This window comes from Arvicola amphibius, chromosome 4 (genome assembly GCF_903992535.2).
Source record: "Arvicola amphibius chromosome 4, mArvAmp1.2, whole genome shotgun sequence".
Classification (NCBI taxonomy): domain Eukaryota; kingdom Metazoa; phylum Chordata; class Mammalia; order Rodentia; family Cricetidae; genus Arvicola; species Arvicola amphibius.
The window spans coordinates 71,781,510-71,923,810 of NC_052050.1; the positions used below are offsets into that span (position 1 = coordinate 71,781,510).

General features: G+C 45.1%; 4 protein-coding genes and 7 non-coding genes across 11 annotated transcripts; 4 read left to right on the top strand and 7 right to left on the bottom strand.

Annotated features, from left to right (window-relative positions):
- Positions 1-2,152: 2,152 nt before the first annotated feature.
- Positions 2,153-14,507, bottom strand: Trim7 (tripartite motif containing 7). Its single transcript, XM_038326988.1, has 7 exons — positions 13,673-14,507; positions 12,788-12,883; positions 7,671-7,901; positions 6,145-6,167; positions 5,534-5,649; positions 5,024-5,059; positions 2,153-3,278 (listed from the first exon to the last, which is right to left on the bottom strand). The coding sequence occupies exons 1-7, from the start codon at positions 14,189-14,191 to the stop codon at positions 2,767-2,769; spliced, it is 1,533 nt and encodes a 510-aa protein (XP_038182916.1). The 5' UTR covers positions 14,192-14,507; the 3' UTR covers positions 2,153-2,766.
- A 2,265-nt stretch (positions 14,508-16,772) lies between these two features.
- Trnaa-ugc lies at positions 16,773-16,844 on the top strand. The gene has a single exon. It is a non-coding gene; the product is annotated as a tRNA-Ala (tRNA).
- A 398-nt stretch (positions 16,845-17,242) lies between these two features.
- Trnak-cuu lies at positions 17,243-17,315 on the top strand. The gene has a single exon. It is a non-coding gene; the product is annotated as a tRNA-Lys (tRNA).
- Positions 17,316-28,300: 10,985 nt separating this feature from the next.
- On the bottom strand, positions 28,301-28,373 carry Trnav-aac. Its single transcript has one exon. It is a non-coding gene; the product is annotated as a tRNA-Val (tRNA).
- A 1,795-nt stretch (positions 28,374-30,168) lies between these two features.
- On the top strand, positions 30,169-30,381 carry LOC119813464 (60S ribosomal protein L38-like). Its single transcript, XM_038328803.1, has one exon. The coding sequence runs from the start codon at positions 30,169-30,171 to the stop codon at positions 30,379-30,381; it is 213 nt and encodes a 70-aa protein (XP_038184731.1).
- A 2,914-nt stretch (positions 30,382-33,295) lies between these two features.
- Trnav-cac lies at positions 33,296-33,368 on the bottom strand. Its single transcript has one exon. It is a non-coding gene; the product is annotated as a tRNA-Val (tRNA).
- Positions 33,369-34,746: 1,378 nt separating this feature from the next.
- On the top strand, positions 34,747-46,516 carry Trim41 (tripartite motif containing 41). Its single transcript, XM_038325804.1, has 6 exons — positions 34,747-36,302; positions 40,260-40,355; positions 43,608-43,838; positions 44,287-44,309; positions 44,532-44,659; positions 44,948-46,516. Exons 1-6 carry the CDS (start codon positions 35,493-35,495, stop codon positions 45,547-45,549), a joined length of 1,890 nt encoding a protein of 629 aa, XP_038181732.1. The 5' UTR covers positions 34,747-35,492; the 3' UTR covers positions 45,550-46,516.
- A 188-nt stretch (positions 46,517-46,704) lies between these two features.
- Rack1 (receptor for activated C kinase 1) lies at positions 46,705-51,809 on the bottom strand. Its single transcript, XM_038325805.1, has 8 exons — positions 51,574-51,809; positions 50,443-50,614; positions 49,852-49,999; positions 49,043-49,138; positions 48,586-48,696; positions 48,191-48,331; positions 47,066-47,176; positions 46,705-46,813 (listed from the first exon to the last, which is right to left on the bottom strand). The coding sequence occupies exons 1-8, from the start codon at positions 51,680-51,682 to the stop codon at positions 46,748-46,750; spliced, it is 954 nt and encodes a 317-aa protein (XP_038181733.1). The 5' UTR covers positions 51,683-51,809; the 3' UTR covers positions 46,705-46,747.
- On the bottom strand, positions 49,351-49,418 carry LOC119813823. Its single transcript, XR_005285269.1, has one exon. It is a non-coding gene; the product is annotated as a small nucleolar RNA SNORD95 (small nucleolar RNA).
- LOC119813811 lies at positions 50,140-50,219 on the bottom strand. Its single transcript, XR_005285260.1, has one exon. It is a non-coding gene; the product is annotated as a small nucleolar RNA SNORD96 family (small nucleolar RNA).
- Positions 51,236-51,303, bottom strand: LOC119813824. Its single transcript, XR_005285270.1, has one exon. It is a non-coding gene; the product is annotated as a small nucleolar RNA SNORD95 (small nucleolar RNA).
- Positions 51,810-142,301: the final 90,492 nt, after the last annotated feature.

The window sequence follows — 142,301 nt, forward strand, 5'->3', positions numbered from 1 at the left end:
GTGCATCTGTGAAGATGTGGAATCCTGGGTTTCTCGGGTTTAGGACTAACGGTGAAGTAAGAAGGATGTCTTAGGGCCAGTTTTTCTCAGAGACCAAATAATCTTAGAAGCCCAATAACGCCCAAAAGATGAGAGGGAGAGGCACACAAAGTCTCATGTGAGCAGGCAGCCAAGCCACCAAGTTTCCCTGTAGCCAAATAATTATGGCAGTAACCGTTGTTACATTACAGAAATCTGTAATTATGCTCTAAGTACCATTCACTGACAGACCAGACAGCAGCTACCCACAATCCCTAGTACTGGCCTCACATGTACACAGGATAGCTACCTATGCCCAACATCCCACTTCCTACGACATGTAATATTTTGTCCTTCTAAACAGTTATTAAATGATGCAAAGGAAATTACAATCATCAAAAAACCATACAAGCTGAGTATGATTGGCAGACACCTTTAGTCCCAGATCTGTAAGTCCAAGGCCAGCCTAGTCCACAGAGAGAGAGAGAGAGAGAGAGAGAGAGAGAGAGAGAGAGAGAGAGAGAGAGAGAGAGAGAGAGAGAGAGAGAGAGAGAGAGAGAGAGTTCTAGGCTGGCCAGAGATAACAGAGTGAGACCTCATCTCTAAAGGAGTCGTGAAACCTGGGATTTGGAGTTATCTAAATCTGTCCCCAGGACATAGTCTCTTGTACTTGAGTCCAGTGTTGGGGCATGCCGATCCACTGGTAAAGACCGAAGACAGGCTCCGTTTAGATTGAATGAGTTTGTTCTTACTGCTAGCAGGACAGCAGCCTTAGAGCCAACGGCACGCCATGCTGTAGAGAGCTAAAGAGGGGGACTTATAAAAGGGAAACCAAAAGTGTCCATTACAACGTCTATGGACTCCGCAGCTGGACGAGAAATCATTTTACTCCCCTCAGCTGTTTCTCGTTTCCCGTTGTGTAGTCACAAGAAGACCACTCCATTCCAGTCCCACAGCTAAGATGAGCGCGTTTATAAAAGCAGAGAGCGGGAACGTCACTACCCCATAATTATCTCACCTGCAGGCCACTGGGGTCTCAAGGGCATTCCAGGGTAAACGTTAGCAGCCCTTAAGGGGTGCCTGGGACCATATTAGGTTTCTTTAGCCAGCACTAAAGATAACTCTCCTAAACATTAGGGGAGTGATGTATAAATTATTACATAGATTTGATCAACCTGGAGGGAGTATGCTAGTTGACTGGGATAGAGCAGGCAATAACACAGTGCTATCAGGTTAGCGCTGGCTGTCATGTCTCCACACCAGAATAAACTATCTCTTATTCCTTTTGAAGTGAAATTAATTGTGTGGTGTGTGTGTGTGTGTGTGTGGTCTGTGTGAATGTATATGCTCATACGTGCACTAATTCTGGGGTGTGCATGCAAAGACCCAAAGAGGACATCACAGTATTCCTTGAAGCTAGAGACTTGGATATTTATAGAGCTTGCTGCCTGTTACATGGGTGCTGGGATCCCAACTCTGTTCCTCATGATTTCATGCCATGTCTGCAACAGCTAACCCTTATACAGCTGTTCATAAATGCCCCCTCCAAAACCCTGATCCCAAATCTGAGATACAAGCACACAAGCTCAGACACCTCAAGCACATGACACTAGCGGAAGCGTTGCTCAGGCACATCCTCCTGCAGTCAAACAGGGTGTCAAGAATAAGTCCAACCACTCCTAGAAATGTGCTCAAAATCTGTATTTCCATCTGCTCTGCTGCTTCCCAAGGGAGCGTAATGCAGGCAACACTGCAGCCTTTCCAGAAGCCCTGTTTCGTATCCAAGAAGATAAAGAGGCTTGCCCAAGGTGCTTAACTCCCTTCTGGGCAGAGAGGCACAGCAGTCCCTCGCCACCAGGCTGCTCTGCTGTCTGCACAGAGTTACTAAGTTCCCGAAAGGGTTCTTCAGGACCAAGTTGATGCCATGTGCATCTCTACACCATGCTAGCTGCCACCTGTAAACTCCTAAATATCAACCTGTGTTTCACAATTCCAGAACATTTTTCTCTCTTTACCCAAAGGAGATATACACCGATGGAAACTGTGAAGCTTAAGGCACCTATGACTACCTGTCGCCAGTCACTATGTTCAAGGACATCAGGCTAAGGAGTGCTGGAAAACAGCAATGCACGTGTATATGTGTACACCGTCGTCCAGGCCTTGTATATAGGTCAAGAGTTTCCTTCCAGATCTAGTCAGACTGGCTTCTGAGCCGGGAGCTACAACGTTCCTCCCTAAATAAACAGCCCAGGCTGGCCAGCTGGACCCGGAGGACTCAATGACCTCTCCAGGCAGAGCCTGCAGCTGCCACGAATGTAAACTAATAACCCGTTGGGTCCGGGGCCAAAGCACACCGTTTTGCAAGGGTACCAGTCTTTGACACTGTTCTGTGCGCACAGGGACCCTTCTAAATCAAGGTAGTGAGTTCATGTGGTTTGAAGCACCCTTGTTAAGAGCTGGGCTTTTGTCCTAATGGGCCACCACCTCTCCACAGTTCAGATACAAAGTGCAGAAACATCACAGGAAGGGAGCAGGCGCCAAGGGTCCGAGGCATCTCTTCCCTTTGCGGTTACCCCACAGCGCGTCTCTCCTCGGTCAGTTTTCAGCGACTGTGTTGTGCTCTATGACAGTCCTCTAGCCTGGATCAGGGGTGTGGAGGGAAGGTCCAAGATGAAGCGCCTCTGTCTTACAGAGGAGAGTTCCCTCCTTGGCTGCCCTGACTCCTCCAAGGAAGCCCAAGACAGCTCTTCAAGGCCAGATTCGCAAGTAGGTGCCAGTAGAGCAAACGGAGAAAAGGGGGAACACTCTCTCCTGGAAGTTGACTCGGAAGGTGTAGAGGTGGCGCATGTCCTCCACTGCATAGAAGGACACCGCCCCCACCTCCAGGTCCAGAGCCACCCTCACCCGCGACAGATGTCCACAGTTGAGGGGCGTCCTCTCAGGGCTGGTCACAGCCCAGTATTGCCCATTATTGAGTTGCATTGCCCAGACGCCCTCCTCGGGGGTAAAGGGCGTGAGGCCCTTACGACGTACGCTCTCACGGGCCACACCGAAGGCCCAGCCATCCTTGGAGCCCACTTCCACCTCCCAGTGATGTCGCCCTGAGGAGAAACCACAGGACGCCAAAACGCGGGTGTTGGTATCAAAGCGGCGGGGATGATTAGGCAAGTCCTGGGCACGCTGTCCTAGGCGCACGCTCTTTAGATCCAGGGACAAGATGAGGCGGGCGTTGGCTGTGTCAGGGTCCAAAGTAAGTTCCACTGAGGATAGAGAAAGGGAAAGATGTCTCCAATCGCGTGACTTTCACAGTCCTGACACACTCAGAGCGTATTACCTTCTTATCACCTGGTCTTCCCTCCTCCCTCCATGTTAGCTATTTAACTTTCCTCTTTCTTCTTTATCTCTTTCTTCAATTTAACAAACACCTATTAAAATTTTTAACAAACTCATGGAATCTAAGAAATACGGTGGGCCTGATTTGGATCTCAATTTGGGCAGGTCAACAAATCTGATGATTTGTTGTGAAGATAATTGTGGAGCTGGGATTTAGAGAAAGTCTGAGCTCAGGAGGTAGAGGCAGAAGCCAGCAAGAGTGGCAGAGCCTTGTCTCAAAACAAAGACAATTGCAGAAATTTGAAAAGTAGACACAAGAAAGAATGATCACGTTCTCTAGGTGTGGTGATTCTGTTTTTTTAGGAGAGCCAGGGCTATACAGTGTAATCCTGTCTTAAAAAGGCTATGTCTTTAGAGGTAACCTATTCTGAGATATTTGTAGAAATACCATCCTTGGTCTGTTGTAAAACTGAACATATAGCCAGGGTGAAGAAAATGTTCACCAATTGGCAATTGAAGATAGACAGGCTCATATATTTGAATGCTTAGTCACTAGAAAGTAGAACTGTTTGGGAAGGATTAGCAGGTGTGGCCTTGTTGGAGGAAGTACGTCACTAAGGTTAGGCTTTGAGGTTTCAAAACCCCACGCCAGGCCCAGAGTCTTTCTCTCTCTCTTTCTGCCTGCTGCCTACCGATCAGGATGCAAAGCTCTCAGCTACTGCTACAACGCTGTGCCTATCCATTTTTAGCCACGATGATCATAAACTAACCCTCTATAAAGGCAAGTCCCAATTAAATGTTTTTCTTTATAGGAGTTACATTGGCCCTACTGCCTCTTAGCAGCAACGAAACAGTGACCAGGACACTCTGGAATACCAGAGAGAGCAAGGCAGGTGAACAACCTTGCCCGTTTGTTGCTTCCTTCCCGGCTGTGTGAGAAAGGCAGTGTGTGATCCGCAGAAGGTAAGAGATCTAACTTGAGAGCAAACTGTAATTTCATCCACAGTAGCCGGGCATGCCTCCCTGGAAGGGGACGTTAGAGCGAAGATCTGAAGGGGGTGAGGAAGTCAGCCACATGACAGGAGAGCTTGACTCTGACTGACGGATGGCCAGTGCAGAGCAAAGGTCCTGAAGTTCGTGTGTGGTTGGCGCACTCCCGAAGTAGAGAGGAGTGTGTGTGGTTGCACAATAAGCCAAGGACCTGAGGTGCAATGAAGTTAGATACTTGAAGGCCACTGAGGCTGAGGGTACAGAGGGAAAGGAGGCCATTACAGGATCCTACCCAGGTACTCCGCATGTGTCTCCCTCCCTTCAGTGTTGGATCACCACCCCCTCCCAGATCTCTGCAGTCTCCCCTTGTTTCCACTGTCCCCCCCACCCCAGTCCCACACACAGTCCCCAAGAGTTTGAGAAGATTTCTCTATCCCAAGCAACCTGAGACCAAATCATTCCTCATCCTGACCACTCATGGCTTATGGACCAATGGGCCCCATGGGCACCTGAGGGTTCAAAGAGGTCAAACAAGGATTGGGATGGAGGCAGAGTGATAGTCGCTGCCGTGGGTGGGCAGACAGGGACAACCACTTGCAAAGCCCGGAGAGACAGCCTCTGGCAGGGAGCAGGTTCCCCACCGGGTCAGCCTTATACTCACAGTAGCGAGGGTCCTTCTTACCTTTCTCCTCTTTCTCCAGCTCTCCCTGGAGATCCTCTACAGAGAAACAAAGCAAAGCGAATGGGCACAGCATGGGAGTCTGCCTGGCCAGGAAACCTCCTCTCCCACACACCGAGAGCCCACCTGACTTCAGATACTCAAGAGGCCAAGAATTGGATGTAGAGAACAAAGATGGGGACACAGGGCGGAGGGACCCCCAAGTGTCCTAGCTCCACCACTTCTCCTTCTCCCCCTATTGTCTAGAACCGTTCTGACTTGGCATCTCCCCCTTTTAGCCTTCTTCCTGCCCCCATTACCCTTCTAATCTGTCCCCATAGGGAGCAGGAGGCCTTGGGGTGAAACACAGATGGGTTTGTCATTGGTGCCTTCCCACAATCTGGCTTTGGTATGCCCCACTTCCTGTCTCCTTCACAGTTCAAAAAAGACATGCCTGTAGGTCCCATGTACCTGCCAGGAGCACACCCCCTCCGCCCAACACGGCATGGCCCTGCCCACACCCAGGTCCCATACCTTTGAACTTCTTCAGCAATCCTTTCAAGACGAAGCTCTTGAGGGAGACATTCCACACCTTATTTTTCATCTCAGATGAGACTGTGGTTGGCTTGGAGCCAGGCACGCTGCTGCACCTGCAGGACAAGGCCCCTGAGGAAGTCCCAAGAACACCAGCCCACCCCACTGCCCTCTGACAATTTGGCTGGCGCTATAGTTTAGATACATGTAATCCTCAAGGCTTGATTACCAACTTGTGCACTCTTGGGAGATAACACAACCTTTATAAAGGAGATGGGACTGGGGGAAGGAGTTTACATGACTGGAGAATTGCCTTTGAAGAGAAGAGCATCAAACTGTCTTAGTCTCTCTTTTCTTCCCTCCCTCTCCCTCTCCCCGTCCCTTCTCTCCATCTTCCCAACTGCTTCCTGTACAAGGAGAAGGGAAAGCCAACCTCATGCAGGAATTCCCACAGCCAGGTAGGTGGGCCTTTGCCTCAAAAGGTACCCAAGTAAGGAAGGAGGTAGGAGTTGGGGGTCAGGAGGTGGGAGATAATGTTGGGATAAAAAGAGAAAGCTTGTGGGGGGGGCAAAGGAGCTTGGGAAGACCTAGGGATGGTTAGGTTCACTCACTTGCTTAGTGTGGTTTTGAATTCCTGGAAGGAAAGAGTGAAGGAAATCAAATCAGTGATGATATAGCCCCCATCTCCCTTTGAGAAAACATGACTTACCCCCTATCTGACTCCCAGAAAATAAGCCATGCCCCCTGAACACAGGCAGCAGGGCTTTCCAGCTCTGGTGGCTACTGTGTTAAGTCAGCTCAGAGTACCCTTCAGCCTTGGCCACAGATAGGCAAAGCCTTTCTTGTGAAATCCTCCCTGGGCTACCTGACAAGAGCCAGTGTTTACCACTAGCATGGTAACCACCCCCGACAAGCCACGGTGTCTTCTTTCTTTTGTGTGTGTCGTCCACCCACCTCCCCAGACAGGGTTTCACTGTCTAGCCCTGGCTGTTTTGGAACTCACTGTGTAGACCAGGCTGGCCTCAAAATCAGAGCGATCTACCTGCCTCTGCCTTCCTGCCTCTACCTTCTGAGGGCTAGAGTTAAAGGTGTGTCTATTATGCTTGGCCTAGTGACTAATTTTTAATTATTTTTTTTTTCTTTTTCCGAGACAGGGTTTCTCTGTAGCTTTGGAGCCTGTCCCTGGAACTAGCTCTTGTAGACCAGGCTGGCCTCGAACTCACAGAGATCCTCCTGCCTCTACCTCCCGAGTGCTGGGATTAAAGGCGTGTGCCACCACCACCCGGCTAATTAATTATTTTTTAAAAAATGTTTATGTAACCAGGTGGTAGTGGAGCATGCCTTTAGACCCAGCACTAGGGAGAGAGAGGCAGAAGGATATCTCTGAGTTCGAGGCTAACCTGGTCTGCAGAGTACCAGGACAGGCTCCAAAACTGCTCAGAGAAACCCTGATTCGGAAAACAAAAACAGAAAACAAATGTTTATGTATGGGTGTTTTGCCTGCATGTATGTCTGTGCACCACCTGTACCCAGCAGCCAGAATAGGGTGCCAGATCCCCTAAAAATAGAGTTACAGGTGATGAGTCACCATTTGGGGACTGGGAAGTGCTGTTAACTGCTAGCCATCTACCCAGCTCCAATTTGTGTTTGTTTGTTTGTTTGTTTGTTTGTTTAGTTTTTGTTTGCTTGTTCTTCCAGGCAGGGTTTCTCTGTGTAACAGTCCTGGTTCTCCTGAAACTCGCTTCATGAATTAGGCTGGCCTTGAACTCAGGTGTCCCTCTGCCTCCCAAATGCTGAGATTAAAAGATTAAAGGCATGCACTACCACTGCCTAGTTAGCCCCAACTCTTTTTTTTTAATAAAATGGAATAGCATAGAGCACATTAGAGAGAATTACAGATAGCAAAGACAAGAATTGTGTTCTGAGACTGGACTCAAGTGTGAATATACAGATTAATGTAAAATAAATTGTAAATTCTAATGATAGCCGTGAATGTTTTATCACATTCCTTTTAACCTTCCAACCAGTGCTCTTTTCTTTTCTCCAATCCCCTTCCTCCTGGAGTCTGACTGATCTCCTGCAGCCTCTCCTAGGGCCTAGGGCAAAGGCCTCAAGGCTGTGACTGAGCCAGCCTCACCTGGAGGAAGTCTAGGTCCGGTTTCTGAGCTGTCTCCTGGATCTGGCTGCTGAGTTTGGACAGTTGAGTGATCTCATCGTCGAGGTGGGCCAGGTTCTCATTCTGCTTCTGGGTCACTTCCCGGGACAGCACCTCCAGTCGGCCTAGAAGCCGACCCTCCTGCTCCACCAAAAAGGCTCTCAGCGCCTGGAATTCTGCCCCCACCTTCTCTTTCTCTGCTGCCATCTGCTTCTGTCTCAGGAAGAGAATTTGGCACATGATTTAGAGGTGGAAGGACCTGCAGAAGCTTTTTGTTTGTGCATTGTGGTTTGTTTTTTTTTTTTGTTGTTGTTGTTTTTGCTTTTGCTTATCGAGACAGGGTTTCTCTGTAGTTTTAGAGCCCGTCCTGGAACTATCTCTATGTAGACCAGACTGGCCTCGAACTCACAGAGATCAGCTTGCCTCTACCTCCTGAGTGCTGGGAATAAAACTGAGCACCACCACCGCCTGATTTAAAACAGGAGCTTTAATGAAGCATCCTCCAGGGCAGGGTTGCTTCCCCTCACTGGGGAAACAGAGGCACACCCACTTCTGCATACTGTACAAACCCTTAATTAAAATAGCCCAACTGTGTGCAAGCCACAGCCTGAACACTTGTTCCTCTCTCCCCTGCCACAGCATCCTCTGTTATCTCTTAAGGCACGGGATTTACACCCCTTAGGATGGCTTCAAACTCCCCACAACTACCTCAAACTCCAGCTTCCATCATGAGGATTAAATCAAAGGTTGCTTCTTCTTCCTCTGCGTGTTTATTTAATTCCCTTTTTACCTTATATGTTAGAGACAGTGTCTCACCAGGTAATCCTGGCAGGCCTGGAGCTTTCTGCGTAGACCAGGCTGGCCTTGAACTCACAGAGATCTGCCTGCCTCAGCCTTCAGAGGGCTAGGATTAAAGGTGTGCCCTAACACCATCCCCCAGCTACCCAACCCCGTTTTTTTTTAAAACACTCTTTTGGCTTCAATTCTGATGGAAATGCAAGGTGAAAATGTAGAACTCTGGAGGTGCAGGGGAGAAGAAGCTAAAGTGTGTTAGCAGAGATAACAGCACACACACTTGGCACTAAGTACATGCTCCGTGCGAACGTAACATTCTAGTCTTTCCCTTGTCAGATTCAGGATTTTTCATGTTTTTAGATGAACTCCTTGATTTTTTTTTTTTTTTTTTTTTACACAAACACACTCACTTGGGTAACAGGACCCTCCTGGCTATTAACAAGAAAGTATCAATTAGGATTGGCTCAATTAGGCAAGGTCCTCTCCCAGGCAATTACAGAGGAAAGAAAAGATGAGCAGAAGAGGAGACTGTGAGAGGGTGCAGTCAGGAGCCCTGGGCTCGGGTCATGGCTCCCGAGGCTTCCCACAGCCTCACTTCCATCGTCAGACATTGAACAGCATCAGCATCAGCAAGGAGCACTTGAACTCATTCACCTGACCCAGTGAGGTCGGCACACTTCTTCCATTTTAGGATGGGAAGACCCATCCTAGAACTTGTTAAGCCAAGATTCTAAGGCAGCGGGGGTCTGACTCTAAGGTCTGTACTTCCGTTAACTATATGACATTGACTCTCAAGGGAACAACCCAAGTAAAGGTGTTTATCAAAACAACTCTCGGTGTCTGCGTCGGTGGTGAAATGTCTATAACTGTAGCACTCGGGAGGATGAGTCTCCGCAAATACAAGGCCAGCCTGGACTATGTAGCGAGTTCCAGGCCAACCTGGACTGCATGAGACACCATCTTTAAAAACTGGAGTGGGAGCCGGGCGGTGGTGGCGCACGCCTTTAATCCCAGCACTCAGGAGGCAGAGGCAGGCGGATCTCTGTGAGTTCTAGACCAGCCTGGTCTACAAGAGCTAGTTCCAGGACAGGCTCCAAAGCTACAGAGAAACCCTGTCTCGAAAAACAAAAACAAAAACAAAAAAAAAAAAAAACTGGAGTGGGGTAAGGTAAGGAGGAAGGGAGGAACATAAGAACATAGTGTCGTCCCCCCCTTGTCTTGTCACACGATGCCCTCTGTCTTGTTATGGTTCTGCAAGAAGGCTCTCACAGGCAGTGCAGAGGAGCTACGGGTGCCATCCTTCTGATGACTTCCCAGCCTCCAGACGTGTAGACTAAATTTTCACAGTTGTTGTTATATAGCCCTGGCTGTCCTGGAATTCATTATGAAGACCAGGCTGGCCTCAGACTCACAAATAACCTTCTGTTTCTGCACACACCCCTGCCGAGTGCTGGAATTAAAGGGGTGAGCGATCTTAACCCTGCTACACTCTGTTAGTTGCAGCTGCAGCCTGCCTCTGCCGCCAAAGCAGCACTTTGTCACCTGTTGCCAGGTGTCTTTCACCATCCGCTGTGTGACAGGTGCACCCCTTAAAAGTGTCTGCCGGAGCACAGCTCGCTCTCCCGTCTTTCTTGCCTCTTGCGCCTCTCTTTCCTCTTCTTGTCCCCACATGGCCTTTCACCATTTTTTTTCCTCTCCCCCTCCCCTCCTCTCTGCCCCCTCCCTCCGATAATCCTCTTGCACTAACACTGCTGCTCCAAACATGTTTGCTCAGTGGCATACTTTGGCAGGGCTCGCCGAAAGGTACCCGCTTCCCCTTTCTTTTTATTTACCACGACACACTCTATTCTTTAAAAAGCATGCAGCCAATGTGTGACACCAGCAGAAAGCAGAGTAACGGAGCAAGAAGACTGCAAACAGAGATGTCCCAGACTTGCTGTTGTTGACACTGGGGGCCTGATAATTCCTGGCTGTGGGGGGCTTCCCTGTATATTATGGACTATTTAACCACTAAGAACCCTGCCGGTAAGTGCCAATGGCACGCCCAGTGCTGACAACCAAAATGCCTGCAGGCATTACTGGATGATCGCTGGGGTAATGGCATTTTTCAGATGAGAGTATGCTCCTCCTCCTACCCCCCAACTTTCAGCCCACATGATATGTACAATTATGAAATTCCCGTTTAGTGAAAGAGCAGAGGCAGGTTCACCGGCTGCTGGTGTACAGTAAGAAGAATGAGGGACATCTGGTTCCCTGGTAGAGCACTTGCTTGGCTGTGAAAGGCCCTGGTTTGGATAGGCTGGGTTTGGGAAAGGGCAGAGGTAGAAAGTGCTGAACAGTACCCCAGGGAGGTGGGTCAGAGACTGGGAATAGAATGTCCTCTTAGTCAAAGATGGAAACCAAAGGTTGAAGAGGCAGCTCTTGCTCCTTTCTCCCGCAGTGGTGGAATAAAGGTCTGAATGGATGAACTTTGCTTTGGGAACAGCAGGGAATGAACAAATGTGAAGCAAAGGTGTAAATCAGTTAAGGGTGTTGGTACTCAGTTAAGGGTGTTGGTACTCAGTTAAGGGTGTTAGTGTTCAGGCATCTGTGCTGGCCTGACCTTGGGGTCCTGATGACAGGATACGTCCTCAGCGGTAGCCACTAAGAGCACCTCCTGTGCACATTCACTGCATCCCCTTTTAAAAGGGTCCTGCCCACCTCCCATCTCTCTCTGTCTCTTTTTCTCTCTCTGTCTCTCTTTCTCTCTTTATCTCCATCTGTCTCTCTGTCTGTCTCCCCCCTCCCTTTTTCTTTCTCTTTTATTCTGCCACTCCTGTCCCCAGAGTCCGGTCTTGCCCTCCCCTCCCCTCTTTTTACGTAACTTCCCCCTAATAAAACCACCCTCACATGAACTCTGTCCCATGGTGTCTTTCTCTCTCTCTCACACGCCACTTTTTCTAAATTACAGCAGTAAGGAGAGGGCCAGGCATGGTGGTACACAGCTTCAATCCTAGCTCTAGGGAGGGAGAAGCAAGTGGGTCTCTGTAGGCTGGAGGCCAACCTACATAGCAAGTTCCAGGACAGCCAGAGCTATAGAGAGGCCTTGTCTCAAACAAATTATAAAGCAACAATAATAACAGAGAGGACTTCATAATCTTTCCTTTCCTAACCTAAGGAATAGGGAGTTTGGACTAGTGAGATATCTCAGCAGGTAAGAGACACTTGGCTCATAAACCTGGCCATCTGTTCAGTCCCAAGATTACATCAAGGTGTAGGGCAGGAACTGACACAGTTGCCCTCTGACCTCCACATGCAGACACCGGCGCATGCATCCCACACAATATAAATTTCTATAAGTTTCTAAAGAATAAGAGGGTCCTCCTGGCTTCTCCCTCTGTTCCCGGCTTTATGAACAAATGACTTCGCCCTAACAGGCCCTAATGGTTCCTTTCATTCTTTCAGCACTTTTTATTGAGCTAGGGGCTGATTTTTGTGGTAGAAAATGACAGTGTCGGTACACATCTTTGACCTCAGCACTCGGGAGGGAGAGGCAGGCAGATCTCTGTGAGTTCGAGGCCAGCCTGGTCTACAAGAGCTTGTTCCAGGACAGGCTACAAAGCTACAGAAAAACCCTGTCTCAAAAAATCCCAAAAAAGAAAGAAAAAACGACAGTGACTCATGTTTGTCCATAGTGACCAAAACAAGGCCCATTTTACTTTCTTTTCTAATTGGAGGTGCAGGTGCTGGACTCTAGAGGATTCCTAGCACTGGAGATTCCAAGCCTCCTGTCTTCTGCCATAGCCAGGAGGATCTCTGATTCCTTCTCACCATCTGCTCCCTTAACTCTAGTTCTTAAAGCAAAGCTTTGAAAGTGAACATTTTCTGCCAAGCGGTGGAGGCTCACGCCTTTAATCCCAGCACTTGGTAGGCAGAAGCAGGTGGATCTCTGTGAGTACGGGGCCAGCCTGGTCTACAAGAGCTAGTTCTTTCCATTGCAGAATATGCCTCAGGCTAATAATATGTGTCTCCTTATTGCGTTCATTTTTTCTCATATTATGATATGTTTCTGTGAAGAAATATTAATGCATTCAGTTACAAGATGCTACTACAGGTCCTAATTGGCCTGTTATGAATGACTGTGCATCCTAAAAATTATTTGAGCAGTTTGAGCAGTCCCTTTCATAAGCTCTGGCTTGTATTGTAAATTATATGGTCAACCTTCATGATGTATATACCATATTATCTTTCTGAAATCCACCCTACTGTTTTAAAACACACACACACACACACACACACACTATGCCTCCCACACTTGGACTCACCAGAAGCTCCTTGCTCTCCCTCTCCTCGGTGGACCGGAACACTTCATACTCTTCCAGTTCTTTCTTCAAGGCCCTCAGTCTGGAGTCCAGCAGCTCCTGTGGTACGAAGGGAGACACTGGGAAGAGAATTCTGGAAACCCTCTCATGTGCCATCCTAGAGCCATCTGGGAGAGAGCCAAGGTTCCGCTCGCTCTCGGGGGGCAGGAGACCGGATAGATATCATCTCTGGCTGTGTGCAATCTAAGCCTATGCGCGCAAAGCAGACGCAGAGGCACTCCAAAAGCCCCAGGAGCTCGCTTCCCCAAGGTCATCAGCCACATGGTCTATGCTGAAACTCAAGACTCCCACACTGGTTCAACCCATCTTGTCTCCAGCAACAGAAAGCATACGTATAGGAGGGCTGGAGAGGGACAGAGCAGCAAAGGCTAGGGGGTGCACACACCTCTTGCGCAGCTACCCAGCAAGGGACAGACAAAGGGGAGGTGCCCAGAGGCTTCACACAGCCCAGACCTCTTGAGACAGACCACATAAACCAGGAAGCCCTGTTATGGTCCTCCAAGAACCGGGTACTTTGAGTAGTGCCACGCCCCTAGGAAAGGAGTAAGTGAAGGCGGAGGATTTGTGGGCATGGAAACAGACTTTGCTCAAGGGCAGAGTTACAACAAGGGTCGGTGACAGACAAGAAAATCTTCAAGTCCCTGGGGTCGTCTCCAGGCAGCAGCGTGCTCCGAGGGACCAGAGGAGATGAGGGATGTCCTGAAAAACCACAATTTAGGATGAGAGAAAGGAGACGCGAGCTCCGATGTAGGCCATCCTGCCTGTTGTCTACCAGGAGAGCCGGGAGGGCTGGAGTAGAGCCAGGGGTCCAGAAGATCCTGCACCCACCTTGGCCTCCTGCACCGCCTCCTCCAGTGGCAGCACGGCGTGCGCGCGATGCTCGCGGGCGCGGTCGCACACCACGCAAATGGCACGTCCGTCGTCTTGGCAGTAGAGCTTAAGCAGCTCTCCGTGTTGCGAACACCGGGCAGCCGCAGTCCCGGCCGCCACTGCAGGGGTCCCGCACTCCCCGGTGACTGTCGGGGGTAGGCTGAAGCGCCGAAGCAGCGAGGCCACCGCGGCCAGCTGTCGGTTGGGCCGAAGCTGGCTGGGGCGCGCGGGCTCACGGCACTGAGGGCAGGGTAGCGGGCAGGGCAGCGTGCGGGTCACGGTGCCGGTCCCTGCTCCGGGACGCTCCCAGCAGCGCATGATGCAGGCGCGACAGAAGCTGTGACCGCACTCTACCGACACCGGTTCCCGGAAAAACTCTAGGCAGATAGAGCATGTCGCCTCTCCTTGGAGCTCTGCCGCCAGCGCCAGCGCTTCGGCCCCTGCATTCGGCCCGGTCCGCGGCCCCACTGTCGCCATCCGTGTCCTTGGTACATCCAAGTCCTGTGGCGCTGGGGAGGCCTCTGGGCTCTACAGTAACTCCAAGCTGGGCCGGGCTCCCTGTACCCACTGGGTGAGAAAGGGCGGGGCCGGCACCCGGCAAGCTGAGACTTGAGCTGAGGGTGCACCCAGCTGGGAGTGGAGGCAGGTGGTGCCCTTTCTCTGGGTTCCCAGAGCCACCACTCCAGCAGGCGACCTCCCTTCTATCGACTCCCCTTCTTCAGCCCCTCTAGACCACCCAGTATGGCCCAGGCAGCATTAGGACACTCCGGGACAGGTGAGCACACAAGCCCAGCTGGACTCCACTCCCATTTGGCGACCTGGGCTGACCTGGCAGGACAGGAGCAAAGGTCTGGCTCTCCGGGGCAAGGTATCTTGTTCCCCGCATACCGACTCGCCCTGGCACTGCGCTGAGCTAAACTTAGGGTCTGGAATTTGGCTGTACCTCCTCGCCCCAGGGATGGCCTTTTGTCCACTTTTGTTAACTAAATCTCTTAAAATTCTCCCACTTTAATTCTGAACAAGTAATACGATCACCTTTTCTCATTTCATTCAGTATTATTCCACCACTACCTCCCAAAAAGCCAAAATTCAACCAACCAAGCAAAACAAAAACAAACAAACAAACAAACAAAAACAAAAACACCTCTCCTGCTCTCTGAGGTGTCCTTCCTGAGAGCATTTTCTCCTTGCCACTCAGGACATTGCTTCTCTCCAGTCTATGGTCTCCTACTTTCTTGTTAGTTTCTACGGCTTCTCACTCCACTCCCTGCTCTGGCTCAGTCCCTAGGCCTCAGTCTCAACACGCCTGTGAGCTTTTAGAACAGGGCCCCAGACCTTGGCACAACTGACTCCATGGTGGAAGTGCCATTCGGACTGTAACACTCAGCATGGAGACGGTAAATGGCAACGCCTGCCAAAACTGAAACGAAGGCTTCATCCGTCAAAGTCCATGTAGTTCTGGGAAAGCCCTAGAAGGTACTGACTTTGCTTTTTAGCTTCTGTAGTTGCTTCTGGCTGACTGACATAAGGATATGTCAACCCAGAAATGGTTTTGTGCTTAAGAGACTCACGCTGAGAAAGGCTCCCTACTACACTGGGATCCTGACTATCCAGTAAAGTATATGTCTGAGCTTCCAGTTCTTTTTACCTTAGAGAACCATTTGAGAGCTGATGTCTCCACAGTATACACCAGAGCCCTCGGAATAGCTACTAATTCTCAGTAAAATCTGAAAGTCCTCACAATAACCTGAAGACCGCACCTTCTCTTTGTGCCCAGCTACACTTCCCTGTCCTCATCATCTCCTATGACTTTTGGTGTTGACCACAATGTGGCCCTGTGGGCCTTCTCGATATTGCTACCTGTCGGAAAGTCGCCTGTGTAATGGCTCCTGCTTGATTCTCCCCCTCCGTCATGAAACGTTTTAATTTTCCTGCAAATTCAAATGCAATTATTTTTAAGATAAGGAACTTTAAGTCAGTTGAAGAAACGAGTGAGTCCCGGGACTAAGGAATGCCAGCCACCACCTTTGGGCACAGAACTGCAGGTGGTGAGCAGGGCCAGTACCAAGAAGTCAGAGTAAAGACTTCAAGGACCTTCACTGATGTGTTTTTGCTGGGCCTGGTGGCACAGACCGGTAATCATAGCATTAAAGGGCAGAGGATCCGGAATTCAAGGTCATCTCTGGCTACATGGCCAGTTGAAGGTCAGCTTGAGTTGTGTGAGACCCAGATTTAAAAAAAAAAAAAAAAAAAAAAAAGGTTATTTCTGTGGACTATAGCCAAGTAGCTCACCGATCCTTTTGCTGTTTTTTCAACCCCCCTCATTCATACACACATGTAATGGAATGTGGCGAAGACCTCTTCAGTGGACGGAGGGCAGGGCAACTAATTCATGGGGAGGCCATGCTGAAGTGGTTTGATTAGTTATAGTTGATTTACAAATGCTACGCAGACACACAACTGCACCACCGTCGAATCCCAGCTCCTGGGCTCGCTCGGCTTCAGTCTCCACGCAGAAACCTGTACAGTGTACTGCCCGCCTCCCCCAGCTCTCCTTTTAAATGTTACCTTATCCACGAAGCCTGCAGGCCATCACACACAGCTTTAAATTGTGAAATTAAGGGGGAAAAAAGATCAAGCATTGGAAAACTTGCCCATTTCGTATGCACTTTCCGCATCAAGAGCAATTAACTTCCAATTATTTTGTTTAAACATTTTATTTTTAATATTATCTTGCGTTTACATAAACTAAACGTATCTTCTTTTTCGGGTCGCGGTTCTTTTTTGTTATAACGCCTGATGAGTGGGTTTCTTTGTTCCCCTTTTCTACCCTCTACCCAGTTTCTGGTCTCGGATCTGTCCGCGCTTGGGGATCTTTCCGAGAGGAAAAACTTCTTTAGTGAGGGTCGGAGGAAGACTCCGGAACGCACGCGGCGGCGCGTCCTCTCTAGTATCCTGCAAATGTTTGCGGTCCTCAGACAGCGGAATTCAGTCTGCAATTAGGAGTCTTACGCAATGCAATCACTAGAGAAGTTCTGAGAGGCCGTCGAAAGCGAGTGGGGATGTAGCTCAGTGGTAGAGCGCATGCTTTGCATGTATGAGGCCCCGGGTTCGATCCCCGGCATCTCCAGGTGGCGGTAACCTTTTGCGTACTAGGGTTTTGTTTTTCTCATGCTCAATTTACAAATTGAACGAGCAAGCCGACAGCTGCGAAAAACTCCAGATGGTGGAGGCAAGCGTTAGAAAAGGTCGTTGGCAGTGGCGGGTTTCGCTCATTCTTCTCAACTCGGAACTACTCACGATAACATTCGAGTTATTCCTCCCCACAAACCCTCCCCAAAAAAATCCCTGATCTTAGTAGAAAAACGTAAGCAGAAAATGGAACTAAATAGGGAGGATGGTCAGGCACTTACGGCTCAAAATTTCCGAGCTTTGGTAGGTCTATTAAATTCTCCGTTCAGCCCCAAACTTCCGACTGACTGTTCTCCAAACATAGGTCTGAGGAAATGAAGAGCCTGCCAGCGGAGCGCCCGGCTAGCTCAGTCGGTAGAGCATGAGACTCTTAATCTCAGGGTCGTGGGTTCGAGCCCCACGTTGGGCGCATGGCAGACCTTTTAGACTTGATGACGGATGTTTGAGCTGAAACTTCAGTAGTCTTTATTCCAACCAACCCTCTGGGAAAAACCAACTACACTCTGGAAACTTACGATCAAAATGCTTGTGGGCCGTGCTATCCATCTACCCTACCGTACCTCTAGTAAAGGTCATGAGCCCAGTGAACCCAGTTTTATTGTGGCAAAATATATTCGATATCCTTCATCTTAATTATTAATATTAATATTAAATAATATTAATAAATATTTTCTTTTTAAAAATCAAACTCTGGGCCTTGCATGCGCAGCGCTCTACCACTGAGTTACATCTTCGTTTCTTATTTGAAGCTTATCAACTGTACAGTTCCGTAGCATTAACTATGTTCACATTGCTGTGCCGCTTTTTTTCATTTTCAGGTGAGAGGACCTTTTTTTATTCTCTCTCTCTTCTTCCTTCGTTCACTCGATCTTTCTTTTTCTCTTTCTTTCTTTCTTTCTTTCTTCCTTTCTTCCTTCCTTCCTTCCTTCCTTCCTTTCTTTCTTTCTTTTGTTGTTGGGTTTTTTTTTTCTTTTCTTTTCGAGACAGGGTTTCTCTATGTAGCACTGACTGTCCTGGAACTCGTTCTGTTGACCATAGCGGCCTGTGAACCCAGAGATCAGCCAGCCAGCGTGTGCCACCATGCCTGGCCTCGTAGACCTTTTCCGTCTGTCCTGACAAAACTGTTGAATCAAACACTAACTCCCCACTACGGTCTTTACTCCACCCCTGCGAACGCCGTTCCACTGTCTTTGTGAATTCCACTATCTTTACTAGCGCTTTTGAACTTAGGATTCTACTGAGTCCCATCTTCCAAGAGCACTCCAGAGTGCTGAGGTTACAAGGCAGGCACTACTACCATGCCAAACACATTCATGCCTTTTAACTGTCTTATCTCACAGAACAGAACATCTTCTAGGTTCATTGATGTTGTGGTGTGCATTAAATTTTCTTTCCATTAAGGTCAAATAACATTCGATTTCAGGTATACACCACAGTTTCTTTATTCATCCATCTACCTTTGGATATTTGGATTCCTTCCACCTTTTGTCTTGGGAGGGACTGGGAAGGATCATCAACCTAGAAATGGGAGGTTTGCCCTTTTTTTTTTTTTTTTCTCATGGTTTATTTTTTTTTATATTTAAAAATTTCCATCTCCTTCCCTCCTCCTCCCCCCTCCCTCCGCTCCTCCTCCCCCTTCCCTCCCCTCCTTCTTCCCCTTCCCTCCCCTTCCCTCCACCCATACCTCCCCTCCCTCCCTCTCAAGGCCAAGGAGCCATCAGGGTTCCCCACTCTATGCTAAGTCCAAGGTCCTCCCAACTCCCCCCAGGTCCAGGAAGGTGATCGACCAAGCTGAGAAGGCTCCCACAGAGCCCGTCCATGCAGAAGAATCAGAGCCCAGCGCCATTGTCCTTTGCTTCTCAGTCAGCCCCCGCTGTTGGCCACATTCAGAGAGACTGGTTTGGTCGCATGATCCATCAGTCCCATTCCAACTGGAGTTGGTGATCTCCCTTAGTTCTGTCCCACCGTCTCCATGAGTGAACGCACCCCTCACGTTCCTGACTTTCTCCCTCATGTTCTCGCTCCTTCTGCTCCTCATCAGGACCTTGGGAGCTCAGTCCAGTGCTCCAATGTGGGGCTCAGTCACCTTCCCCATCTGTCGCCAGCTGGAGGTTCCCTCACAGTCCTGACTTTCTTTCTCATGTTCTCTCTCCTTCTGCTCCTCATCAGGACCTTGGGAGCTCAGTCCGGTGCTCCAATGTGGGGCTCTGTCATTTTCTTCATCTATCGTCAGGTGGAGGTTCTTCTTATTATCTTCTCAAGGATCCCAAATACAATTACATATAAATGCCAACTCAGCAAATCTCAGTTCTGAGAATTAATGCCACTAATACCTAGATGCAAAGGTATAAAAACAATAATCACTCCAAGCCTAGTAACTAGAGCATTGATTGTAAAGAAAAGACTGGTGGCAAAGAAAACACATGGCGCTGATTGTTGAACCTGACTCCTCTCTAGCAGGGGATCACACAGCCGCCGCAGAGACCATCCACTTGGGTATTTTTTTTATTCACAAGCTTTCCTGGAGGGGTAGAAAAGATGGATCACTCTGGTTAGAAACACTTGCTGTGCTTATAAAAAACGGAGTTTGAACTGAAATAGTGACTGCATGCTTTTAATCCCAACACTTAGGAGTCAGACATAGGTGCGTCTCTGAGTTTAAGGCCAGCCTGATCCCCACAGTGAGACTCTGTTTTGAAAAAAAGAAAAAGAAAAACTAAACCAAGCCAAACAACCAAAAAAGTCTGAGTTTGATTCTCAGCACCACATACTAACAGCTCACAATCATCTTTAACTGGGATACAAGGAGATTCAACGCCCCCTTTGGTACCCAAGGGCACCGACACACATGTGGTGCACATCCATACATGCTGGCAAACACTCATACTACGCATATAATAAAAAAACAGCCTTATTGGATATGGAAAATTATCACCATATTTAGTATATTTGTGGGTGTTATCTAACTATTCTAGAAATAATCCCGTAGTTTTTTCAACCGTCACTGATTCCCCTTTGCCTAACCTGAGATCATTCTCCCAGGGTCTGCCTTGGGTCAAGAGAGGAACAATAGTCCTCAAGTGTCCACTTCATGATTTGGGAACATGTCCCTCGTTGCTGCGTCAGATCTGTGCAAGGGTACAAGTCTCGCAGACTCAAGACCATGCCAGTCACGTGCCCTTGTTCTGAGGAATATGAAGAGTAGGTGAGGGAGAAGTGAAAATGTCAACCAGAACAGCCTAATTCTCGAGGAATGCCTGGAACAGGAAGTGTGGCCAGAAAGATGACCCAAAACAACCCAACCCTCCACTGTTTGTCAGTCAAGACAAGTTGGACTAAAATCTCTGGGTGTTTTGGGAGACCCCCTAGTTTCCCACTGTTAGTGGAGATCGTATCTGAAGGGTGGAGTCTGTAAATGGGAAAGGAGTACCCACTTTTTTGTGAAAATTTGGTGACCTTCAATTTGTTATGGTTGAAAACATTAAAATCCAGTTTGCCTTAAGGCTTTAAAATCTACTTACAAATATTGTTGATTTTCTCTAAAGTTATTGCAGCAATTTTTCAAACAGGGACAATCCCTTTGGCTAGTACTTTCATTAATGTAATCCCATAGATAAAGATAAAAATGCATCCACGCATTCTTTAGGGCTGATGCTGTGTGTTCACTAGCCTGGGAGTTCTTCCCCCCCCCCACACACACACAGAGCAGATTCCATGGCTCCCACTCACCTTTCTACCTAAGCACAAACCAATGATGTAGATGACGTCATCAGAATTCAGATCCAGAGAAGTATAGTTATTGCTGCGGTAGCTACTTTTGCTCCTTTAGCCAATAGCCTTTGAGATACCAGCCCACTGGGGTGTGATATCTTTAGCTTTAAAAAAAAAAAGTGGTAGCGGCCGGGCGGTGGTGGCGCATGCCTTTAATCCCAGCACTCGGGAGGCAGAGGCAGGCGGATCTCTGAGTTCGAGGCCAGCCTGGTCTACAAGAGCTAGTTCCAGGACAGGCTCTAGAAACTACAGGGAAACCCTGTCTCGAAAAACAAAACAAAAAACAAAACAAAAAAAAAAAGTGGTAGCAGTTCTCTCGCTCTCTTGCTTGCTTCGGATTCCGCTTCTGGTTATCAGATGCTTTTCCTGGTCGTGTAAGAGGGAGGCTGTTGTCTAGGATGGTGATCTGTAATTTTTTTCCTTTAAATAAATAACCCTTTTATTAATCATAATTCCAAACTGGTGTGGGATTGTTTTGTTTTGTGACTTACTCCTTTAGTTATGACCTGTCCTCTCCCAGAAGATTGGCACCACCAATCTTCTCTCTGCCTTTGAAACCATCCATGTGCTGCTTCTTCAGAGCTTTGAACCCTTTCTCCTTCTTCCCATGCAGGCCTCCTCCCCCAGATCTTCCAGTGATGGCTGGCTCTTTCCTTTTCTGACTCAGCTACCTGTCACTTCTTTTAATCTGTCTTCCCCTGAGCACTCTCTGACACTTTTTTTTTTTTACTCTGAGCCTGTGAAATCACTATGGTCATCATTCCCTGACATTATTTCTACATCTGTTCAAGTGATCTAAATAGCCTATCAGAAAGTGATAGGACTACTCTGTCTATCTGGAACGGCAGTGAATAGAAAGGGAATAATTAAATGGTGGGATACCACAGGTTAATAAATCAATGTTGAGCACCTAGAACAATGCTAAAACCATGGTGAGGAATTAATACCTGAAATTTGAAGCTATCCATATTAATCTCTAAATTCAAAAGGGTACCAAGGAGCTGGGCGGATCTCTGTGAGTTTGAGGCCAGCCTGGTCTATAGAGCAAGTTCCAGGACAGGATCCAAAGCTACAGAGAGAAACCCTGTCTTGAAAAACAAACAAACAAAAAGGGATACAAAGGAATCAATGGACCAGTAAGAAGGAGATGATCAATAAGTCATATGGCAGGGTAGGAAGGGTAGCCCACGAAAGTGAGGAGGAGACAGAGGGAGGGGAAAATAAAGGAGAATTCCCAGAAGAATAAAACTTGTTGAAGCTGAGTGATGCATGTTCTAGGTATCAATCTATGCTGTTATTTGTTATGCCCAGATCACGGAGTCCCCCCAAAACCAACAAGAAGACCGAGCCCTGAGTGTAAAAGCAAAGAGCCTTTATTCTTTATTCTTACTCTCCGTGTGTCCATCCTATTGAAGGGGTTGAAGAGCCCTGAGCTCAGTAAGGGTTGGGTTTTTATAGTAGTAAAGTGGGGGGGTGGGGGGGTGAGAGATTTCTAAGGTTCAGGACCCCTGATTGGTTGACATTTGATTTGCCTAGGGATGTCCTGATGAAGGGATGGGTGTATGCTGGGCTAAGGGACTTCAGATGATCCTATTGTTGGAATGTAGGTATTTCCCCTTGTGTGGTCCGTTCCTGGGTGGGACCCATCGGGTCTTCATTGAGCCTGTCAATGGCCCTGTGACTGGGCCTTACAATATCATTTCTCTCCTCCTCCTCCTCTTCTTGTTTTTTTCTTCTTTTTCTTTTTGAGACAGGGTCTTTCTGTATTGTTCTGGGACTCACTACGTAGTGCAGACTGGCCTCAAATTCACAGAGATCCTCCTGCCCCTGTCTCTCAAGTGCTGGAATTAAAAAGTGGGCAACCACGCTTGCCCTCCATTCTAAATTTTTGAATTGAGAAATTTAACAATAAGCAAAAGAGAAAATGATGACTTTTTAAGTGTTGATTAGAAATCTATGCAGAGAGCCGGGAGGTGGTGGCACACGCCTTTAATCCCAGCACTCAGGAGGCCTGCGAGAGCTAGTTCCAGGACAGGCACCAAAGCTACAGAAAAAACCCTGTCTCAAAAACATAAATAAACAAACAAACAAATAAATATAAAGCTATGCAGAGCCTGGCATTGATGGTGCATGCCTTTAATCCCAGCACTCAGGAGGCAGAGGCAGGAGGATCTCTTGAAAGACCCCCAGTGTGGGGAGACTCTCATTCAAGTCATGGGATAATACGACACCCCCCCCCCCATAACTCACATGAGGTTTAATCGATGAGATGGGAGCCAGTGCACTGGGGCCGAGACTCATAACCCACGCAGGGGGGCTGGAGAGACGGCTCAGAGGTTAAGAGCATTGCCTGCTCTTCCAAAGGTTCTGAGTTCAATTCCCAGCAACCACATGGTGGCTCACAACCATCTGTAATGGGGTCTGGTGCCCTCTTCTGGCCTTCAGGTATACACACAGACAGAATATTGTATACATAATAAATAAATAAATATTTAAAAAAAAAAAAAAATAACCCACGCAGGGAAGAGTTCGACCCCGAGTGGCCGGGAGAAGGAGTTTTTAAGGGAAGAAACCACAGCCCAGTAATCCGAAGGGGGTAGGGAGGGCGTCATAGAAAATTCCGAAAATACCAGTGATGACCACAAAGGGGCAACTCCCTGCCTCTCAAGATTATTCTCAAGATTACAATCTAACTTTATCTTCAACTAGTTCCTGAAACACAGTCACTGAACCGGCTGGTCCTAGATTTCTGATTCTTTTCCTGCTTAGATTTTTGGCTATTTTCTTCCTGCTGGGGGGGGGGGGGTGTCTGGATTTATCCAGGTCTTTCACTCTTAAGTTCGAGGCCAGCCTGGTCTACAGACTGAGTTCCAGGACAGCCAGAATCTTGTCTCAAAAAAAAAAAAAAAAAAAAAAAAAAAAAAAAAAAAAAAGAGAGGAATATAAACAGACAAAAAAAAAAAAAAAACTTTGTAATAAACAACGTTGGGGGTTTATTTGAAAAACAAAGCAAAATAAAAGCCCATAACTGTAATGGATTAATTAAAATTCTGTGGATCCCCAAGTGGCTGCAGCGGCAGAAACACTGCAGGTCAAGAGGTGGCAGTGGGTACCGGGTCCTAAGAGCAGCCAGTCACAGGCAGGGATGGCCACAGGTTTCCGAAGGCAGCTGGTCCTGGGCAGGGAGACACATGGGAGCAGGCCAGAGACAGAGATCTGGATAGGCACGCTGTGCAGAGGGAGGTTCAATATTTATTTAGTAGGTTATGGAAGGGAAGAGGAGAAGAGAGAAGGGCAGAGAGAGAGAGAGAGAGAGAGAGAGAGAGAGAGAGAGAGAGAGAGAGAGAGAGAGAGAGAGAGAGAGAGAGAGAGAGAAGCTGCCTCTTTGAGAGGCAGACTGAAAAAGGAAAAGACTCAGGCTGCAGGAAGGAATATCTGCCTGCCTCAGCGGATGACCTGGGGTGTGGTAGGATGGTGGGTAGGTGGGGGGTGACTTGTCTCTTAAAGAGACAAAACAGATCATTATATTCCGTCTCTTATAATAAAAAGGCGGGAGGTTGGACACCTCAGGTTGAGGGAATTGGGGCAGCAGATTCTCAAGACTGCTTCCTGCTTATTTATGGGCGTTGTCTTTTGGGGAGAGCCTGAGAAAGCTGGGTGCTGGTCACATCCTGGCGCAGCTGGTCTGTTTGTTCCTGACCAGTGTTTGTGGTATGGAAGTGTCTGAGGTCTCTTACACCTGTTTAAGGTATTGGCAGAACAGAGGACAAAGTTAAGTTTAGGAAAAAATTTTAGGATCAGGGAATTGAGGGGGTGTATCTCTTTCAATTCAGCTCCCTGGAACTCACAAGAATTTTTTTTCATAAGCTCCAGGGAGTCAGTTGGACCTACCTAAACAGACCAGACTCATCCAGAATAAGTATCATTTAATTCTTCCCTTATCATTCCTGGTCTCAGGAACCCCTGGGAAATTCCCTCCTCCACCCCCCCAAGAACCCCCCTCTATCTTCCACCTTGGGACTCTCCTCTCTTAATCACTAGGATCAAAAATTTTTTCCAGACATAATTTTCTACTTTTCCAGCATCTTGCGAGGTCCAAGCCCAAATAAACACAACAGTAATCAGCCACCCCAGGACATGGTCAAACATCTCAATTCCCTGACGCCCACAAAAATCAGCAACTATGCCCACAAAGTCAGCATGAAGCAGTCACGAAAGACCTTACTATGCCCCATTCCCACTCATTAAGACCCCCTCAAACTCCCACATTTTTATAATAAACAAAAGGGTGGAATGTAATTATTCAGCCACAAATAAGGCTGCACTTCTTGGTTCTAGAGCCATGCATGTGCAGATGGGCCCTCAGGCAAATTGCCTGAATGTTAACTATTCCCGCGTGACCCACATGCGTGCATGCCTGGTTTCATCCACATATGACTCAGCTAAACCCTGCGTGCATGCGTGAGCCCGTCATCTGCATGTGTGCATGTGCTAGGCAACTTCTACCCCCCCCCCGCCCCGCACACCGATTCCTCAGGCCTGTATGCACCCCCCTCTAATAAACTCCTAAGCAGTTTTGTTGCGTGTTCCTTGTTTCCGTCTCGCTCGTGCCAGGTAATTTCAATAACGAAACAAGATGATCACATGAGACTTTGAGTTCAAGACCAGTCAAATGAAATCTAGTCTTAAACATAGACAGATAGATGGCTCAGTGGTTAAGATCACTGTCTGAGGATCTCAGTTTGGTTATTTCTTTATAGGAAAGACTTACCTTCTCAACTCCTCAGTACCACTGCACGCGTGTGCTACACGTGTATACATAAAGACGTTCATTCAAACACATATGAGCCATTCAAAACCAAAAAGCTTCATAGAGGTAGGTGTGTGTGTGTGTGTGTGTGTGTGTGTGTAGATGGATAGAACTGAACCTGTAAATGTGTAGCAAGATTTGTTTGTGGTATTTTCTAGCCTTTGGGGATCAAACCCAGAGTCTGTATGCACTGTTCTGTTTCATCAGCTCCACAAGCTGTCATTAAGTAGAATTTCCTTTGTGATTTTTTTTTACCCCCCGGAGACAGAGTTTCTCTGGGTAACAGCCCTGGCTGTCCTGGAACTTGCTTAGTGGATTAGGTAGTGTGCATCACTATGTCTCCTTTGTCGGGGTGCACGGTGTTGCACTGGTCTCTTGAAGAAAGAGACTCTAAGATGGCACTCTAAGATGAAAATTTAAGGCCTATGTGACAGCAAGACACTCCAGAACAGTCGTCACACAAAGTATTTCCTCACACCAAGGTCACTAGTCTAATTTGCACGCCTTACTAAAGGCAATCATCGCTTCTGCCCATGACTCTAGCCCTTTACCATGTACCATTTGCAACACACAATAATAGAGGTGCCTCTATTATTGCAATGCCCCTTCAGCAAAACAATTCTACAGGTTATGGAAAGCAATCCTTATTTTTCATAAGGATTCTTTAAGGTCAAAGGCCTTCTATAAAACAGTGTTCACTCTAATGTATACCCCGGATACAGAGACTCTGCTAAATTCCTACACTACCTGTTTATCTTTTTTTTTAAAAAAAAAATTACACTTAATGAAAACAAACAAGAACTCAACCTCCTTAAACGTTCTCCTGCAACAGAGGAGAGAGAAAATTCCAGAAAAGTCAAAGCAAACGTGACTGCCAGGCAGCAAGGTTGCTTTCAGATTGCCAGGAGTAAAAAGACAAAGGGAACAGCATAAGGAGAGTGCTCGCAATAACTAAACTGCTACAATTTAAACACCAAAAAGATCTTGTTTTGTTTGTTTGTTTTGCCAGGGCGGTGGTAGGCACGCCTTTAATCCCAGCACTCAGGAGGCACAGACTGGGGAAATCTCTGTGAGTTCAAGGCCAGCCTGGGGAAGAGTTTTTTGTTTAAGACCAGGGTGGCTCTGAATCAGTAGTGACCCTCAGGCCTCCGCCTCCTTCCTGCTGAGACCGTAGGCACACTACACCACACCCAGCTAAAGATCTGCTGAGAGAAGTGTTGTTTTGTTGGAAGCCTGCCCCTCTTTTGTGAGTCCTTAAACACTTTTCATAGGTAAATCTATGTTGGCTCTGCTAAAAAAGAGAGTCTAAGAAGGTCGTAAAGCTCTGACAAGTTAGCTTCATTGAAAAAAATATCTGACACAAAATTGACAGATATCTATCTGTAGGTGCTGGTAGGCATCCTAGCAGATTGATTGGTAATTGCTATGTTGCTATCAACGTATTTTTCTGTCTCCACGTGGAAGGCCATTGAAAATGCCTTATGGTAGCTGTGGGATCAATCAAATCCACTTGGGTGAGATTGATAAAGAGGTGAGTGATCTGAGGTACCAGAGTTCCAGTATGGTTCAAATAGGGGCAGCAGGAGGGGGATGGAGACTGAAGGTATGCAGGCAATCCAGAGCCTGGGGTAGAGTAGGGGGCACGGAGAGACACCTCTAATAAGTCTGACATTCGAGAACTCTACTATATGCAAACGTAAATAAATAAATAAATGAAAAATTATGTAAGCAGAGGAACTCCGAGATAATTCTCACGAGTCTAGGGTCTTTTCATTCATCATCTCTACGAGTTTTTAAGTCTATTCTGGATCCAGGACTTACTGATCTGCAGATTTTGGGACAGAGCGGTTACTATGCAATGAACACCTTGTTGGTATAGTTTAGATGAAGTTGGACTAATGCAGATAGTCTGCGCAGTTTTGCCAGCACTGGGCTGATTTGAACCACACTGTGCCTGTACTTCGGATGTGTGGGAGAGGACGCTGTTGATTAATTCGGTTTTGTGCGACTTTCAAGACTGGCAGAACTGCTGAGCGACAAATTGCTTGGCATACGATTAAGCATCTTCTGCTTGGTGTGTGAAGACCTTGTGGGAGCAAGCTGAGCTGTGCGGTGCACCCAACTGAGTTGAGACGTCTGGATAGGGGACCAGCAGTCACGCTGGCTGCCCTGTTGCTTTTCTTGTGGCTGTTGAGCCCTTCTCTTGTCCCCAACTGTCCATCTATCCCCAGCTGCGAGTAAAGATGGTCATAAGAGAAGAGACTGAAGCAAGTGTAGTTTCGGAAACTGAACAGACAGCAGGAGATCCAAGGGATACACCAGTGGGACACCACGGACGATGTGTGACCAAACCGGCTCCAACAACCGCTATCTCCTGGCCAGCAAATCTCTACTTGCCCGGCACTTCTCGTGAATGTCTCGCAGGCTCCTCTTGTCCCTTTCTCTATTGATTCCTTTGCCTTTCTTTTCTCCTTCTGTGCCACTGCCGCTACCTTTCCTGTGAACGAACATCTTCCGCAACCTGGACTTCCAACACTCATTTTCAAAACATCGCTCTTGTAGTGTGCTTCCTTTGTGGATACACTGCGTTCCCGACCCGCTGCATCTGCTAGGGCTTCAAGTTCTTTGAGGAAAACAAAGTCTGAGCACAAAGGACCTCTTATTACCACACACACACACACACACACACACACACACACACACACACACACACACACACACACACTGCCTTGATAAGTAAACGAAACCAAAGAATTCATTCATTAGCAAAAATGTCTTTAAAATTACGTAAGGAAAAAAAACGAGCAGTACCTTGTTTCCGCCCGGTTTCGAACCGGGGACCTTTCGCGTGTTAGGCGAATGTGATAACCACTACACTACGGAAACCTGTATCTAAGGTCTCTCTACTACTCTAAATGGAGGAACTGTGACATCCTTGCTTGCTTCCACTTTTCCCGGTGTATTTTGCCTCCCAACTGGGGGTGGGGGATAACTACAAAACAGTCTGTCAACGGACAAGTTAAATGTGACTTCGACTTCAGTAGATCACCAACTCACTCCGTTTGTGCTTTTTATTCTAAGGAAGAAAGGATGATTTAAATGCCTTTGTAATCTAGGCCCTATTGATAGTAACAACCCAGACGGGAGGAAATGGAGAGAAGAACTCTAATGTCAAAAGAGAAATCGTTTTATACGTGTGTTTTCAGAAATAATTGTATGAAAAATTATTAAAGACAAAATTGAAATTAGGGAACATCAGCTTTTAAGCTAATCTTATGCAAAGCCAAATGTTATTAAAATTTAAAGCTTCACTTAAGGACTTTTTAAATAAAAATAAATATCAAACCTATGTAGAGTTGAGACGCATTTAGCATGCTAAATGTTAAATATGGATCTGCGTTGTGCAAATTTGAGAATGGTATATATTACTTAAAATTTCACAATGATCTGATCCAAACTGACTCCCACATACCCGAGGAGGCAGGATTTGTAATGCAGGGGCTCCTGAGGGTCCTGCGCCTCAGAATCCCCTCTCCATCAGAAAGGAGTCGCTGGGCTAGTCTGAGTCTCTGGTTGAGGTGAACAACAGCCAACAGGGGGACAATCCAGGGATGCTTTTCCTCCTCTTACCAGATGACAAACAGGGTTTATCTCTCTCTACTTCGCTCCCTCTGCATCCAGCGGGAGCTTTCCTCATTTCTTCCTGTGCCAACTCATTCTCTATTTAGCTGAGAGCCATGTCCCTGGAGGGCCACCTCTGGGCTCACAGCACGACCCATACCCTCACGGTGTGTCTCAGACAACAGAAACGGCCAATGTCCCAAGACTCAGACTCCTCCTATAAGATCGCTCACAGCCTCTCAGCCCATCCAAGCCTGAGCTCATTGATTCTGTGCCCCTGCCCCTGCCCCATTTTCAGTTTCTAGAGGGCGTTCATTATATCTGTAGGGAGGGCAAGCAGGGAGAAACTTGCTCACTTCCGTGCCACTTTAATGCAAAAGCCATGATTCTTTAGGAAAGTGTTCCAGTACTAGTCCTGAAGGTAAGAGATGACCCTACAAGTCTGCAAAAGACCCTGCAAGCATTTGTTCAAGAAGTGCAGAATCTCCAAGGTGACCTCACTCTGACTCCTAGAATAGTACTTGCCATTGTTGGAGAACTCACTGGGAAGCTAACGTCCGTGTCCCTCATTGGTAACTTTAGAGAAGTCAGGTGAATGGGTGGAATGGGTGGCTGATGTTTTAAAACAAATCATAATAATCATTATTAGTTTCAGTTGCCAGTGGACAATGGTTTAGTTCTGCTGTTCTGCATGCTTGAAGGTCATTTAGTTGGTATATTTTAATAAAAAGGCTTTTGTAGCAGGGCATGGTAATGCACACCTGTAATCCTAGTGCTTAGGAGGTAGAGGCAGGAGGATCTGGAGTTCAAAGTCATCTTTAGCTACATAGCCAATTTGAGGACAGCCTGAGCTACTTAGACTTTGACTCAAAACATAAAACAAAGCAAGGCATTTGTATGTTCCTGAACAATAGGATGTCAAGAAGTATCTACATGTTGTAATCCTCTCTTCAAAAAAAAAGCGTGGTGGTAAAAATCTAATCATTCGGTGAGTCTTTTCGGTAGTCAGGGAAGGGGGTTAAATCCGAGGTACGGTCTCCAGCACCGAGCGCCCGTCGCCATGCCTCTGAAAATTGAGGAAATCAAGGACTTCCTGCTCTCGGCCCGGCGGAAGGATGCCAAATCTGTCAAGATCAAGAAGAACAAGGATAATGTGAAGTTCAAGGTTCGCTGCAGCAGGTACCTTTACACCCTGGTCATCACAGACAAGGAGAAAGCCGAGACGTTTAAACAGTCCCTGCTCCCTGGCTTGGCAGTAAAGCAGCTGAAATGAAGCAGACCTCTGTGTTTGACTATTAAAAACTCTCTCTTAAAAAAAAAATCTAATCATTGCTTCATAAGATTGAAGACTATACCAGAAACAACGGAGAGGAGCGATTACCTTAGGGTGGGTGGGAGCAGAAGAGAGAAAGGAAAAATGCTTGTTTAAGGATGCCTTCCGCAGTGTGCTGTTCTTTAGAACACGTCCTTCCAAAACGGCAACCTGGATGCTGGGGAAGCCTAAATAAAATGCAAAAAAAAAAAAAAAAAAAATCATCCCCAACCCCATTACAAGTGACAATATAACCACACAGGAAGCAAAGAGGAACTTCAGCTAGTTACAACGGTGATTACTGTGTGGACTTTTCCTGGGGAGTGGAACAAACATCTGTTCGCCCCAGATAAGGCATCAATGGCAGAACAAAGAACAATTGCACCCTTGTCTAGCTTGGTGAACCAATGAGTTTAATTAGGGTTGCTTTCAGGGACATCAGAGGGATTAATAGGAGCATAGGCAGCTTACTAGTGGCTACATTACTGAAGAAAAGTCTTCCTTGGAAACCATTAACTGCTGCTATTAACTCCTTAGGGGCAGGCAGGGTCTCCTAAACCCTTTACCAGCAATTGTCAACTGCCTGTGTGTCCCCATACTGACTATGTTAGCCCTTCTCTGAGCAAGAGGGAGGGTGAGGTTTCATGAGCCCTCCCTTAATAGTGGAGTTGTTAATGGGTCTAATTTCATGCCATTGAACATTCAAGAGGTCAATGACCACATATTTTGCATATATACACATATATACATATACACACATGTGTGTTTCTTTTGCAGTACTAGATATTGAACTTGGGGGTCTCATACTTAGTGTCAAGCATGCCGCCAATGAGCTTTAAGACATCTCTTGCTTTCCAGGACAGGCTCCAAAGCTACAAAGAAACCCTGTCTCGAAAATCAATCAATCAATCAAACAAACAAACAAAGACATCTCTCACTCAATTGCTCAGGCAGGCCCTAAATTTGCCATCTTTTGCCTCTGTCTCCCAACTAGCTCCGAGTCTACCTGGCTGGGAAATTTTCAGTTGTTGGGGCGTGGGGTGGCACTCAGATACTTCTCCAAAACTCCACAGCAGCTTATTTGATCCAGATTTCTCATGGTAAGACATAGTCATACTTGTTCCACTTTGCAGAATTTGGAAAATTAAAATATGTACATCATACCATTGACACTTATTCAGGCTTTCAGCGGGCAACTGCTTTAAGCTCAGAAAAAGCTGACTCAGTAATCACACATGTATTAGAAGTTATGGCCGTTATGGGTATACCTGAACAAATAAAAACAGATAATGGTCCAGTTTATGTTTCTGGGAAAATGAAACAGTTTTTTGCTTATTATAATATTAAGCATGTTACAGGTATACCATACAATCCTACAGGTCAAGCAGTCACAGAAAAATCAAATCAAACTATAAAGGATATGTTAAATAAACAGAAAGGGGTGGAAAATGCCCCCAGAAATAGATTACATAACGCCTTATTAACCTTGAATTTTTTTTGTTTGTTTGTTTTTTCGAGACAGGGTTTCCCTGTCGTTTCTAGAGCCTGTCCTGGAACTAGCTCTTGTAGACTAGGCTGGCCTCGAACTCAGTGATCCGCCTGCCTCTGCCTCCCGAGTGCTGGGATTAAAGGCAAGCACCACCACCACCCGGCCAACCTTGAATTTTCTTAACGCTAATGAGAAAGGAACAACAGCGGCCAAAAGACGTTGGATAATGGAAAAGTCTGCTGAACTAAATCAACCGGTTTATTTCAAAGATGTGCTGACCTCTCAATGGAAGCCAGGAGATGTGCTACGTTGGGGAAGGGGTTTTGCTCGTTTCCACATACACTGACTCTCCAGGAACATGTGTGCTTGGGACTCTGCCTGTTTTACAAGTTCTGACTAATTCTTGCTATGGTCACCCTATCAGGAGGGCTATACACCCACTCTCCAGTCCCCAGACGCACCTTTGATGTGCTTCTGAAATGGAAGGTGATGCTGTCCTTTGTCTCATAAGTTTAATAAACTAACTTGATGTCATCATTAGACTGTAGTACTTGATGTGTTTGTAGGGAAGACGAGGGCAGCTGATAAGCAGAACTGGGATTGTATTTACATGACTAAGGAATAGTTGGTGTGTATCACTTGACATGAATGAAGAGGTCCCTGGAGCTGAAGATGTTCGTGCCAGGGCTTTTCATAAAAAAGGACAACTTTATATTCCTGTATGTGCGGTGGCAAAGTGGGCAGGAAAACATCTCAGCATAGACAGACTCTTAATTAAACAAAGAAAAATCATCTAGAGTTGCGGTTCTCATTACACAAAGCACCTTTCCTGGAAATACAAATCCGAATCCTAACTAGGGTTTGCAAGCTTACGTAGGCCTGCCTGATTCTAGGGTTTCAGACTACCTTCAGTAGCCAGCCACATCGTCGCTATCGACGCAGCTGATCCTGACACCTGGGTGTAGCCTAATACCTGGTGAAGGAAGACTGATGATGGCCCGCCTCCAGGAATTTGCCAAATGGTACCCATTTCAAACTCATTGACGGGCTTTCCAATTTAGTGGTCTATCTTTGTAATAGTTCAGACAACCGAGCACCGTTTTGTTTTGGTCACAAAAGTTCCTCAAATCACTGTTCTAAAAGGAAGCTCACCCCATGTAGGACTGGAGTCCACAACCTCGATAGTGGAGCTTTATCAATTTGAATTATATCTGTCTCATAAAGATGTCATATGCATCCGAGGCGCCGCTATTATTGGCGGGATAATAGCTTCATAAGTATTTCGGATGTGTACCGAATTTAAAGACACAATTCCTGGCTTTTTTTAGAGACGTTTTTTCAACATGATACACTATTTTGTGGAAGCAAAGAAAACTATCATAAAACTGTTTCCGCCCGGTTTCGAACCGGGGACCTTTCGCGTGTGAGGCGAACGTGATAACCACTACACTACGGAAACGAAGCTGCTAGGATACTGGCTAGCAAGCAACTGAAGCTACGACTCGACGGACTTGCATTCAATTCCAAGAACTTGATTTGTCCCACGAAGGTCCGTGATTTTGTCAGGTTTAGCTGGAGCTGCTCTGAGTCACGATTCCCAACTAAATTTGCGCTCAGACGATATTACGCACCAATTATTTCTAACTAACAAACTGACAAAACAAGCAAAAAGGACAGCAGAAAGCTCTGGGAACCACAGGGCTATCGTTATTAATATAGCCAAGGCAAGATTCTCTCACAGAAACAAAGCAAAACAAGTTCCACAACACAATCCGAGACTCTCTTTCCCCTTAGACTGGAATTCAACAAAGACAAATCTCAAAAGCATTTGGGTTGCAAAACATGAAGGTGTGCACCGCCAGTATAAAGTATTAAAGTATGAATGAATACATAGTAGTGGGGAAATATTATTTTTTAATAATTTATTTTATGTGCATTGATGTTTTGCTTGCGTGTTGGGTCCTGGAACTGGAGTTACAGACAGCTAGCTGTGAGCTGCCCTGTGGGTACTGGGAATTGAATCCTGATCCTCTAGAAGAACAGTTGGTGCTCTTAACCACTCTCCAGTCCCGGAAATATTATTTTTAAGAGAACATATGGACTTTTTTCAAAACTCAAAGGATATAGAAAGAACTACATGTTCGGGAAAGTGTCTTTCCTGCTTGGTCATCCTTCCTAGAGAAATTCTACTGTCTTCTACAGACGAGGATATGGTAGAGTAGCTGGCTAACCCTTATCTTACCAGGCTCTAGGAAACATTCTGATCACTTTACATCCTCACAAAAACCTGTGAGGCAACAACTATGATTTACTTTAAATGAATAGACACAGACGTACGAAGTGCCAAATACACTTAAAACATTTCCTGCCCTCCTAGATGGTATACTCGAGACTGTTCAACAATCTGCGCTTTTTAAACAGAACACATTCCGAAGATTCCTTTCCACACAGCTGAACAATGTTCCATTTAATATACATGTAGATATTAATAATGAATGATGGGACAGTGGCCAGTTGACAGGCTTTTTGGTCTGCCTGTTTTGGTTGGTTGGTGGTTGCTTTCTGCGACAGGGTCTCTGTTTGTAGTCCAGGTTAGACAAGCCTGTAACTTGCCGCAATCCTCCTGCCTCTTCCCCTCCCAAGTGGCGGACTTATCGGAGCGCTGGCAAGGTCGCAGTTTCTAAAATGGGCATGGAAATGCCCAGTCCAGCTGGAGGGTGGCGCCTCCCTAACGCCAGTCTTCTCTTTTCCGCCAGACTCCGCCCACGACCCCACTCGGAGGGACCTCAAACCAGCACTAGGGCTACAGGGGCCGGAAGTAGTTGACGCTGAGCGGGCCCGCCCCTCAGCTTCCGGCGCTGGCTTTGGGAGTCCCTTCTGCAGTCGTCCGTGCCTGGTCGGTAGGATGGCGCTAGGCCGCTGCGGTTGTAGCACGGAGAGCAGGGTGCTGCCCCACGTCCTCGCTGCCCTCCGCCATCTGTCCCCGCTGGCGGGACATGGGGGCTTCTTCCGCTTTGTACGCGTTCCCCGCGGCCAGTCATCACAGAGATGCGGGCCTCCGCCGTCCTAGCCCTCCAGTCCTGTGCCCTCGTCTCGGCTAGAGCGTCTCCTCCTCGTTTCCGGTTGCCCCGGAGCCCGGGGCGGGGTGTGGGAGAAGTGGGCGTGTAGCACAACCTCGGAGGGAACGCGTGAGTCTAGGTCGTGTGGAGACGCCGGAAGCGTCGGGAGGGAGGCCGGAAGCCGGGGGGCGGGGCCAGGAAGTGAGGAGGGGCGGGGGTTTATGAGGAGGCCCGGGGAGCGTTGGGGCAGATTTGCACTCAGGTCCACCTGAGGTTCTTGTCGGTGGCGCTCACCTCTGTCCCCTCTCCTCTCGGAGACACGACTGTTGTCTAGGGGTAGGGGACTGTGTGTGGTGGGGTGGGCTGGTCGGGAGGACATTCTTTCGGCCTCGCCGCAGGCAAGCTGTGGGAGAAGCAGGACTTGGGGTGGGGACGGGTATCCCGGGCTTCTGAGGAGGAAGACCACCCCCGGACCCCCCTCAGCCCCCCCACCGCACTTCTACCCTGGCTGACTGGACACTAAGATGGCTGCCGTTGCCATGACACCCAACCCTGTGCAGACCCTTCAGGAGGAGGCGGTGTGCGCCATCTGCCTCGATTACTTCACGGACCCCGTGTCCATCGGCTGCGGGCACAACTTCTGCCGCGTGTGTGTAACCCAGTTGTGGGGCGGGGAGGACGAGGAGGACAGGGATGAGCTGGATCGGGAGGAGGAGGAGGAGGAGGTCGGAGAGGAGGAAGAAGTGGAGGCTGTGGGAGCAGGCGGGGGCTGGGACACCCCCATGCGGGATGAAGATTATGAGGGTGACATGGAGGAGGAGGCCGAGGAGGAAGAGGAGGGAGTGTTCTGGAGTAGTGGCATAGACGGGTCCAACTGGGACAACATGGACTATGTGTGGGAGGAGGAGGAGGAGGAGGCAGATCTGGACTATTACTTGGGAGATGTGGAGGACCTGAGGGGGGAAGATGAGGACGAGGAGGAGGAAGTGCTGGAGGAAGACGAGGAAGAAGAGCTAGACCCGATCACCCAACTGCCGCCACCTCCAGCCCCTCGGAGGTGCTTCACTTGTCCCCAGTGTCGAAAAAGTTTTCCTCGGCGGAGCTTCCGCCCCAACCTGCAGTTGGCCAACATGGTCCAGGTGATTCGCCAGATGCATCCATCCCCTGGGCGCGGGAGTCGTGTGAACGAGCAAGGCATCTGCCCGAGACACCAAGAAGCCCTGAAACTCTTCTGCGAGGTGGACGAAGAAGCCATCTGTGTGGTGTGCCGAGAATCCAGGAGCCACAAACAGCACAGCGTGGTGCCACTGGAGGAGGTGGTGCAGGAGTACAAGGTGGGTGCAGCGGGCGAGGGGTGAGTGAGGGCAGGGAAATGGGGAAAGGGAGCGGGGCTTCTCCTGACAGGACCTCGTGTGTTGGAGGAAGGAGTCTCCCCGTCCAAGCACTGACTTCCTAGGTGGATACGTGAGGATCCTGTAGCTTCCTCAGTGTCTTCAGGATAGGGGTGCAGGTGACAAGGGGTCTTAACTTCCTTCTGGATGGATCTTACCTGTGACAGAGTCACTTCCAGATGGAAAGAAACGGGGGCCAAAAGAACAGGAAAGTCTGAAACAGGAGCCCAGAAATAACTAGTGTCAGATCCACATGCACCCCACTTGTCTCCTACTGGGTTCCACACCCATCCTGTACTACGGCTTTGTTGGTTGGCTCTGCACCTAGTCTCGTGTATTAACCAGGAAAGAGAGACTTTTAGGGCAAAAAAATTCTTGCTCAAGTTTCAGAGTGTTTTTGAGCTTTAACTACCACAGGGATGTTAGTTAATATTTATAGGGCACTTTACATATAGTCAGTACTGTGCTGGCCACTTTTTCTGGATTATCATTCATAATTCAAAGTTGCCCTGGGAGTTTGATATTTGACATTCTTGTGTTATTGATTGGGAAACAGGTTTAAATTCTGAACATGGACGTTTATGTATGTACAGCTTTAGCGATAGACTTGAATATGGGGCATCTCGGTAACACTACTTGGATATTTTCGTTTGAATTTTCCGACTTGACTGTTCTTGACTAATTCTTGTTTGGTTAGCTGTCTTGTTTTTTATTTTCCTAATTCTTTGGACATATCAACGGGGCATTTGTCTAAGAAGCAGTTAGTGCAAATAGAACTACCTTCCGATTGGAAGCCATGGAGCTAGAAGGAGGGGGTAGCATCTGTATGGCTGCCCAGAGCTTGCTTTGTGACTTGTGTTTCTACGCCTCCTGATTCAGTCAGTAGCTTCATTTGGGTGATCATCATCACCACCTCGACTGGAGAGTCTAAGGCTTCACAGATGATTGTCAGTAAGGAGGTTTCGAAAGTACAGTAGGCCTAACTGCAAGTTCTGAATCAGAGTATCTGGAGAAAATTCAACCTAAGATGGGCGTGGTGGTGCCTTTTACCCCTGGGACGTGGAGGTGGGAGATCAGTTCAAGGTCATCCCTGACTACTTAGTGAGATAGAGGCCAGCCCGAGTTACTTGTGATTGGAATTACTGGACACCCTTGTTCGTTTGTTTGGATGTTTTCTAGATAAGGTTTCTCTGTGTAACAGTTCTGGCTGTCCTGGCTGTCACTTTGAGGACCAGGCTGGCCTCAAACTGATAGAGATCCGCCTTTCTCTGCCTCCTAAGTGCTGGGATTAAAAGTGTACACCATCTCCCGGTTTGTTTTTCAAGATAGGGTTTCTTTTCTCTCTGTAGCTTTGAAGCTTGTTCTGGAAATCCTGCTGTAAAACCAGGCTGGCTTTGAACTCACAGAGGTTCACCCACCTCTCCCAAGTGCTGGCTTGTTTGTTTGTTTTGTTTTGTTTTTTTAAATTATTTTATTTGGTTTTGGGGGATAGGGTCTCTATATCCCTTGCTGTCCTGGAACTCACTATGTAGACTAGGCTGGTCTTGAACTCACTGAGCTGCCTATGTGCAGGTGAGCCACCAATCCTGGCTCTTGTGTGTGAGTGTAAGCACATGCAAAGGTCACAGGACAATTTTGGGAATTGGTTTCTACCTCCACATTGTTGGTCGAATGGATTGAACACATCAGGTTTAGCCACAAGCCTTTACTGGCTAAACCGTTTTGCCTGTTCAAGAGCTGGTTCAAAAAAAAAAAAAAAAAAAAAAAGGAAAAGGGCCAGGTATTGTGGTGGCACACACCTTTAATCCTAGCATTCTAGAGGCTGAAGCTCTCGGATCTCTGAGAGTTTGGGGCCAGCCTGATCTACTCAGCAAGTACTATGTCAGCCATACTTCATAGTGAGACCCTATCTCAAACAACAAAACCCCTCTAATATTGTATTTGAATTCATGCTTGCAATTTATTTGTCAATTTATACAAATACTAAAGGGTAAACTAAAGCTTTGTAAATTCTGAATTGATGGAGTAGAAATGACTGATTCTACCGTGGAGAAAATGCAATAATATCAAAGGGCATAATTTTGTGTATTTAAATGGAATGACTGATTTATTACTCCTGTGGTACTTCCTACAACCAGTTGTGTAACAATTGCCTTTTGTACTCAGGGTCAGTTATCTTTTAGTTCATGGGTCATTATCAGGATGTCACTGGCAGCATAGTGCCATAGTTAACAAGTGCTGGATAATGTTTACTGATCTTTAGCCCAAACTTTGCTAAGTTTGCTATCTATGAGGTTGACATTATTCCCATTTTAAACTGAGGAAACTGGAAGCATGACTTGCCTCAAATCACCTAAATGCAGTTTTGGTTCTGGTAGAGCTAGGCTCAAGGTCTATTCCTGTATTTCCCCCTAATGAAAAGGAGGGAGCAAGTCATAAGGAGAAGACATAAAAGAAGGGAAAGAGCAAAAGGCACAGTTTATTATATCCATCCTGGTTGGAAAAGGAAAAAGACATGGCTATAAATCATTGGAATGGAAAGCCCATGTATCTGATTGGTGTTAGAATTGTAACTAAAAGAAGAAAGGGCTTTTGTTTTTCATGTGATAGCAATAGAATGGAAAACAAGGCAGACTGAACATAGAAACTAAGCAAAGTGACAGTCCCAGCACTAGGGAGGTAGAAGTAGGCGGGTTAGAAGTTCAAGGTCATCCTCACGTATAAGTTAAGTTCCAGACTAATTTGGGTAGATCCTGCCTCAGGAGAGAAAAGTGAGGGTGAAGGACCCTGTAATGCCTGGAAAACACATGTGTAAAATTGCTTATCCTCCGGGACATGGTTCTCAGCCTGTGAGTCATACTTTAGGGGAGTGAACCGTCCTTTCACAGTGGTTGTATATCAGATATCCTGCATGTCAGATATTTACATTATGATTCATATCAGTAGCAAAATTACAATATAAAGTAGCAGTGAAAATAATTTTATGGTTGTGATCACCAAAAAGCATGAGGAACTGTATTAAAGGGTCGCAGCATTAGGAAGATTTAGAAGCACTGCTCTGGGTAGTTTAGACGGGTTCCCAGCCCCCTCCCCCCCCAGGGGTTTTTGAGACAGGGTTTCTCTATGTTCCTGGCTGCCTTGGAACTCACTTTGTAGACCAGGCTAGCTTTGAACTCAATGAAGATCTGCCTGCCTCCCAAGTGCTGCGATTAAAGGCATGTGTCACTGCTGCCCGGCTAGTATAGACTCTCTTAAGTTTCATAGATAGAGTCAGTCATGTTCAGGAAGCTGAGTTGTAAAGGTAGAATACCTTGGACTAAGTGGAGCATGGCAATCCCAGGTCAAGGGAATAGAATGAAGTCACAACTTTTGAGGGGGTGGACGGGATAAAATGATCATAGAAATGTAGGGTTTATATTTTGAAAGTGGCAGAGAACCACTTCAAGCCTGATATATTTATCAAATTCCAGGACAGCCAAGGCTACACGGAGAAACATTATTTTGAAAATCAAAAACAAACTATTAGCATAAGCACAAAACTCTCCAGAAAAAATGTTTAGATTTGTTGGTGTTGAAGAAGATGACTTATCAAGTGGGAAAGACCAAAAGCAGGAATATTCCTGTGGATGGACTTCATGTGGTGAGGAGCTTATGCCATGTGTATGTCATCTGTAGAGAACAGAGTTCTGTAGCCATAAAGATCTAGCCTCTCAAGAAGGCACACACAGGCTTCAGCATCATGAGTGCATGGGTCATCTGGGAGAAGGTGTGGAAGGAAGGGCTTATTTGACAACAATGGTAATATCAGGCATTGAGTCTCTACTGTAGGGAGGATTGGAGAGAGGCTCTGCAGGTGCTTCTCATCATCCCCCTGACTAATGTTCCTTTCCTGCTCTTCAGGCCAAGCTACAAGGTCATGTGGAACCACTTCGGAAGCACCTCGAGGCTGTGCAGAAGATGAAGGCCAAAGAGGAGAGGCGGATGTCAGAGCTGAAGGTGGGTGATGTCCATGAATGGGCTGACTGATTCTGTTGTAAGGAAGATGAGACTGGAAATTATCACATGTAATGACTAGATCCCTGAAGAAAGAATAGCCAAGGCCTGGGAGGTGGGTAGGAAGCATGTTCCTTTCTTGTTTGTAAAATGCAGTGAAAACTGAGGCCTGGCTAGTTGAGACTGGTTGTCTGGTCTAAAGCCCTTGACTCCGGATAGCACAGAAAGCAAGTGAGCAAATATAGTAAATGTTGCCAGAAGAGTACCAAGTCCCAGGATACACACACATGGCAGGCAGAGCTGCCCTGAACCTTAAGTTAAGGGGTGCAGATAGCTCCTGCCTTCCTTCCCAGTGTTCTCAGCCTTTCACATTTGCTCACCCCTCTTCAGGAGTCTCCCTCATTTCCTGTCGTCAGAAGGCTAGCAGGTTTTGCTGGAATGGACTGGTACTGTCGCCAAGCTAAGCTTCAGCCATCAAATGAGGATATCCTTTTCCTCTTAACCAAGTCCAGACGTTACCAGGTCTACAACCTGTAGTAGTGCCACCTGCACATTAGTGACTCATTTCTGTGAAATGCCAATCGCCTCTGTCCAGCTGCCCAAGCTAATACTTTTAGGGTCCTCTGAGTTAGTTATACAGAATGTATACTGGGATCTGTGTCTTTATGTCTTTGATAATCTTTTTTCAGCTTTAGAGCCTGTCCTGGAACTAACTAGCTCTTGTAGACCAGGCTGGCCTCGAACTCAGAGATCCGCCTGCCTCTGCCTCCCGAGTGCTGGGATTAAAGGCGTGCGCCACCACTGCCCGGCTGTTGTTGTTTTGAAACAGAGTTTTTCTGAGTAGCTGTGGCTGTCCTGGAACTCACTCTGTAGACCAGGCTGGCCTTAAACTCAGAGATCTGCCTGCCTCTGCCTCCCAAGCGCTGGGATTAATAAAAGGGGTGTACCACTACGCATGTCTATACAGACCTCTTTAAAATAGTCTTTATTTCTTTGGGACTTGGGAAGCAGAGGCAGGTGGATCATTTGTGAGTTTGAGGCCAATCTAGTCTACACAGTGAGACCCTGTCTCAATTCCTTCACCACTCAAAAGAGAAAAAAGACTTTTTTAGGGGGGTAAAGGGGTGAGACAGGGTTTCCCTACATAGCCTCAGCTGTCCTGGAACTTGTTCTATAGACCAGGTTTGCCTTGAACTCAGAGATCTGCCTGCCTCTGCCTTCCAAACACTGAAATTAAAGGTGTTGTGCCACCACTGCCAGCCATCCTTTAACATATACAGTATTGTCTTAGTTATTTTTTCAATTGCTTTGAAGTAACACGATTATAAAGGCAACTTACAAAATGTTTATAAATGAATCATGATTCAGGGTGGGGGCAGCTAATGGAATTGTATGGACTTTTGGAATCCCAAAGCCCACCCTGGGGGACACACCTTCAACAGGGCCACAGCTCTTAGAGTCTACTGCAGTGACACATCTCCTTCAACTTCCCATCCTCCAAACACTCTACCAACTGGGGACCAAGTATAGACCAAGTATCCAAATATATGAGCCCATAGGGGTCATTCTCATTCAAACTTCCACAAGTAAAATATATCTATTTGGTAGTATTTACATTGTATTGGGTATTACAAGATACTTAAAGTATATGGGAGTATATACAGTACATGATATACCATTTTATATAAGGGATTTGCATATCTGCTGATTTGGGTCTCTTGGAACCAAACCCACATAATTAATTATCTAGGAACAACTGTACCTACAAAGTACTTTACTGTTGGCCCCTAAGTGTATAGTATTTTCTATTTGCACCTTTACAGAAGAGTTTGTAAAGGATTTGAGTGACTTTTCTCCTATGGCAACTGTGGCTACTGAGTAAGAACTTAATTTTGTAATATCTTTCTTTTGTGTTTTGAGACAGGATTTTTTTACATTATAGCCCAAGCTGGCCTCAAATGTGAGTAATTAATTTGTTTCAGCCTCAAGAGTATTAGTATTATAGGCATGAACCCTCATGTCCAGCTTCAAGTCTTGTTTGCTGAATTCTCTTATTTGCTAATTTCAAAAAATTATTACCAAGAAATTGGCACTCTGCCAGCTTCTGGTGGCACTGTGGCAAACAAAGGCATGCATAGGTCCTGTCTGTGAGAACATATGAATTTTAAAAGATAATACAAAGCTGGGCATGTAGCTTTTATCTTTAAACTGGCAAATTGGAGGGGAGAATTTTGATTTTTGAGGCCAGCCTGGGCTGCAAAGCAGGACTCTGTCTCAAAACCAGAATAACTTCGCTGGCAAAATGACTCAGGGGCTTGATAACCTGAGTTTGATCCCTGGAACTCTACATGGTGGGAGGAGAGAACTAACTCTTATAAGTTATCCTGACCTCCACACGTGTTCCCCAGTCCGTCTCCATTATAACAGCACCTCCAACACACACACTATGGAGAGATACAGTGATGTGGAGAGGAGAGAAGCTCCTTTGGAACATGTAAACAAGCATCCATCTGTAAAGTAGATTAGGCAGGGCAGAGAGAGATAAGCATTCCAGAAAGCAGTTGGTGAATTTGGACCATTATGCCAGTTTGGGCTATCACAGTGGTACAGTAAGACTGAGATGGCTTGTTTAGACAAAAGGGGGAGATGATGGGGAACCTTTTAAGCCAGTCATCTTTAAGAGGTGGTTCTTAGTGAAGGCATGGCTTCGCTGAGCCCCAGGGTAAAATGTGTGCACCTCCAAGGGCATGCTCTCTGCACTTTTTCCCGCAGGACATTTCTGTGCTTAGATTTCTTGTTTCCTGTTTTGTGAGTTTTTCCCTTATAATAAATAAAATTAATTGTTTTATCATTAAAAAAAAGACTGAGATGGGGTGAGGAAACATCTCTTTTCATTCCCAGGACTTGGAGTTAGGGATCACGAGGCTTCTGCCTGAGACTGAGAGTCATCAGATAGAAAACTGCAAGTTTACCTTTCTGTGTGTTCAGTGGTGGCTTCCATTCCCTTTGCATTTCTCCAATTTTTAAAATTTATTTTAGTATATGTGTGTTTTGCCTGCATCTATGCATATGTATCCTTGTGCATGATTGGTGACCACAGAGATCAAAAGAGAAGATTGCATCTCCTAGAACTGGTTACAGATGGTTGTGAGCTGCCATGTGGATGCTGGGAATCAAACGGAGGTCCTCTGGAAGAGCAGGCAGTGCTCTTAACCACTGAACTATGTCTCCATACCTGCCTTTGTGTCTTTCCAGAGCCAGATGAAATCAGAGTTGGCAGCTGTGGCCTCAGAGTTTGGGCGCCTAACACGGTTTCTGGCTGAAGAGCAGGCGGGACTAGAACGGCGCCTCCGAGAGATGCATGAAGCTCAGCTGGGACGTGCAGGAGCAGCAGCCCACCGCCTTGACGAGCAGGCTGCCCAGCTCAGCCGCCTGCTAGCTGAAGCCCAAGAACGGAGCCAGCAGGGGGGCCTGCGGCTGCTGCAAGTGAGCACTGTCCTCCCTCTGCCCTGCTCCACATTCCCCAACTCCCTTAGACAGTGCTCACCAACCACTGCCCAGAACTGTCTGTTCCTCATTGGGAAGAACCCTAAGTCTTTTCATCTGAAGATGAGACTTTTTTGAGGCTGGTGACAGTATCGATGGTGATATATGTTCCAGTCATACCTGAAGAAGGCAGATTCAGATGTTAGAGATAGGGGCTTAAGAGCTGACAGAGTGATAGTTCAGACTGTGAAAGTTACTGGGGCTTACAGCAGGGTGAGATGTGTTAGGTCGGGGGGTAGCAGGGTTATTGAAGAGCACTCACGTTATTGTGATCATGGAAAGTGTTGCTTTCTCCCTTCCTGTCCAAGTTCAGAGCTTTCTCTAGTTGGAGACTGGGAGAGAGCAGTGAACTTGTGCAGCTGACACTTTCTTTCTTTTTCATTCCCAGGACATCAAGGAGACTTTCAATAGGTGTGTTCCCACTCTACCCTTTGTCCACAGTTATGTTTGGCTCCCCATTCCCACCTCTCTTGAGACTTCCTTTCTTCTTTCCGTTCATTTCTCCTTCCTTCCCTCCCGCCCTCTTTCCCAGGAGCTATGTTTCTTCTCAGACCCTGTACTTCTTCCCCCTTAGCTTTTGTTCTTTACTCTGGGAATATCATGTTCCCACCCCTACCTGGTCCCCTCCTCCAGGTGTGAAGAGATACAGTTGCAGCCCCCAGAGATTTGGTCCCCTGACCCATGCCAACCCCATAGCCACGACTTCCTGACAGACGCCATTGTGAGGAAAATGAGCCGGATGTTCTGTCAGGCTGCAAGAGGTAGGGAGGTCAATAACCTTCCTTTTTACAGACCTGAGTTGAGGTCCTGAGGGTAGTTTGGGGGCTGGGGTGGAGTAGAACACTGGCTACGCTGAGGGGTCAAGTCAAGAGTTGCTTCTATGGTGGCCCAGCTGTTCTGGGTAGGTGAGGTGGACAAAAAAGGAACGGGGAAGGCCTTCAGTATGGGGTTGGAGGGGGGAGGACAGAGGTGGAAAGGATGGCATTGGTGACACGTCTGTGAGGATAAGGTGTTTTACTGCTGCTGTATTTGTCCTTGCTTTTTCCAAGTTGACCTGACGCTGGACCCTGACACAGCTCACCCAGCCCTTATGTTATCCCCTGATCGTCGTGGGGTCCGCCTGGCAGAACGTCGGCAGGAGGTTCCTGAACATTCCAAGCGCTTCTCAACTGACTGCTGTGTACTAGGGGCCCAGGGCTTCCGCTCTGGCCGGCACTACTGGGAGGTAGAGGTGGGTGGGCGGCGAGGCTGGGCAGTGGGTGCTGCCCGTGAATCAACCCATCATAAAGAAAAAGTGAGCTCTGGGGGGTCATCTGTTAGCAGTGGGGATGCCAGCTCCTCACGCCATCACCATCGCCGCCGCCGGCTCCACCTGCCTCAGCAGCTCCTGCTCCAGCGGGAAGTATGGTGTGTGGGCACCCACGGCAAACGATACCAGGCACAGAGCTCAACAGAGCAGACACTGCTGAGCCCATGTGAGAAACCACGGCGCTTTGGCGTGTATCTGGACTATGAGGCTGGGCGCCTGGGATTCTACAATGCAGATACCCTAGCCCACGTGCATACCTTCTCAGCTGCCTTCCTTGGCGAGCGTGTCTTCCCTTTCTTCCGGGTGCTTTCCAAGGGCACCCGCATCAAGCTCTGCCCTTGATCAGCCTGCCACCCGCAGGGGCCCCTCCAGTGCCTGGAGGGGCGGGTGGTGGTGGATGTTTGCCCACTCACTACGTTTGTGAGCTCAGGCTCCTCCCAGTTTGTTACTGAGTTGCTTCCTGCTCCCCCTTGAACCAGGCTGCTTATCGCTCTAGGAGCCTAAACAACTTCCTAGACTCCCTCCCTCCAACTCAGTCTTACCTATTTTATCTGACAAGTCTGCATGGGTCCCTGATAATGAGAACAGCTGCCTGATCTTCCCTCCCTGTCTGCCTGGCTCAGTCCAGCTCTGGGTCCCAGTTTGAGTAGGGGAATGAGCAGAGATATAACTTCATTCCTTAACTTCCCTCTTCCACATCTACTCTTTAACTCTTGTCATTTCTGAGGCTGGAGGGTTTGGGCAAGACCCATCCAATCCAACTCCACGGTTTGGTGCAAGCTCCAGCTAAGGGATTGGGAAGCTTGGGGAGGCAGGCTGGATAAAAGGGTAGAGCTGCATAAAGTCTACTTTTTCTTGGGGAAGTAGGAACTCTAAGCTTTCCACCCCCAATTTCTACCTCCATAGACTGGCCAGAATTTAGCTTCAGTGAGATCTGGAATGGTCAATCTGACACCACACACCATCATATCACCCAATAAATTATTTTCTGTCTCATATGGTTCTTATTTAGGAGCCATGCTCCCCACACCTACCCCTCCAGGTCTTCACTGCCAGGAAATTTCCCCTCACTGAGCCTCTGTTTCTGGCCTTTCCATACCTTTTAGTTCCACTTGGTAAGCCCTGTTGGGGAGCTTGGGACAGGGATCTGGATCCTTGGGAGAGCCTCGGGTATAATCTATTTTTCTAGTAACCCCTTGCCTTCTGTCACTTAACAGCTTTTGTCCTCTGCTTTGGCTGAGGTCAAGTCATGTTCTTGGGGGAAAGGTGGGTCGTGTTGCAGAAAATAAAGTCTTTATTTGCTGCTGTTGTGGAGTCTTTAATTCTTTAAGACAGCCCCAGAGCTGCTTAGAAGTCCCCCCTTTTTTCCCACAGCTCCATTCTCTCCTAACATAGACTCTCCCTCTGGCATAGACATATGTGCAATACTAAATTGTTTGAGGAAGTGTCACTGCAGCAAATTAGGGTCTTGCTCCCCCCAAATGACTGAAAAACCAGTCTCAGAAAGCCATTTTTATTTCTAATGCTCTGATATGAACCTTTAGCGGGTACCAATAGTCACTTGCCACACTCGGACCAGGTTGTCTGTGTAACCAGCAAACAGAGTCTGTAAAAGAGAAAACAGGGTCATGCCCAGCAATGAATTCTATAGCCCTAAACAAAGAATGTGTCTATGGCATGCTAAGTGTTCCCACAGGAAGAGATTCAGGCATTTTTTTTAAGGCCTCTTCCACTTTAAAGGTTAATGACTCGATCTTTCCCCAGATGAAAATACATATTCCACTAGTATATGTCCTAAATCGATGGATAGCTTCATTTCATTTATGTTGATAATTAGTCTTGTGCTTGAAGTTCTTACCTGGCCATCAGCAGACCATGCCAGGGAGGTGCACTGGGGTGGCTCTGCCTTGCTGCTGGTGCTGATAACTTCTTGCTTCAGCTCATCTACAATGATCTTGCCCTCCAAGTCCTGAGAACAGACCAAAACTAGGTAAGGATACCCATAATACAACTAATTATACCATGGGCTTACATGGTCCACGATATGATTATTATCATACTGATCATGCTACATTTCCTTTTATGGAGCTAGCAAGGTGGCACAAGTTAAATGCCTTGCTTTACAATTTTCTTATTTCCCAGAAACTATGAAGTTGACCTGGCTACGGACAGACCAGTTTCCCTGTACCCACACACAGCATGCATATGCATAGACAGTAATGAACCATTCTGAAATCGTCTACTTACATAGTTCAATTTCTAATGGATTATATTTTTCTTTTAAGGATGTATGAAACATTAACCTAATTCCCAATCATCTCAGGGCCCAATCAGGGCTAAAGCCTATAATTTGAGTACTTAGGAGGCCAAGGTAGGACTGAGAAGATCTGATTGTATAGTAGTCAAGTTGATTCCTCATGAAATAAGCCCCCAAAAACTTAAGCAGAAAAGTTGGGGTTACCCTTTAGAGTACTTGCCTAGCATGTGCAAGGCCCCAGGTTCAATTCCCAATACCACCCCAGAGTAATGGCCACAGAATTTGAGGTTAGCCTGGGTTAGACACTGTCCAAAATATAAAAATATATAGAAATAAAACTAAAAAGGCACAAAAAACAGGGCCTGAAACAGTAATTTTAGGGCTCTTGTACTACATTAAGTGCTCTACTGCCTGCTGCACACTACTGGTGAGACTATTTTTGGTTATCTTCATGGTGTGTCTATAACTGTTTATCTGGTAGGTAGATGCCATGTATTCGGACAGAATAGCCTGTCACAAGGTAATTACTTTTTGGCCCAAACAGCAATTATTACATTCAACCAATACACAGGCATTCCCTTAGGCAAAAGTCAGCAAGCAAATTGTCAAAAAAAAAAAAAAAAATCCTAACCTTGTTCAACTGACATCAGCTTAACAACAGAATCTACCAAGAAAGCTTGGCTTATAGCAGCAAAATCAATATGCTTCACAACAGACCACACTTACCCAAATCTTGATACTGGGGCCAGTGGCAGCACATAGCCAGTAGCGGTTGGGGCTGAAACACAAGGCATTGATGATGTCCCCACCATCCAGTGTGTAAAGGTGCTTGCCTTCATTCAGATCCCACAGCATAGCTTGGCCATCCTGAACAGAGAGAAAAGGTGAGTTAGGACAAATAAACCTAATGACTGAAGTATCCGCGTTCATGCCCTCAAGCCTTCTCCTCTAATGCACAGTATCCACACCAACTTACTTTTTGAGGGAAAACTTCTTTGGTAAACCTTTCTACAGATTTTAAGCTAATGCTTAGAAATATTCCTGCAGTCTAGCTAATCTCTTAACTGGTGCATGTTATCAGATAAAAGCACTCTCCATAAAGGAAACGAGGCCCCAAATACCTTGCCTCCAGAAGCACAGAGAGATCCGTCAGGAGAGACTGTCACTGTATTCAGGTAACCAGTGTGGCCAATGTGGTTGGTCTTCAGCTTGCAGTTAGCCAAATTCCATACCTAGGAAAAACGGGTCCATAGGTGACCAGGACTATGGTCTACCATCAACAAGAAAGGCACAACATCTTTAAAGGTATCTCTAAACAGGCTTCTCGTGCAAATCCACTTAATCCCAACACTTGGGTGGCTGAGAATGGTAGATTGCTAAGTTGAGGCCTGCCTGGATGGCACATGAGCGAGAACTGGCCTCAAAAACAAACCAAATCCCTAATATACAAAGATAAACCATTAAAGAGCCAAAGTCAAGGTAATCTGTAAACCATTCCAAACTGGAGTTCATTGCTAACTGAGAGGAATGGGAACAAGAGTCTGGATTTCTAACAGCCATGCCATTCTTGACGCTCACCTTGACCAGCTTGTCCCATCCACAGGAGACGATGATAGGGTTGCTGCTATTCGGGGAGAAGCGGACACAAGACACCCATTCTGAATGACTCTCATCCTACAGAAGACGCAGGAGTAAGGTAAGAGAAAGCAGTCTTTCTGACTACAGATAAGCACCCTAAAGGAGGCAAAAGCACTCTCACACTCGTCTCCTCAGAACCCAAGCCTTTACTTCAGGACCAATACAACACAAGTCAAGCCTGCTGACATGTGGCTGAGTCTCAGGATGCCTCAAGTCTACCCACTCCTCATGGAGCTCAGGGACAGGCACAGCTCAGAAACAGCCTCTGGATTTCAGCACTGCAACTCAGATGGCATGTTGGGGTCATCACTGCTCCGCCTGGCATGTAACTCCTTTAAGTACTTAAATATACCTTCAGGAGGTAGGTGAGAGACTCGAGATCACCCAACCCTTAGGGAAGTTACCGGACACATCTGGGTATTTGCTCATGTGCAAAGGCCTGTTCAATAAATGCCTTGGCTTGGGGGGGTCTCATGTCGACTCTGGAGAAAAATTAATTCCAGAGTACCTTGCCACTAATGAGTGAGCATGCATAAAAATAGTAAAAAGCAACCAAAATCCCACAGAGGACGATGACACACCATCACATCTGCAGCTAGATGGTGGTGCACAGCCTTAATCCCAGAAGGCAGATCTGACTTCTAGGCTAACCAGGACTAGTGATGAGCCCATGTCGACAGCAACATCCCCCAAGGGATGGGTGGGAGCCAATATTTAACTCCTAGGTGTATGACCTTCTACCACTTTACCTGGACAGTGTACTTGCAGACCCCCAGAGTGTTCCACAATTTTATGGTCTTGTCTCGGGATCCAGAGACAATCTGCCGGTTGTCGGAAGAGAAGGCAACACTCAGCACATCCTTAGTATGGCCCACAAATCGTCTCGTGGTGGTGCCCCTAAGAGGGAGACAGATTTTACCCATTTAGTCAGACCCCGTTCTTGGCTTCATCTTTGCTCCAGTAGGCTCCACCATTCCTCACAGCTCACATCACACGTGACTTATGTTCTATTAGCCTATGCCTGGCATGTGCCAGAGAACCCGTTCAGAATTGCAGGACATGTCCTCATTCCCTTGTGGGGATTGGTTGACAATGTCTTCGTGTCATCACCAGGGTCCTCTGTTACACCTGCCAGATGCCCACCTCAAGAGGAAACACTTTTAACTGCCGGCTGTACCTGGTAAAAAATGCTCAACTCAACCAGTACAGCCCTCAGCAACTCCATTTTATCTCATCCTCCACAAAAGGACCAATTTCCAAGGGAAGGCCACACCCTAGGGAATCTACCTCAATTTTGCCCAGCTCCCCCCACCCACCCAGGTCCCAAAGCAGCTACTTGCGTTGTGAGATCCCAGAGGCGCAGTGTTCCATCCCAGGAGCCCGAGAGGGCAAACTGCCCATCAGAGGAGATAACAACATCACTAACAAAGTGGGAGTGACCTCGTAGAGCACGCTGTGGTATGCCATAGTTGGTCTCATCCCTGGTCAGCTTCCACATGATGATGGTCTTGTCTGAAAAGATTGGTAAAGAAATCCATGAGGCCCCACAGCCTACTTATATCTGGTGGGAACTGAAGTTAAAAGAGGGGCTTGTTATTCCAGAATATAAAAACGCACTGAGACTATGGGCACCACAACGTCCTGGGATTCAAACTTAAATCTAACCCAAAATTACATAGTTGTGCATTGAATGTTTCGCCTACACGTATGTCTATGGCATCCTTACAAGAGGGTGTCAGCTCCCCCTCAACTAACTACAGACTGCAGTCACCATGTGGGTTCTGGGAAACAAACCCTACCCAATCCCTTTTGAGAGTTAACTAATCTTCTCTATTGCTCTAGTCCAACGGCAACTCAGTAACTGGGATAAGCACACACCTTCTGTGCCTTTCAGAGAAATGCGGTAGCTACGGAGCAGACACAGTCCTAGCCGGGTAAACCTTACATTATTAGAGAGAATGAACATAAATTTGGATGGGTAGGGAGATGTGGGAGGGCAAAACACGATGAAAAAAAATCATGGGACAAAAAGCGTTACAAGGGAAGAAACTCTAGGGAAGGGCAAGACTGGAGGCCTGGGGAACACGGCAGCTCCAGTTCCCACTGCTCACAGGGATCAGGGCCAAGCGGCGGCGGCTCAGAAACAGCCTCTGGATTTCAGCAAAGTAACTCAGATGGCATGTTGGGGTCATCATTGCTCCGCCGGGCTTGTACCCCCTGAACTACTTAACACATCTCCAGAAGACAAGCGAGAGACTTAGAAGTCACCAATTCTTCGGAGAGTTACGTGACACGTCTCGGTTTCCGTACATGTGCAGTGGTCGCCCTGAGGCACAGGTTCGGGTCCGCACGCCCCAACTCATACCTGCGTGGGGAGTGGACCAAGCCCGCCCGCCCGCGCGCCAATGGCAAAGCCAGGAGACACGCAGTCCCCTGGACTCCCAGTGTTCCGCCCGGCATGCAGCCCGTACCTCGAGACGCAGACAGGATCATGTCCGGGAACTGCGGGGTGGTGGCGATCTGGGTTACCCAGCCGTTATGGCCTTTGAGGGTCCCACGAAGGGTCATCTGCTCGGTCATGACTGCGGCTGATGCGAGTGTCGCCGGAGCGACAAGGATGGCACCGGATAGCAAAGGGAGCCAGGTACCACAGCGGCAGCCACGGCGACCCCGCGGAGGAAAAGAAAGAGCGGCCTCCGCCGGAACCGGAAATACCCGGAGAGCAAGGCGGGGATTCCCATGATTCACTGCCGCCCATAGATGGCGGCACCGGGTGGTGGGAGGGGCTGGGTGAGGTAAGTTGCAGTATCGCCGTTTCCTCTGCCACGGAACACAATTTGGCAGCACCGTACAAATGCATTTTGAAGTCAGATGTACCAGGTGTCTAGAAAGACTCCTCGGCAGGTTAGAGCATGCTGTGGGAGCAGAAGAAATGAAGCGACCGGCTGACTGCCACAGTGCAGCGGCTTCTTTCCTCCTCCTCCTCCTCCCTTACGTAGCAGAGACGGAGCTCCGCCCTTTCCGCTTGGTAATCGGTTCCGCGGTTGTCGACACAGACTTAAGCGATGATTTAAGGGTGTTAAAGCTGCAACTGAAGGCGTGTGCCACCAGATCTGGCCTTTCTTCTTTAAGGCACGTAAAAGAAGCTTTCATGTAGTAAAAGCTAGTCTTAAATTGGCTTTGTAGCCAAGGATGATTCTGATCCTGCTTCTGTCGCCCACTTCCTGGAATTATAGGCTTGAGTCTCCTGGCTAGGTTAGAGAGGACGTGCTGGCTTCAGGTTTCAGAGGATTTTTGTTGGAATCCCTTTCTGTAGTTCTGACCACTCCATAGAAAAGCCTGCTAGTTTGCCCTGAAGGTGTTCCTGGATAGGGAGGCAGAGGAACACTGATAACCTGGTAACTTGATGACCTTCCTCTCAACACTCGTTTAATATGTAGTGTCCCCCGCAATGGCATAGATCTCTCCTTAAACTTATAGTTTTGTGTTTAAAATGTTATTTGTGTGTGAGTGCGCTTGCAGCACTGCACAGGTGCAAGTCAGGAGTTTTCTCTCCTGCCATGTGGTCTTGGCTGTGGTGACTCTTGGTCAGTTCAGATATTTTTAAAAATGAGCACCGATCAGGGTGGTAACAACCACTAATAATCTATGTGAACTGAAGGGCACATTTATTTATTTCAGTGCTGTTGCTTGAACGCCAATATGCTAAGAAAGAGCCTTATGGGAGTTACATCTCCCTTTCTCCCCCCAAGAACCTTGTTTAGTTTTTCTTTGCTTTTGAGACAGTGTCACATTTTATAAACATGGCTGGCCTGGAACTCAGAGAACCATCTGCCTCTGGGAATGCTGGGATCAAAGGCATTTGCTCACCACGTTCAACCTTGTTTACTTTTTTGATACAGGATCTACATAGCTCAAATTAAGATCCCCACTCCTCAGCCTTCCAAGTAACTGGGATTATAGACGTAAAACACCAGGCCCTAGATATAATGTATTTGTAAAATACATTGAGTCTAGTTTCTTATCTGTGAATTGAGATTGAAATTAGCATTTACATGATACGATAGTGTGGAGAATAAAGGAGACTGCACAGTGTCAGAGGTCTGTAATCAAAGCACTCAGGAGGCTGAGGCAGGAGGATTACTGTAAGTTCAAGGCCAGCCTAGTCTACACAGTGAGTTCCAGACTGGAACTAGCTAGGGTTATAATAAAACCTTACGTAGTGGTGAAGCAAGCGGACCGCATCCCGCCGTCCGGCTAGCTTTACCCGAAATAACTACACAGAAACTGTATTCATTTAAAACACTGCCTGGCCCATCATCTCTAGCCTCTTCTTGGCTAACTCTCACATCTTAATTAACCAATTTCTAATAAAAGGGTGGTGGATTCTTGAGCTGGAGCTACAGATACTTGTAAGCACTGAACATTTTTCTTTTAAACATTTTTGAACTGAATATTTTTTCTTTACTACATGTATGTCTGTGCACCTCATGTCTGCCTGGTGCTCGCAGAGACCAGAAGAAGTCGTACAGTCCCTTGAAACTGGAGTTACAAATGGTTGTAAGCCACATATATGTACTGGGAATTGAGCCCTTGTCCTCTGGAAGAGCAACTAGTGCTCTTTAACTGCTGAGCTATTTCCAGCCCACCAAAAATATCTTTGTAATAAAATGTTTCCCCAAATAAAAATCCCTTAGTTGCTCTTACTTTACGTTTCCAGAAGAACCTGGAGTCCTGTGAGCTCAGAAAGTTGAGCCTGGGTATGTAGTATAAATCAATCAGTCAGTCAACCAAGGCAATGGCAGGCACTGAAGCTCAGAGGGAGAATTTTTGAGTAGCGTTTACAAAGCCTTGTCTTCACTCCCCAGCACTAGAAAGTAGGAAATAAAGTAGCTATTGGTTATTCAGTTCTTTATTAAACCAATCAGAAGGTGCCTTGGCAAAAACACATCTACATAGCATAAATAAATATCTACAAGTAGAGGCATAAGACAGGACATCTGGACTGCCAGGGCTGTGTGAACGTTTATAACTTGGAGGCAAAATTGAACCTCTTCATCAGCACAAACCTTTAGGTGACATTTAATTGTCCTGATGAACAAAGATAAGTAAGAAAGTGTCACTGGCTGAGCAGGATTTGATCTTTGATCTGAGACAGACCATGGGTATTTTTGCATTCCACGAAGGCTTTCACAGCCACCTGGGACACTTTCTCCACTACATCTAAATGTTTGGAATTCGTAGTCTTGCTTCTGTATAAGTTATTTGTGTTATACTAGAGACATATGTATTACCACATCTTCATCTTTTTCTGTGGTGCTTGGGCCCAAACCTAGACATGAATTATTATTATTTTTTTTATTAAAAATAACTTTTGCCAGGTGCTGGTGGTGCATGCCTTTAATCCCAGCACTCGGGAGGCAGAGGCAGGCGGATCTTTGTCAGTTTGAGGCCAGCCTGGTCTACAGAGCTAGTTCCAGGACAGGCTCCAAAGCTACAGAGAAACCCTCTCTTCTCAAACCCCACTTCTTCCCCCCAAAGAAAGCTAAATAAATAAATAAATAAATAAATAAAACATTTAGAGCAACTCAAGATTCTTCTGTAATTGTGGATGATTCATTTTATAGTTTGAACATTAAAATATTCTGAAGTAGTCTTTAGGAGGACTCAGAGGGTAAAGCATTCACCAGGAAATAGGCATTCTAAGAAGGGTTCCGCAGGTAGAAAAAGTACAAGCATGCAAGCATTGTCAAAACCAAATACCGCCACAAAAGCGACTCTAGAGTTCAGTGCTGCCACCTACTGTCCACTCTGGTTCGCACTTTAGCTGTCTGTAAATTAAGCACAAAATTCTCTTTCTCTTGTGTGTGTGTGTGTGTTTGTGTGTGTGTCTGTGTGTGTGTGTGTGTATGTACACCCGTGTGCGCGTGTGTTCAAATGACAACATGCAAGAGTCTGCTCTATTTCTTTCACCACGTGGGAGGTACCTGGGGATCAGACTCAGGTCTCAGTCTTGACAGCAAGCACCATCACCCACTGAGCCCTGTTCTCAGACCTCGTTTAATTTTTAGTTTAGTATGATTAGGATGTTGTAGAAGGAAAAATTGGTTCCCTCAATTGTCTCCAGCCTCAACGTAAGTGCTGTGGCATGTTTATTCTGCTGCATTGATGATTTTTTTCTTGTTTTTGCAAGACAGGGTTTCCCTGTGTAACAGTCCTAGCTGTCCTGGAACTAGTTCTTGTAGACCAGGCTGGCCTTGAACACACAGGGATTCACCTGCCTCTGCCTCCCGAGTGCTGGTATTAAAGGTGTGCACCACCACCACCTGGCGTCATTGATTGTAATGAGATATTTTCATTGTTTTTTTTTTTTTTTTTGTTTTTTTTGTTTTTTTTTTTTTTGAGTGGGATCTCACTTTATATTTTTGGCTTGCCTGGAACCCACAGGGATCCATCTGCCTGTGCTTCCCCAGTGTGGGATTAAAGGTGTGTGACATGGCCCAGCAGAGTAGGTGCAGAATTTTAAAATGATTCTCAACCTTAGCCCTTTTTGTCATTTTTTGTAATTTTATATTTTTTGAGAGTTTCAAACATGCATGCAATGTATTTGATCAAGTCCACTTCCATCCCTCCAGTTCCTTCTCTGTCACCCCTGATACATGAGGGGGTTTGATGTACATGTCCCATTTTGTGCTCAGCCTGCAAATTGACTAGTTTTGGGTTTCTGTTAATAACCATCTACAGCAAAAGCAGCTTCTTTGATGGGGACTGAGGAATGCACTCATCAATAGGGATAACATAGGAATCATTTCAATCCTATGTCCATTTGTCAGAGCAACAGTAGAAGGCTTTCCCCTGGGGACCATGTCCTTCCTAACCATGGGTCCTTGGCACCATTAATGGTGCCAGGCATGAATTCTGTCTCGTGGAGCAGGCCTTATATTCAATCAGAGTGGCCACCGCTGCACCAGTGAACATATCTAGCCAGACTGATTTTGTTTCTCAGTCGTAGTTCACAGCAGCCACAGCTGGGGAGACTGATGCTTGCTTTCCTGGGGATCCCATTTGAGCCTCTTAGGAAAGCTATGGGGCAGTGGCTGGTATTCCATTTACTTTTTTAAAAATGAGATTTGGACAGTTATGTGACATCCCCGAGGCCATTCGCTTAGTAAATCATGAAGGTTTTTATGCAGGCCCCCTTCACTCCATAGTCTCTGCTCTCAGTCCTATGAACCCTACCTAGTTTTGTACTTTTTAGTTAAAATATTGGAACCTAGATATGTATGATAAAAGTACAGGTTTAATTAGATATTTAGATAGTTTGATGACACTTGGGTGGTAGTTTATGTGTCTTTTATTTTTGTTTTTGTTTTTGTTTTTTTCTGAGACAGGGTCTCACTTTGCAACTCTGGCTGGCCTGGAACTTACTATGTGGATCAGGCTAGCCAAATACTCAGATAGCTAACTGCCTGCCTTTGCCTCCTGACTTTGGAGATTAAAGGTGTAAAGATGACTCAGTTTTATAATTAGTTAAAACTATGAAAAAGTTACACATTTTCACAGATATCCTACATAAAATACCATTTTTAAAAGAATTAATTTGCAGCTGGGTGGGCAGAAGCAGGAAGATCTCTGTGAGTTCAAGGCCAACCTGGTTTATAGAGTGAGTTCTAGGACAGGCTCCAAAACTACAGAGAAACCCTGTCTCGAAAAAGAAAAAGAAAAGAAAAGTATTCATTTCTGAGCCAGGCGGTAGTGGCACATGCCTTTAATCCCATCACTTTGGAGGCAGAGGGAGGTGGATCTGTGTGAGTTAGGGGCCAGCCTGGTCTACAAGAGCTAGTTCCAGGACAGGTTCAAAGCTATAGAGAAACCTGGTCTCGAAAAAAGTCTTCATTTCTGAGTTCTTTTAATGTTATTTATTTTCCTTTATGTGTCTGTATGTGTACATACACTATGGAGATCAGAAGAAAGCATTGAATCCTCTGGAACTGGAGTTAGGGGGAATTGAGAGGGGCTCTGTGGGTGCTGGGAGACAAACCAGTCCTCTGCAAGAGCTGTAACTTCTTCTAACCCTGGAGCCATCTTTCCAGCCCTAGTTTCATTGTTTGTGTGTGTGTGTGTGTGTGTGTGTGTGTGATTGTTTCTAGCCAATCATTGAGTGCCTGTAATATTAGGATCCAGTCAGGGTCAGGACCTACTGAGAGCAGCCTTTTCTTCTAATTCTCTTGTTCTCTCCCCTCTGGGTTCGCCTTAGGGGGAGGTGGTGCCCGAAAAGCCTCTGTTACCATAGCAGAGGCTGATTCAGGCATCAGGGAGGCTCTTGGCCGCTCCCGTGTGAAGCTGGGAAAGACTCTGTCTTGTGCCTGAGGTATTGTCTATCATGACTAAACACAACGTAGGGAGGAAAAGGTTTATTTCAGCTTACAAGTCTCGGTTTACACTCCATCATCGAGGGAAAATTCTCACCTGCTCGCCTGCACGCAGATCTTATGGGGGCACTTTCTCAACGGACGGTCCCTCTCTTCAGGCGACTCTAGCTCGCGTCCAGTTGACAGAAAACTAGTCAGCACAGGCTCTCGAGATGACGCCTGCCATCTCGAGACGTGTCCAGCGGTGTCGCAGCCAGACGGCTTTCCACACGCTCTGATGGGGGTTCTGACTCCGCAATGCTGTTCTGCTCTTTACTTTCTTAACCTCAAAGACAAATGTTTTTTTATGATCTGTTGTTGAGTTGCTGAAAGGGTACTTAACTGCCAGTTTAATTTTTTAAAAAAGTACTTATTTTCACAAGTGTGGGCATTTTGCCTGCATGTGTGTCTGTGCACCCTGTGTGGAGAGGGCACTGGATCCTCTGGAATCAGAAGAAATGATTTGTGAGCCATCTTGTGGGTGCTGGGAATTGAACCCAGATCCTCTGGAAGAACAAATGGTGCTCTTAACTGCTGAGTCTTTACTTCACTCCGTACACACACAAACATATATACACATATAATACATATACATATGTATTTGGCTTTTCAAAACAGCTCCGTGTGTATGTGTGTGTGTGTGTGTGTCACGTGTGTGTGTGTGTGAGAGATTGTTTCTAGCCAACCATCCTGAAACTCATGCTATAGACAAGGTTGGCCTTGAACCCAGAGATCCACCAGTCTCTGCCTCCCCAGTGCTGATATTAAAGGAGTGCACCATCATGTCTGGCTCCAGTCCCCAAGTTTAATTTATTTTTCTATTGTGTGTGTGTGTGGACCATGGAGTGTGTATGCAGGTCAGACGAGAGTCATCATTATAGAGCTCTGCTTGGCAGGCTTGTGGCAAGGCTTTTACTGGCTGAGCCATCTCGCCAGTCCCGGATGCAAGTTTTATATAATTTTTTGAAAAGCTTTGCTCACTGTCTGTGATGGGCATATGTGTAGGCCTGTTCGACGGGAACCAGATGTCGGCTGGAAACAGCAGCAGCCCTAGTTAGGCTCACCATCTTGAGTAGCTTTTGGAGGGACGGCCAGCTTTCCTAGTTTTATCCTGCAGGTGGCAGAGTTGGGACAAGAATCAAAAAGAACACCAGGACAAAAATACTTGTCCCGATTTCCTTGTACCTTGGGATCAGGGGACACTATAGAGAGAGTGGGGAAGCTTTGTGGTGTTTGACTGTAAGGTTTTAAGGCACCTAACAACTCTTGGTTTTTCTTTTAGTATTGCCATGGGCGATTGGGTGAGGGATGTTATCTTCCTTTACTTCCTTTGGCAGTGACTTGAAATTATAGGAGTTTTTAGGTACAGTAATTTCAGACTACAGAAATGCTTTAATTTTGAAAGTTCTCTTCTGGTTAAAGAAATAGCATGTTCATATTTTCTACTAAGAGAAGATTGCTTTTCTACAGTTTGAATATCTTTAGGATCAATTCATTTTTTTTTTTCAAGGCAACAATTATGGAGAAAGGATGTGAATCAACCTCAGCCTTGCATTTTATTAAATGATTGATAGGTGTGTGTGTGTGTGTGTGTGTGTGTGTGAAATAGTGCACATATGGAGGTCAGAGAACAACCTTCAGTAGTTAGTTCTCACCTATAACCTTGTGGGTCCCAGGGATAAAATTTAGGTCATCAGTCTTGGTGGCAAATACCTCCACTGAGGTATCTCACAGGCCAGGTCTTGCATTCTGATTTTACACATACACAGACACACACACATATGTTTATATATATACACATACACATATATCTGCATGTGTGTCTGTGCTCCTAAGTGCTGATGCCCTTAGAGGCAAGAGGCGTTGGAGCCGTTGGAGCTGGAGTTAACAAACTCAGATCCTCTGGAAGAGCTGTGAACTCCTGAGCATCTCCCCAACTCCAGCTGGGCATTCTAAAATTAACCAGTAGGTGGTGCTCACTTATCTCTTTTTTTTTTTTTTAAATATTTATTTATTTATTTATTTGTTATGTATGCAATATTCTGTATACGTGTGTATGCCTGCAGGCCAGAAGAGGGCACCATACCCCATTACAGATGGTTGTGAGCCACCATGTGGTTGCTGGGAATTGAACTCAGGACCTTTGGAAGAGCAGGCAATACTCTTAACCTCTGAGCCATCTCTCCAGCCCGCTCACTTATCTCTTATTCATATCTAATAGTATTCAACTCTGCTGGCCCTCTGTGGTATTCCTTTTCATTGATAAGAAGCATTCTGCAGCCCTAGTCAAATGTACATCACACTTTTGTATATAAAGGAAGTGTCTGGGGGCTGGAGAGATGGTTCAGCAGTCAAGAGCACTGGCTGCTCTTCCATAGATCCCAGGAACCTCATGGTGGCTCACAACCATCTGTAATGAGATCTGGCGCCCTCTTCTGGCCCGCAGGCGTACATGCAGACAGAGCACTGTATACATAATCTTTAAAGGAAAAATCTGGTTCCTTACTTGTTAATGTTGACTTCTGGGTCCACTGCTGTTGTGATCCGCTAGGCCTTCTGACAGGCTAGTTCTGGAAATGTACTGTTCAAGCAAGCACTTCCAGGTAATGACGAGGGGCAGCACCCCACTCTGGGAACATTCTGGTGTGGAATGCAATTATGGTGCCATGTTTGAAGATGGATTGGTAGCCACTGCTTCCCGGGACCTCATTATTTGCTGAGCTCCGTGCTAGTGTTTTATTAAGATGCAATTCTTCACGCCACGAGGCAAATGCATTGCTTTACCACTTTATACGGGGAGAGAGTGAAGTGCACAGGATTCAAGTAATTGCCACAGAGTCACGCAGCATGTAAATATTGCCACTGTGATTTCAATTAGGTTTCCATAGTGGCTGGGTCTGCGTTCTTAACAAATGCACAGGTGGGTTTGGGGATTTTTCCCAGCTAATGTGGAAAGGCCTGAGGACTCTGTGGACTAAGCCAAGCTTCAGCGTAGGTTCCTCGCGGGGCCTGAGCTGCACAGCAGCATGAAAGCACAGAGATAGCACTGGAGAAGGGCAAGGCGGCCTTATTCTTGTTCTTGTGTATTCTTTTTTTTTTTTTTTTTTTTTTTTTTTTTTTTTTTTTTGGTTTTTCGAGACAGGGTTTCCCTGTAGTTTCTAGAGCCTGTCCTGGAACTAGCTCTTGTAGACCAGGCTGGCCTCGAACTCAGAGATCCACCTGCCTCTGCCTCCTGAGTGCTGGGATTAAAGGCGTGCGCCACCACCGCCCGGCTTTGTTTTTTGTTTTTTGAGACAAGGTTTCTCTGTAGCTTTGGAGCCTGTCCTGGAACTAGCTCTTGTAGACCAGGCTGGCCTCAAACTCACAGAGGTCTGCCTGCCTCTGCCTCCCGAGTGCTGGGGTTTCTTGTGTATTCCTTATGAGGAGGATGAGGCAGCCCTGGCCCCTCAGTTTCATTCATTAGAAAACAAGGTTCTGAACCCAGAGTGGTCTCCAAGAATAGTCTTCTGAATGACTTGAAGAGTCAGGCATGGAACTGCGTGCCTGTAATGCCAGCTCAGGGCTGTCTGAGGTCAGCTTGGTCAGCATAGGGGGATTCTGATTCCAAAAGAAGAAAAAGGAAAAGCCTTGTTTTCAAATGGAAGCCCATAGCCCTACTCCCAGACTAAGTAAGTCAGAGCCTCCAGCACTGGGGACCAGGAGACCTTCCCCTTTAACAGATGCCCCAATGCTGATCTCCTTGTTGGAGAATTGGTGGAGCAGAGGCACTCTGTGTTTGCTGACACAGAAGTCCCATGCTTCATTTTTGTGAGTTTGAGCCCAGCCTGGTCTACAAGAGCTAGTTCCAGGATAGGCTCCAAAGCTACAGAGAAACCCTGTCTCGAAAAAAAAAAAAAAAGTCCCATGCTTCGTGCTGGCAGCACTGCTTCAGACAGGCTCTGGGAGCTATTGTAAAGGGATAAGGAACAGAAGAAAGCTTGGGTTTATGTGCTGAAGACCTGGTACATGTTAAGCATGTAGCCCAGGCTGACCTCAGACTTGATATGTGACCTAAGTCGGGTCATCCTCCTCCCGCTACCTCTCGAGGGCAGACTATAGATGTGCACCAACATACCTGGCCTGAGCACTTTTTAATGTGAAAGATTACCAAGGAGCCTATTTTTGGTTTAACTTTATATGTTCAGAAACTAATTGCCTATTAATATTTTCTTTGTTTGTTTTTTTGTGGCAGGGTTTCTTGTAGCTTTGGAGCCTGTTCTGGAACTCACTCTAGACCAGGCTGGCCTTGAACTCACAGAGATTTGCCTGCCTCTGCCTCCCGTGTGCTGGGATTAAAGCGTGCACCACCACCGCCCAGTAGGTGATTTTTTAAAAAATACTATTTTTAATAAATTATTTGTTTTTGTTTTGTGTGTATTGGTGTCCTGTTTGCTTTCATGTCTGTGTGAGGGAGTCAGACCTTGGAGTCACAGTTTTGAGCTGCCATGTGGGCATGGGGAATCGAACCTGGGTCTTCTGGAAGAGCAGTCAGTGCTCTTAATCTCTGAGTCATCTTTCCAGTCCGGTGACTTGTTTTTTAAAGACAGTCAGCATCTGTTTTGTTCAGCTTCACATATGGGCACCCATTATATGCCTGCTGCTGAGGATGCAGAACAAACATAGTTACCACCCAATGGAGTCCATTTTTGACCCAGGAAGACAGACTAAAAATCAGCCGTACAAAGTGATGATTGTGCTTGTGTGTCGCAAACGTGGAAGGACAGGAAACTGGGCAGTTATTTCCTTAAAGAGGTAAAACGATGGTTGGCGAGATGACTCAGTAGTTATGAGCACACACTGCTCTTGCAAAGGACCCAGATTTAATTCCTAAGCGTCCTCATCAGGTGGCTCACAACCACCAGCCACTCCAGCTCAAAGGGGGAATCTGCCGCCCTCTGCTGGCCTCCATGGGCACTGCCCATAATTAAAAAATAGAACCAAAATAACAAGAGATACAGTGAGAGTAAAAGGGTAAAGACAAAATATAGATCAATAAAGAAGGATATCATCTCCAAGCGGTTCATTTTTATAGTGTGGACATCATGACTTAACCACTCCTTCACGAGGCCTGTGTGAAATGCACCATGGCATACACATGACCTTTGGAGATGATGTGTTTACACAATCCACGCAGGGCTCCGTCCAGGGAGAAAGATGAGTGACACACCCTGCAGACACTGCCAAATAAAACGGATATGTTTCTCTGTAAATGCCGAAGTGTAATTAGATCTATTCCCTGCATTTCGTCTTAATTAACAGAGAGGTTGCACTACCAATTTTAGCTGATGAAAAGGGGCTGGTTGGCACGTGTGTTTCTAAAGCAGGAAATGTTTTTTGGAGTTGGGTGAGCATCCAGACAGATTCCAAAGCAGGAGAAGGTGACACTAAGGGGACATTAAAACATTCAGGACTGAGTCTCTGGACTTGGTAACTGTCCAGGATCATGTTTATATTTTTATGAGCATCGACAGGGTCTCAGTAGTCTAGACTGGCCTTGAACTCACTATGGAGCCAAGAACGGCCTTGAACTTCTAGTCCTGCTTCTGCTCACAGTGCTGGGATTCTAGGCGTGTGTCAGCTGGGATTCTAGGCGTGTGTCAGCTGGGATTCTAGGCGTGTGTCAGCTGGGATTCTAGGCGTGTGTCAGCTGGGATTCTAGGCATGTGTCAGCTGGGATTGTAGGCGTGTGTCAGCTGGGATTGTAGGCGTGTGTTACCACACTTGCTTTATATGGTGTCCAGGATTAAGCCCAGGGCTCCATCGTGCACGCCAGGCAAGCGTCCTACCAGTTAAGCTTCATCCCAGCCCAAGGCTCTATTCTTAAACCAGCCTACTATGAATTTTTAAATGTGTAATTTAGAATATGTCTGTTATGATACTGTAGGTACATTGAATGAAGGAGGAAATATTGGCGGGTGAATTATATTTCTGCACTAAAATAAAACATCTTAAACACTTCTCCATTAGAGACGCGAACGAATCATCATTTTTCACTTAGGCCTAAGAATGATCATAAAAATTTCACTTTGGAAAGCAGGGATGGCGATATTACTGTCAAAGGAAACAGAATTTAGAGAAAGAGTATCACAAGAACCCCAAAGTGTTGTTTAATGTACACTAGGAAGAATACATTCTGGAGTTAATTTGAGAAAATGTCTACATCCCTTCAAGATCAGCTCCATGAATGCAGAGAGCCCATGGTGGGCTCCAGGGTGAGCTATCTCGGTGCTGATGATGTAAGCCTTGCTTGCCTGGATTCCAGGGTGAGCTATCTCAATGATGGTTGTGTAAGCCTTGCTTGCCTGGGTTCCAGGGTGAGCTATCTCAATGATGGTGGTGTAAGCCTTGCTTGCCTGGATTCCAGGGTGAGCTATCTCGATGCTCATGATGTAAGCCTTGCTTGCCTGGATTCCAGGGTGAGGTATCTCGGTGCTGATGATGTAAGCCTTGCTTGCCTGGGTTCCAGGGTGAGCAATCTTGATGCTGATGATGTAAGCCTTGCTTGCCTGGGTTCCAGGGTGAGCAATCTCGGTGCTGATGATGTAAGCCTTGCTTGCCACAGAGCCTTCCTCACCTCTCTCCTGTATCCATGCTCTTTGCAACCTGGCTCTGCAGCTCTTTTCATTAGGAGGGTGGAGTCTCTGAAACTAGGCTTTTTTCTTTAAAAAACATTTTTAATGACTTATTTTTATTTTATGTGCATTGGTGTTTTCCTTCATGTCTGCTGGGTGAGGGTGTCGGATCTCCTGTAGTTACAGACAGTTGTGAGCAGCTATATGGGTGTCGGGAATTAAACCTGGATTCTCTGGAAGAGCAGCCAGTGCTCTTAACATCTGAGTCATCTCTCCAGTCCCTTTTGTGGCCCTTTTGTGGCTTTTTTTGACTTTTTGAGAGAGGGTTTCTCTGTGTAGCCCTAGCTGTCTTAGAACTTGCTCTGTAGTCCAGGCTGGCCTCGAACTCACAGAGATCCGCCTGCCTCTGCTTCCCAAGTGCTGGGATTAAAGCCATGCACCATCACCACTTTTGTGGCTGCTTTAGCAAACAAAATGTATTACAGATGATTGTTGCCAGTTCCCAGTCAAGGAATGACTTAGAAAATAGGAATTATGGGGCTGGAGAGATGGCTCAGTGGTTGGGAGCATTGCCTGCTCTTCCAAAGGTCCTGAGTTCAATTCCCAGCAACCACATGGTGGCCCACAACCATCTGTAATGAGGTCTGGCACCCTCTTCTGGCCTGTGGGCATCCACACAGACAGAACATTGTATACATAATAAATAAATATTTAAAAAAAAGAAAATAGGAATTATTTGTTAAACAATGAACATCACTTTTATTTATTTTCATTTATTTTTTGTTTTTTTTGAGACAGGGTTTTTTTTTTTTTTTGTAGCTTTGGAGCCTATCCTGGAACTAGCTCTTGTAGACCAGGCTGGCCTCGAACTCACAGAGTGCTGGGATTAAAGGCGTGTGCTACTACCACCCGACAAAACAGTCACTTTATTATGTTTAATTATTTCCTTATTTTGTATATAAGTAAATGGGCACATACTTGCTGTGTGGTGTGTATGAGACAGAGGACAACTTATAGATGGGAGTTTATGTTCTGCAGCTATTCAGTCCCAAAGAAACACAGAAGATTATACTAATTACAAACTGTTTGGCCTATTAGCTCAGGCTTGTTATTTACTAGCTCTTACACCTTAAATTAACCCATAATTATTATCTATGTTTAGCCATGTGGCTTGGTACCTTTTCTCAGTGAGGCATTCTCATCTTGCGTCCTCTGCATCTTGCTGACAACTCCATCTCTGCCTTTTCTCTTCCCAGAATTCTCCTAGTCTGGTTGCTCCATGTATACTTCCTGCCTGGCCACTCGTCAATCAGTGTTTTATTAAACCAGTATGATTGACAGATCTTTACAGTGTACAAGGGTGTCATCCCATAGCAACAACTTGCTGGAGCTGGTGCTTTCCTTCCACCATATGAGTGAGTTTGAAGGCTTGAACTCTAGTTATCAGACTTGGCAATACATGCTTTTATCCACTGGGCTGTCTTGCCAGCTCAAAAGTCATGCTTTTGGCCAAAATAAAAAGAGATGTTTGACATTTTGTGGGTTCCACAATAACCTTACTATTGTCTTCTTAGACAAAATTATGATGTGATTCACTTGATGAAGTTATTTGTTTTCTATTTATTTATTTTTCTGAGACAAGGTCTTTTGAAGCCCAGGTTGTTCTCAAACTCTCCATGCAGTTGAAGAGGACCTTGAACTCCCAGTCTTCCTGTTTTCTCTTCCCAGGCACAGGGATGACAAGCTGCTACCACCATACCTGTGGGCCTTATCTCCTTTAGTCTCACAGTAATGTTGTTTGAGGTTACTGTTCTGAGATGGTTGCTGCGCATTTATTTTATCTGCCCTGAGTAGTAATCATACTTGCTGACTCTTTGGGTGTGTCCCACCGTGGCTAGGCAAGGCCCAGTATCCACTATTATTTAGTATTTCCTGAGAGCTCAGTCAAAGTGGTAAGATTAAATAAAGAGGTTTTATTGAAAACAAAGAGATGATTACATTCACATTGCTTAGAAATCCTAAAAGGTCAGTTAGGATTATTAGAAGGTGCTGAAGAGCTGACTTGTGGCGGCCACATCTACACTTCGCCATTACAAGATGGCGCCGAGGGCTAAAGTAAACAAGTATGTGGCGCGAACTTCTCGCGCCACATCTGCCTAGCAACAGGTTTCCACCAATCCTTTTCTGCCTCGTCACCTAATCAGTAGACACGCCCCGTCCTCCTGTATATAAGCCGCCACCCAGCCCGGCTGGGGGGGGGGGGGGCCCTGCTTCCAGCTCTCCCTCAACCAAGCAGCGCTTCAATAAAGTGTGATCAGAGAAGGATCCTGTGTCAGTGGTGATCTTTCCCCGCTGGTCGGGGCTCGCTCGCCGCAGCTGGCGGACACACCCGGGGGGGGGGGGGGGGGGGGGGGGGGGGGGCCGAAGAGGATTCAGAACTCTACACACGAAGCGGTCGGCGCCAGTAAGTATCCTCAGGTATGCTTCTTGGAGGAATTAGTCCTTTGTGGTTTGCACTAGCAGTGGTTGTTTTTGCTGTAGTGGTTTATGCCTTTTGCATTTTTATCCGTTGTCATAGACCAGGAGAGGAGTGTCGCTGCTGCAACATCTAAAGTGAAAGTAAGTCCGTGGCAGATAATGCGATTTTTCTGCCCTTTTGTAAGCCTCTTGTAGAAAAGTAAGCAAAGATGGGCAACGATCAGTCTGTCTCCGGTGCATGCGATTTTGTAGATCCTATACAGCGGTTACTACAGGAGAGAGGATTGAAAATCTCGAAATCCACTATAAAGGTGATTGTCGGGGATATTGATCGCTCGGCGCCGTGGTTTGCGGTGTCTGGGGATCTAAATCTGCATTGCTGGAGAAAGCTAGGCAAAGATTTGGAGGCAGCAAAGGAACAGGGGCAATTAAAGAAGGGAACATCCTTTCTGGAGATTAGTACACTCCTGCTTGAAAGACGGAAAAAATGTAGAGGAGTTAAGAGAAGGAAGGAAAATGCTGGCAAGACACCAGGACAGCCTTTCAGAAGCAGGTTCAAAGACAGAGGAGGATACTGAAGAAAAGTGCACGGTAATAAGGAACAAAAAAGGGGAAAAGAAAGATATAAAAGAAAAGGAGGATCCTAAGATAAATAAACCTTCAGCACCTCCCTTGTATCCGGTGCTGGATGAATTCGCAGCCTTGCGGCTGTCTGAAGAGGAGCTGTTAGAGGCAGAGGAGGAGAGCTTAGAGGAGGAAGATGCACGTTATGAGGAGGAGAGATATGGGCCAGCTCTAAAAGCGCCCACTAGAGAGCTTCCCCCTCCTTACGTGCAGCCCAGGAGTAGCTGCCATTTCATCGACAGGGGCACTCTTGCGCAGTTAGCTGTGCATTATCCACCTTCAGTGGTGGTATTTCCTGTTTTTGAGGATCAAAATCAACAAAGATATCATGAGCCAGTCCCTTATAAAGAGTTAAAAGATTTAGTGGAAGCGGCAAAGACTTATGGAGCTAATGCGCAGTATACCCACACATTACTGACTCGGTTGACCACCAGAGCTATGACACCAACAGATTGGTGGGAAATTGCTAGAGCATGCCTTTCTACAGGTCAATATCTAGATTATAGATCTATAGTGGTAGAAGCTGCTCACACTCAGGCTCGAGTAAATGCGCAAACGCCAAATCGAGCTCCCTGGAATGCAGACATGTTATTAGGGCAAGGGCAATGGACGGCTAATCAAACAGCCTATCCAGTGGAGGTTTATCAACAAATTAATGAAATTTATACAAGAGCATGGAAAATGATACCAAAAAGAGGTGAAGTAACGGGCAATCTTACGAAGATTATTCAAGGCCCTACTGAACCTTTTTCGGAGTTTGTGGCTCGCATGATGGAAGCTGCAGGAAAAGTTTTCGGTGAGGCAGAAGAAGCTATGCCTCTGGTTCAGCAGTTAGTGTTTGAACAGGCTACTAAAGAATGTAAGAGAGCCATCATGCCATGGAAAAATAAAGGACTGGATGCTTGGCTTAAGGCCTGCCGAGAGATAGGCGGCCCTCTAACTAATGCTGGTCTAGTGGCTGCTATGCTAGCAGTCTCCAGGGGGCAGGGAAGATCAGGTACCTGCTTTAATTGTGGGAAGCCGGGGCATGTACGAAAAAATTGCCCCCAAGGCACACATAAAAAGAGCCAAGGTCAGAGACAGCCAGGCACATGCCCGCGGTGCAAAAAGGGAAAACACTGGGCGAATGAGTGTCGATCCGTAAAGGATATCAATGGACAGCCCATACCCAATGCCACATCAGCCATGTCAAAAAACGGGCAGAAGGGCCCACTACCCCAGGGCCCGAGAATTTATGGGGCAATTCAGGAGCCAAACATGAGACCACCCCAGTCATCAGAAGGGCCACCACAGGCTCCGCAGGGTTGGACCTCCGTGCCACCACCGGATTGGTACTGACTCAGAGTATGGGTGTTCAAGCTATAGACACAGATATGTCAGGACCTCTGGAGGAAGGAACAGTGGGACTAGTCTTAGGAAGATCCTCCAGTACTCTTAGAGGGTTATTAGTGCTACCTGGAGTGATCGACCCTGACTACAAAGGCATTATTAAGGTAATGTGTCATTCTCCGTTTGGCATCATTTCGATTGCACCCGGAGATTGTATCGCACAATTGTTAATTCTTCGATCAGACCATGAAAAATTTCCCTCTTATGAGAAAGAGAGGGGCAAGCGAGGGTTCGGCTCCTCTGGGGTTGAGCTAGCATGCTTGTCTATAGGACTTGATGATCGCCCCATATGTACCCTAGAAGTAGAAGGAAAGCTCTTTACGGGCCTGTTGGATACCAGAGCGGATAGAAGTGTGATGCGTAAACAGGATTGGCCGAAGAGGTGGCCGTTACAGACGGCTGCACAAACCTTACAGGGTCTAGGATACCAAAATACTCCAGATATGAGTGCTAAGCAATTGCATTGGAGGATGGAACACAGTCAAGGCACTTTTCAGCCTTTTGTCATAGACCTTCCTTTAAATTTATGGGGAAGGGATGTACAACAACAATTAAAATTGATAATTACCAATGATTATTCTCAAGTGAGTAAAGATGTTATGAAGGCACAAGGCTTTGTGCCAGGAAAAGGGCTGGGGGCTCGCCTTCAAGGTCGAAGTGACCCCGTGTTGCCCACTCCCAAATCTGATCGGAAGGGCTTGGGTTTTTCCTAGGGGCCACTGATGATGCGTTACGCATCCCCTGGGGCACAGATACACCCGTTTGGGTGCCTCAGTGGTCCCTGTCTATGGAAAAGCTCCAGGCCGCACACATATTAGTTAAAGAACAACTTCAGCTTGGTCATATTGAACCTTCTGTGTCTCCTTGGAATTCCCCTATTTTCATCATAAAAAAGAAGTCAGGAAAATGGAGGCTGCTGCATGACCTTAGAGCAGTTAATGCACAGATGCAACTCATGGGATCTGTCCAAAGAGGGTTGCCTCTTTTAAGTGCTTTACCAAGAGATTGGCCTGTTTTTGCCATAGATGTTAAGGATTGCTTCTTTTCTATACCCTTGCATGTTTTAGATAAACATCGTTTTGCATTTACTGTTCCCTCTATAAATCATGAACAGCCTGATGAACGCTATCAATGGAAGGTTTTACCACAGGGTATGGCCAACAGTCCCACCATGTGCCAGCTATACGTGGATCAGGCGTTACAACCAGTGAGACGTAGTTTTCCCAAAGTTAGGCTGATCCATTACATGGATGATATCCTATTGGCAGCAAAACAAGAGCATATGCTAGAACGGGCATTAGTTGCCCTGGAGGCATCCTTAAAACAAAAGGGGCTGATTATTGCCGCCGATAAGATTCAAAAGACAAGTATTATAGAGTTTTTAGGAGCCCGTGTTACCCCAAAACAGATTTTTCCACAAAAAATTTGCATTCGTACATCACATTTACGCACTTTAAATGATTTTCAAAAGTTGCTCGGAGATATAAATTGGCTGAGAGGATATCTCCCCATTACCTGTGAAGCTTTGCAGCCGTTATTTTCCATATTAGAAGGAAATCCTGATGTTACATCACCTAGAGAGCTTACACCCAAAGGAAAAGAGGCATTAAAGATAGTGGAAAAGGCCATAGAACAAGCGCAGGTTCTTCGGTTTGATCCAGAACAACCATTATTGCTTTGCATTCTGTGCACTGTTGGTCATCCTACTGGAGTATTGTGGCAGACAGGCCCGATTTGGTGGATACATGGTCATACACTTGGTTCGCGCACATTAAGCTATTATCCTGATTTAGTGGCACAACAGGCCTTATTGGGAGTGAAGTTCAGCTTGACCACCTTTGGCAAAATGCCAGAAAAGTTAATATTGCCCTATACCAATGATCAAATTGAGGTTTTGACAGGGACTGCTGATGATTGGGCCGTATTGATTTCCTCATATTCAGGCGTTATTGATAATCATTATCCGTCTGATAAATTGCTGTCCTTTATGGCACAGAATGTTGTATATTTTCCAAAGATTACCAGTGCTTCTCCTTTGAATAATGGCTTGACTATTTTTACTGATGGGTCCAAAACTGGAATTGGAGCCTATATGGTATATGGCTCCCCGCCTGTTACTCTGAAATTTCGCTCTGGAGCACCCCAAGTCGTGGAGTGTCAAGTAGTGTTGGAGGTCTTTAAGGCCTTTCCCCATCAGCCTTTTAATTTGTATTCTGATTCATGCTATGTAGTTAATGCTGTAAAACATCTGGAAGTGGCTGCATATGTTAAACCTAGTAGCATGGTTGCATCTTTGTTATTACAAATTCAGAGTTGTATAGTTCAACGTGCTAAACCATTTTTTATCGGTCATATTAGAGCTCATTCCGGTCTTCCTGGACCTATGACTGAAGCTAATGATATGGTTGATAGGGCTACCAGGGAAATGGCTTTAGTTGCCCTGCATCCTATGCAATCGGCTGAACAATTTCATAGAAAGTTTCATGTGCCTGCAAATACCCTTCGCCTTAAGTTTAATATTACTCGCGACCAAGCGCGTGAGATACTTAAACAATGTTCTTCCTGTGTGATTTTTCATCATCCGCCTCATATTGGGGTTAATCCACGTGGGTTAAAGCCACTTACCCTTTGGCAGATGGATGTTACTCATGTTTCAGAATTTGGCAAACAAAAATATTTGCATGTTTCTGTGGACACTTGTTCAGGTGTTATACATGCCACCCCGTTATGTGGTGAAAAGGTCATTAACGTAAAGACCCATTGCCTAGAAGCCTGGGCTGCTTGGGGCAAGCCTTATTCTTTAAAAACTGATAATGGCCCGGCATATGCCTCTAAAAGTTTTCAACAGTTCTGCTCTATTTTTGAAATTAATCATATTACTGGTTTGCCCTATAATCCACAAGGACAAGGCATCGTGGAAAGGGCTAACCGCACCATTAAGGAATTGCTTCAAAAACAAAAAGGGGGAATAGCCGAGGGCGCATCCCCGCGAGATAGAATATCTCTCGCTCTCTTTACATTTAATTTTCTGACCTTGGATTCCAATGGCCGTTCAGCCGCGGAAAGACATATGGACCACAGACACAGAAATACAGAATTAGTAAAATGGAAGGATGTAATTGATAATAAATGGTATGGACCGGACCCTGTGATACAGAGGTCCAGGGGAGCTGTTTGTGTCTTTCCTCAGAATCGGCCAGACCCGGTGTGGATCCCTACCAGACTGACAAGAATCGTGACAACACTGGAACAGCATGACGAAGAGCAAGGAGATGTTGCTGCTCCTGATCCTGTTGGTGAACCTGCCGGTTCCAGTTGAATCTGAAGAATCTTATTTCTGGGCTGTGGCCCGTACATGGCCCATTCCAATTCCTGTTCACAATGAGTCCACAATATTGCCACAATTTTTTGTTGATAGTTGCCAATTGAACTTAGTTTGCAAAAAGGTGGATGCACAGGAACAAAAATTTAATCAAACTGTAGTGCCCCTAGCAGGAACTTTATGTTTTACCACAAATCAGAGCACTTCTATCTCAGACTGCATCTTGCTAGATGCTATGAATCTTACTGTAGCTAGAGATCCATTTTTAGAAGATACCCCCAATTTTTTGAGAAAGGCCATTAGCGTAGCCCTGCCTCAGGTTAGATCTGGAGCTAAATCTGGATCTGGCTCCTATTCCGGTTCCAATGATACTGTTAATGTTACCACTTATGGGATCAGTTGCAACCTTACAACGCCCAATTGGGTACAGGTTAGCAAGGTTAATAATAGTGATTCACAGGTTGGCAATAGTAATCATACTAGTAATAATATTTTTTCTTGGTCTGTCCCTAGATGCTCTGGTAATGATTTGAGCTATCCCCCTGAATTTGTGGATTGCAGAGGACGATATGATAAGTTTTACAATAATTCTGGATGGGTTCTTAGGAATCTTAACCATTTTAAGGTTAAAAGAAAACTTATGATAAAGGTTGGATCACCCTTTACTCCATGGATACTTATGAATTCCAGAGGAGCTATAACTGAGTTGTCTCCATTTGCTACATTTGTTCGCTCTGGAATAATTATGTTAAATAATTATACAGGGATTATGAATCACACTTCTAAAGAAATTAATATAACTAGTGTAGAGAAAAAACATAATACTACTCTACGGCAAACCAGAGTTTGCCTGGATCCTCCCTTTGTCTGGCTTTTGTTTAATACCACAGGGAGTTCAAATAATACTGCAGTTGATTGCAAGAAGGATAATTGCTCTCTGTCACAATGTTGGAATTTCTACCATTCAGGTGCGATTGTTATGCGCATCCCTACCTTTGTGTTTTTGCCTGTAAAAGCCAATCCTAAGAACTTCCTATTAGCCACCCTGGTTCGCCGGAAAAGGGATTTTGGCATTACAGCAACTATTGTGACGGCTATTGCAGTGTCTGCTGTGGCGGCTGTTACTGCAGGAGTAGCTATGGCCAATCAAGTTCAGACAGTTACTATTATCAATTCCGTGGTTCAAAAAACCTCGGACGCTATGTATATACAAGAAAAGATTAACCATCAATTAATGTCAGGTATTTTATTGTTAAATAAGAGAGTTGATTTGGTGGAAAGAAATATGTTAGAAATGTTTGATATAGTTACCTTTGGTTGTGTGGATCGTACTAAGCACTTGTGTGTTACCCCCTATACTGCTACCCTTAATGAATCCTGAGCGATTTCTCAATATCTAAATGGCAATTGGACAAGGGAATTGGAACAATTGCAAGCCAATTTTAGTTTGAAGATTTTGGCTTTGAATCAAACCCAGGCGACTATGGTTTCGCTGGGGGAATTTACAGATTGGCTGGTAGATACCTTTTCATATATTAAGGAATGGGCAGGGGTTGGCGTGCTAGGATTAATATTAACTTCGGGAGTGATATTGGCGTTGTTTCTGATTCTAAGGCTGATTCGGGTAAGGAAATGGGAAAAGGTGGCCATTGCATGTGCCCTCGCAGCCTTGGAGGCCGGCAACTCCCCCCAAGCTTGGATCAGCATCTTACAGGACTCCTGACCCTAATCCCTGCTTTTGCACCCAAAGGCCATTGAGCCATTGCACTCGGAAAGAGGGATCGATGAGGTTCCCCTGAATCTGGGGATGTGTTGTCCTGGACAGGAGGTTTTGCACCTAAGAGTGCACTGAGTAGATCCACTCAGGAGATCATGACCTTATGCATATGGGTAGTCCCGCTTATTTTTCCCATCCCTGAGAAAAACGGGACATGTCTACATTTTCAGGGTAAGGTCCTCTGACCTCAGCCTTGACTGTCTTTTAAATGTCATAAAATTAAAAGGGGGGAACTGTGGCGGCCACATCTACACTTCGCCATTACAAGATGGCGCCGAGGGCTAAAGTAAACAAGTATGTGGCGCGAACTTCTCGCGCCACATCTGCCTAGCTACAGGTTTCCACCAATCCTTTTCTGCCTCGTCACCTAATCAGTAGACACGCCCCGTCCTCCTGTATATAAGCCGCCACCCAGCCCGGCTCGGGGCCCCCTGCTTCCAGCTCTCCCTCAACCAAGCAGCGCTTCAATAAAGTGTGATCAGAGAAGGATCCTGTGTCAGTGGTGATCTTTCCCCGCTGGTCGGGGCTCGCTCGCCGCACTGACTCAGTTGGAAAACACTTTCCGTGCAAGTGGAGGACCCCTGGATCTCAAGTCAAATCTAGGCTTTGTGGTGCTTGCCTGTGATTCCACCAAGGGTGAGATGGGCAGAGAGAGAAGAACCCCTGACAGCTTGTGCAGCAGCTAGCTTATTGGTGAAGTTCCACACTAGCGAGAGACCCTGCTGCAAACGAAAGTGGAAAGTGCATGAGGAATAACACTCAGGGCTGTCTTCTGATTTCTACATAAGAGTACACACGCACGTTCTTCACCCACACACTACCCTTCCCAGGTTCTCATAAGGGGAGTTCAGAAAGGCAGCTGGTGTGAAAATCAGGTTGTAAACTACAGAGCTAATCCTTTAAAATCAACACTCATCAGAGAACACAAGATAGTCATTTAAAAAAGCTAGGGAAAGACTAAATGCCCGGGAATAAATGAAGCATTGGGGCATTGGGGCATATGTAAATGTATTGAAAAGCACCATAGAGGAACCTGAAGGAAAACTTGAATAAATGGTAAGGCACGGTACATGACTCCACGTTCCAGCCATTTGATTCTAATAAAGAACACCAGGTTTTCAAAGGACATGATCTCAACCTAAGGTCACCTGTGAGGATTAATAAAGGGGTGAGGAAACTTGGGGAGACCGAAGGATAACTGACACAGTTAGAGAAAAACAAATTGTTATTAAAACAGTATGCTGCTTGTGTAGCCATAAATGTAGTCCTCAGTCAGTCTTAAGGATGCTCAGTTGTCATAGGGCAAAGTTGTCATTTAAGTGGGTTTATGTTTCTTCTTATTCTATGAAGCTGCAAAATTGTATCATCACTCCCCACACCAGCCAGTAAAACAACAGACAAACGGCAAAAATCATGACTCCTGCTAAACTCTTTAGAGATAAGGTCAGTGATAAACTGTTTAACCTAATCCAAGAGAGCTGAGCTTGAACCAGGTGTAGGGGAGAAGGAGCCTGTGGCAACCTAACTCTGCCAGAGAGGATGGAGCGGGTAAGAAACCAGCTAAGCTGTAAATCATTGTTGAAATCTGCATGGGGGTTAGGGAGTAAATCAGGAATAGCTGAGGGAGCAGGAGAGTTCACACTCAGTTGCCAAGTTTGTTTCAGAGAGTTCCAGAGTTCACACAGAAGGTTCATAAGGACCCTAGGCAGAGAGAGGCTGCTCTCTCCAGCTGCTATCCATGGTGAGACAGGTACTTGCCTGTCAATGACGATGGAGCATAACACGCCTTCTCATTACCTTGAGTTTTCACAGTCAAGCTTAGGTTTCCCAGGTGGAGAGAAAACTCAGGGGAGAGCAGGAGATTAAAGGGCAGCAAGTGGATGATGGTAAAGACGTGATCCCAGACGCTGCTGAAATGATGAGATGTGGCCGTGCTTCAGGTGCATGGACAGCTTGGAACCGGAGCAAATTCAGGCCTGCTCGTTACAGATGCTAAGGTCCAAAGAAGGTCTGGCGCAGGGCACAGGACAGATGAGAACACAGTGAGATGCCTTGGGTAAGTGATGGAGACAAAGGAAGTCCCTCGACACTCCACCCTGTGTTTCAAGAGGGAGGGAAGGAGAGCACTCGCTTGGAGTTCATGCTTAAAGCTCCATTGGTCAGGACCTTCACTGTGGGCAGCCCCCAGGTCTGGTGAGGGTTAGATGTGATCTCCCTTCATTTGTTTGCCCTTAAGCTGATGTGCTAATTGCCTCTGTTAGGGGACAGTAGGTCATGGCTAAGTGAAATGTATAGGCACCTGTTATATCCCTGAATCCTAAGCTTGGCTTTCATGCCCTTCTCTGCCTTACTCCCTACTATCCTACTGCAAACTTAAATGACTCCAATGGCTTTCCACAGGCTTTGGGATACAGTCTATACAGCTCTTCTTGGTCTATAAAATTATGCCAAGTTTGACTTAGTTCATACCGACACGTTGTTCTGTGCTTTGTGCTTTTATATAGTCATAGCAGTGAGGTCAGACACCTACTACGTACCAGGCAATGTGCTTTATATGTATTTACCTTCTCAATCATTGTTTTATGGGTTTTAATCCGGTTTCTGCTTTGTTAATTAGGAATCTGGGGCAGGAGAGATTGCTCAGTGGTTTAGAGTACTGACTGCTCTTCCCGAGGCCCTGGGCTTGACTTCCTGCACCCACATAGCATCCCCATCAGCAATGCACAGAGTAGCCACCACCTCCTCCACATGTGTCACAGCACCTGCTGCCTGTGTGTTTCTGTTCTAGCCATCATGGTGGGGCAGAGCAATAACTCATTCTGGTGTTAGGGACACTATTTTAACTGGGCAAAAATGTGTTACATTTGTTTATGCTGCAGAAATTACTTTAACTATGTAAAGCTGTGTTACTTTTGTTTATGCTGCATTAGTTTAATTATGGAAAGATGTGCTGCATCTGTTTCACCTTGCCTGCCTAAAGCACCTGATTGGTCTAAGAAAAAGCTGAATGGCCAATAGTTAGGCAGGAGAAAGGATAGGCAGGGCTGCCAGGCAGAGAGATTAAATAGGAGGAAAAACCTAGGTTGGAGGAAAAGAGGAGGAGAAAATGAGGAACACACCCAGGGCCAGAAACCAGGTAACTGTCAGCCAGCTGTACATAGAGATAGCAAGAAAATAAGACAAGGTTAAAAGCCCCAAGGCAACAGCTAGATAAAGAGAAGCAGGTTAAGTTAAAAGAGCTAGCTAGAAATGTGCTTAAGCTATACCAAACATTCAGAACTAATAATAAGTCTCTGTGTTATGACTCGGGAGCTGGTTGGTGGTCCAAAAGAAAAAGTCTGCTATATTCTGGTTTTGATTTATATTTTCTGAGTGATGAGTGAAATTGTGCATCTTTGCATATAAAGGTCCGACTTCTCACTCTTGGCTCGCTTAAGTACTTAATGGCTTTATTTTTACCAATGAAATAAATATTTCCAGTGCCATGCTTCATTATACTTAGACATTTTCTTAAAACGGGAAAATAGAAGTCTATCTCATATATACCATTACTAAAAAGAAGTCACCTGCTTCAAGAAAAATGAAGATGGCACCTAAATAAGTTTTCAGAATAAACAGTGCTGGGGACCAAAGCCAGCTGTCTGATGCATGTTAAACTCTACAGCATAGAGCTGCACCCCTAGTTCTTGGAAATAACACCAAACTCCCAAGTGCTAGGGTAATGTTGCATTGTTTTTCTTGTTGCATGGAGACAGCATAAGGGAGACAGCATAAGGGAGGAGGGCTTATTTTACCTCACAGTTCGAGAGGATATGGTCAGCATGGTGACAGGAGTGTGCAGCAGGGGCAGAGGAAGTGGGGCTGGTCTATAAGATTGTCTGGTCTTCAGTGACCCACTTTCTTAACTGGGGCTCCACCTCTTAAAGGGTCCATGACTTTCCAAAACAAGTCCAACAGTTGGACAGCAGGTATTCATGTGAGCCTAGGGGGAGCATTTCAAATGCAAAGCACAGTGACTCTACAGATGCTTGGCGTATCCTTCATCGATCTCACCAACGCCACTTGTTTCAGAGAGTCTCTTGATTGCTGAGGGCCCTGTTCAAGTTCATGCATAGTTTCCAGATTCCCCATCTTTCTAGTTTTCTTTCAGCCTGGAAGAGGTCCTCAGCCTTTCCCTGACTTTCATGACCCAGACATGAATGGAGATTGTAGGGCAGGCACTTTGCAACTCTCCCTCTCTGGTCGTGCCCGGTTTCCTCATGGTGAGCTCTAACCTGCATTTGCCTGAAGTGGCACAGTGTGGTCATTTGGTGACTGTGCTTTTAGCTTTAATCACTTAGGCTGGCCTCTGGCGGGGCAGCAAAGTCACACTTTATTCTCACTGTAATTAATCTGATACTCGGAGACGCTGTGAATGTCTCCTTCCTTAGTAACCTGTCACTTGCTAGAGTTTCAGCAGCCATTGATGTTTCCTTGCCTGAATTAATTACCACTCTCATAGTTGCCATGGTGTTCTTCCTATTCAATAGATTATGGAATACTTCTATTTATTTTATACACACATACACACACACTTGTGTGTGTGAAAGCGAGTGTGTGTATGTATGTATATATGTCTGTATGTGTGCAGGTCTGTGCACATGTGGAGGTTAGAGGAGTACCACCTTCCACTTTATTTTCTGTAGACAGGGGCTCTTGTTGAACTCTGGTGGCCACCAAACCCTAGCAATCTCCCTGCCTCCGCTATCCACAGCACTAGGAACCCTAGCAATCTCCCTGCCTCCGCTATCCACAGCACTAGGAACCCTAGCAATCTCCCTGCCTCCGCTATCCACAACACTAGGAACCCTAGCAATCTCCCTGCCTCCGCTATCCACAGCACTAGGATTATAAGTATAGGTGAGGCCATGTCCAGCTTTTTATGTGGGTGCTGGAGATTAAAACAGGCTCCTTCACCTGTCCACTGAACCATCTTCCCAGCTTTTGCCTATATTTATTTACTTATTAAAAAGTAAGTTTATTTTATATGAGTATGTGTGTGCTTGAATGTATGTATGCATACCAAATGCATGCAGGAGTGGGCAGAGGTCAGAAGAGGGGTCAGATCCCCCAGAACTGGAATTAACAGGTGGCTGTGAGCTGCTATGTGGGTGCTGAGAGCCCAGGCCTTGGTCCTCTGCCAGAGCAATAAGCATCTTAATCACTGAGCCATCTCTTCAACCCTGTTTGTATTTATTTATTTATGAATTAAAAAATTATTTCTTGTGTTGTATGGGTGTTTTTCCTTCATGTATGGCTGTATACTACATATGTGGGTACCTGTAGAGGCCCCCAAAAGGGCATTATATCTTCTGGGACTGGAATTTCAGACTGTTGTGAGCCACCACGTTGGTGTTGGGAATCAAATTCTCTAGGAGAGCTGCAATTGCTTTTAACTGAGTCAACTCTCTACACCTTCTGTTTATATTTATTTTAATGCTCAGAATTCCCCAATTTGGTCAGTAGGAGTTTCTTCATGTTATTTCTTTTTTTGACACCTTTTTATCATTTTTAAAAATGTTTCTTTATGACACAAAAGACATTCCAAGCTCATCCCACTCATTCCTTAGATTCAATGATTTAAAGACAGAATATTTAAAATTTAAAAAGAGAGCAAGTCCCTCACACCCTATACAGGCAGGGTTCCAGAATTCCCGCTGTAACCAGATAACAGTTCCAAAAGGTGAGGTGTATTTATCATGGACACATAAGTAAGAGTTAGCTGAAAACTTGAACATTCTCTTTTGTCTTTTGAGACAGGGCCTCTCTGTACAGCCCTGACTGTCCTAGAACTTGCTCTCTAGGCCAGGTTGAACCTTGAACTTGACTGGCCTGCCTCTACAATGCTGGGATTAAAGGTGAGTGCCACCACGCCCTGTTTAAGCTTTGGAGCCTATCCTGGAACTCACTCAGTAGACCAGGCTGGCTTCCCACTCACAGAGATCCACCTGCCTCTGATTCCCAAGTGCTGGGATTAAAGGTGTGCACCACCATCAGGGGCTATTTGAGCATTCTCAAGGAAGGGCCACATCCATCTATACTGCAAGGTCATGAGTTCCTCTGTTGGGTATTGCAGACCCTCAGACCCTTAATTTTCTGTGACCCCTTGCCTGCCGGAATAAACAACTTGTTTTCCTATGCTTGCAGCTGCTCTGAGCATGAGACCCTCATGAGTTCCTGATGGCAGGGGAGTGGTTTCTGGTGGGCTTGCAGCTTAAAAGTCCTGAGAGTTTGGGTGTGGCTGTTAGTCAAGGAGAACCCTATATAAACTGCCCTGGAACACAATAAAGGGGGCATTCTTGTTTCAAGGATGACCACCCCCCCAATCTCCAGCCCCTTGCCCAACTCATGAACTGTCACATGGTAGACAGGCGATACATATAGGTGGACTGTACACTCTTCCCTCTCAGACACTCTAGAGCTTCATGAGATGGCATGACAACAGTTTTTGCATATTTCTCAATAATGGCAACAGAAGTTAGCCAGTTGTGAAAAGACACCAGGTTTAGATATCCCTTTTATTACACTGAGGGGTGTTCATCTTTCCAGCCTCTCATGGCTGAACTCAAAATAGCCCATATTTTTGCACTGATGGAGAATGAGCCACCGAGGGCCAGGAAATATCCATTGTAACAACACTTCAGCCATGTGGTTTAATATAATTACTAATTAAAAGAAAATAAAATAGAGTCCACAACAACAATAACAATCACTGTAGCCTTGGTCCTTACCCAAGTACTGCTTGTTGGAGCGTTACCTAGGAGGGGGTCTCCCGCAAGAGGAGTGTCTACAGAGGGTGCCGTGGCTGGCTCATTATTGCTGAAGAAGCCATAGGGATTGCTTCGGGGCACTTGGCAGCCACAGACTTTATTTTATATTCCATCTCTGTTGCCATCCTCTTGTGGTTCCAAGGAATTTATTCACTGGTGCAGAAGGCAGGATGCCATTGACAATCAAAGGTAGGGATCAGGTGGGTGGTGCTTGTTAGTGGCTTTATTTCAGCACAGACAAGGGCTCAAGCCATCACCTTGTCCTTGGCGAGGGTCACACTGACACTCTCTCGGGAAAGGTGAAGTTCTTTCTCAAGAACCTTCGAGCATATGTGTCCTTGTTGAGTGGCTTTCAGTGGATACATGTAATAGTGTACACAGAGCAGGTTTGCATAGCTGTGCAGAAACTTCTGTGGGCATCCAGGGAAGCAGAAGGCACAGGCTGCCTGGGCTAAAGGTTTTCTTATCTCCCTGTTAGGGTGACCTAAAAGATGACCCATTCCTTTATTTATTCATTCAGCGTACACTTAGTGAGTGCCCATGTTTCACTGTAGCAAGGCCAGGGTTATTAAGGCAGCCATGATCACGAGCTCAGAGATCTTGACAGTCTGGGAAGGAAGAGACTAACGTGGGTAAATAAAAATTGTTGTGGACAAGTGAAGAGAGGAGAATATTTGGGAGTGTCGAAGATAGAAAATTCCATTTCTGCTGAGACCTGAAATCCAAGGTGGGTTTGGACAAGCAACGGTTGGAGGGAAGAATGTTCCAGGCAAAGGCATTGCTATAGATAAAGGCTGTAATTGAGTGTAAAACCTAGTTGCTTTGAGAAACGAAGGAGTTTCAAAGTGTGTGGAGTAAGCAGACCAAAGGACAATGTGCCGTAAGGTAGGAATAGACATGCCGAGGAATAGACATGCTGAGTGTAGGGACAAGGACTGCTTGGAGAGGAGCCCCGATTCAGTTCCATGTGTGGCTGGAAGTGTCCAAGCAGGAAATGGCAATCCCCCCCCCCCCCCCCCCGCTTTCTGGAAGAGACGACTGGGAGCAGGACCTGGGCAGATGAAGGAAAATCAGGTAGGGATCCCTTACAAGTGAGAGATGAAGGTTGTCTGGTCCAGGAAGAGGGTAGAGAAGAAGGGACGCTGGCAGATGGGTACTCACTCAGGCAGGAGGATGGGTCTGGAGTGGTCAGGCCATGAGGAGGAGGGAGGGTGTATTCCCCAATGCTGGCTTGAGCAGTAGGGCCAACAGTGCAGCCCATCCACCAGGAGGCAGAAGAGGACGATTGAAGCTGAAGATTAAAGATTCCAGAAATTCCTAACTATGCATAACACCAACCCCATTCCAAGTGTGCAACTCAACTGCCTCTGCTGTTCAGCTGTTGTCACGGTCCGTGTCCAGAGCTTTAAACATCTGACCCGGAGGAAACGCCTAGCATCACACGCTGCTAGTAATGTCTCACCCACCCTCCCCCAGTCCCTGCCTGCCATCATTCTACACTCTACAAGTTTGGCTGCTTTAGATGCATCGTAGAAGCGGGAATCATAGTGGGGTGCATCAGTTAGGAGCTCAGAAAAGGCTTTTTAAAATTATAATTTATTATTATTATCACTATTATTACTGTTATGTGTATGCACTATGGCATGCATGTGAGGTCAGAGGATAATTTTGTGAAGTCAGTTCTTTGCTTCCATCCTACGTGGGGCTCAGGGGTCGAACTCAGGTCATCGGGCTGTGTGGCAAATACTTTCCAGGCTGAGCTGTCTCACTCTGATCCATGAAGAGGCTTTTTGTCCAGTTGAATTCTATTGGCCAAGGCATGCAGTGAGTTCATAGATCACGGTGTGTTGCTTGTTCTGAAGGCTTCCGGTTTCTACCAGTGTTTGTGGGTACGAGCATTCAGGCATTGGGTTCATGTCTGAGAGACAAATGGCCATTTGTACCTGTTTCCTCCAGGTTTTTTTTAAGCTAGGGTCTCGTGTAGCCTAGGCTGGCTCAAGCTTGCCATGTGGTTGAGAATGGCCTATGGCAGGTGTTTATCACCACAGCCTGCTCCAGTTTCTGACCCTTTTGTTGCTCCCAGAGAAACTGATGGAAGCTAACTATGTATAAGCTGCAAGTTCGTACAACTGAAGCTCAGAAGTCAGAGGTTCACTGTTACTTCTTGGAAGGTTTATCTTCTTGAAATCAAGGATTTTATGACCTTCAGCAAAAAAAAAAAGAAGACATTTTTCTTGATTTTTTACTTTTTTTTTCCTAACAAAGGAAGTGTGGCTTTAAAGTCCTTTTCAGTTTCTCTCTGGGCTTCCTATCTTCCCCTGCTTTCTTTACTTCTAACGAGCTAACATAAAGCAGCCCTTTGTCTTCCATTATTCTTCAAAGCTGTTGATTTATCCGGAACAGAACGGAGGCAAGATGTTATTAAAATAAAACAAGTTCCAATTGAGCTGCTAATAAACGCTGAAATGCACCCACACCTCCCCTATTGATTACCTCCTGCCAACAAAGGCAAACACGAGCTTGTAAGGCAAGCCGCCTGTGGAAATGAAAGGTTTAATTAGACGAGAACAGGATGAGCTGGAAGATCTACCACACGTGGTCATCAAACGATTGCATTTCATAATTGGCTCTTTGAGGCGTGCCTGCCTCTTGAGCCCTTTTCCCTTGAAGGGTCCCCTACCGTGCATCGGGATGAGCACGTCTCTAGGAAATTTTCCCCTGAGCACTTCACCAGCTAAGAGCTGTGGACTAGAACGATGCCTGTCAGGCCATAAATCAGGGGTACTGCAACGTTTTGGAAGGCAGAGTTAGCAAGCAAGAGCAGGAAGATTCGTTCTTCTGCAGCCCAGATCCGTCTCCAAATGTTGAAGATGGGAGACGAGGCATTGGTGGAACAGGTGAGAGGGGGCCCATAAATTCCTAGAGTGGAACCCTTCAGAACTCACAGGCCTGGATTGAAAGTCTTTCGCCATGAGAGTGAAAAGCTGGGTTCACTGCACGTCAGTGTTTCCCACTCCTATCAGGACGGTGGGGAGAAGAGCAGCAGAAATATTGCCGGAGGCAGCCATGTAGCTCTGAGCTGTACACCGGTTTTGCTGTATGAAGCCCCAAGGGCATCATTAGCCTTCGAAGGATGGGTTTCCTCATACACACCTGTGGGTGTGGGTTGTGGATTGTTTTTTTTTTTTTTTTTTCGAGACAGGGTTTCTCTGCAGCTTTAGAGCCTGTCCTGGAACTAGCTCTTGTAGACCAGGCTGGTCTCGAACTCACAGAGATCCGCCTGCCTCTGCCTCCCGAGTGCTGGGATTAAAGGCGTGCGCCACCATGGCCCGGCTTTGGGTTGTGGATTGTTATGAAGATGGGATGCAATAGTGAATCTGATTCCTTTCACATGGTAATTGGGTGCAGCAGAGCACTGAGGATCATCCGCTCTCACGGTTATAATAGTTTACCCAGATCTACAGGTCCCGAGGAGACATCATTTCTTCTACTCATAGAAACCTGGCCAGTACTTTATACCTCGGTTCTCCTTTAAAAGGTTCCTCTGAGGTAGGGGGATATAGCTCAGAGTTTGCCTAGCATACCCAAAGTCTCACATTCAATTCCAGCATCATTTAAACAACAATAACAAAAAATTTAAATGTTAAAAAATGTTTCTCTGGTGTGGTGATTAATACACTTAATACTAGTACTTGGGAGGCAGGGGTAGGGAGACAGAAGACAATTGCTTTAACATGTTACATGATTTAGATTTTAAAATCCCTTATACTATACGTTAAGAAAGAAGGTCTTAGTTGGACATACAGTGCAGTGATTAAGAGAACAGGATGCTCTTCCAGAAGATCTGGTTTTGATTGCCAGCACCCACAGGGCTGCTCACAACTGTCCTAATTCTAGTTCCAGGAGAATCTGGTGCCAAATTATGATATTTGCTGGCACTGGATACATGTGATGCATAGATACACATGCAATAAATAAATTAAAAAAAGGAAGTCCCTGGTGTGCACAGCAGGACACATATTTAATCCCATCACTTGGGGGACAGAGGCAGGAAGATTCCTGCGACTCTGTGCCCAGCCTGGTTTACAGGGGCAAGCCAGGGTTATATGGTGAGACTCTGTCAAAAAATATGAATCAATATATAAAAATTAAAAAGGTTCCTTTGCAGTAAAGGATCATCCTTATTCAGTTCTTAGACATAAGTAAGATTTCATAGCCATCTCTCATGTATATATTTAAAAATATTGAATTATTTAAAAAATAAACCTGTTTTGGAATTGTACAAAACCAACAGATACTTATTGGTGTGAATGGTGGTCTAGAGGGCCGGTGTGGGACCAGGCAATCTGGTGCCTAATCCTGCTCTCTCTTTGCCACTAAATAACAGACCGGACTGTCTGAAAATCAGGATAAAGCTTAGCGTGAAATACGTGTTCAACAAACGCTAATTGTATTAAACAAAATATAGCAACCCTAACCCAAAACCAAACAACCCCCCCAAAAAAATCCAAGAGTGCTTATTTTCATGACCCTGTATAACCACTATAAGCTTTTAGAAAGTACAGGCTGGAGAGATAGCTCAGTGGTTAATAGCACTGGCTGCTCTTCCAGAAATCCTGAGTTCTAGTCCCAGCAACCACTTGGTGACTCACAACCATCTATAATGAGATCTGGTGCCCTCTTCTGGCCAGCAGGCATACATGCAGACAGAACACTGTATACTCAATAAATAAATCTTAAAAAAAACAGTACATGCATGTGTCATGCTGTGTGAGAAGCAGTGTCTACATATGGGACACATATAAGACTACTCAGCCCATACTGTGCACAGTGGGAGCTCCCTCCCAGACCCTACTGTACCAAAACAAGTTTTCCAGAGAGATCCTGTGAAGAAAAGTTAAAAATGCTGCTTTCTGACTCAGGCAGAAAACAGCAGCAAATGAACATGCCGTAGTTTTTAAGGGAAGAAGGGGGAGGTCTGTGTTAGAATGGGCTAGGATGCTGTGGTAAAGGAGATGAGGGAGAAGGGGAAGGGGACAAGGGAAACAGGCAGGAGTGACCTGGGGACAAAGGACTGCCTCTGGATAGAGAGGAGACAGGTGTGGTATGCAGGAAATGGTGTTTATAAAGGTAAAATGGGAAACCCTGTGTTAGGATGAGGTGTTTAATTTTAATTGGGCATGTCAATTAGGTGAGCCAAAGGGGGCTTCTGATTGCTGAACTTCAATAAATTGACAACCGGACTTAGGTAGTCAACCTCAGGAGGAGGAAGTGGCCAAATAAAGAAATAGACGTTGGTGGCTAGCTTTAGGAATGTAATCTAATGGTTTTTAGTGCAAGGCAGAAGGAATGGGCAAGAAGGGAAAGGCTTGCCACAGCCACAAGCTCTGGTGGGCTAGTGTCTCTTCAGATTTGGTGAATCCTATTTTAATATGCATTCACCCTATCAGTTCTAGTCCTCCAGAGAGCCCCAACTAATGCCAACAAAAATATTAATATATATATATTTAAAAGCTGTAAGAAAAGATTTTGAATGTTCTGTTTTGAACAACACACACTAGCTGTGGGCTTTGCACATGCTATCTCATAGTTTAAACATCAGTCCTGGTTCTTTCTCTTCCTCCCCCCTGTCCTCCTTCTTTTGAGATGAGCGAACAAGATCAGTGAAGTTAGGGGGTTCCTCTGGTGTTGCACAGTGACGGAGCTAAGAGTCACAGCTGGTCTCTTTGACTTTCAAGGTGACATTTGTGTACCACCTTTCAAGCCTGATAGTGAATTAAAAGCAGCATCCCATACACCAAAAGAGAAGAATGGTCTAGATCTATACCGGACAGCAATACCAGTACTCTGGGATCGGACTTATTAACACAATGATTTGTACATTAAAGTACAGCTAGAGTTTCTGCTACTTATTAAACAGCCTCTCAAGAAACCCTGATAGTTACTCTTTAAGAATAGATTTATTTGTGGGCTGGAGAGATGGCTCAGCTGTTAAAGGCTAGGCTCACAACAAAAAATATAAGGATAGATTTATTTGTATGAGTGTTTTGTCTGTATGTGTGTATGTATGCTATGTGCATGTCTGTTTCCCATGGAGACCAGAAGAGAGAGTCGGAACACGCTGGACCTGGAGTCACAGGTGACTGTGAGCCACCGTGTGGATGCTGTGATCTGAACCCAGGTCCCTTGCAAAAGCAGCAACTTCTCTGAACACTGCACATCCCTTTTAGCCCCTCTGGCAGTTTATTACTAAAAGATGTATTTTTATTAAGTATAGGCATGTGTCTGCATGTGTCTGCATGTGGATATGCGTGTGTGAATGTGGGTGCCTGCTGAGGCTGGAGGCATCAGATGCCCTGCTGTTGGAGTTACAGACGGTGGGGAACTGCCTGGCATGGGTGCTGGGAACAGAGCTTGGGTCCTTAGGAAGAGCAGCAAGTGTTCTTAAGTGTTGAGCTATCTAATGGTCTCTAAGAAGCCCTTATAGAGTATCTGTTCAGACCCATTTTTTCATACCTTCTTACACTGAATTTGCGTGACCTTGAGGATATATTTCATTACTATTTGGCCTGTTATAATAAAGTAATGTAAGGCCGGGTGATGGTGGCGCACGCCTTTAATCCCAGCACTTGGGAGGCAGAGGCAGGTGGATCTCTGTGAGTTCGAGACCAGCCTGGTCTACAGAGCTAGTTCCAGGACAGGCTCCAAAGCCACAGAGAAACCCTGTCTCGAACCCCCCCCCCCCAAAAAAAAATAAAGTAATGTAAGCTATTCTTGTTTTTCAAGCGAAATTTCAAGTCAAGAGGAGCAGCTAAGCAGTGTTAAGGAAGATACTCTTGGCAGACAGCGACAGGACCTATGTTCCAGAAATGAGAAGACAAAGGTCACATAAATGTTTAATTTTACTATGCATGTTAAAGTTTCCATTGGGGATACTTGGCCTCCAAGCAAATTACTTGTCACAGAATGAGAATGAGGGGCACCTGTTGTGTTTGGCATGTGCTTCCTTAACGTGTTATTTGCAATGGCTGAAAAATGGAAACCATCTTCATGTCTTCCCAATGAGGAAAAGGGAAAAAAGTACTGTATGTAATGCAAAACAATTCACCTTAAAACAGACGAGATCTTGCCATCTGTGCCAACATGGACGGGACTGAAGACTATTGAGATACACCAGGCGCAGGAGGCACACACTGCCTTGCCGCTCTCACGTGAGGACTGTCCTGTTGTTCATCTCATAGCTGTTGAGGGCAAGATGTTGGTTGTGGGATGCTGGGGAGAGCGGCTGGAAAGGTTGATTAGTGGCTCCTATGCTAAAGATAAACACAGGCATGAAGTTCTGTACACCAGTGTGGGCTACAGTGACTGGAGACAATGGTAATGTAGTGTGTGTGATGTTTAATCTTGGCTGTCAACTTGATTAGATCTGGAATCCGCTAAGAGACAAGCCTCTGGGTGGGTCTCTGAGGACTAACTGGGACAGCGTGGCCCCTTCCAGTAGCAGCCCAATCATTAGGAGGCCCGTGGAAAAGCTGCTGCTGCTTTTTTTGCCTTTGCCCTTTGCGGTTGAGCCCAGCTACAACTTTGCTGTCCCTGCTGCCGTCCTTCACTGACCACGGAGTCCAGCTTTTCAGGCTTTCCAGTGTTGACGGAAGGCAGTAGCTCTACAGGAATCCTCCAGACCTTCAGAGCTAAATTGGAATCCATGAGTCATTCAGTCTGGTGGACTGAGCAGGTATGGGGTTCTCAGCCTCTCCAGTGTGAAGACAGCCATTGTTGAAGTACTCAGGACATAAGCATAAGCCAATCTGGTAAGTTCCCTTTGTAATATGTATTCATTTCTGTTTTCCTCTAGGGAACCCTAGTGTATGCATATATACTAATGTATAGATTTCAAAAAGACACAAGAGGGGCTGGAGAGATGACTTAGCAGTTAAGAGTACTAGCTGCTTTTCTAGAAGACCCAGGTTTGATCTCAGCACTCATAAAGTGGCTCATAACCATCTATAACTTCAGTACTAGGGGATCTGATGCCCTCTTCTGGCCTCCCGTGGGACCAAGCATGGATGTGATATACAGACATACATGTAGACAAAATAACCATGCACATTAAATAAATAAATACATAACTATTTTTAAAAACTGGGATTGATATGTAAAGTAAAAAATAAAAATGTAAAGCTATTTAGAATATTAAAAAGCCATAAGAAAAGATTTTGAATGCTTACTTTGATTTGAGCAATACACAATATGTGTGTGTGTGTGTGTGTGTGTGTGTATTTGTATGTGTATGCGTGTGCCTCTGCTGGCAACTTCTGTCTGTAGCTCAGAAGTAAAGGAGACCTTTGAGAGAAGATGAGGAAGGATGAACATGCCAAATTCTTGTGAGGAGAAGGGTAAATGAATTCTTTAAAAATAGATTTAGTATATGTATTTGTATATGTGTGTGTGTGTGTGTGTGCGTGCGCACATGTGTATACAATTGTGCATGGTAGCTCATGGAGGCCACAAGGGGGCATTGTATCCCCTGGAGCTGGAGTCACAGTGGGTTGTGAGTTGCTCTATGTGGATGCTGGGATTTGGACTCAAGCCTTAACAGTAGAGCAGTAAGCACCCTTAACTGCTGAGCCATCTTTCCAGTCTTCAGAAAATAAATACTTTTTGAAGTTTTCTGATATACTAGGTACTCGAATATCATAATTCACTACTTTTAGGGTGAGAGGCAGAGAAATTGAAGGAGTCTTGGGAAATTGTTAGCATTACTGATTTGGAGAATACTTCTTTCTTCCAGTAAAGTTAGAATCAAGAGTTTTATTCTGCCCACACTGTAGAGAGTACCCCATGCATCTATAAAAGTTCCCCCAAATGAGCTGAAGGGTGTGTATGTTTATTTGTTTCTTCAGGGTGGTCTTGAGAAATTTAAAAGTTGTCTTAAAGGAAAAAATCCTCCCTACCTCTTCTCCCCTCCTCCCTCCCTCCCTCCCTCTTCCTCCTCCTCCTCCTCCTCCTCCTCCTCCTCCTCCTCCTCCTCCTCCTCCTCCTCCTCCTCCTCCTCCTCCCCTCTCTCTCTCGTTATTGGGAAACTCTTTGACACTGGGCCAACACTCTCATTTCTCTCTCCAGCTCTGTACCTAGCATTTTCATTTTGAGAAGCTATGAAGTTCTCTTCTGCCTCCTCTAACCAGAAGGGAAAATAATTCAACAGAATAACTACTCTTAGTGATAGCTACTCTTAATGATAACTATACTGCCAAAGCTACTACTACAGAATGAGTTTTAAAAGAACAATAAAGTGCATGTGGTTTTCAGAGCTTCAGGGTTCAGGGCAAAGGCCAGTGGGATGCAGACAGGGGAGAAAGTTCAAAGACATGGACTCACCAGTGAAGACACCTATGTCTGGGTTAAAGGCTGTCGTGCAGACTGTTGGAGGCCAGTAAAAATCAGAACCATCTAGGTCCTGCCCATTGGGAGCCAAAAGAGAAAAGGGTGGATGCCTTGGGATTTCTGAGGTCGTTGCTCAGGAAGGGGTGCAACCTCCAGCTCATTGATGGGAAAGGTGATGGTGAGGGTAGATGTGGATGCCCAGTTTGGGGGAGAATAGTCAAGGGTCAGTAGAGTGGGACATCAGGATGGGCATGAAAAGATGAGCTCTGTCCACTTTGTGGTCTGAGGCTTGGTCCACTGTCTACAGAGTAAGTGGGGTATGACAGTTGCTGCCAGAGCATGTTCCATAGATATAGAATATCCAGAACAGGCATTCCCCAGGGACAGAATGTGGATTATTGACAGCCAGCAGGAAAACTGGGGGAGAAAATGGCTTCATGGGATTTTCTTTCAGGCTGTTGCAAATATTTTGTAACTAAATAGTGGTGGTCATTGCCCAGCATTGTGAGTGTATGACATGCTCCTAAGTTGTGCAACTCAAAATGACAAATTTTATCTCAAAAACCAGAAGCATAAATAAACAAAAGCGCTTTTCAGGTGATCTACGGAAGGCTGCTGACCCTGGATGGGCTCTGTGGCTGGTGGAACACCTTTGACTGAGTACCGTGGCATACAGAATTCTCAGTTCCTCCGGCCTGCCCTGTGTGTACTGCTGGCTGCACCCACAGAGCTTGCTGCATCAGCCCTGAGTGGGGATGACTTTCTGAGGCCTTAGACCTAAGTGTGGATCCCGCCACTGATGGTGAGAATCTGGATGCCGTGGAACTTCTCAGCCTCTGTTTCCTCACTTGCCAAATAGTGGTGCTATCTCCCTGGTAGAGTTTTCTGTAGCATGAACTAGGCGTGGAGAAAAGGTGCCTCAAAACGGCGCGTGGTATGACAGTCCAGCGGAAGTGGCTATTATCAGTAACGATTCTATTATCTCTTATATCTGCCTGAGCATGGATTGTCAAAGTCCAGAGTCTGTATGGGGCTGATTCCCAAGCCCACATGCTAGAGTGGCCACTCCATCTCTAGGATGGGTGCGGGAGGAACACCCTCCAAATGAGGGGGGGTCATTGCTGCTTCACATTGGCCAGCTGTGGGCCTCCAGGAGTTGTCTTCATGGCTCCCAGTTTCCTAGAACCAGGAAGATGTGTACCTTGCACCCCACCTGCTCTGACATTCAGTGGGCATCTACTGCCAGCAACCCCTTTACGCTACAGAAAGAGTCCTTTATTACAAAGGAAATAGAACAAACATAAAACCTGGAAATAGCCTCATTTTATTCAATATTCATGTGATGGTAAAGGAAATTATAGGATATTCTTTCAAGAATGCCAGGACCTCATTTTAAAGTTTTAGCTTTCTGAGAATTTCATAATGAGTTCTGTATTTACATCATTTTCACCCTTCCCTCTCCCACCTCTAATTCTTCCTGAGTCCCCTAAACTCTCAAATTCATGACCTCTTTTTCTTATTACTGCTATGTACATGCATGCATGCATTCATTCATTCTCTCATTCATACACACATGCAAACTCATAAAACCTACTGAGCCTGCTTAGTTTTGCTCCTAGGTGTGTGTATTTAAGGCTGACATGATTTCAGGGGGCTCAGCCGTGGGAAGACTGGTTCTCTTAGTAGCCATTGATTGCCTATAGCTCTTCATCTGGGGCGGGGCCTCGTTAGATTTTCCAATCCTCATTGTCATGTCAACTGATGTCATTGTGAAAGTCTTGTTTAGGCAACCATATTGTTCAGAGTTCATGGGTACAGTTTCCTTGTTATGTCTAGAACTGGCAGAAAGTACCCTGATCTTCTTCTTCATAAAATCTTTCTGCTGTGGGATAATCCTGTATGCTGTGAATATGTGTTGCTCTCATTGGTTGATAATAAAAACTAATTTGGCCTATAGCCAGGCAGAATAAAGCTAGGTGGAATACAAGGAGAAGAAGGACAGAATCAAGAGAGATGTGAGGCAACAGTCCAAGAAGCAAGATGCCAGCAGACTGATAAGCCACAGCCACATGGCAATACATAGATTAATAGAAATTGGTTAATTTAAATGTAAGAGCTAGTTAGCAATAAGCCTGAACTATAGGCCAAACATTCTGTAATTAATAAGTCTCTGAGTGATTACTTAGAAGTGGCTGTGGGACAGGGCAGGACAGAGAAACCTTTGTTTACATCTTTCTGCTTATTTGATGTTCCCTGAGCCTTAGGTTTAGAGACCAACATTTCATTGTCAGTTCTTTGCATTTGACCAGTCTCTATTGCTGCAAAAAGACACTTCTCTGATGAAGGCAGAGACAGACACATATCTGTGGGTATAAAGATTAAGCATTTAGGATGCAGCTAGAAATCATACTGGTTTAGAAAAATGGTAGTAGTATGTACCCGCCCAGCAGGTTCAGTTATTCAGGGTCTGAAGAGGCGCTGCCTGAAAGAATTATGGGCGGGAGAGAGAAAGGAGACCAAGCAAGGTGCAGTTGTCAAAGTCTTGTTTATTGAAACAAGCTTTTTGTCTTAAATAGTCCTTCAGTGAGGAACTTGGGCAGGGGAAAGGGGGAAGGGAAGGAGGGACTTGGCAGCTCGGCAGCGCTGCAGGGGTAGTTGCAAGGTCAGCGGATAGAACACCTGCTGTTGGTGATAAGCAACAAACAACGGAGACACTCTGTGGTGCTTTTGGAGCTTGAGGTCTCTAAGATTAGCACACAATGTTTTAGTTAACTTTAAGTTTCTGTCTCCTTAGGTTTTTATCTCAAGGCCCTGTGAGAAAGGAGAGGCCAAAAATGGACCCTAACAGTAGTAGGTTTTCCTCTAGGGTCCATGACCTCTCTAGCCACAAGTAGTTGGTTGGTTTTGCACTACCATACATGGCTTCCCTTCTGTTGAGTGTTAAGTTCTGTTAGATATCTGTTGGTTACTCTCAAGATAGAAGTGCTGTTATTGCACCTTTGGGGAATCTCTTACCTGGCTGGTCATTGTTTTGCTTCATTGGCTTTACATCTGGGTAGGAGTATTGATTTATTTTTTCCCTTGGTGGCTTGTATAGTGTCTTTGGATACTGTGAGGGATAGTCCTCAGTGAGGTGGCGTGGGAAGTCATTTGAAACAGCTATTTATAAAGAGTTTGTAATGGTGTGGGGATTATATCATTAGATAATAATCTCACATGGAAAAAAAGCATCATACAAGCATGTACTTGAACTCAGCTGTATTGAAATTTCTCTGGTATGACACTCAGAAAATAGAAAAATTGGGAGGAAATTTCCAAAATAATGCAGTGGCTGTTTTTTTAGTTTTCAGAGCTTACTAGTGTTACTGTAATGAGAGTGTATCTCTTTTTTAATGGAATCCCCAACTATAAAAAAAAAAACCCAAACCAAAAAACAAACAAGCAAAAAACCCACAATCCTCTTCCAATGATAAGAGTTACTTATTATGCACCAGCTAAACCAACAAATTTGGGGCTCCATAGATTCTTAAGGCTGCAGAATGTTAATGCAGCAAGCTATTTAAAAGATTTCCTAGCCGGGCGCGGTGGCGCACGCCTTTAATCCCCAGCACTCGGGAGGCAGAGGCAGGCAGATCTCTGTGAGTTCGAGACCAGCCTGGTCTACAAGAGCTAGTTCCAGGACAGGCTCCAAAGCTACAGAGAAACCCTGTCTCGAAAAACCAAAAAAAAAAAAAAAAAAAAAAAAAAAAAGATTTTCCTTCTGTGAATCTTCTAGAAACTACGACTTCTCAGAACATATTGATATAAACACACTGTCACTGAAGTGGCTTCTAGTTTCAAGTTACAGAATGCTGTCCTAAAAACAGCTTAAACAACAGGATCCTATCCTTGTTGGGATTTAATTTTGGAGGCATGTGTGTGGCATGCGGATGTAGTGCCTATGGGGGCTAGAGGCATTGGATCCCCTGGAGTCAGAGCTGCAGACTTTGGGTGGTGGTGACAGAGCTTGGGGTGCCCACCATTTTCTCCCGGCTCCTCCCACGCCCCATTATTGTATGGCTGGCTTATGGAGCTAAAGCTTCAGGCACATAGATGCTAGGGTATCAGGTGACACTTCATGTAGGAATGGCAAAGCTCCACCAATGCTTTTATTTCTTCTGTTTCTGTGTTGTGCCTCCTTCATCGTTAGCTCTGTCACAAGGCTGGCTCACTGGTAAGTTCCAAGGGTACTGGTGGAGCTTTGAACCTCCAAGTCCAACATGAAATGCTGCCCGTTTCAGCGTTCCTAAGCAGATTTGATTTGATTATAAAGTTCAGATAGATGATCGTCCTTGTGCTATGACTTTGGCCAGGAAGATGCTCTTCAACTAGATTCCTTGTTCTGCCTTAAAACCAACACTAAGTTTGTGTCTCTGAGACCACATTGTTTCCTATAACAGAAACTAAGGGTAGCGCTGTTCCAGTACACACAGCATTCTGGACAAAATTTAGCTGTTTTTTCCCCCCTGGGGGCGTAGTTTGATTTGGTTTGATTAGGTTTTATTATATTGCCTAAATTGATCTGAAACTCATGATTCCTCTGGCACAGTGGAAATCAAGCTGGAAATCCAGGCTTGAGCTACTGCTGCATCCAGTTTATTTAGCCTTATTCTTAAACTCCCTGGTTCCCACCGTTGTGCTGCATGGTAAAGAGCACCCGGTCTGACCCAGTTCTCTCTGCTTAGTGGTGAGGGTTCAGAGGCTCAGAAGAGGTTACAGATACCCAAGGGTCCTTCCTCCTGTCAGCCTGCTGCTCTTCTGAACCCCAAAACTCCCTCTGCCTCTGCATACAAAAGTTAGACATAACTAATAATGAGGATACTGAACATTGTCTTACACTGAGGTTCCCTAGAGACCCAGGATGGATGCATTTTGATGAAGAGCCAGGAAAGACCTTGTATCAAGGGATGGAGGGCACAGCATAGAACTGGCTGTATCAAGCTGCAGCTGGAGGCTTCCCACGAGAAAGAACAGGGCAAGGAGGTGATAGAAACGAGGAGAGAGGGGGAACGATTCTATTACTCATGCCTCTATCTTGAAGATAATCATTGTAATTTCTGCCCTAAAAAATGCTGCTTGTTCGGAGGCAATGACTGTATTCTAATAAGCACTTGCTTATGAAATGTGCAGTAATTGGATTGGGGTGTGAATTATTAAACTGTGTGTGGGGTGTCATTTCTTGCCAGGTATTTAATGACTGTGTTCAAATGTGTGGGGCTTCCCTATCTGCCTGGAAGATAATACTCCTGGGAAGAAAATTGCTTAACCCTGGGTCAGGGTGAGGACGACTTTTTGAAATAATTGTGTTGAATAGGCCCTAAAGAACACCAAAATCCAGTTGCCTTATTATTTGTTTGTTTGTTTGTTTAAGACAGGGTCTACGTAGCCGAGGCTGACCTGGAGCCTAATATGTAATCAAGGATGACTTTGAACTTTTCATCCTTCTGCCTCTACTTCCCAAGTGCTAGGATTACACGCCTGAAACTACCGTGTCTGTTTTATGGAGTGTTGGGGATTGAACTCAGGGTGTCATGCATTCTAGGCAAGTACTCCATCAACTGAGCTACAGGACAAAGCCATCATTATTGCCAGGAATCTAGAATAAGGTGATTGGCCAGGCCCAGGGTACCTGAACATCCTACGGAGTGTTTTTGCTCCAACAACCTGAGCTACAGAATTGGCTTCCTGAAGGAATTTGGGGAGCATTTTCCAGAAAAGGGAGTGGGAAGTTACATAGGTATGAATTCGCATATTCACTATAATGCATTCTTTTTTCAAAAAAAGGATTCAATTTACATGTATGAGTGTTTGCCTGCATGTATAGGGTATGTGACATGTATGTATCTGGTGCCTGTAGATGCTGGAAGATGGTATTGACGCCCTGGAGCTGGAGTTCCAGATGGTTGTGAGTTACTGTGTGCAGGGAATCAAACTTGGGTCCTCTGCCAGGTCAGTGAGTTCTCTTAACCACTGCACCATCTCCCCAGCTCCCTTAATGCCTGATTATCACCCCTCTGGGCCACTGTTATAATCTCCCTGCTTTCCTTCAGGCATACTCTTCCTCCCCTTGAGCCCATCTCATTTGAGTTACCAGATGATCACCATTCATTCCAAGATTTTCTCTTTATGTTCTTCTACGCAGAATCTTCCAGGGGCTTTCAAGCCACCAGAGGCCCAGCCTTTATGGTGCATCCTCTGCCAGCCCTTCTCCACGGGTACAAATTTGTCTTCCATTTACTTATTTGTTTTCTTAGTGCTCCAGTCAGCTTCCACTTAGAGTCTGCATCAAACTCAATCTCTTTCAAGCCCCTTTCTACATGTCATTCTTAGTTGGGAATTTCCCCTAATCTGCGAACATTGTTCTTCATTTCCTCCCTTGCTGTAACAAAATGCTACAAAGTTGATGGTTTAAACAATGAGGGTATATTTGCTTGCAGATTTGCTTGCAGTCCCAGAGTCTAGAAGAAACTCTAGATCCCAGTGTGAAGCTCTAGATCTGGGTGTCAGCAGAGTCTTCCTGCAGCTTCCATCTTTACCGTGCAGATGCGATCTCCTTCTCACTGCATCCTTGCCGGCCTTTCCTCTGTGCGTGCATTACTGCGGCTTTCCTTACAAGGACAAAAGTCTTATTGGATTAGGGAATACCTCGATGGCCTCAGTTTAATTTCACTGAATCTTCGAAGGGCCTATTTCCCAGTCTAGTCCTGTGGATTAGAGCCACCATGCAATCTTATTTAATGCTAATCCCCTCTTTGAAGATGCTGCCTTCAAATAACGTTTTGTTCTGAAGCAAGGTGGAAATGTGACATCTACATGTGAATGCTTTCTAGGGTGAGAATTCAGTTCCTAGTGGCACTGAAGTGTCTTTATTTAGTATTGTGAAAATTTGTGTGCTTATTATAATTTCCTTAGAAGATGGAAATTCCTTGAAGGCAGGGACTGTCAACACTCTTCATCTGTATCTTTAATCACCCATTTTGCTTAATTTTGTCTTAATTTTTTTAGTTGAAAATGGGTTCTTTTATATAATATAGTCTGATTAAACTCTCCCCATCCACAACCCCTCCCAGAACCCCCCACTTCCCCACTCAACCCACCTAAATCCACACCCTTTCTCTCTCTCATTAGAATATAACAGGCATCTCAAAAATGATGAAATAAAGATGAAATAAAAATAAAAAGATGAAATAAAAACAAATCAGAATAGGACAAAACAAACAGTCAAAGGAAAAGCACAAGAAATACATTCAGACCTCAAAACACACACATTTGCACATACAGAAATCCCATAAAAACAAAAGTGACACCCAGTGTGGTGGGTGGCTCACACCTTTAATCCCAGCACTCTGGAGGCAGAGGCAGGTGGATCTCTGTGACTTTGAGGCCAGTTTGGAGTTCTAGAACAGCTAGCCTGGTACACAGAGAAACCCTGACTCGAACCCTGTCCACCGAAAGTGAGGAAATATTTTACTGAATAAGTAAATGGCTAGACATAAGAATTTCCCATTTCCCCAATTCTCTCTCTATAAAAATCCAGTTATATAGTAGTGGTGCACTGGGCTTTATAAAAAAAAGAATAATGTCTGTGCCAACCCGGTCACTGTGTAGCTATGTGATCTTTAGCATCACATTTTTTTCCTTGTTGTTTTGGGCACATCACTCTGAGCCTGTTTTCTAACTGTAAGATGGAGATGCTAATGCTTTCTGTTTGTTTCACATGGTTGCTTTTGAGTACTAATGAAACTATTTAATCACAAATGGACACCTACTGCATACATACTAGACAGTGTTCCAGGCACAGGGGATACCATAGGAGTAAGCTGAGCAAGGCTCCTGTCCTTGTGGTTGTTGGAGCGTGGGTGATGAACAAGATCTCTGATATAGCAAATTCTGTCAGAGGCATGAACACAAAAGACATCTTAGCAGAGCCTGCTCCTGTAAAAAGGTGTCCAGTGACCTAAGGAGGTGATATTTAGTCGAGATATGAAGAGGGGAAAGAAGTGTCTGTTGCTCCATTGGGAAGAGAGAGGATGAGGCAGAGGGAAGAGCAAAGGCCCTGGGGTTGGGACGGTGAGAGTGAACACTGACATGTCACATGGGATACCTAGCCAGGGTGCAGGGCCTCGTGGGCATTAACCATGGACCCATGGAGTGCGGTGTAGTGTTGACTGTCTGTGACTGCCTTCTTCCTGTGATAAGAGAACAGTCTAGGAATTCATGTCTAGGCAGTGTTCCCACTCACAGTGGGAGAGCCTTTCTACCTCAGTTAGCCTACCTGACTTAGCATGTTGGGATTTTTTAAAAAGTATTTATTTATTTGCTTATTATGTATACAATATTCTGTCTGTGTGTGTCTGCAGACCAGAAGAGGTCAGCAGACCTCATTACAGATGGTTGTGAGTCACCATGTGGTTGCCGGGAATTGAACTCATGACCTTTGGAAGAGCAGGCAGTGCTCTTAACCACTGAGCCATCTCTCCAGCCCCTGAATTTTTTTTTTTTTTTGAGACAGGATTTCTCTATGTAACCTGGATGTCCTGGAGCTTGATCTGTAGGCCAGTCTGGCCTTGAACTCAGAGATCTTGCTGTCTTTGCTTCCTAAGTGTGGGGATTAAAGGTGTACACCATCACACATAGTTTCCATGTTGGAAATTTTTTGCTTTTTTATTAAATATTTTTTTAATACAATCTTTTCTCATTTTACATAGCTATCCCCACTCCTCCCCATCTTCCCCCTCCCCCATTCACTCCCCAGAAAGGGTAAGTGTTCCCATGGGGAGTCAACAAAGTCTAACACTTCACTTCAAGGCAAGATCAAGGCACTCCTCCCTTTATCTAGGCTGAGCAAGGTACCCCTCCATTGAAAATGTGCTCCAAGATGCCAGTTCAAGCACTAGGGATAAATCCTGGTCTCACTGCCACTGGCCCCACAGACTGTCTAAGCCTCACAACTGTCCCCCATATTCAATGGGCCTAGTTTGGTCTTTATGCAGGTTCCCACGCTATCAGTCCAGAGTCAGTGAGCTCTCACTAGCTCAGGTCAGCTGTTTCTGTGGGCATCACCATCATGGTCTTGACTCCTTTGCTAATCCTCCTCTCTCTCTAGGACTGGTCTCTGGTAGCTCAACCCAGTGCTTCGCAGTAGATCTCTGTATCTGCTTCCATCAGTTGCTGGATGAAGGTTCTATGGTGACAATTAAAGTAGTCATCAATCTGATTACAAGTGCCAGTTTAGGTGTCCTCTCTACTATTGCTTAGGGTCTTACCTGGGGTCATCCTTGTGGATTCCTGGGAATTTCCCAAGTGCGATGTTTCTCACTAGCCCTTTGATGGCTCCCTCAATCAAGGTATTTCTTTCCTTTCTTTGCCTCTCTATTCTTCCCTCTTGGGCATATATCCAAAGGATGCACTCTCATACCACAAGGACATTTGCTCAATAATGTTCATAGCAGCATTATTCATAATAGTCAGAACCTGGAAACAGCCTAGGTGCTCCTCAACAGAAGAATGGATAAAGAAAATGTGGTACATTTACACAGTGGAGTACTACTCAGTGGTAAAAAGCGATGACATCTTGAAATTTGCATGCAAATGGATGAAACTAGAAAAAAATCATCCTGAGTGAGATAACCCAGACCCAGATAGACAAATGTGGTGTGTACTCACTCATAAGTGGATATTAGATGTAAAGCAAAGGATAACCAGCCTATAGTCTACAACCCCAGAGAAGCTAAGTTAACAAGGAGAACCCTAAGAGAGACATACATGGATTCCCCTGGGAAGGGGAAACAGACAAGATCTCCTGAAAAAAAAATGGGAGTATTGGGGTTCGGGACAAGGGAGAGTGGAAGGGGAGGAAGAGGGGAGAAGAGGAGGAGGAGGAGAACATGAGGGAATGGGAAGTTTTTAAAAAGAGATTTATTTTATTTTGAAGTGTGTGTGTGTGTGTGTGTGTGTGTGTGTGCACATGCTAATGAGTGTAGAGTGTAGGCCCCTTGGAGGTTAGAGGAGTTAGATTCTCATGAAGCTGGAATTACAAGTGATTGTCTTCAGAAAGAGCAGTACATTTTCTTAACCACGGGACGATCCCCCCAGCCTCCTCGAGTAAGATTTGGTTCAACTAGTAAAGTTTCTGTATTTAAAGCCTTGGGAATATCAAATGGGAGAGCCAGTGGTGAACTTTTTTTCCATGAGAAGTTACCAATTATGAATGAGCAGGCTGTCAGAGATCCAAAGACTCCTATGTCTCCAAATGAATTACTGGATTTTAGAAAGAGATGAAATAGTGTTAGTAGACATTTTTAAAAAGAAGGTGAGGGATTTGAGGCTGGATATATAAGGCACTGGATCAAAGAGACTTCTCGTTTTGGTTTCGGAGTCTTGGGTGGTTTACGTGCAAGGGCCAGAGGGCTGGCAGTACATGCTGGGACACCTGAGAGATGTCACAGGCTGGTATCGTAAGAACGGACACTTTCAGTTTACAGAATTGATGGCTATCTAACATCAGATGCCAGACTCTTCTTCCTCTGCCTTGGCGCCTGTTAGCATCCTCAGTGCCATCCATTCTTATGAGATTTTATCAGAGGAGAATGCTGCAGGAAGGGACCCTGAATATCCCAGGAGGAAGCATTGTCCTTGTGTCTGTTTCCTCGGTGCTTTTCTGGGTTTGTTTCTCTAGGGAGTCGGTAGAAGCTGTTGTGTCTCTGTCCCTGTCTGTCTCTATCTACCTGTCTGTCTCTATCAAACCCTGCAGTAGCTGTATGTCCTCCATCACCAGAAGCCCACACAATCATATCCGCAAAGACAGGGAGAAAAATCTTGTGCAAGCATATTTGTCTATTTTAAGACAGAGAATGACTCAGGTACTCAACAAGTTACTAACTGGTGCACACTCAACACAAAAACAACTTAGAAAATATAGATAGCAAGAGAATGCACAAGGTGTTTTGCTTTTAGATTAAATATTAGCTTTTAAACATTAAAAGAGTAATCTACATATATGAAAAATATACTTCAGAAGGGCCTGAAATATAGAGTTGGTGTCCCTTGTCATTAGATTGCCAATCTAGTTCACTTGAGACAGAAAATTCCAGAAATTTGCTGACTATACAAATATATATCTCAATGTGTACTATCTTAAAAATCGTGATGGGAGGATAAATCACATGCTCTTCTGTGCCTATTTTATCAACAAAACATTTCACTGGTTTATAGCTGAGCCACCAAACTAGTGACAAGCTCAGAAACAGAGAAAAACATCTCAGCCCTCCCACAGAGTGTGTCCAATTGGGCAGACATTGGTGGCATTCTCAGATTTACATGATTAAGGGGCAGTGATCTCGATGCTGGATGACTGCAGTCCAGCTCACGTGTGAGTCCTCACAGACCCGCTTGTCTCTTCTAGGAGTCATGCTTGGCTTTATTTCCAGCATTTACTAGGTGGGGTGGGAATGAGGAAAATTTCCCCTTGTTTCTTGGCTAGGAGTTGCTTGATGTTGAGAGTCTTGTGAGATGACGTGGAATCAACCATGTTGATGAAGAAAGGGATCCTCACCCATTTTTAAATTTAATACAGTTCAGATACCTTTCCATAATGGAACGTATAGAATATGTCTTTAGAATGACAAACACTCATCACATACAACCTGCAAATTATGGAGGCTGTGCTGATGTGGGAATATCTCTGAAATGCACATTGGAGCACGAAGAGAGTCAGAAAGAAAAAGGCCACAGCACTACTGGGAAATGGTACTTCATTATTCAGGAATCTGTCATGTTTATATATTTATGTTATCTTTGTGGAAGGAAGTGACAACTTAATTAATTTGTCTTCTCTCTAACCAAGCATTCCCTCTGCACAAATCCTCTTGGCATGTTGAATTACCGTCCTCTTGATGTCAGCAGTGGCCCAAGTCACAAGCCTTTATGACAAGTGGATTCAGGTATATTCCGTCTTAGGACCTCACATGAGAGAAGAGCTGCTTCCTGAGGCCTGGATGGTGCTGGCCTTGGGAGCAGCAGGTGTTTAGGGAATGGGTCCTTGCTTGTTAATTGCTGAGCAGTGACAATTAAAGGTACCTTTGTGTTCTTTAATTTTTATTTCTTTTTATTTATGTGTGTCTCTGTGTGTTTATGTGTCTGTGTGAATGTATGTGCACATGTGCATATGAGTATTGCTGGGAGCCAGAAGATAGCCTCAGGTATCCTGGGGTTGGAATTGTAGGTAGTTGGTGCTGCCCAGTGTTGGTGCTGGGACCTGAACACCAGTCCTCTAGACAAACAGCAAGCACTTTTAACGGCTGATCCATCTTTCCAACTGCCCTGTGTTCTTTAATCAGTATGTGAATGACACAGGGCCTTCTGAAGGGTGGTGTCCAGAGCAGGGACCTTTTCTGCCCAGGTCTGTGGTGGGAGTATATGCTGCTAATTGACTGTACTGCAGATGGAATCACACCCAGACAGTGGATCATGGCTGTTGCTTTGAGTGTCTAGTGGGTTCTTCCCATGACCTCTCCTGCACTGATTCAAGGGAAGGACAACCCCTAGTCCAAACCTCATGAATCTCAAACATCAAGGCTCAGGCTAAGTACACCAGAGACCTCAAGAATACCATTCCAGAACAGACATGACAGTAAATTTGTGGAGGCCCAAAAATGTGAGCCTGTTTCCACATTGACCAAAGGTCAGAGAGTTGGAACTGACCTCTAGCTCCTTCAAGGTTATTGTGCTTCTATTTCAAACCAAGACTCCACTTAGAAGTCTCAGAGAGCTCTGCTCTCTCAAGGTTATTGTCAACAGGTAGGGCTAATAGCCAGATCTTGTGCCCCAGGAATAGGGAAGTAAATTGTTCCTACCTCGAACTAGAGTCTAAGGATCCAACTAAGTTCTTATGGAGATAACTTGGGATTCCACCCAGGGAGTGGTTTGCCCACAGAATGTTTTGGTCTAGGGTAGAAGTGTGACTTGTTTTGTTCTAGCAACAGAGTGTTTAACTATGGAGTTGCCCACGACCTTCAATTGATCTGTTCATTTCCGTGTATCATGTTAATGTAGCTTTTTGTCTTACTTATGCCTTTTGGGGTCAGGGGTATTTTAAGCAGTTGGAAATTAAACATGGGTGAATTTTCAGTACTCACTGGAATTCCCTCCTGATACTATCCTATATGTTTCTCAGTTTTATTATTGTCATTTGCATCTTCATATTCTTTACTATATTTCTAAACCCCCATGCCTTTACCCTGGAGAAAGATATTTTTGTCGTGCCTGGTCCCCTATGAACTGCGCCCTTGTTTCTAATGAGAATGAGATGGGTGGCAATGACAAGGGCCAGGCAAGCACTATGGGACAACCAAGCCCAGCTGATGGGCTGCAAAGCTTCAGGTTACATTTCCTTCATCAGGTAGCACGTTGTGAGGGTGGGCTTTAGTGCCTTCAGAGTTGGAAGCTTCATCCAAAGACTTACCTTGATGACCTTAGCTGATGTGGAAGGACCTATCCCAGTGTGACTGGCACCTTCTAGCAGCAGCCCAGATAAAAAGCAGCCTTATTTTTACTTCCTGAGTTTGGCCTTCCTTCCTACTGCTGAGTTAATTTATTTCACTGCTAACCAAGGACCAATGGATCTCAAGGAACCCTCTAGGTTTTTAGCACCAGATTAGAATTGCTGTGGCCTGAACTCTCCAGTATGAGTCAGACACTGTGGGATTACTTGACTGCTGAGGCATCCATCCTCAAGGCCCAAGTGGCAATCAACGCTCAGGTGTTGTTATTCAGTTATTGTTGGTAATTCAAAGGAAGTGGATTTAATAAATCTCTCTCTCTCTCTCTCTCTCTCTCTCTCTCTCTCTCTCTCTCTCTCGTCCTACTAGTTCTGTTCCTCTAGAGAACCTCAATGAACACATGTGTTGAGAGCCATTGTGATCCTTTTGTCTTTTGCACAACAAGGAGCATCCTTTCCAGGAACATAGCAACATGCAAGCTGGAGTCTTGAGGGAAGGTTATGAAGCAACCACTACCAGCCATGAAATCTTGGGAGAGATGCTTAGTTGCTCAACCATGTCCTACTGGGATCAAAGAGAACATTTAGAAAGATACCAACTCTTCTTTCTTTGTCTACAACGTGCATCAGTAAATCCTCTCTTCTCTTTACAAAACCTGCAACAAAGAGAATTTAAATGAACTGGACAGAAGTGGAGTAAGTTGCTTTTTGTAGCTCTTGAACAATGGGAACAAAATCATAACCCATGTCACTGAGATAGCATCAGTGAATCTTTTTCTCTTCCTGGTCTTTTACCACATTCAAATAATATGACGGTCATAGGTATGTGGTTATTTGCAATACACACATAAATGAGTGTATATATACACACATACATATGCATACATGTATTTTGAGACAGGGTCTCATTGTATAGCTCAGGCTGGCTTGAAACTGACTTTCTTTCTTCCTCAGTCTTCTTAATGCTGTGATCATAGGTACGGACCATGTATTCTTTTTAAAAAATTAGATTAGTCTTAGTTTGTATACTTTTCTGTTATTTATACTTTAGAAATTTTAAAACCAATGACCAAATCATTTAGTGTTTTTCTGGAGCAGAATATTTAATGTTTATATGATATTTCATTTCAAGGGTATAGCAAAACTTATTTGTTTTCCTATTCTGTTTGTTTGATACAGGGTCTCACTATGTAGTCTCAGCTGACCTGAACTTGTTGTATAGAACAGGCTGGATTCAAACTCACAGAAATCCATTTGTCTCTGCCTCCTGAGTGTTGGAATTAAACACATGTACCACCATGCTCAGCTAGTTTTCCTATTTTTGTACATTGATTTCCAAATCTTCGCTAATATAAGTAACTATATGATGACCAGTCATATCTTTTCACACATTTCCATGGTACAACAAAGAATGTCAACTCCAGAAGTAGCTCTTTTCTTGTTCACATGCCAACACATCATTTTCTTTGTTTTTTACAACTTTAGCCCAAGATCGAAAGACTTTATTTCGGGTATGCTCCGTGTGAAACAAACATAAACTGGTGGGGTGTGACTGATCAAACCAATGGCCTGAGCATTAAAGGACAGTCAATCGCGAGGTGTCATTAGAAGCAGCTGCTGGGGCTGGAGAGATGGCTCAGCCGTTAAAGGCTAGGCTCACAACCAAAAATATAAGAGTTCGGTTTCCAGCACCCACGGCTGTCTCTCCAGCCACCAGAAAAAAAAAAAAAAAAAAAAAAAAAAAAAAAAAAAAAAAAAAAAAAAAAAAAAAAAAAAAAAAAAAAAAAAAAAAAAAAAGAAGCAGCTGCTGTTCCCTCAAACACCACATGACACCCGGGCTGAAAGAAGAAAGACACTGCTCAACGCCTAACCTGGGGAGATGGAAGAGCAGAGGTTATGTTTCTCGTCTTCCTGCTCCCAAGTCAGTGATCTCGTTTGTACCCTAGGATGAACACACTCTGCTGTAGGGACCGTTGGTGAACAGCTTGTCATTTGAGTGTTCAACTCTAGTCCTCGGATTTCCCTTGGTCTTTACAAGGGGACAGTTTCAAGATTGGAAACGGTTGATTTGGTTTATTTTAATGACATCTATAGAACATTGTTACCTAATCTCCTTTAGGATTTGATGTACTCATCTTTGAAATGAGACAATTGGCTTGTTAGATTCCAAGGTTTCTTCCAGTGTTCTCCTTGTGAGAGCTACATTTGAAGTTCCCAGCTAGGGCTGCTGTCTCACAACGTGGCTGCTCTGGCTAGCAGCTTTCTTCAGTCTGTATTTAAAATGAGTTCCCTGACTGCCGTCTCTGCTCTGCCAAGCCAGAATGAAGACACTGACTGTAGCTAACTGCTAACTACCATGAAGGATGTATGTGAGGCTCTGTTGCTTTATGTTGTATGTGAAACATAAATCAATAGAATTTAGGGTAATCATTTTTTTCCTGTCACTTCTGTGATACTTACTATTTATGATTCCAGATATATATTTTTTCCACTACTGAAAATATGAGATATTAGGAAACCTCTAGAAGTCATTTAGCCTAGGGGCCCTTAATTTACATTCTGCAAATTCTGGGGTCTGAGGACATGCTAAAATTATAAGAAGAAATATTATTTGTATGTGTTCTATTAAAAACCCAGTTTATAATTTATATAGAAATAATTTTCTTAAATGCAGATTAAGTGTTTGGTTTGGTAAATTGGCAACTTGAGGTCAACTAACACCAAAACAGTACATTAAGTATTTATTTATTTATAATTAATCAAGTATTTCAGTTACACCAGAAAGTCACTCACTGTGACTCTTTCAGTCCATCATCCCTCTGGCTCTCCTTACCTCAATCAATGTCTTCATAGTACATATTAGTTCTATAAAAGAACATTTCTCATTGTGATAGGCTCATCATACTTATCTCCTCTTTCCTCTCTTACACGCTTACCCTGTGATCTGTTTCTTCATAATCCCCCTCCATTTTTATGTCTTTTTTAATTGTTTTGTTTTATTCGAGACAGGGTTTCTCTGTGTAGTCCTGGCTGTCCTGGAACTCGCTCTGTAGACCAGGCTGGCCTCAAACTCAGAGATTCTCCTGTCTCTGCCTCCCAAGTGCTGGGCTTAAAGGCGTGCACCACTACTGCCCAATTTGTTTTCATGTCATCTTAGGGTTTCTGGATTCCATATATGAGAGATAATATGTAGTATTTATCCTTCTGAATTTGTTTTACTTAGCACTCTAATATCGAGTTCTATCCATTTTCTTGTAAAGGATAATGATTATTAATTACATGTATGCAAGTGTGTCTCTCTGTGTTGTGTGCGTATATGTGTGTAGTATCCACAGAGGTCAGAGGTATCAGATGCCTGTCCAGATGAAGTTATGAGTGGTTGTGAGCTGCTGGTCATGGGTGCTGGGAGTTCAGCTCAGGTCCTCTGGTAGAGCAGAAAGCACTCTTAACCACAGAGCCATCATCTCTCCAGTCAGAGCCGTCTCTTTAAGCCCAAAGAATATTTTTTGCAGCCGAACAATACTTCATTGTCATATATATACTACCTTTAAAAAAATCCATTCATTTATTGATGGGAATTTAGGCTGATATCATAACTTGAATATCACAACAAATATGAAGGTGTCATGTCTCTGTGGTATGATGGCTTATATTTCTTTGAGTACACAATTAGGAGTGGTATAGCTCAGAAGAAAATGAAATTTCAGATAGGTTTTTATAAGGCTACCATTAGTCTGATATCAAAGGCTACTGGTCCATATCCCTGAAGAATAATGATGTGAAAATCCTTAAGAAAGACTAGTAGGGCCAATACAGCATCACATTAAGAGGCTCACACACCATGGCTCTCCTGGATTTATCCCTGAGACGTAAGAAGGATTTAACATATAAATATCATTTGATGTGAATTAACGGCTCAGCAGAGTAAAAGATAAAACCACATGAACATCTTATAGATACAGAGAAAGTATTTAATCAAAATTCAGTACTCTTTCGTGTTATAAAGCTGAAACATTATTAAGAGCAGAATGTTTTCTCTCAGTAAAAGAAACAAGGCACAGATGCAATGACTCATATTTTCTGTAAACATAATGCTAGAAGTTCTATTCAGATAGATTGGGCAAGAAATAAAAGCACTCGGATGGCAAGGAAGAAGCAATACGACACAATATCATACATGTGTCTACTTCTTACTCCATTTTTCTTTGACAGCTTCACACATGGATGTAATGCATTCTGCTTGCTCTCACCTCTTACCTTGTCCTGTGTCCCTCCCACTCCTTCAGCTCTCTCTTCTCTCTACAAATATCTTTCCCACATTTGTGAGCATTGTGTCTATAGCTGGTGAGACAGCATTGTACATTGGGTCTGTAGCTAACGATACAGGCCTGTGCTTTTTATTGGCATTAGGATTTAGTGTTCTTAACACAGTAAGGCCACATTGAAAACAATGCTGAAGTTTGCTTGTTGAATTAGCTATTATTATCTGAAAAATTATGTGTGTATGCTTCTGTTAACCTATGCGTAGGTGCTCTTGGAGGCCAGAAGAGGGCATCATGGAGCTGGAGTTGTGGGTGACTATGAGAGCTATGTGCTCTTGAGTTGTCTCTTCAGCCCCCAAAATTAAATTGAATTTTTAGAAGTCCCAAACTTTTCCCTTGTAGAGGTCACAAACTACTCCCCCCTCCCCGAGGGTTTCTGTTTAACAGCCTGATCTGTCCTGGAACTAGCTCTTGTAGACCAGGCTGGCCTCCAATCCACAGAGATCAGCCTGTCTCTGCCTCTGGACTGTTGGATTAAAGGCGTGCGCCACCACCACCTGGCTGAGGTCACAAACTATTAAATACCAGTTTCAGATCATCACAAGTGTTTGGATGGAGCTTTCCTGTAAGGGGTCACAATAGCAAATGTCTCATGCTGGACGACTTGGAAAACAGAAACACTGGTGACCGACTTGTCTGTGGCATTTCCTGACCTTCCATCATCCCCTGTGTGTGGCTCCTGGTCTGGGGTTCTGTTTATTTTTTGGCATGTGGGAGAATCCTAGTGCCCCACATTGTTCTCCACCTATTAATCCTGTTTGGCTCTTTTTCTTGTACTGTTTGGACTGTCGGCCTGCTCTCTGGTGTCAGCTCTGCTCGTTTCTCCCGAGATTTTGGTCTGAGCGATCAGCATGTCCTTTGTCCACTTGCTAATGAAGGCTCGGTACCATCTGGACTTTTTTAGAAATTGCCTACTAGGAAAAAGTGTCTCAATTGGGAAGCTGCAGCAGACAAGGAGGGCCAGTGGGCAACCTGCTCTGGAGCAGAGACTGTGAAGAAGGCCTTTGCGATGCCGAATGGGCAATGAGTGCCTCTCATCCTGGCAGCTCCAGACTCGCTGTTACACACACCCATGGGAGCCCTGCTGCATGTCCCTGTAAGTCTCTGTCATGTCTGTGGGGAGGGGCCTTTACACGGAAAATGCCAAAATAATCCCTTCCGTGTCTCATTTCCTCTTCCTCAGTCCACCATGAGCTCGGGACCATTTTTATCCACTTTGGTAATGTTGAAAAAGGAATGAAGGCTGCCCAAGACATCCCCACTATAGTTCCTCAGGTGTTTTCATTTAGTTTTAGAATAACATTTAAAATAGCTGATTAAAACTTTTGTTCAGGGGGCTGGAGAGATGGTTCAGCCATCTGGAAAAGTAATAATTGCTCTTCCAGAGGACCTGGGTTCAATTCCCAGCACCAACATGTCAGCTCACAACTGTCTGTAGCTCCAGTTCCAGGGAACCAGACAACCTCACACAGACATATGTGCAGGCAAAACACCAACACGCAAAAAGTAAAAACAAACAAATAAATAAAATGATCAGCAGGATGGTGGTAGTGAACACCTTTAATCCCAGCCATTTGGGAGGCAGAGGCAGGTGGTTCTCTGAGTTTGAGGCCAGCTTGGTCTACAAAGTGAATTCCAAGACAGCCAGGTTTACTGCCTTGAAAAATAAAATTGATTTTTAAGCAAGCAAACAAAAAACCTTTTTATGGATTAACATTTTTAATTGATTTTATTGAGCTATATATTTTTCTCTGCTCCCCTTCCTTCTTTTCCCCTCCTTTCTACCCTCTCCCATGACCCCCATGTTCCCAGTTTACTCAGGAGATCTTGTCTTTTGCTACTTCCCATGTAGATTAGATCTATGTGTGTCTTTCTTAGGGTCTTCATTGTTGTCTAGGTTCTCTGGGATTGTGATTTGTAGACTGGTTTTCTTTGCTTTACATTTAAAAACCACGTATGAGTGAGTATGTATAATATTTGTCTTTCTGGGTCTGGGTTACCTCACTCAATATGATGTTTTCTAGATCCACTCATTTGCCTGCAAATTTCAAGATATCATCATTTTTTTCTGCTGTGTAGTACTCCATTGTGTATATATACCATATTTTCCTTATCTATTATTCAGTCAAGGGGCATTTAGGTTGTTCCCAGGTTCTGGCTATGACAAACAATGCTGTTATGAACATAGTTGAGCACATGTCCTTGTGGTACGCTTGAGCATCCTTTGGGTATATACCTAAAAGTGGTATTGCTGAGTCTTGAGGAACGTTGTTTCCTAATTTTCTGAGAAATTACTATACTGATATCCAAAGGAGATGAACCAGCTTGCACTCCCACCAGCAATGCAGGAGTGTTTCCTTTACCCCACATCCTCTCCAGCATAAGTTGTCATCGGTGTTTTTGATCTTGGCCATTCTTACAAGTGTAAGATGGACTCTCAGAGTTGTTTTGAATTTCATTTCTCTGATTGCTAAGGATAAACCCTTTTGTTCATTAAGCTCAGCATCTGGGCAGAGTGACATGTCCTCACTCCAATTCCTTACCCAGACCCCAGCTGGGGATTTAATGCAGGACCTAGCATATTCTAGGTAAGCCTGTTTCAGTGAGCTACCTCATGTTCTTTGTTGAAAGCTGGAGACTTTAGGTAATATAACGTGGCATATTTTTCCCTTGCAGAAGACTTGTTATTACAGTTCTTTATCGTTTAATAACCTTAAAAACCAATTCTGTATTTGTTGTCATAGTCTCACTGAGTCTCAATGAGCTAATATGGGGCAAAACTTTTTAGAAATGCATCCCCAGTCCTTGCCCAGGCACTGTCAGTTAGGCAGAGCTTCAGTGCTCAGCTCATTTAGCCTTGACTTCCAGCCATAGCAGAGCCCCTTTGTTAGCTAGAGGGAGAACTTAAGACCTCCATGAGTCTTCCCTTAGCACTCTCATAACCCTCCCTGTAACTTCCTGAACACACAGCAGTATGTTAGAGCTTTAAAAAACCACTTATATGCATATCGTTTCTTGTACCTTTTGAAACTTTTTTGCATTTATTTACTTACTAATGCTTTGTTAGCATATATTATACAATGGGTTTCATTGTCACATTTTAATACAATGTATTTCAATCCTATCCACCCCATTACCCCCTCTTGTCATCCTTCTACTCTGGCTAACTCCCTCCCACTTCCCAACTGGCCCCTTCTACTTTCATAGTTTTTTTTTTTGTGGGCGACTCAATGAGTTTCATTAGGGAAGTTTATTGGCACAAGGGTAAGGATTCATAGGGGCACAGATGCAGTCTCTTTTCGGTTACTAATGACCACTACAAAAGAGAAGCTTCTCTGACCAAAGCAGACAGCAGCACTAACCTATGGGCCTAAAGGGTTTTTTTTTTTTTTTTCTTTTATTGGATTTTCGAGACAGGGTTTCTCTGCAGCTTTTTTTAGAGCCTGTCCTGGAACTAGCTCTTGTAGACCAGGCTGGCCTCGAACTCACAGAGATCCGCCTGCCTCTGCCTCCCGAGTGCTGGGATTAAAGGCGTGCGCCACCGCCGCCCGGCTAAGGGTTTTTTAGAAGACAATTTGACTTCTAAATAGAGGCCCATCATCTACTTAGCAAATCAGCAGCAATCGCTTCCCCACGGGAACCTGTGATCTCCCTAGCTTCTGGCTTTTGACTGAGTTTACAGTACCAGAGAAGAATTGCCTCCTGTGAAATGAGCATTAATTGTATTTAACCAGTCAAAATGTGTTTGGTTACCCCGATCACAGAGTTGCCATTGGTGTGCTAGTGGCCTCGTCTTTCTCAGTCAGGATTAGAGCACACAGTGTCCACAGCTGAGCAGGACCACAGATGACTCTCTCCCCAGCACCTTCTAGCACTCCAAGTGCTATCTAGTGAGGAGGAAGCTTCCAGCCCAGCTTGATTTCTCTAGGTCCAGTAACCAGGGTGTGCTGTCTTGAGCAATTGAGTCTTACCATCTAGCTATGGTGGGCAACCATCAAGGGTGGAAACTGCCTGTATTATTTGGGAGACTTATGGGACTTCCCTGACCAACAGCTTTTAAGGAGGCAACCCACATATGGCATTCATATTTTAGTTTAATAATCTATGGCTTCTAGGAGCAGTTTTAGCTATCTGGGGTGGGAGGAGACACTCTTCAAACTTTGTTTTCATTTAATTTTATTTTTTAATTATCTTATGAAGTATCAGATTTCCATATGACTTTTTCATATATTGTTTATTTTTAGATAACCCTTCCTTCCCCTATCTCACACTCCCTCTTTCATCTCTAGTGTTCACCGGTTTTCACATCAGAAGTCCACTATCTCCCTCCAACCACTTAAATAATCCTTTCCCCCACTTTTCATGGGCTCCTTTTTAGTTTCTATACAAATGTACTCCCACACCAGTGCACATATATAGTAGTCAGAAGCTAGGATACTTATATGAGAGAAGAGAGATCTTATGGAGTTCATCTTTCTGAGCCTGAAAGTACATTATTTACGTCAGCCATTTTCCTATGAATTTTATGCCTTTACAGCTGGGTAAAAATTCCATTGTGTTTTCATACCACATTTTCATTATCCATTATCAGTTGATGGGCATCTATAAAGTCGATTCTATTTCCTTGCTACTGGGAGTAGTGCATCCGTAAACAAGGATGGACGAGGGTCTCTGTGGCAGGATATAGTCCTTTGGGAGTATGCCAAGAGGTGGTCCAGCTGGGTCATCTGAAAGTTCTATTTCTTGAAAAGCTTCCAGACTGGTTTCCATAGCAGCTGTACTAGCTTACACTCCCACCAACAGTGGATAGGGTTCACCTTTCTCCACGTCTTCATCAGCATTGTTCTTGTTTTCATTGTGATCCTATCCTGACTGCGGAGAGATGGAACTCAAAGTTTTAATTTGCATTTTCCTGATGGCTGAAGGCGCCGAATGCTTTAAGGAATATTTATTAGGCTTCTCTCTTTCTTGAACTCTTAGCCCATTTTTATTTTTCCTTTTGGGTTGTTTGTTTCCTTGTTTAGCTTTCTGAGTTATTTTTATATTCTGAATATTAATTCTGGGTTCTCCTTCCCCAGCTTTGGGAATACTGTCTCCCACAGACTCCTCTGCGAAGGATCCTTCTCGCCTCTGAGTCTTCATCGGAGTGATTCCTGCTGCTGTCCTGGCTTGTGGGTCTGTGGGTGTCATAGGTGGTGTCTCAGATCTGGCCAACAAAATTCCCTCAGGGCTCCCATTGTAAATGCTGGCCCAGCCTCTATTTAGCTCTTGGAGCCTGTGTGAAAGCTCCCAGGTGAGTTTTGGTTTCCACCAGGCTGTCAGCTCCCTGGATGCCATGTCGGTTTGATTTTCTTTTCTGCAGTCTCATAGTATTTTGTTAGTGAGATTTCAGTGTATCATCCTGAGACACTAGGTCTGAGCTTCTAGGGAGTGTGTTCCATAGCGGGGCTGGGTGTCTGAGCTGCTGCCAAGCTGAATTCTTTTTGAAATGGAATCTTGCTTCTATTCTGTTGGTTGTCAGTGCTTTGGACCCAGCTATAGAGAGAGAGATCTTCCCCACCTTCTCTTTCTGTTATTGCTGCAGCTGCTCTGGGTGTGCTCTGTTTTCCAATGTCAATTGCTTTTCTGATCGCAATTTTTCAAATTTCCTCCGGTTATTCCCTGAAGAATCTGGTCTTCTCTGCCACACCACTGTCTGCCATCTTGGGTTCCTCCTTATGAGGAGGAACCTTTGAGCTTTTTGATTGGCCCATTGATCACCCCAGCTGTCACCCACTGCTCCAGTCAGCAATCACTTTCAACAAATGCCTCCAGCGGAGACTATGCTCAGACAGAGTGAGTTCCAAAGCAGGCCAAAGAAGGAGTCTCACGTGCAGTCTTCCAGGGAAACCCCAGGCAGGTTGGAGATTGGTGATCGTCTGGTCATGAGGAAGCACTCCATCCCTATTCTATCCAGCAGCAATCACCTGGGGATGCTTTGATTGGCCGATCATAGGACGTTGGTCTTTAGGTACTGCTGACGCTAGGGAGAAAGGAGCGTGGAGGGCAAGCTAGTAATCTCGTTCTTACTGGCACCCAGCCAAGGCCCTGCAGGCTACTGCTAGCTTTTGGCTAATTTCTGTAGTTCTGAAGAAAGTTGGCTTTGATGACCCCATTCCCGTTGTTTTTATAGAGAAAGCTTTTAGGTAGATTCTCTCTCATTGTCACTGATGTCAGCTCACTCACACATTTATTTTACTCTTTAGTTTGCTTCTTCAATGCTATGTATCTTTGCAATGTTTTCGGTGAGGAAACACATCACACATTACTTCCCTTCTGTGATGTGGATTTGGTGATTGCACACATGTGCTGTTGTTATTCAGTCTGATCATGTTGTCATACGTCCTAGTTAAGGGGAGTTAGAGGTGTGATTGCATTCATATTTGAATAATTTTTGCAAGCTTGCTCCACAGGTGCTGTGTGCTCATCTGTGAGGAAGGATATAAAGACAGTTCTTTAAAAGTGAATTTGAGGGCTGGAGAGATGGCTCTCCCAATAAATGTGCTGAGAGTCCAGCTTGATTGCCTGGGTTTGATCCTATGGGTTTACATGATGATAGGAGAGATCTAACTCTAAAACATTGTCCCCTGACCTTCACACATGGTCCTAGTTAGGTTTTTAATGTTGTCATAAAGACCATGACTAATAGTGACTTGGGGAGGAAAGGGTTTATTTGGTGCATATATCTAAGGTCCCAGTGCATTGAGAGGAAACTAAGGTGGGGACTCTGGAGGTGGGAGGTCCAGGAGGATAGGATTCTGGTGGGTGGCAGGAGCTGAAGTAGAGGCCCACATTGCTCATTAGTTTGTTCCCTATAGTTTGCCCAAGCTCTGGGATTAAAAGTGTATACCACCACTACCTGGTTATTGTCAATTATTGACAGCCACTGCCTGCAGGAAGCATTAAATCTCTAATACTTCCGGCCTCCTGTGGCATAGGGCACTCTCTGGCCAAAAGAAGCTGAGCCATTATACTCTGTAGCATAAAATGTGTTGGGGTTTGGGCTGGGCACCAATGGAACGTTGTCTTCTTGGCATAACAAGGCTGTTACAATCTAAATCATAGAAGAGTGGATAGCTCTCATGAGACCTCTCTCACAAAGATCCATCCTGTTGATGCTCCCTCATAGAAGGAGAAGTAGGGGTGGGCTGTTAGGTCCTTACTTGAGAATCTAGCTGCTTAGTTCCTTCTGCAACCCCTTCTAGCCCTATATAATCCTCCCTAGAAGCTTGTGGTTTTGGAAGAAGCTAGAATATGTGGGAGGTGGAAGATAAATAAATAAATAAATAAATAAATAAATAAAATGCTTAAAACAAACACACAGCTATGGGTAGGGGTAGGGATCCTTATAGATAAGTAATTGTTTTTTTTTTTTTTTTTTTTTTTTTTTTTTTTTTTTTTTTTTTCGAGACAGGGTTTCCCTGTAGTTTCTAGAGCCTGTCCTGGAGCTAGCTCTTGTAGACCAGGCTGGCCTCGAACTCAGAGATCCGCCTGCCTCTGCCTCCCGAGTGCTGGGATTAAAGGCGTGCGCCACCACCGCCCGGCATAGATAAGTAATTGTGTCTCATTTGGCAGCCTACCTTCCTGTACCAAAGACACTAGAATGTAGAAGTGTAGATTCTATGTAGGCACCAGCTTGACATCTCCTTGTTCAAAGAGCTGTGTGGGTGTTGTCTTCAGCAATGGGGCCTGGCTTTCAATTTGTGGAGAGCAACCTATTGTATTGGCCACAACCTGGGTTGTTTGGGGAGACCCCTTTGGCCAACAACTCAATTGGATATAATCAAGTCCTGATACTGGAAGGTTTGTTTGTTGGCAAGAGATGGCCAGTTGAAATTACTCCAAACTTAAAGCAACACGTTTATCACCTCCTGCTTTTGTAGTTCAGGAACTTATAGTTTTAGGGTGTCTCACAAGGCTGGAACTCAAGGGTAAGCCATAGCAGGTGTCTCATAGGAAGACTGAATAGCATTAGGGTATCTTTCCAAGATCATTCACATGGTGCTTTTGGCAAAGTTTAAGGTTTTCTAAGGGATGCTGGGCTGAGATCAGTGTTCCTTCACTGGTTGTTAGTTTAAATCTCCAGCCCCAAATCTTTGTCATAGGGTCTTCTTTGAGATGGCATCTTCCTTTACCAGAGTCACCCCAAGAGTTTTCTAGTAAGACAGAAACCACCAGCTTTGGTAACTTAATCACCTGTGGAAGCATCATCCCATGATCCTTGCCATATTTCCGTCAGAAGCAATAGACAAAACTCACACTCAAGGGGAGTCTTAATTATTCAAGGATGTAAACGATAGAATGTGGGGCCATTGGGTGACATAAGTCGGTCTACCACAGACAATGCGAGGACTGTGTATGTGTATATACTTTCGTGTGTTGCATACCTAGCTGTAATATTCTAGGCACTGTAGACACAGTTATGGAAATAAAGGACAGATGTGTGCCCTGCTGGAACATAGGTTCTGTCTTTTCTGATGCCAAGTTGATTCTAACAATGCTGATTGTTGTCCCCTGTACCAGGAAGCACACATGACCTGAGGTGGGAGATACAGTTTCTTTCATTCCTGAGATATGTATCTGACATAGGTACTGAGAAGCTGATTTTGCTAAAAATTGCTGACCTCACGTGGGCCCACAAGGTAGACAAGAGCTAGCTGGTAGCCTGGCATCCCAGCCTCCATTCCGCATCTGTCATCTGCCCACTTCTGTAGGTAGGCATGCTGAATCTGTCTGGTATATCTCATTTCTCCTCAAGACATAAGGCATGGAGATCACCCATCCTGCTAAACCTGTAGTCACCAGGATTCTAGAAAAAGCAAAACCTCAGAGGAAAGCTCTTCATCTCAGATGAGGGCCATTATCGGCGAGGGTGAGGACGCACCTGGACATAGAATAATCATCTTGGAGAAACAAGGTTGGTCCTATCGGGTGATGGCAGTGGTCGCCAGATTAACAATTTATCGGAGCATCTTTCAGGACCTATCTGAGACACTGATGAGCGGGTGATGGGAGGAACCCCACTTTGGCAGTACTGTTTGGTTTTCCATACCTCTTTCCACCTATTTAAGCCCAGACCTCATGTTGGGACCATGATGGCACACTTGGGAGCTTCTCACCAGTTCCTCTTCTTCTCCATGTGGCCACATTGAATACAATGCATCTGTTTTTCTCCTTGACACTTTAGGATTGAGTGACCAAGTTTAGTCTGTTTGGACTGCTGGAGCCTGGGCTTTTGCCCTAAATAGCCTGGTTACATTTCTATGAGGATCCCTATCCCCACCCATAGCTGTGTGTTTGTTTTAGGCATTTTATTTATTTATTTTACATCCCAAAATATGTTTCCCCTCCATCAAGCTTCTTCCAGTCCCTCCCCCTTCTTCCCTCTGCCATTCCACCCACTCCTCCACCATTTCTATGCAGAAAAGAGCAGACTTCCCATTGATATCAACATAACAAGGCATATCAAACTGTAGTAAGACTAAGCACCTCACCTTGTATTAAGGCTGGGCAAGGCAACCCTTTTGAGATAGCATATCACTTTGTAGATCCGGCTGGCCTGGGAGTTGCTATGTAGTGTTGGGGACTGTGGACCCCCAGACCCTGAATTTCCTGTAAACAACTTGTTACACTTGCAGCTGCTCTGAGCAAAACAACTGTGCCTGCAGCTGCTCTGAGCACAAGACCCTCAGGAGTTCCTGATGGCAGGGGAGTGGTTTCTGGTGGATTTGGCTGGAGCTATCAGTTAAGGATCCTTATATAAGCTGCCCTGGAACACAATGACGGGGGCATTCTTGGTTCAATGATGACCCGTGTCCCCGTGTCTCTGTCTGTGTGTGTATGTGTTTAAATCTCTAGCCCCTTTCCCTCTAGGAACTTCCGAAAGTCCGGTAGTGCAGGCAGTACACTACAGGCATAGTACCGTAGTACATGTAGTACAGGAGCTACAGGACCGTAGTACACATAGTAGTATGGACGCTACAATGTAGACCAGGCTGGCTTAGAATTTAGAGAGATCTGCCTGCTTTAGCTTCCCCAGTGCTGGGATTCAGGGATTATGGGTAAGTACTGCCATGCCTGACTTGTTTTCTTTTTAAAATTACATTTGTTTGTGTATGTGTATGTGTGTGTGAGTGAGTGTGTATGTGTGTGTGAGTGTGTATGTGTGTGTGTATACACGTGTGTCACAGGGTGAATTTGGAGGCCAGAGGACAACTCACAGGAGTCAGTTCTCCCCTGTAATGTGGGTGTCCAGGACTGTATGTAGGTGGTCAGTCTTTTTTTTTTTCTTCTTTTGCCTATGAGAAGAGCTTAAGGATTTATTTATTTTTCCCTCTCATATATTATTGCATCCTAACTGCAGTTTCCTCCCTCTTCCTCCTCTCCACCCAGCCCTCCCCCCATTTCCCTTCAGGAAAGGGCAGTGAAGGGATATCAACTAAACATGGGCATATCAAATTGCAATAAGACTAAAAGCCTTCCCTCATGTTAAGGCTGGGTAAGGCAGTCCAGTAGGAGGAAAAGGGTCACAAAAGCAGGCAAAAGAGTCAGAGACAGTTCTTGATCCCACTGTTAGGAATCTCACAGAAGACCAAGCTACACAACCATAACATATGTAGAGGGCTTAGGTCAGACCCTTCCAGACTCCATGATTGTTGGTTCAGTCTCTGTGAGCTCTTGTGAGCCCAGGCTAGTTGATTCTGTGGGTTTTCTTGTGGCATCCTTGTCTCCTCTGGCTCCCACAGTCCTTCCTCCCCCTCTGTGCAGGATTCCCAGAGCTGCAGGTGGTCAGTCTTAATGGCAAGTGCCTGTATCTCCTGAGCCATCTGACAGCTCTTGTGTACTTATTTTGCTTTTTCTGGCAATAACCTTGAGAATGCAAGGATTTGAGAGCTAAAAGAAAAGAGGGAGTCCACTCTGACACCTGGGTGAGGGCAAAGCAAACACCAGCTGGAGAGTGAGCATGGGTCTTTGAGGTATAGAGGATGGGGAGGCAGAAAAGGTGGCAGAGATGCCTGGAATTTATCCTGAAGCCCCTTCCCATGGCCTGTAAAACTATTTTTTTTTCAAGACAGGGTTTCTCTGTAGTTTTGAAGCCTGTCCTGGAGCCAAGACCAGGCTGACTTTGAACTCACAGAGATCTACCTGTCTCTGCTTCCCGGGATACTGAGATTAAAGGTGTGAGCCACCATAGCCCGGCAAGACTATTTCTTATTACAGTTTCAGAAACATTCTCAGCCTAAACTCTGGCATCAATTCCCATTGCCCAAGTTTCCTCACAGCTCAGCATTTTGGCGGTAAGCCCTAGTTCAGTGGTTCTCAGCCTTCCTCATGCTGCGACCCTTTATAACAGTTCCCTATGTTGTGGTGACCCTAAAAATTATTTCATTGCTACTTCACAACTGTAACTTTGCTACTGCTATGAGTTAAAGCATGAATATCCGACATTCAGGGTATCTGATATACGACCCCCAAAGGGTCGCAACCACTGGTTGAGAACCCCTGCCCTAGAGGCATGACGATAAGATACGCAGTTTCAGGACCCTGGCTACTTCAGGCTGGGTGACAGTTGAGGTTTCCTGGGGTTAAGTGTTATATGAGTTCCCTTTTCTTGTTGCTGATGGAAAACCTGGCAAAAGCAACCTGAGGAAGGGTTTACCCCCATCGTTTGAGAGTGCAGTCCTTCACACGGTAGCTGTGGTCATGGTCACAGCGGCGGTCCCTTATCCAGCAGCTGCTTGCACTGCGTTCAGTCAAGAGTAAGTGGTGTGCAGCTTTTCCTCCTTTTCATTCAGTTTGGGGCTCCAGCTCATGGGATGGTGCTGTCTATACCCAGGGTGAGTCTTTCCGCCTTAGCCAAAATCTGAACTTGCCTCACAGATGTGTCTGTCCTTAGAAGCTTATCTCCTCGCTGAATTCTCATTATGTTGACGGTCAGGATTAACCATAACAAGTGTCATGTCCCAGGGTCCTGGAAAGTGTTTAACTGGGTTAGGAGATAGTTTGTAGTGGGGTGGAGGAGGTAGAGAAGATTAATCTGGATTAGGTTGAATGAGGACAATGAAAACATTCCAGAACTCCTGTCCTTCTTCCTGTTCGCTGTTGGTTCCACCTGTAAAACGTAAGTCAAGAAAGCTGCTGACATCTTTTGGAGGCTTAGTTTTGTCAGTTATGAAATGGGGACAATTATCCCAGCTTAATCTGCTTATGTAAAAATAACAAGCAGTTAAAAGATGGCTCAGTGGATATACATGGCCATGTGTCTTAGTTTCAACTCGGTTGTAATTACATACCCCTACGAAAAGCAACTTAGAGGAATTAGCTAACAGTTGGGGAAATCAAGGCAGGAATTTTGAACAGCTAGTCATATCGTATCCATAAATCAAAAGTAAAGAGCAACGCATGCATTCAGTTTCACTTTCCCTTTTATTTATTCTCAGCTCAATTTCTTCACTCTCTAAACAGCGAAGAGTCCTCTGTCCAGGGAATACTGCTGCCCACAAGTGGGCTGGGTATTCCCATATCTGTTAACTTAATTAGGACTGTAGTCCACCAGACATGGACAACCCAATTTAGACAGTCGCTCACTGAGATTCTTTTCTAAGATAATTCTAGGTTGTGTCAAGCTGACAGTCAAATCTAAGCAGAGAATCCACTGTGGAAGAAAAATTTTGGCTCCCAAAAGTTGTTCTCTGACTGTCAATAACTTAAAACCCAAATGTTGTTCTCTGATTGTCTGCACACACACACACAGACACACACACACAAATAAAATAACGTGTAAACATGTTTGGCATGGTACCTGGCACTTTAAAAAGTTCAAGTGTGTGATTGAAAGACCTCCGGAGTGGGGAGACTCTCACTCAAGTCTCAGGATAACATGACGCCCCCTCCCCCCAAACTCTTGAGAGACCATCCTTGCTACAATCACACAAGGTTTATTGACAGGACAGGAGCCAGTGCACTGGGGCTGAAACTCATTTTCCATGCAGGGGTAGAGAGTTTGATGACGAGTAGCTGGGAGAAGGGGTATTTAAGGGAAGAAACCACAACCCAGTAATCCAAAGGGGATACGGAGGGCATTGGAAAATTCCAAAAATACCAGTGATCATTGAAAAATTCAGAAAATACCAGTGATAATCACAAGGGGGGCAACTCCCTGTTTTCTCAAGATTGTTCTCAAGATTATAATCTAACTTTATCTTCAGCTAGTTCCTGGAACAGAGTCACTGAACCGGCTAACCTAGATTTTTAGCTCTTCTCTTCCTGCTAGATTTTTGGCTCTATTTTTCCTGCTAGAGGGGTCTGGATTTATCCAGGTCTTTCATGATGTCTATTTCTGTTAAGACAGATTGGACAACCTCAGCTTCCTGGTGGGGAAGCTGAGTAAGTACAGCATGAGTAGGTCTGGGTACCTTAATCCTCCAGTTCTTGCTGGCTGGGATCACCCTTATCTTTTAGAATCTTGTATCTTGTCCAACTTCTTCAGGCTCGAAGTCCTTACCAGTCTCCTGGTGCTGAGCTTGCTCACCCTGAGGAGTTAAGGGTTGTTGCCAGGGACCATCCACATCTCTGTCTACCTGGGCCAGAACCCCCCACTCTCCCGGTCCTGGCAGGGAGTAGGCAGGGATGGCTCTGAAAAGCATTCTGAATGGGGTCCCCTGGGGAGGCATCCGGTGGGTAAGTGCTGACCTGCTGGTGGAAAGCATTTAAGTGATTCTCTGGCATTATCCTAAGAGCATTCATATGCAATCAGGGTGGACACATTTTCTAAAAGGCAGATAGAAATGCATCCCCGCTGTGCTCAGGAGCCCAAATTTGGAAGGCTCTTGTTCAATTAAAGTATTATGGAGTCCAGCTGCTCTTCAAGGTTATTGCTGGAGAGGGAGGAGTCAAGTTTTTTCTTCTACTTTTATGGTAGAGTTGCAGCAGAACAGTGCCTGTAGAGAACAAGAGAAGGTCTGAATCTGTGCTGCTTGGAGTCGACCTGAATTCTCTGTGTGTTTGTGTGTGTGTGTATGTGTGTGCTGTCTTCCTCCTAGTTTTGTCTCCAGTGGTTCCTCCTAGTTTTGTCTCCAGTGGTTCTGAAGATTTAGGCCACCTAGTTTTGAGTCTTATGCATCTTTGGACACATGAATATGATTTAGTTTGGTTGCTTCCTTCCTTCCTTCCTCCCTCCCTCCCTCCTTCCCTCCCTCCCTCCCTCCCTCCCTCCCTCCCTCCCTCCCTCTTGACAGGGTCTCAGGAATCTCTGACTTGCCTTGGACTTTCTATATACCCTAGGATGATCTTGAACTTCTGATCCTCTGCCTCCACCTGGGATTACAGTCATGCCCTACCAGGGCCTGGGGGTAGTGATAGTAACTGGCTCCCAGGGCTGCGAGACAAAGTGCATGTAAAACATTTAGGGAGCCTGACACAGAATGAGGGCCTGATTGCGTTTCCCTGTTTTCCTTTCTTAATGTGGACATATCTATTTTGTGGTATGCACAGCCAGCTATATTAGGTGCACTGACTGTGGGGTACAGAAATGGTTGCAGGTAGGCTATGTGGCATCTGGGTGAAAGCTGTAGTTTATCCAGCATCAAGGACAGCACCTGGTAAAGGTGAATTTTCTGTTTATTAAGCACCAAGGACAGCACCTGGTCCAGTTCAATTGGCTGGATGCTCAACAAATAGATGAATGAGTGACAAATGAAGGGAGCCATTGATTTAGGCAGGAAAGATAATCTAGGTAGTAAAAATGGTGACATAAAATGTTACATGAAACCCAAGGATAGGGATGAAATTTTGGGAAGAGAGGTAAATCAATCTGGAATATGACCATAGACATACTCAGCACCCGTTACTTCCTTTGAGACTTTACCTGATTTTTCTCTATACCCTTAGATCACAACTTGCTCCTTTAAGACCCTGATCACTCTTAGGAAGCCAGATCATACAGCCCAAAGAAATGCAAGCCCATACTCCTTGCAGTTTTCTCCTTGGGATAGAGAGCTAAGGATCTGTTCTGTGCTGTACATCCAAAGGCAGCCTAATTTATAATCCTAGCCAAGATCTGGCCTTAACCTCATCATGTGGTATGAAACTTCCTGTCACCTCTGAAAGGACATAATTTCTTTTGTTTAAACCTGGAGAGATGCTCCATTAAGAGACAGAACTTGGGGGCTGGAGAGATGACTTGGAGAGATGGCTCAGAGGTTAAGAGCACTGGCTGCTCTTTCCAGAGGTCCTGAGTTCAATTCCTAGCAACCACATGGTGGATCACAACCATGTGGAATAAGATCTGGTGCCCTCTTCTGGTGTGCAGGCACACATGCAAGTAGTACACTGTATATATAATAAATAAGTGGGAGAGAGGGAGAGAGAGAGGGAGAGGGAGAGAGAGAGAGAGAGAGAGAGAGAGAGAGAGAGAGAGAGAGAGAGAGAGAGAGAGAGAGAGAGAGAACTTAAGGCAAGAAAAAGGCAAAATGGACGCAAGTGGGATGGTTCAGAGGAGGAGCCTTCAGAGAAATCTCCTACCTCAAGGCCTGATCATGACCTTTATCTCAATAAGTTTATTCCGGAAGGGCAATTATATGTCAGCTCCACCACCCTCAACAATTGCTGCATTGCTGCCTCTTCATTCTTACATTTGACATATGCTCATTTTTTTTCTGCAGTTTAGGTTACCTGGCCATTTTGTAATTACCAGTCCAACTAACTTCATCTACTGACTAGATATCTCAGGATTCCAATTTCAAATTCCTAGGACTGATTTTGATTGGCTAAGCTTGAGTCAGGTATCTGTTAGACATTAGAGAGCAGCCAGTTCTGGTGGCCCTCCTTTCCTCCATGGTTAGGGGCAGTTGCTTAGTGGCTGCTTCGAATGGCTACATCTGTGCATAATGAGGCAGTCTTCAGAATAGTGGGTGAGTTGGGAGAATCACCTTCATCTTCAGAGCCTAGGTAAGGAGACACAGGAGTGTAGAATTTATAGGACTACTGAATTCCCTGATTCTCCTCATATGGTTTATATCAGAGTTGTACTTTAGGGGGTGGGGTCTTGAGAAACTCTTTCCCTCCAAGGCCAGAAACTTCTTATATGGCATATAATAGAAATAATAAAGTTTAATAATTGTAAGAGCTCAGTTCTTGAGCAAAGCATGTCAAAAGTCAGTGCATGTGTTCCTGTAAGATAGCATAAACCCCAGGGGATGGATTATACATGTAAATTCTTAGTTTTAGTTTAGAGTTCCTACTGGGACCTCACATTAGGGAGTTCAATGTTTCCCTAGTCTAGTGGCTCTGAGCGGTCATCCACCACTACCTCAGGACTGGCTGACATGCACATCTGTGGGCCCTTCCCTAGACCCGCAGGTCCTTGGGAGCTGGAGTCCAGCAGGCTGTTCAGCAAGCCTTCCCTTCTTGAGAGTTCAGATGCATGTGAATCCCTTCTTCCAGATGTTTGTAGGGGAGGGTTGTTCACAGTTCAAGGTGTCATAGAGTATGTAATGAAGACTTCTGAGCAAGGTCTTTGAGAGTAAGCCCCTAGGAGATTGGGCAGATGTGATAATCACATCCAATCATGACGTTGGAAAAAGTTATATTTCCCAAAGGGATGTTGGTCTGGAAATCCCTTATCGTGGCTGTAGAAGGTACAGTTGCTTTCTCTCTCATTCTTCAGAAGAAAGATGTCAGCATGGGATTCATGCTCATCTGACTGACATTTTCTTCCTCAGGCAGAGAGGGTGGTTAATACATTCTGAATCAAATTACAATGGACCAATGTCAAATTTCAGTGTTCAGTTAAGTGCAGTGCCAAGGCAGGTTTGATATTTGTTATCCCTTGAATGGTATAAATCCTACAGTGGGCCTCTGAGGTAGGTAGTATTTGATGGAGAAGTGTCTATGTGTTACTTTCATTGGTTAATAAATAAAGAAACTGCTTGGCCCAATAGGACAGAAAATTAGGTAGGCGGAGTAAACAGAACAGAATACTGGGTAGAAGGCAGTGAGGCGATGCTTCAGGCAGTCGCCATATGCAGTCGCCATGCTTCTCCTCTCTGAGATGGACGCAGGTTAAGATCTCTCCTGGTAAGCGATCCTCCTCGTGGTGCTACACAGATTACTAAATATGGGTTAAAGCAAGATATGAGAATCAACCAATAAGAAGCTACAGATAACGGGCCAGGCAGTATTTAAATGAATAGTTTCCATGTAATTATTTTGGGTAAAGCTAGCCGCGTGGCAGGACACCGCTCCTTCAACAAGTATTATCCTTAAAGACAAATGAAGGAGTTTGGCCACTACTATTTAGTGGTAATTCAGGGACTCAAGCCAGATAATCACAAGTCAGAATCCAAGCAACCAGCCACTATGCTAAAATAGCTACCTGAGGCTCCTTTCTCTTCTCTCCAGCCTTGTGTTAAAATCTGCCCTAAACTGTTTCCTCACTTCAGGGAGTTTGGGGCAAAGCTTCTAGGACATTTGTCTTTCCATCACAGATTTTGGAGAGGTTGGGGGATAAAGGGGCTTACAACTTGGGGGGAGATCTGCCGTTGTGTAACAGGAAACTGGAGGTAATAACAGCAAGGACTTTCCGAGTTAGCTGCTAATCCTGGCCTGGGTTTAGCCCTAGAAAGTGAGTGAGAAAGAAAAATATGACGAGACCAGTCTTGTTGGGGCGAGGCAGAGATGGCCTGCCAGCTGTTACGAGGATGTCTTTTCAGATATAAGCACAGGCCAGCAGTGGTTGGTTTGGGAGAGGAGACCCTTCGTGAATGAGATTAATTGGCAGGAAAGGCTATTGGACCATGACAGGGCTTTATGGTGAGAGATCATTAGAAAGGGACAGGAGAATATATTAAAACCAGCACGATGGGGCCTTAAAGGGAAATGCTGGTCTTCCTTCAAATCTGGAGGGGCACTTCATTAAGAGTAAGGTACCTTAGAGTAAGACAGATAAAGTCACCATGAGAGGCCCAGAGGAGCCTTTGGAGAAATCCCCCAACAAATATTGACTTTTTAAAGTTTTTGAAGCTGGTGGAAGGTTTTATATAATGTGATTTAGTTTAACTCAGCATATGTGATAAAAAGCATGGAGGGGCCGGGCGGCAGTGGCGCATGCCTTTAATCCCAGCACTCGGGAGGCAGAGGCAGGCGGATCTCTGTGAGTTCGAGGCCAGCCTGGTCTACAAGAGCTAGCTCCAGGACAGGCTCCAAAGCCACAGAGAAACCCTGTCTCGAAAAAACAAAAACAAAAACAAAAACAAAAAAAGCATGGAGGGGTCAGGTACCCCAAATTAGGAGCTGTTTGGCCACAGCTTTTCATTTCACTGTCCCAGCTGAGGGAGTGGGGATTGATTCCTTCATCTCTGAGAGTGACCAGTGTCTTAAAGGGACAGGCCCATTTTTTTTTTTTTTTTTTTTTTTTTTAACAATCTTGAGTTAATCCCAGCAGCAATCAATCCTAATAGCCGTGTCAGGTTCTGTGTTCTCCACAGAAGAAGGCTCCAAATGGACACAGTAATAGAGGAATCAGTCAGAGTTAAATTTTATTGAGCAAGGACACGTGCTTTAGAAAAAGAGTAGACTGAGCAAAGCAGCAATGGCCTTGACCCCGGTGGGAAGTGAAGCTTTTGTTTCTCATTTTCTTGCTACCCTGGAAGCCCATTTTATGTAGAATTCAGTACAAGTAGTTGCCTAAGATGCAAGAATATATAGAGAGATTTAAATATTCCTAAAGTTTAAAAGTTTATTAGGTGAAAGGGTAATGACACTCTGTGCACGCTTCCCTGGTCAGGGCATCCTTCCAGCAAGTTTGAACTAACCTAACTGGACTCCACCACCATCAATTATTTTTTTTTTGGGGGGGAGGCTCGAGACAGGGTTTTTCTTAGTAACAGAAAAACTCTGGATGTTCAGAACTTGCTTTGTAGATCAGGCTGGCCTCAAACCCACTGAGATCCTCCTGCCTCTGCCTTCTGAGTGCTGGAATTAAAGGTGTATGCCACCACCACTTATTCTTATTTATTTATTCATATATATATAAATATATTAAATAAATATATATAAATATATATAAATAAATAAATAATATATTTGTGAAATATATATATTTGTGAAGACAGGGTCTCGTGTAGCCAAGAATGACCTTGAGCTTTTGATCCTCCATGTCTGTGCCTCCTAAGTGTTGTGATGTGACATCACACCCAGGTTTATGCAGTGCTGAGAGATCAAACCTAGGGTTTTGTGCACTGTAGGCAAGCGCTCTTATCAGCTGAGCCACATTCCCAGACCCCTCTTCCTTTTTATGTGCTGTTTTTTTTGGGGCCTGATAATCAGCTTTTCCAGAGATGACATCCTACCTAGTTAACACAGGGCCTTCCTCATTCAGAGGTGTGTTGGGATCAGAAGAAGTCACAAGAGCTGACACTGGAGTCAACTGCAGTCAGATTCCTCTAGATCTTCATGACCCTGGTTTAGTCCTTGGCTTGTTCAGCCAGTTTTGGGAAAGTTCCTGTGAATTTAGTTTAGCAAATATCCCCATAGTCTTGCCATTTCCTTTAAGTGATTTTTTTTTCATTTACTGACCCTCACCCTGCTACATGGCTATAAATCCCCAGTAATCCTTGTTTGCCTCGGTCTGAAGTCATATCCCTTCCTTGCTGCAAAACCCCTTTGCAGCAGTCCTCCCGAAGCTACCTTACCACTGTTGACAAGGATCTGGTTATCTTTCCTTTGCCAAGGTATCGGGGCGGCATCATCATCATCATCATCATCATCATTGTATATGACATCCCGACTGCAGTTTCTCCCTCCCACCTCCCCTCTACCCCAGATCCACTCTGCCTCTGCCTCCCCTCAGAGAAGAGCAGGCCTTTCAGGGACAGCAAAACACAGCATAAACCACAATAAGCCCAGACACATACCATCACATCAAGGCTGGACAAGGCAACCCAGTAGGAGGAAAAGGATCCCACAAGCAGGCAAAAGAGTCAGAGATAGGCCTCATTCCCACTGCCAGGAATCCCACAAGAACACCAAGCTACCCCACCATATCACATATGCAGAGAACCTAGGTCAGACCCCCCACAGGCTCTCTGATCTCTGTAAGCCCCTACAAGTCCTGGTCAGTTGATTCTGTGGGCTCTGTTCTGGTGTTCCTGACCCCTCTGGTTCTTCCAATCCTTTCCCTGCCTCCCCCACAGGACTCCCTGAGCTTTGCCTAATGCTTGGCTGTGGGGCTGTGCATCTGCTTCCATCAGGTGCTAGATGAAGCCTCTCTGGTCTTTTTGATGATGATCCCAGAACACTCTGTGTGCAGGGAAAACTGTAGGTTGAAGGTTTTGTGGCTGGGTTGGTGGGCATCAGGACACCTTATGGTAGACCTAAATTGTCTCTCCCAGCACATTTGTCCTCAGAGACTCCTCCTTTGCTGAGAGCTCTAACATAATCCTGGTTGTTGGCAGAGACTGCTCATTTGTTTCCTGGCCACCCAGACCTGAATAATAACACAGAAACTATATTAATTACAATACTGTTTTGGCCAATAGCTCAGGCATATTTCTAGCTAACTCTTACATCTTAAATTAACCCATTTCTATTATTCTATGTATTGTCACGAGTTTGGGGCCTACTGGTAAGATTCTGGATGGTGGTGGTGACTACTTGACTCTGCCTACTTTCTCTCTATATCTCTGTTTGAATTTACTAAGCCATCAGCCAAAACAGCTTCTTTAATAATGAGTGGTAATAAAACATAGTCATACCATACAGAGGGGAATCCCACATCACCATGTTCAAGTGTGTTTGGGGATGGTGGCATAGGTTCAGTGGGTGGTTCTATACTGACAATAAGTTTATGTCATCTTGATAGTGTCAGGGCTCAAAATGGAAGTTCAGTGAGGTTATAAGAAATAAAGACAGCTGGACAGTAGTGACATACACCTTTAATCCCAGCACTTGGGAGGCAGAGGCAGGTGGATCTCTGTGAGTCTGAGTTTGAGGCCAGTCTAGACTACATAGACAGGAACTAAAGCTACACAGAGAAAAAAATGAGACACAGAGAGAGAGAGACAGAGAGAGAGAGAGAGAGAGAGAGACAGAGAGAGAGAGAGAGAGAGAGAGAGAGAGAGAGAGAGAGAGAGAGAGAGAGAGAGAGACATAGTGTTGTTGCACAACTGGGAACGTAACCTTGGAATTGTAACCTCTGTACTCAGTTGTCTCACTCATCCTCAGCATTCCTCTGAGGATATAGGGGTCCCATGAACCCCCACTTGTCATTAGCTGTGGTGTTTTACAGCCTTAGCTGCAAGATGCATCACCCTTACCTTCCTTTTCAGGAACATATGTTTTCCTGATGGCTGAGTGTCTTCAGTGACCACTTCTTGCCACTAGATGGGATTATATGTTATGGAATGCTTCGAGTCTTGCTGGGACTTGCATGGAGAGAGCAAGAAAAGCAGGTTAAGCAACAAGAAACGAAGGGTGTCCAATTCCTTCTTAGTGCTCAGAAGGAACTCTCTAGTCTCTCTCTGTCATAGCCTTTAGCATTCTTGCTTTGTTAAATTATCTTTTCAAAGTGACACAAAGTAATGTTGATTATAATTAGTTCAGAAATGTATCAATGGCAAATACTTTCATTTTCTTTTGGGGAGAGTCACTGGTAAGAGTTTGGGCTGTTTCTTTCTTGATTTTTTTTTTCATTTGCCTTTAAATAGAGATACATTTATGGGCCTGTATAAGTATATCTGTGTTTCCTCAAAATAGAAACATATAACCCATACACCTTCCTACTTGTTTCCTCTTGGCAGGCTTTAGAACATTTTTCTTATGATAGGGCAGATCTATTAACATATGAATTGACTGTATAGAATTCTACAGCATCGTGAATTTTATTTATTTATTGTTTTTTTTTGTTTTTTTTTTTTTTTTTTTTTTTTTTTTGGTTTTTCGAGACAGGGTTTCTCTGCGGCTTGGGAGCCTGTCCTGGAACTAGCTCTTGTAGACCAGGCTGGTCTCGAACTCACAGAGATCCGCCTGCCTCTGCCTCCCGAGTGCTGGGATTAAAGGCGTGCGCCACCACCGCCCGGCTTATTTATTGTTTTGAAAGGATTTTTGTATTTTGTCTGTATGAGTATTTTACCTGCATGTATGTGTGCAATGTCTGAGGGGGCAAGGAGAGGGTATTATATCCCACAGAAGTGGCCTTACAGGTAGTTGTGAGTTGCCCTGTGGGTGTTGGGAACTAAACCCTGGTCTTCCATAAGAGCAATAAGTGCTTTTAGCAGCTGCTCCATGACTCTAGCCCCATTTTTCTTTTTTCTTTTTTAGATGGGATTGTACTATGTAGAATGGGCTGGCTCAAATTCATGGCCATCCTCCTGCTTCAGTTTCCTGCGTGCTGGGATTATAGATATGAGACATTGTAACTGGTTATGTTGTAATGTTTATACTACACTTCTCTGGATGGATACTTAAAAAATTTCCCCTTTTCCTCTCCTTTCTCACTATTAAAAGTACTCATGGAGACCATGAGGCAGAGAGAGTTTCAGAACCTAGGGTTCTCAGGAAAGTAAAATAATCCCTGAATGGAGGTTTAACCAATTACTAACCATTAATGAATACCTAGTTAGGCACTTTTCACTTCTACCAAGTATTTCTTTACCTTATAGAAGTTTGTCCTGGTATCCCTTAGGTAGTGTCAATTTGTGAATGGCTGGATATTCAAACTCTTCACCATTTAAAAATATGCCCATTTATCTTCTTTAAATTTATTTTGAGAATTTCATACATGCATATAATATACTTTGATCAAATTCATCCCACCACTTTTTTCTAGTTCCTCTTGGTCCCCTATCACTTCTCCCTCCAAACTTCATGCGCTCTGTTTCTTCTTAAAGATTTGTTTTAATTTATTTTTTTATTTAGAGGTATATGTGTGTTTGCCTGTGTGTATGTGCACATGTATGCAGATGCCCATAGAGGCCAGAGGAGGACCCCAGATTCCCTGGAACTTGAGTTACAAGCAGCTGTGAACTGCCTGATCTGAGTGTTGGGAACAAAACTCAGGTCCTCTCTAACACCAGCCAGTGCTCTTAACCATTGAGACATCTCTCCAGCCCTATGTGCTCTTTAAGTAAACCAAATCCACCTAATGTTGTCAGTGTGTGCTCAAAGTTGAATAGTCTCTCATGGATTGTACCTCTGAAGAAATTTTCTTTCTTCCTCCTTCCCCACTTCCCTCCCTCCTTCTCCCCTTCCCTCCCTCCCCCCTTCCCTCCCTCCCTCCCTTCCTCTCTCCCTCCTTCCCTCCCTCCTTCCCTTCCCTCCCTCCCTCCCTTCTTCCCTCCTTCCCTCTCTCTTTCCTTCCCTCCCTTCTTCCTCCCATTGATGTGTTTTTATCATTTACCTCCATTCCTACTTTTCTAGTTCTTTCTTTGTCCCCTACTACTTTCCCTTCCTTCTCCCTCTCCTCTCTTCCTTTTCCCTCCCTTTTTCTTGCTCCTCCTCCTCCTCCTCCTCCTCTTCTTCTTCTTCTTCTTCTTCTTCTTCTTCTTCTTCTTCTTCTTCTTCTTCTTCTTCTTCTTCTTCTTCTTCTTCTTCTTCTTCTCCTTCTCCTTCTCCTTCTCCTTCTCCTTCTCCTCCTTCTTTCTCTCTCTCCTCCTCCTCCATTTTTATATTCTCAATAGTGTTGTCATGACTATTTTCATATCTATAGTATTTAAATCTTTGTGCCCTTGTTTTAGTATGTTCTGTTTAGTTTGACTTTTATTGTTAACTTTTATGTCTCTTGGCATGTTACATATGTTTACAATTTTGATGGCTATTGTTTCTTGCCCTCCAAAAGGCTGTACTGTTTTAACTCCCACCAGCAGAGTCACAAAGAGCAATGACTGTAAATCTTGAAGTGTGTGCTCCTGCCACACTGTCAGACTCCCCATGGCGGGGTCTGCTGTGTCACCTTAGTACTGTCCTCAGCATTTAGCACGGTGTTTGGGTCACTGTGGGTGCTCAGGAAATGTCAAGGCAAATAGTAGGTGCATAATGAATACTTGCCAAGCTCTCATTCTTAAAAGGCTGCCTGGGAATGTTAACTGACAGGATTTGGAAGGCCATCATTTCTCAAATTCACTTGAGAAAGTAAGGCTAAAACAACAATAGTTTTCTTTTTATTTCAAAAATTTAGTGGAGTACTGGGCTGAGCTCCCCAAGTCCAGTCGAAGAGTGGAAGAAGTGAGAATATTAGCAAAGAGGTCAGGACCATGATGGGGACACCTACTGAAACAGTTTACCTGAGCTAATGGGAGGCTCACCAGCTACAGCTGGATGGGGGACGAATCAGCATAGGACCAAACTAGACCTTCTGAATGTGTGTGACAGTTATGGCTGGGGCAGACTGTGGGACTACTGGCAGTGGCACCAAGATTTATCCCTACTGCTTGTACTGTATTTTTGAGAACCCATCCTCTTTGGATGGATACCTTGCTTAGCCTAAATATAGTAGGGAGGGTTTTGAACTTTCTCCAAGGCAATGTGCCTTAACTTCTCTGATGAGTGGATAGGGGTGGGTGAGGTCGGGAATAAGGTAAAGGGAAGAGGAGGAGGGGAGAGAGTGGGAACTGGGATTGGTATGTAAAATGAAAAAAAAAAGATGTTTGTTTTCTTATTTTAAGAAATAAAATGAAAAATGTGGAAAAAACTTTTAATTCATTTCTTTAACACAATGGGAATACCAAGAGGGGAAAAGACACCTTTTGCTTTGTTGGTGTACTGAAACTGGATAATGCACTTACACAGAAAAATGAATGTGAGCCTCCTTAAGTAGGCTATGTATCTTTGCTCTGTTCTCCAGTAATTGCCCCCTACTCTGTGACCTCAATAGATTATTCTAGCAAATGTCAGGTCTGCTGCCAACATCTGCTTCTTGTGATTGAGAGACAGTGAGGCATGACTTAGTCGCGTTTGTGGATCAGAAGACCTGGCTTGGTTTGTTTTGTGCCAGGGCAGGTTGCCTTACCTTTCTGCATCTTGAAGTCTTCGTCTCTGGAATGGGATGATCATTTCTTTGATGTTTGCTTCTTGGCGGTTGTGAAGCAGAGCACATAACATGCAAACTGTTAGCTGCACGGGATCTCACTGGCTCTATGAGACACTGTGGAGACATTATGGAGGAGGAAAACAGTATTTTCTCTCCCCTTTCTGGCTCCTTGCTGGGATTCTCTGTAACAAAAGATATCAACAAGAGAATAACAGAAATCTTATGACATGCATATTCTCCCTATACATGGGAGAATCATTAGTTTCTCTTTTAATCTTAGGGGTTGTGTTGCCAGGATGAAGTAGCTGTTTGAAACTATAAACCCTAAATACAATATTATCTTAGTCACTGTTCTATTGCTGGGAAGAGACACCGTGGCCAAGGCAATACTTATAAGAGAAACATTTAATTGGGGGCTGGCTTCCAGTTTTAGATGTTAGTCCATTATCATCATGGCAGGGAACATGGTGGCCCACAGGTGCACATGGTGCTGGAGAAGTAACTGAGAGCTACATCCTGAAACATGGGCTTGTGAAAACCTCAAAGTCTACTCCTAGTGACATACTTCTTCCAACAAGGTCACGCCTATTCCAACAAGGTTACATTTCCTAATCCTTGTAATTCTTTCAAATAGTTCTGCTCCATGGTGACTAAGCATTCAAATATATGAGCCTATGGGTGCCATTCTCATTCAAACCACCACAACTATTATATTTCTCACACAAATGCACTGTGATAAAGTTTAACTCAGTAAAGACAGCATATAGTAAGGGTTTAGCAGCAACAATAAATAATAAATGAAATGATATTAATAAAATATAAAATGTTGACCAAATAACCACTGGTCTTACATGTTACAAAGGACTTGCTGAAGTCTTCACATAGTGTCAGCGGTTTTGGATATAATGTGTTACACTAGTTATAGTAGATTTTCTAGTGATATCTGCAGCCCACAAATTCAATGTCTTTTTCACAGCAAATAAGTACTTATTCACTAGGCTGTAACTTTGGAGACTAAGCTACAATAGCAAAACTAGCATAGACTTTTAATTCTTTCTTCTCATTTTCATAGACAGAAGTTTTGTTCTTATCATAGGTCCTAACATCAGGATATGATTTTTTTTATTTAGTTGAGAATTAAAGAGAAATCATTACATTTATTTGTGTGTGTGTGTATGCACGTGTGTGTGCACATGTGTGTGCATGCCACTGTCTCTACGTGGAGGTTAGAGGACAACTGTGGAGTTGGTCCTTTACTTCCACTATGTGGGTCTTGGGGCTTGACTTCAAGTCAGACTTAGTTGCAAGTGTCTTTATCCAATGGGCTGTCTTACTGACCTGAGAATCTGTCTGCCGTCTATCTGTCTATGTGGGTCTCATATAACCCATGCTGGCCTGGAATTCAAGCTTGGATTGACCTTGAACTTAGGTCTATCCACCAGTTGCCACCTCCCAAGTGCAGGGATAGTAAGCATGAGCCATCATGCCTAGTTCTATTGAGAACGTCTTCTTTTCTGTTTATGAGAAATACTTTATGGGGGGGGGTCTCCCAGACTAAATAAAAGAAGGTTACTTCTACATAAGCACTGTGGTACTGTAACAATCATCTGAAAACTGGCCTGACAGTTACCTGTGGTCACCCCACATGATCCTCCTAAGATTGAGCCAGTTCACATTCTCTCTCAGCAGGAGGAAGGAGTGCTCAGGAAGGGAATAATGAGGCTTATAAAACCCTACCCCCTGCTCAGGGATGTAGGAGTAGCTTACAGTCTTGGAGGTGTGGCTGTTCATGGCTTGTCTTGATCCTGTAAGTCATCACCCACCCATGTTCCTGTATGTAGCCCACAATAAACTCAGTGATCAATTGAACTAGAGTTGGATGGTCCCTTTACTTTTGTCTGTTATCACCCTCTTTATTTGGGGGTGAACAGGAAGTGATTTCTGCTGAAGACACACACAAGTGGGTACATGTAAAAGTGGGGATACACCGGACAAAGTCTGATTCCTGTATGGCTTGGAATGGAGAAAGAGGGAGGAGATTTCTTCATCCTTCTCTGAGGAGTGAATAATTAAAAATTTAGGAATTATTTCTGGAATTTTCTGAGGAACAGTTTTGTACTATGGTTAGCCATAGGTAACTGGAGCTAGAGAAAATTGAGCTATTTAAAAACATGGGTCACTATTCAAGGAAGTCTCAAAGAGTGAAATAAAATGAACAGGCCACAGAGTTGTCTTACACTTCAGGTTTAAATGCCATCGTTTCCCAGACATTACAAATGTCTAGCTCCTCATCCTGTTTTCAGAAGTTCTACTTCACCTTTAAAAATAACTAGTTCAGCTGGGTAGTGGTGTCGCATGCCTTTGATCCCAGAACGCGGGAAGCAGAGGCTGGCAGATCTCTGTGAGTTCGAGGTCAGCCTGGTCTACAAGAGCTAGTTCCAGGACAGCCAGAGCTATTACAGAGAAACCCTGTCTCGAAAAAACAAAACAAAAAATAACCAGTTCAAAATAATTATATATTAAAGAGGCACACGCAGAGGAGAGATACAGTCTAGGCTTTTACAGTGATTATGGATTGTCATGTCCTGAACCTCATCAATGTACAATGATAAATTCAGCGACAAAGTGAGCATTAAGCTGAAGAACAATACTTGAGGGGCTGTGAGACAACACATTATATAACAAGATGGAGAAGACAAAACAGAGTTGCAGCGTGGGGCAGGTACGAATGTCTGAAGGTACTAATGGGGAGAGGGGATCACAGCCAAGCATTTGAGGGCTGGGAAGAACTCTGCTCTGTTGCTGCCACGAAGCAGGGGCCTGTCTCCTTGGGGCTGCTTTTGTTTTATTTTCTGTGTTGTTAACCTCTGCTCTGCCCCGGCTGTGCTTAACTTGGGGCTATAGGCAGGGGGAGAAGGGCACAACAAATTTAGCGGGAGACATTTGAAGTGAGCAAAGCAATAAATCCTCATGCACCATGAGCCTGCCTAGGCTTCCCTAAACCCGGGCATTCAATTTTGTGCCGTGTACACAGTTTGCCAACCCTGCTAGGTCACCAGGAGAACAGCTTGATGTATTGCTATGGGACGAAAATGCTCTGCCCCTTTCTTCATTCAAATTAACACCTTTTCATCCTGGGTTGACAAGTGACAGATCACCGGAGAATATATCCTGGCTTCAAGTGATTTGATATCTCTTCTCTGTTTTCCCATCTTTATTTTCATCCCTTAGACACAGCAAAGAGAAAACATTATTATTGTGATTGCTGTGGACTCAGGACCTGCTTCCTAAGCTCCACACCTCAGGGCTTGACATACGGCAGGCATTAAAGTGACGAACGGATAAATGACTAGATTTGGTTGATAGCTGCAGACTTCCCTCCCCGTTTCTCCCCAGAGGGTCACAGGAAGGTTTTGCTTCATTTCACGTTTTGACTATTTATTTATGTATCTATTGCCATGGTAGATGGTGTCTAGAGGACACTGTGTGTGCTACTCAGCTTGCCTCGAGTGAGGGTCATGTTCTGGCTGTTGCAGCATTGGTCGCCCCTTTGAAAAGCTCCTTGGATCACAGTGAGTTACTTTATCTGAGCAAAGTCCCTCCCAAGACCAGCTTTTCCTGTTCCACACGGATGATAAAGAGCTAGATCCCTCACCCAGATCTGGGGGTTCTGCAAGAGCGTTTGAGCTCTGGGCAGTTTTGAAGGTTGCCTGACTCCCTTGCTCCCACTGGTGTTGACTACACGAGGATCCCGTCCCAACCCTCCTGCACACCCCGCACTGCATCCTGGAGTGTGCTTCCCAGGGAGGCCAAGAGATCACATTTGTTTTGATTTTAGGTTTGACTCTGGTTTTCTTTCTCACTGGCAACAGCATCAGCTAACCTTTATTGCGTGTTTGCTCTGAGCTAGAAACACTGATTTGTCTCATTCAGTCCTCATGACAATCCTCGGAGAGGCCTTATTAGAATCATGTGAGTGAAGGAGGCTGGGAGGCAAGGATTCCTGTGTGGCCACAGGACCGATTTTACTGGAACCAGAACTTGAACTCTGCTAAGAACTTTTTTTTTAAAATATTTATTTATTCTGTATACAATATTCTGTCTGTGTGTTTGCCTGCAGGCCAGAAGAGGGCACCAGACCTCATTACAGATGGTTGTGAGCCACCATGTGGTTGCTGGAAATTGAACTCAGGACCTTTGGAAGAGCAGGCAATGCTCTTAACCACTGAGCCATCTCTCCAGCCCCTCTGCTAAGAACTTTTGAGGCAAAAACAAAGGACACTATCAACAGATGGAAGTATACACACACATACACACACAGACACACAGAGTTTTATTCAACTATAATGTCATTATAATTATGTCATTTGTAGGAAAAGGGATAGAACTGGAGGTCAGCATGCTAAAAGAAATAACACCCCAAAAGCTAAATGCTACATATTTTTTTCTCTCATAGGTGGAAAACATCAAGAAATTACAATGAAGTGGAAGGTGGGCTGTTTAGGGGGAGGAAGATGAACAGTAGTGAGGAGGGGAAGGGAGTAGGTACAAATTACATATACATATGAACTATCAGGCCTGGTTGCTGGAACCTATAACCCCAGCTACTCGGAAAGATAAGGCTTGCAGCTTCAAGGCCTACCTGGGCTACAGAGAAAACTGAGAGGGAGATAGGGCAGCTTAGCCTGACTCTGTCTCAGAATAAAATATGAAGAAGGGCTGGACTGATCAGTGGTAGAGAGCTTGTCTGGTGTTCATGAGGTGCTGCCTTCCATCCTCAGTGCGGAAAGGTTATAACAAAAGCCATTGTTTTGTACTGTAATAAAACCAAAGAAAGATAAATAAATGACAAATACGTTAAAACCCGTTCTGAAGGGCACAGATGCTTTGAGATGAAGATGGTTTGGGGCCAATGAGGTGGCATTATTTCTCTTCTAGGGCCCTTTACAATAAGTTAGTAAGTTTCTTAGCGTCATAAAAGCTATGAGAAGTCAATAGGGAAACCCTACTCACATTTCCTAGACTTATGTTCAATAAATTCTTGTATTTATTTATTTATTTATTTATTTTATTTTTTTTTTGTTTTTCGAGACAGGGTTTCTCTGCGGCTTGGGAGCCTGTCCTGGAACTAGCTCTTGTAGACCAGGCTGGTCTCGAACTCACAGAGATCCGCCTGCCTCTGCCTCCCGAGTGCTGGGATTAAAGGCGTGCGCCACCACCGCCCGGCTAAATTCTTGTATTTAGATACATGAATTAGACTCAGCTCCTGCATTAGGCCCAACGAGCTGAATCTCAGTGCAGCCACTCACTGAAGTTCCCAATACCAATCCTAATTGAACCGACACCAAGAAAACAGGACTGATGCATATATGAACTCACAAAGACCACGACAGCATGCACAGGGCCTGCGTGGGTCTAACCAGGTGGGGTCCCAGTGCCGAGAGGGGAAGTAGATGCGAGCCTCCATCCCTAACACAGATGCAATCAACACAGTTGATAATTGCTCACAAAATTTTCTCCAATGAAGTCTCACTGGGTATACAAATTACACATAAGGGGAGGCCCAATGCCCAGCAATAGATGGTCAACATAAGATGAACTCAGTGGTAGTTTTTGGAGTTTTGTTTTTTTCCTTACAAATCTTTTGCTTATATATTATAGTTCCCGATTTTGTCTTTATGGGATTTCTATGTATGGGAATGTGTGTCTCTGTCTATATATTTATTTATTTTGCTTTTTCTTTGACTGTTTTTCTCTGTTTGTTTTTATTGTTTTCTGATTTATTTGGTTTTATTTTTTTATCTTATTATTATTTCTTTACATGCCTGTTTGCATTGTAATAAGAGAGAAGAAAGAATGTGGATTTGGGCAGGTGGGGAAGTGGAGAGGACAGGTTTCGGGAGGAGAAGCCTTAATCTATTTTCAAGTTAAAAAATCCTATTAGAGTGGGGATGGCGTGGAAGCCTGGGCCAAGGTTCCTGGAAGCTGTTGAGGCCAGGCAACCTGTAACAGGCTCAGATTCCCTGTGTGAAGTTTCTTGAAGAAGCCTTGAAGGTGAAGCCTAAGCCGGGTGGTGGTGGTGCACGCCTTTAATCCCAGCACTTGGGAGGCAGAGGCAGGCGGATCTCTGTGAGTTCGAGGCCAGCCTGGCCTACAAGAGCTAGGTCCAGGACAGCTAGGGCTGTTACACAGAGAAACTCTGTCTTGAAAAAAACAAATGCAAGTGAAGCCTAAGCTGCAATGGAGATGTTGGAGATGCTAGGACCACGGCATGCCACTAAAGAAAGCTGCAAGCACCAGGTCAAGCTGGTTCTAAACAGGTTATGTGTGCTGGAGGCAGCCAAGCCCCTATGAGCTTAGATGATGCTACGGTGAGCCCTAGAGACTGACCGTTGAACTATAGAATTTGGTGTTTAGCCTATCCGGTGTTGGTTTTACTTTGTTCTCACCTTTCCTGGTTCTCTTCCTGTTTTTCCTTTCTAGCTGGGATTGTGTATTCTCTGCTATTGCATATCAGCTGTGTGTCTTGTGTTTTGGTTTTTACAGGACCCTGTAGTTTAGACCCTGCAGTCTCCCAGAAGAGCCTTTAGACTTGGGCTTTTCAAAAATGTTGAAATTGTAAGACTACGGGGGCACTTGAACTATCTCATAACTGACCGCATCCATAACTGAATACATCCCGTAATGATGAGTTGATCATGAGCTATGAGGGCCGGTATTAGACTTTTATGATTTGAATATGAAATGATCCTATGGATTCATGTGTCGGAGTGATTAGCTCTAGCTGGGGCTACTGTTCTGGGAGGCTGCAGGCAGAGCCTTCAGAAGGCGGGGTTTAGCTAGAGGAAGGTTTTTGGGGTTATAGCTAAGGACCTTGAGGGTTCTAGCCAGCTCCTGCTTTGGGACTAGTCTCTGTCTGCTTTTTGCTTGACAGAGGTATAAGTAGGTTGCCATGGGCTTGTGTCACCATATTGTTTTATCCTTTTCTGGTTTATTTGGCTTTATTTTTTTATCTTATTATTATTTCTTTACATGCCTGTTTACATTCTAATAAGAGAGAAGAAAGAATGTGGATTTGGGTGGGTGGGGAGAAGTGGAGAGGACAGGTTGCAGGAGGAGAAGCTGCTACGCCTTCCTTGTCACGATGGACTATGTGCTCACAGACTATGAGTCGAAAATAATCCTTTTGCACTTAAATTGCTTCTTGACAGGTATTTGGCCACAGAAATGAGAAAAGTAACTCATACAAGGTGCTCCCTCTTCTGGTCCTAACATTATCAGGCAGCCCTAAGCAAGTAGTTCGTAATCTTTACAGTGCAATTATTTCACTGTGTAAAGGTCATGGAATCTTTAAAAACTTGGGAATTCATCAATATCCACGTGGAGATTCAAACACTTTGAAAATCATTAGCAACGTCACAGCCACAAGGAATCACTAAGGCATTAACATTTTAAGACTGGCCCCCAGTAGAGGGCTGATCTGGCAAAAACCCCTCTTTTCTGGGCTGGTGAGATGGCGCAGATGGTCAAAGCACTTGCCACCAAATCAGATGCCCGGGGTTCAATCCCCAGGATCCACACGGTGGAAGGAGAGAACTGACTCATGTGACCCCCCACGCACATGTCAATGGCATGAGCAGATCCCCACACATATTCAAAATGAATAAGTAAATACAAACAAATAAATGGAACAAGAAAAATCAAGGCAATAAAACAAAGCATTAAAAACATCCCTTTTATAAAAACCTAGTTTTGAAAATTTAAGAAACCACAATTCTGTGGGGATTGACACATGAGATGAAATCTATTCCTATGAAAATCTTATCTGTACCGTCTAAACGCAAACAAAGATTAAATATCAAGAGAGAATAAGAATCAAGAGAATGGTAACATCGGAGTATATAATATAAACCACAGACTTGGCTAATCAGGGAGAAATTCCTGGAAAATGCACAAATTAAGCTGGACCTTAAAAGATGGGCGAGGCCTGGACAGTTTCAGGATGGGTGTAGGAAGATATCCCAGGACACCTTAAAGAAGGGCAAATCCCCAAACATGCCGTATAAAGTCTTGGCTGACTGCCTCTCCCGAGTGTGGGCGCTGATGCTTCCCCATTGAAGGTTCTAGAAGACTGATCTCTTTCAGAGTCGTTCTGACCTTCTGATTGACTGCCAGCATCTGGATTGTGGTTTCCTCCGCTGGCCGAGTCAGAGAGAGAAAATCCACGATTCTGGGGACCCATAAATTACTTCTAGTTATTGCAATGACAAAAGACCTCTTTGAAGGTGACTTGCACACTCCTTATTTTATAGCCCTAATATATCAAGGGGGAAGATGGAGTGGAATCAGTTACTACCAGGAGATCGAGGGTGTAGGGGAAGAGGGTGGCAACTGTCAAAGAAATTGAATGCTTTCTGTCAAAACTTAATTCAATTAGCCCTGATTCTATAAATAATAGAACACGATTTCCCTCCCGCACCTCTTCCTGCGCATCCTGAGATGACTTCTTCTGAGTGTAACGCAATAGAGACTGTAAAAGTTAGGCAGTGATTAGCTCAGTTCTACTCATTTGCATTAATTCCTAGAAACAGAAGATGCTGTAGGTTAAAAGAGGGACGCGTGGCTGGGGAGATGACTCAGTGGTTAAGGTGCTTGCTGAATAAGTGTGAGGACCCGAGCTTGTTTTCCCAGCACCCATGCAAAAGTCAGGAATGGTTGGGGGATAGAGAGACGAATCCCGTGAGCTCTGGCCAGCCATATTAGTCAAAAGGGCAAGACCTTATCACCAGGGAATGAAGTGGGGCGTGATGGAGCAGGACATTAATGTTCTCTGTTACCCTTTACACATGCATGTGTGTGCACCCCCACACTCACCCCCCCCCCCACACCTCCACACATGCATTCCCCCATCACCCTCCCTGCTGAACAGTGAATTATAAGATGTCTGAAATGCTTAGGGAGGTGTAGGGTAAAAAAGCCGAATGGAATAACAGATCTGACTTCTTGCCTTCTCTGTATCCCCTGTGATGTTAAACAGGCCCCTTTCCTCTTGGGTTCTTAAAATTACCAACCAGGTGTTTCTTAAAGCTGTTTATCAGTCAACGTAGCCATTGTAATAGTGTCTATTGTCACTGATGTCATGTGTCTACTGAGGGTCAGCAAGGGCTCAGCCCATGTCCCCCTGCTCTGGACTTGTGTTGGTGGAGTAGCTGCCATTTCCATTGCTGTAGGTTTCTGTGGTGGGGAAAAAGCAGGGTCTCCCACTGGCAGTCCGCTGGTCTAGAAGTGACGTACGACTTGTTGACTTATGAGCCATCGGAAAGAACTAGTTTCACAGCCTCACACAAACATAAAGGGCCAGAAAGTAAAATTCTACCATGTGGCTGTCACACTGGTGTTTTATAATTCTTGAATTTCCATTGACCTCTAAATTTCTGCTTTTTGTTTTGGTTGCAATTCCTGAATGGGTTAG

What these genes read in the sequence shown, in the direction of transcription:
- LOC119813464 (XM_038328803.1), top strand. Translation starts at nt 30,169, where the DNA reads ATGCCTCTGAAAATTGAGGAAATCAAGGACTTCCTGCTCTCGGCCCGG.
- Trim7 (XM_038326988.1), bottom strand. Translation starts at nt 14,191, where the DNA reads ATGGCGACAGTGGGGCCGCGGACCGGGCCGAATGCAGGGGCCGAAGCG. An exon ending in AGGCGGTGCAGGAGGCCAAG is followed by an intron (nt 12,884 to 13,672) that starts GTGGGTGCAGGA and finishes TTCGTACCACAG; the next exon opens with GAGCTGCTGGACTCCAGACT. An exon ending in ATTGCTGAAGAAGTTCAAAG is followed by an intron (nt 5,060 to 5,533) that starts GTATGGGACCTG and finishes GTTTCTCTGTAG; the next exon opens with AGGATCTCCAGGGAGAGCTG.
- Rack1 (XM_038325805.1), bottom strand. Translation starts at nt 51,682, where the DNA reads ATGACCGAGCAGATGACCCTTCGTGGGACCCTCAAAGGCCATAACGGC. An exon ending in GATGGGACAAGCTGGTCAAG is followed by an intron (nt 48,697 to 49,042) that starts GTGAGCGTCAAG and finishes CGTTTTTCCTAG; the next exon opens with GTATGGAATTTGGCTAACTG. An exon ending in TCTGTGCTTCTGGAGGCAAG is followed by an intron (nt 48,332 to 48,585) that starts GTATTTGGGGCC and finishes CTCTCTGTTCAG; the next exon opens with GATGGCCAAGCTATGCTGTG.
- Trim41 (XM_038325804.1), top strand. Translation starts at nt 35,493, where the DNA reads ATGGCTGCCGTTGCCATGACACCCAACCCTGTGCAGACCCTTCAGGAG. An exon ending in GGCGGATGTCAGAGCTGAAG is followed by an intron (nt 40,356 to 43,607) that starts GTGGGTGATGTC and finishes GTGTCTTTCCAG; the next exon opens with AGCCAGATGAAATCAGAGTT. An exon ending in GTTCTGTCAGGCTGCAAGAG is followed by an intron (nt 44,660 to 44,947) that starts GTAGGGAGGTCA and finishes GCTTTTTCCAAG; the next exon opens with TTGACCTGACGCTGGACCCT.